We start from the raw sequence: 142,218 nt of genomic DNA on the forward strand, positions 1-142,218 counted from the left end.
TGCCCCATTATTAATTATTTATATTTGCTCAAATATCTGTTTATTATATCTGTTATTCATTTACATGTGCATAACATAAGGCTTCCACCCGAGCTTTACCTTTAGGAGAGAGTGAAGTACTTATGTCCTCGTGAGATTTCATATGTCCGCATGGGTTTGCGAAACATTCCCACTCAAATTGAACCTTTTTCGCTTGAAACCTATGATAGGTAAAGATTAGGGTGCCTTACTAGTTTGTAATGGACCATGCTATAGGGAACAATTTGAGAACCTTTTAGAAATGATCCAAACCATATATAGTTGACTTTAGAAGCCCAACCATAGATAGAGCCTTATTTTCTTACCCTTCATGGATAATCCAAGATTCTAAGTCATGTTGTTATCTTAACTGTTATGTTTTCCCTATATTTCATTGAAATGACTAACTAATTTCTTCGCCTTCTTTTATTTCTTTTTGCGAACATTCATGAACATGTTCACAAATTACATAGTATTCTTGCCTCAAAACTATTTCAACAAAAGTCTTCATGAATTTCATAGAACGTCAGGTTTGTGCCTCATCTATGCTATTCAAATATGATTATCCTATAGAGGTGAGGATTGAATAAAAAAAAAGGCAACTAGAAGAAGGAGATTATTTGCCACCTGGTCATGTCCCTACACTATTAGGAGAAGTCCACCTACTCCTCAAGCACAATAACTTGAAAAGCTTATCAAACACATGGAATGGTATGAACCCTTCAATGCGGGAGGCTTTTTATGAGAAGTTTAGACGTATAGCATATCTCTTGTTAGTAGAGGTGGATTACTCACTTATCAGGGCGATGGTACAATTTTAGGATCCCATCTACAAGTCTTTCATCTTTAATGAGGTTGATTTAGTACCAACAATTGAGGAGTACTTAACTCTGATGGGTATGCATCTATTGTATCCAGATAGAATATACATGAAGAAACACAAATCAGGGAGTCACAGGAAGCTGAGTCAAATGCTAGAGGTAGGAAATGAGACTATAGATTCATACATTTGAAAAAAAGGTGATCATAAAGGTATTTCATGGAGGGTCCTCTAAAATTTCATTATCAAGCATCCAGATGATGATCAGGGAATGAATGTATCTGCTCTAGCCATATATGGGTTGGTCATTTTCCCCAAGGTCTTGGGACACATTGAGATAGAAGTGGTGGATCTATTTGAGCAGATCAAAAAAGGTTGTAACCCTTCACCAATTATCTCATACATTGCAATTTCATGGTTCTGATGATACAGAAGATGATGTAAGTGTTTATTTTGTCTTTGCCAGTCAATCAGAGCCAACTAACATAGCTAAATTCTATGTGTCTGTTAGTTTTAGAAAAATATGTTTTCTAGTGGAACTTTTTCCTAAACAATAATTTTGGTACAGGATGATGACTCATACAAAAAATGCAGTGCAGCAACTCTCGATGTTCTATCAAACGTGTTTGGAGATGAAATTCTTCCTAATTTGATGCCTATGATTCAGGTAACTTACCTGTTGGGGATGTCAAAGTTTGATCATGGAAATTGTAACCGCTCTATTGTTTCTATTCATGTTGCTGGTCATCCAATAAGATTGTTATGACTTCATTTTGGCCAAAATCCAATAGGTTTGTTATGATTTCATCTTGGCCAAAAGATGTTAACTCAGTTCATTCCATGAGCATATCAGAATATCAGATTGTTTGATGCTGAAGAATCTACAAACTAATTCATTTGCTATGATAAAGCTATGCTAGTTTGAATCACAAATGTTATTGTCGTTAATGCCTAACTTTTGCTGCATGTGTGCATGGAACTTAATTAGATAAAATAGTGATCTTGTAAGTCAGTTGACTTGTGATAGGAGTTACATAAAAATTTATTCTTTTGGTGTTTCATATCATATTATTTACATGTTCTCAATTGTTGAATTTCTGCAGGCCAAGTTATCTGATAGTGGTGATGAAGCCTGTAATGAGAAGCTGCGGTTTTGGCTCGTGGTGCAGATATTTTAAAACATTGTATGTGTTTGTCGTCATATCTAGAAACTACCCTAGGTCGGCATTTATTAGCTCGCCTAACTGTACAGAGCATTAATTCATAGGATGCGTATGGTAATCAAATATTTTAAAAGCTGAACTAGTTTATGATGGATTCAATTGGAAGGTCAGATTCATCCCTGCTTTTACAATTCATATTGACAACAAAGATCTGATATTGCTTACTCCATCACCTTTCCTTGCAGATCATTTTAGGAGATACAAGTGAGCAGAAGGCATTCAAATACACCGAAATTACTTGCTTCAATAGGGGTTCCTTCCCAGAAGATAACACATTTGTTGCATATCGGCCTTGTACTGAAGAAGTTGAGTTTTCAGCCTTGTGAGTATCAAAAGATTATGGCTTCCATATCCGTTAGCACGCAAATATCTGGACACATGAAGAATGAAATGCCATAATTTTTCGTTGTCAATTGACAAAATTGCTGTGATTAATTTATTAGTGTCATAGCACTTGCAAGTTAACCTGTCAACTTTTCTGTTGTAGAGTATCTCCACAGTTTTTGTGGAACCATGTTATCTTTTTTGCCAAAATAAGAGAATATTGCATTATTTATTTTGTCAACCTTTACAAGTAAATATTGTTCATGTTAGCCAATATAGACTGCTCTACATGAACTTTGCTCGGTATTCATTATACAAATCCTACAATGGAGACAGATAATTTTATAACCTTTAATAATTGTGGAATTGAATATTAAAATTTCTATTTCATCACCATTCTTTGCTTCACTCCTTTTTTTTTTTTTACCTTTCTGTTTCATGTGAGATCAAGAGAGTTCAAATCAGAATCGATTTGTTAAAATAAAATTATGTATTAATAATTTTAGTACCAAAGAAAAATGATAATCATAACTAAGTACATATATTATCAGTGACAATTCATAAAGTGGACTTTCAACATTAAACTACTATGTCAATTGTCAAATAGATAATATTTTTAGAGATCTACCTAAATTATTGTTAAGCAAAAGAGGAAAACTTTTACCTCCACGAGCTTTTTTTCATGTTCTTTGTAGAGGTCTGCAACTCTTCTCTTCACTTGGGTATAATCTTCAGGATTTGTGTACATGAAGGATAAATTTTCAAGTTCAGACTGCAAAATATAAGCAGATTATGTGTTTACACCAGATATTATCTTGAATTCATGAGCATAAAATGGAAATTGTATTTCCAAAAGGAAGCATAAGGATAAACCTTGATTTGATACATCCCCGACAATTTTGCCAAAGGAGCAAAGATGTGCAATGTCTCCATCTGTTTATGTAGAGGCATCTGTGAACGAATGCGGATATTATGCAATCTGTTAACTAATTTGACAATGATGACACTAACCTAAACAGCAAAGCATTTTGTTAGCGCCTTACTTTTCATAAAGACATAATAAAAAATAAAAAATAAAATCTCACCTCCTCTGTCATGACTAGTAGGGCTTAGCAAACAGTCAATTCAGTTCATTAAATTCGAATAACTGACTTAATGAATTTAATTTATTATAAAAATTGAACCAACCGATATATATAAATAAATTAAAAAATGTATTTTATATATTTATATATAATAATGTAATAATAAAATTTTTTTATATATTTACATATGATATTTTTATATATTTATATATGATATATGATAATAATAAAATATAAATTTTTATAAGAAAATTTTATATAAATTATATATTAGTACATAACGAATGTATAATACTAAGTCAAATCCAATAAAACGAAATTAAACTCATTAAAAATCCTCCCCTTTTAGATTTCAATCTGTTTTCTTGGGTTAATCTGTTTTAGTTTTTATTTCTTGTATTGAGTATACTTCTATTTTATTATTAGGTATACTTATATTATATATATATATATTTTAATTATTTATTTTGTATTAAGTCGGATATTTCATTTATTCAATTTAAGTATTTTAAAACCGAAAACCGATCATTTTAATCATTTTAATCAAAATAATAATTGAAATACCTATATAACTCAAATTATCTGATCTGATTTCCTCTTAAAATTTGATTTTTGATTTTTTTGTTTTTTTAGTTTTACCCAAATTTTGCTCAGCCCTAATGACTAGAAACATCTGCCGCAGGTCGTCAGCTTTCACATCTTTTACTGAATCATTTTCATTCTTATACTTCAATTTTCCCAACTTGGATACCTGTTCTAGGAAAATAAAAGAAGCCAACATGAGCCAAAACTATCTAGAGTTTTGTTTGATATGATATTCAAGCTAGACGAAGACATTAATAATATTTGTAGAAGTATCAATAAAGCACCTTAGTCTCTCCTTCTACAATGCGGTGTACGGTAAGACCAAACTCCTCTTCTATTCTTTCAAATGTAACAACATTTGTATCTTCCACAGTGTCATGAAGCAATCCAGCTGCAATAGACTCAAAATCCAACTCCTAGAATAATGGTTGAGGCAAGTTAGACTTCAGATCACAATGTAGAATACATTTTTTCAATTCTAAATTTGGAAAGCCAACAGAAAAACCCAATTTTCTGAATCTTGCTTTATCAAAATGACCTTCTTCCGCACTATCTGCTGCATGAGAAACTAAACTCGACGTATCTGATTTAAACCAACAAAGTCCATGGAGCTGTCAATCAATTATTTTGGTTTTGTACAATCAATGCTTGGAAAACCGATTATTTTTCTTATAAGAATTACGTGCAAAATAAAACAAAAAGAGTATATAAAACATGCAAAGAAAATAAAAAAGGTGAAAGAAAAATTACCCATTTGCAGAGAATTCAATTTCAGAGAGGTTATTAAATAGTGGCCGGCTTTGATCCAAAAACAGACAGTTGAGCAGAACGGATGTATTGAATTTCCACTTTCGGTGGTAATTGATGGGCAAACAAAAGACTAAATTTGATTAAAGATACAAGCTCATTAAATCACCATAACATAATCAAAGAAAAAAAAAATCAAATCATGCAAAAACATATCACAAAATGAATATCAGAGAAGCGACCTTCTGGAACCTTAACGAAAAGGACTTGTCCTATTCGCTTCTCATATCTTATTTATAGCCCAAACTCATATTCTCTTGATTTTGCTTTCTTTCCTAATTGCGGGTATGTTGTTACAGGGTGAATGTCCATTGCCGACCCAAAGAGGAAACATGAATCAAGAATGGAAAAGACTCCCTCTAAAAACTTCTTGTTGAGGGTCGGTTAAAGCAAACAGCTGAATGCCCAAATCTGTCCTTTTCTCGTTTTTTTTTTTAGACATTGAATACTTGTGCTGGAAATTGGAGTCGAGGACTCCTTTTACCATAAGTAATAGATTCGTGGATATTTGATTTAATTTCCTTCATATATATATATTTTTTTGAAATTGTCAATTTCTCTTTCTCCACTCTTCATATCTTTAGAAAAATTTTAAAACATAACTTGATATCAAGATATTACATTATATTATTGTACAATAGGAAATTTGAATTTAGAACCTGTAAATAATGAAAAGCTGTCCATGGAATTTACATTATATTATTTGTACAATAGTAATTTTCGCAATAAATCACATCATTTTTTACTTGCATACGAAATTATATCTATCGATAAGTTCTATCAATAATAGTTAAATTTCTTTTACAAATACATTCTATCAATGTTCTATCGATGGTGTCAATATTTTTAGTAATGTAACCGTACACTGAGAACACAAAGTTAGAACTCAATAAATTCTTAATTCTATGGTGGTCGAATTGAGTTCTAACTTTGTGTTCTCAGTGTACGATTACATTACTAAAACTATTGACACCATCGATAGAATATTGATAGAATGTATTTGTAAAAAAAATTTAACTATTATTGATAGAACTTATCGATAGATATAATTTCGTATGCAAGTAAAAAATGATGTGATTTATTGCGAAAATTACTTACAGAACATTTTGTTAATAAAAAAGATTTATAAAAAAAATAATTGTTGATTATCAATGGAATTTTTTAATTTTGCTTTTTTTGTTATCAATGGAACGTTTTGTCAATAAAAAAGATTTATGAAAAAAAGGCTAAAATTTTAATTTTTGAACTTTTTTGTTTTTTTTCTTTATTTTATTGATCATTTTCTTGTTTTTTGCATATAAATGTTTAAGAACTTCGTGTTGATTATAAAGTGTGATATTTATTATTTCTTTTATAAAAAATTATTCTTCATATTTATATGCTACACTTTTACTTCTTTGCATTTAGATGTAGAATTTATATGAGATATACATATGAACAAATATATGCTTGCACAAATTTTTCATTAGGTTGTGTTACTATAACTTTTTCTAGACAACTTTTTTCCTTAAATAAACTCCTAACTTTTATATTTTATTTGTGTTATTTCAAGGTGGAGATTAGGATAAGGGCCGTCAACATTCACATGTCTTGTAGGTACTTCTATTATTGAATATTAGAAGTACTTATTTATTTGACTTACATTTATTATGTTTGCACGAATTTGTAATTTATATGTATTTTTTGTATTTTTATTTAATAGAATTTATTAATAATTTTGTAAAATATTTTACATTCTTTTATAAATAAAATAGAGCATTTTGTTTATTTATGTTTTTTATTTATGTATATTTAGTATTAATGTAATTACTTTAAAAATAAATTAAAAAAACTGAAACAAAATAACAAAAATTATATATAATATATTAAATATAATTAAAAAATAAATAATATCAATAGATTACCGATAGATTACTAATAAAATTTATGGATGATGAAAAATTTTATCAATAAATTCCGTCAATAATGCTGTTACTAATGGAAAAATTTTATCAAATTGCTCGTATTCCTAGACTTTGAAGGACGGCAGACCAAAGCAGGATGCAAGCTTCCCAGTGATGTGTCCCTTGGCTGAAAAGTTTGACGGGATCATATCTGAAGTGAAATAGTTGAAGTTGGGTTATATCTAGTGGTATTAAAAGTTTTGGTTTCTCTTAATCTCGTATTTTTTTGGTAAAGAAATAACTACCAATAACCAATTCTCAATTTTTGACATAAATCGTAAGACGGCTTTCAAATCAAACCCAATATTAAACAGGAGCTAGAAAAGTGAAACCCTTCCAGTAACTACTATAATTACTCGAGGAAAATTGGGTTGAATTGGATTTTGGAAGACAGAACGTGTATAAATTTTTCAGAGTTCATCGCAAGGTTACAAGGTTGGAACTTAATGCATGTGTCACGCGTTAAGATTTAAGTTTTAAATTCGCGTGATTTTGAGATCTGGACATTCATCTTTTTGGTCTCTCAGATCAATCTTCTTGTTACGGTTTACATCCTTGTGAGGTATTGTCCGCTCTGACTCTTCTGACCTCACGATTTTGTCCTACAAAAAGTACTTTACAATGTTGAAACGGTGTGAACCCTTTTATATCCTAGTGATCCTCCTATTATATTCGATATGAGATTCAGGACTCGTCTTTAGGTCCATGACATTTTTTTGCATCTAACCTCGTGACGTCCTTGTCACGAAGGTTGGCCATCCTACCTACCTCCCTTGAGGGGTTCGGCATGGATCGAACGGTTTAAGGCTGGCTCTGATACCACTTGTCATGGGTCGAGATTTAAGGTTCGAACTCACACGACTCCGGGACCCAAATATTTATCATTTTGACGTCTCAGATCAGCCTGACCGTCACGGTTCACACCCTTGTGAGATATTGTCCGCTCTGGCCCCCCTAACTTTACGATTTTGTTTTACAAAGACGTCTCACAAGGTTGAGATGGCGTGAATCCTTTTATACCCAGTGATATTCTTATTATGTTCGATATGAGATTCAAGATTCTTTCTTAGATTCGTGACATATGGACTTTGGTCTGTTGGCCCTTTTCCTAATAAAAGTAAAAAAACAAAAGAATCAGCATGGACTTTGATACGATGGATAGTCTCCATCTCCAAGTCCAATATATAAAACACTGGCCTAAGAGCCCAAGAGAAGCCCTGAACTTCTTACTATGCATTCCCTGTAGAGTTTTTACATCCAAAGGTAGCAAAAATTGAATCCCAAATCACTATTGGACGATTCAAACATATTAATTTATTATAAGAAGATGGTCCAACGCAATCTAATAGAAATCGGGTTAAAATCGGGACTGTTTTAGCAATTAAATCTTCTTTGGTGAACAAAAATTTATTGTCTACCCTTTTGTTCTTTGCTTGCCGCAAGGAATGGTTAAAGAAAAAGAAAGGATTCGATCGTTTATTTGTTATTCTTTGGCTTTTTCTTCAGAATCACTTGCCTCAACAATGTGGTAAGAATCCAACTTTCCGTGTGCAGTACTCAGTCATGGGAATCAATTAAACCTGTTGCACAAGCAAGAATTATACAGTTAAAACTTTGAGCAATATAGTAAGGGTAATCATGGTTTTGTTATCAGAAAGCAAATATTCTACAAATTTGTGCAATCATGGATTTGTCAGCTATTTCCTCTGTTGTCCAGACGATTGGCGGGCTGCTAACTCAGGAAGTGACATCCTTGTGGCGCGTGAAGGATCAAGTTGAGGATTTGCAAAGGGAGCTGATATGGATGCAAAGCTTCTTAAAAGAGTCAGATGCAAGAAAAGCTGCTGATAATGAGGTGGTACGCACCAGTGTTGCTGAAATCAGAGGGCTGGCCTATGATGCTGAAGATATCATTGAGACTTTCGCTCTCAAAGTTGCACCCCAAAGGAAATATGTCATAAAAAGGGCTGTTTGTATCCTGAAGGAGGGATGGTTGCTCTGCCAAACGAAGTCAGAGATAGAGAAAATCACAGCCAAAATCACAAAACGGAAACAACGACTACAGACATATGATGTTAAAAAATCAGGGGATGAAGGAGCGTCAAGTTCTTCAAAAGAAAGGCTGGAGTCAAGGCGGCCTTATCCTCATATTATTGATGATAATATTGTTGGATTGGACGAGGATATCAAGAAATTGGTGTCAGTTCTTGTTGATGAGGAAAGCCGTTTCAGGGTTGTTTCCATATGGGGAATGGGTGGTCTGGGGAAGACCACTCTTGCTAAGAAAATATACCGTCATAGCCAGGTTATTGGTCATTTCAGTCGCTTGGCTTGGGTATATGTTTCTCAACAGTGCCATAAAAGAAAAGTGTGGGAAGACATTTTATCCAGCCTTACCTCCATCAATGAGAGAGGTAGCAAGCAGAGTGATGAAGAATTAGCAGAGAAGTTGTTTAACTTCATGAAAGATAACAAATGTTTGGTTGTACTTGATGATATTTGGAGCATCCAGGCTTGGGATAATCTACGACCTGCTTTTCCAGAAAGGGAGACGAGTAGCAAGTTATTGCTCACCTCTCGCAACAAAGAAGTAGCTTCACATGCAGATAGCAGAGGTTACTTGCATGAATTGCAATGCTTAAATGATGAAGAAAGCTGGGAATTATTTCAAAAGATAGCATTTCCTGAAACAGATCCTACAGGTAACGTCTTACTGAATCAACATTTGTAAATTATTTTTAAGTTTCTGACATCAAAAATCATGGAACATCAATCTTATAAACAAAAAGATGTCCCTAGGGTTAAATATATATTCAAACTTAAACGATGATGAAATGGTTAATTTTGGCTTCTGTAGAAAAAAATAGTTGAAATTAAGTAGCACTATTGTCTAACTCTAGCACTATTGTCTAACTCTATTGGTTAAACGGTGATATGTCCAAAAACATCCAATAAAGGTGGAACACAAGTGCTATGATTGCATTATTGGGTTTTGTGAAAAACTTAAATATTTAGATACCTAGGGGCACCTTAGGTTAAAATTTAATACTCCAACATTTGAAAAACTTGGAAGTTGAGTTGAATCCTGTGATGGGATGAATGGAACTTATGACAAAAGAAAGTGTTAGTTGCCTCTGCTTTTGTAAATAATATTACAAAGGAGAATCCAAAAATAATATTTCAATGGCTAATATTCTGCCTTTGTATGTAAAACAAAAAGGGGTTTTATACTGCAATGAGATTGGATTACCTATTCATTCCGTTAATTTAGAGAAATGAATCCCAATGTTATTTAGTTGATCTTATTCTCTTACTTGTTGTTTGAATGACATCCTTCTATGCGTGGATTCTTTTTTAAAAAATTATTTATAAATAAATAATCTTAATTTGAACACTATTATAAATAATAATAATAGTTCCTATAAAAGATAATAATAATAGTAATAATAAAATCAATATAATTATTTAATTCAATTTGAATTTTTTAAGTACTCGGATTTTGAATTTAGGTGAAAAAGGAAATTTTTTGGATAATGATTTGAATTTTTGCAAATTTTTAATATTCGCGGATACTTGATTTAGCTCCCTACAATTTTTTTTTGTTTGAATTTTTCAGTTTCCCTTTCTCCACTCTTCATATCTTTCCTTTAGAAAAAATTTTAAAAATAACTTGGAATCAAGATATTGCATTCTATTATTGTACACAAGGAAATATTAACTAGGAACCTGTAAATAATGAAAGGCTGTCCATGGTGGTTGAATTGAATTCTTACTTGGTGTTCTTATTATACAGATTATAGAGTTGATGAAAGAAAGAATGAGTTAGGGAAAAGCATGGTTAAACATTGTGCAGGGTTACCATTAGCCATCATTGTGTTGGGAGGAATTTTGGCTACAAAGAATACATTCGCTGAATGGCGAATGGTGTTTAACAATGTTAAGTTTCACTTGAACAGAGGCAAAGGTCAAAGTACGGAGGAGGTGTTAGCCTTAAGTTATGATGATTTGCCACCCCATTTAAGACCATGTTTCCTTTATTTGAGTCATTTTCCAGAGGATTATGAGATACATGCAAAAAGATTGATTCAGTTATGGGTTGCTGAAGGTATTGTTTCATCAAAGCAAGAAGAAGGAAATGGAGGGGAAATGATTGAACATGTGGCAGAACGTTACTTAATTGAGCTTGTAGAAAGGTGCATGATTCAAGTTGGAGAAAGGGACGCAACCTTCAAAATCAAAACGCTTCACATGCATGATCTCATGAGAGATCTTTGCTTGTCAAAGGCAAAACAGGAAAATTTTCTCTTCATAATGGATGAATCATTTATGCATTCGCATGGCGCTAATGTTTTGTCATTTATCCGCAGAGTTGCTGCACATCATTTTTTTCGGATAGAGCGCATTAAAAGTCCCCACCTTCGATCACTTTTGATTTTTAATGAGTTCTTTCCACTGGAGTCAGTTATTTCAAGCTCTGTGCCCCTGAGAATACTGATAAATTACAGTGATAAGGTGTGCAATAATTCTTGCTTTGAACTGTTTTCCATTGCGGATGCTTTGGCGTTGATGTCATCAGTATTCTCTAAAGTGGGGGGAATTTTGACATACATTTTCAACAATTTCAAATTGCTTAGAGTCCTAGACTTTGAAGGACAAGAGGGCCCAGAAGGATGCAAGCTTCCCACTGATATAGGTAATCTCATCCATTTGAGATTCTTGTGTTTACGGGGTCTTATCTTCTATAGCTCAAAGTTGCCATCATCTCTAGGCAATCTAAGGTGCTAGCAAACCTTGGATTTAAGAGTTGAAAATTTCAAATTAAAACCTATTCATGTACCTAATGTGATATGGAGGATGGAACAACTAAGACATTTGTATCTCCCTTGGGAATTTGATCGTAAAACAAAGTTGAAGTTAGGTACGTTGAGAAAACTTCAAACACTTGTGAATTTCAGCACGAGGAGTTGTTATGTAGAAGATCTTCTCAACATGACAAATCTTAGCGAGTTGAAGATTTGTTTGCCTTTCGATATTAAAGATTTTAAGGTGGATTTGGAAATGAATCCGCGAATCTTGGCAAGCAAATGCCTTCGATCCTTATCCATTAGGATTAATGATTTTGGTCAAGGAATAGATCCAAGACATTTAGCACACCTCCTTTCAAGCTGTCTTAATATTTGTGAGTTGAGTTTAAGGGTAAAGATAGGGAAGTTACCAGAGTACCACCACTTCTCTGCAGATATTGCTTATATATACTTGAGTAAGTCTGACCTTGAGGAAGATCCAATGCCAACATTAGAGAAGCTGCCTAACTTAAGGATTCTCAAGTTACAATTCGAAGCTTTCACGGGGAAAGAAATGGTTTGCTCTGCACAATGTTTTCCTAAACTTGAATCTCTAAGCCTTGGACGACGGCTTTCCAATTTGGAGGAGTGGAAGGTGAATAAAGGAGCCATGCCTAATCTACGATATTTGAAGATTGCACTGTGCCCAAGACCGAAGAAGCTTCCAGACGAATTGAGGTTCATTACAACCCTCAAAGAATTGAAGATTAAATCAATGCCAAAAGCCTTCAAAGATACATTGGTGGAAGGAGGAGAAGATTTCTACAAAGTCCAACATGTTCCTTCTATCATAGTTCAAAACTGGTCGTCCTAGTAATTATGATCGTTGCCAGGTAACTTTACAATATTCTAAACTTGTTCTTGTGTTATGACTGTTTTGCATATTTAAATTCTATTTTTTGTGAAATTGATACTCTATTTCCCAGTTTGATGTTCAGATTAACTAAGTACACCAATAAGCTAAAAGGTTAAATCTTCATTGAAAAATTGGGACCAGACTAATGTTTTAGCTGCTTCTATCTCACTGCATGTTTTTTGGGTAGGTAAAAACAAGTATGCACTTCTTGTTCTATCTTCCTCTGTGGTTTTCATGCTATTGACAATAGAGGACATTTTTATTTGAATTTAGAGGGCATGATAGTGTTTTTCAATAAGGTGTAATTGGGGCACTTTCATGAGCAGATGCAAATTCTGATCAATATAAAAATAGATAATGTTTTCTTTCTGCCCTCCATCATGCATGGCTAGCTTTTCATCAAATTCTAAGTTATTTCATAGCCAAAACAAATTCCCATTGTTGGGATCTTAAATAGAGAATTTCATTTGCTTTTATATTTTTCAGGTAAAGAAGGCACTAACATTTTTTCTGCTCTTCATCATTGGAGCGACTTCTGAATATGATTGTTCCAATACTGTAGAATTGTCCCTGATTTGGAATCAGATATTAATGTAAAGTTGTGTTGTTGACATGAGATTAGTGTGTTTGTTGTTCCATGGATTTGTTTTAGTGTGTTCTAATTAAAGACCTCATTGTTTTATCAAGTGACTTTATTGTATATGTGACTATTGTTCAAAATTTTCAACTGCTGTGAATGTATATGCAGATTGGGTGATTAACAGGTATCCGTATCACTCAAATCAGAAGTAATGCAGTCTGTTTTGTTTAATATGACTACTATGAAGTAGGATTTGTTATGTATTGGCAGAAACAGCTGGGGGCTTTGCTTTTGTTGGAAGTATGAAAATGTTAATGGTATTTTTATTTTTTGCTGGTTTAAATTTTCATGCTCTTAATTCTAATTCTCAATCTTTTCATCTATGAAACATAATTTATTTTGGTAGTATCCTGTTAGTCAATTGCTCTGCCTGAAATCATCTATTGAGGTGATTAATCAAAATGGGATTAACATTGAAATTTTTTCAATTTTTGCAGTGAAAAAGACATGTTGGTTTCATTGTTTAAGTGTTTCTTGGTTTCGAGTCAGATTAATTTTGTTTTAATGCTGATAAATGGAGGAAATAGTGAATCTATTCTTCAGAATATGGGTGCCAATGGGTTTTAATTTTCACCCATTAGTTGTTTCATAATTTTGTTGAACCTCTCTTTTCATTTCTTGGCATAGTTGCCATAGCTGCAATTAACTTTTGTTGCTAAAGCATAACTTTACTGAGAATCAAACTTCCGATTAAGAAAATAAAAGTAAAAATAGTGACAAAAATAATTTATATGGCTTTTAAACTGAATTCTTCATTCGAGTTATGAAAAATGAAGAAAAAAAATTAACGTTTGATGATTGTAGAAGAATTTGGATGAAATAATTTTTCATATAAAATTTCTAATTATGCAACCTATTTTTTATTATTATTTTCACAAATTACTTAAAGCAAAACAAAATAAAAATTAAAAGCCTATGATTATTTTAATTGCTTTCAATCATCAATTGCCTATTTTGACGTGTACTTTTTAATTTAAAATATATCACATACAATTATTAATTTTTAATTAATCAATCACAATTTAAAATTATTTGAAATTCATTCAAATTTTTAATGAAACTCATGTTTATAAATGATAAATTCTTATATAATTTTAAATTATAGCAGAACAATTGTAGAATTGAAGTAAAAAGATTAGTAGGAGAAATGCTTTCCTCCAATCTCCATAAACAGCACCTTAAATATTACTCAAAATCCCTAATATAATCTGGCAGTCTTTACTAACAACAGTCATCTCATCAAGGATATTCTTGGGCACAACAACCCGAGGGTTCTTCTTGAAAAGGTTGGAGCAGAAACTAATGAAAGGAATAACATCGCGAGTAATAGTAAGCTTGGCAGCATCAGAGCCTTTATCGCTAAGAACACGTCCGGCACCATCGATACCATCGTGTGCAGCCAGAAACCTCCACCAGCATGAATCCAGAAGGTTATGAAGTGCAGGGTTCTCTGTGTTGGAGTACATGTTATTGGTATCAGTATATAGTTTATCCGCATCTCGTGTACCACAAGCAATTGATATCGATGCTAAGCCCCTAACATCTGCCGTCTGGCTCTTCGGATCACTGTGAAGACATGTCTTGCAGAGAATAGGGTCTGGTGTTTTGTTGCAGACATTGATGATCATTGATTCATAAGAGGTTACTTGAAAGGGTTGCAAAGTGAAGGTTATGACAATGAGGGAGAAAGTGAAGAGGCAAAGCCTGAAATTCGTCATTGTTACTGCTACCCTAGCTACAACTTTGCCTTTGTTTTGTGACTTTGTGAATGAAAATATATATTCTTGTCTGATAGAACTTATATATTGCTAGGTTTGCTTAAAGTTTTTGCTAGGTTTCCTTCTATGAATCTAAGAACTATATTTTTTTTCCTCTTTTTTTTGTTTTCATATAAGGCAATAACAAAAAGACCAAAACATAAAAACATGTATAGAAATTAATATAGCTAGCTGTTTTTTTTTTTTTTTTCGTGAATAGAAAAAGAGGTTGGAACTGTAGACTTATTAAACGTTACCTTCTAAAAATGATTGTATGAATTAATTGATTAAGTTCTGAATTCGATATAGTTAGTTGTATATTGAAATAATTGCTTATATTATGAAATAATTGTTATTTTTGGAACTAGTATAATTAATGCATATTTTTTAAAAATTAATCAGTTATATATAGTTTTTATTAACAATAAAAGACATAAAAAATAATACTAATGATAAGTAATTATGAAATTCAATTTAAAATTAAAATAAGTGAAAAATATCAAGTTATGCTATTCATCTTCAATGAAGTATGAAGTGCAACTAATGCATGAGTAGAATTGGAACGTTAGTTAACCAAGTCTCTTTGATTGAATCACTTAACTTCATGTGATTAGTGTTAAATTACTTTTTTTTTAATTGAGATTGTCAAATTTTAAATCTTTATTAATTCACTAATATATTTCAAGATTGTTCGCGTGTTAAATTAATTTTTTACTAAAAATTATATAACACAAATATAGGTGTGATTTTGAAACACCGATAATATGCCATGTATGATTGAAAGAAGAATTTAAGAAATTTTAATCCTATATTAGCTATAGCAAATTAAGATGAAAAATGTCAAATTAAATTAATTAATTCGTCTAATTGAATTTAAATCTTTCATTCTTTTTGTCATGAAACATAGTTCGACAATAACATCCTATTATTTTTCATGAATATTGAATTAAATATTTTAATATTATTTTTATTTTTTTATTAATATTTATCCAAATATAACTTAAATTCGAGTGATAGCGCCCGTTGTCCTCTACTTATAACATTCCTAACCACTCTTGGCTTGGAGTGCTCAAATTACAACAAAGAAAACTCAAATTTTCAGGCTAGTCTTCCGGTAACAAAAAGAAAAAATTAAGGCCGAAGACTAAAGACTTTGCGTTGTATGATGAAGAAATCAACCACCAAGACTAGAATAAACAGCAAAATTAGAATCCATCTAGTTTAGATCCTAAACCAAATTGAGAACCAAATCAAGAAACAAAATGTGTCCTAGATTAGTATATTATTGCAAACTTTGCCCGAACACAAAAACTGGTCATAACTTCTTCCTATACCATATATATACCAAACTTTAAGGACCTAAAATTTCTCTTAGCTATGGAACTCATGATTCATCTCAACAAGAATAAGGAGATCTTGAGGAAGCTTAGATAGGAGTAGTTATGGCAAGTTGCAGGCCGCTAGGGTTTCTGCTAGGGTTGCCCTTTGCACTTCTTAGTTTAATTTTTTCTCTTATCGGCATTATCATTGGGATTGTTGGGTAAGTTAATTTTCCATTTTATCTTTTTACGAAAATGATCGTAATCTGAAAATAAGAAAATAAAAAAAAAGATACAAGTGATCAAATTTCTTCTCTTAATCTATTTTTATTTTTTCTTTAAATGTCGGTTTTTGTCGTAGATTTTTACGAACTTGAAAATCGAACTAACAAAGTTAATTTATTAATTTTTTTTCTTTATGATCATAAACTTAATTTATTGGCTTAGAGATCGAATCAATTTCCCTCCTTATTATTCACATTTTCTTTATGATTCCTCTTGCTTTTGTGAATTGAGTATGAGATTTGAATATTCAAATTAAACTTGGAAAAACTTTTCAATTAATTCTCTATTTGAGGATTAATTATTTATGTAAGTTTGCTAATATTTTATTGTAAATTATTGACAGGTCTATATTGGGTTGTCTATGCCCCTGCTGCGCATGTTGTGTTCCAATAGCTGAAATGGCAATGAGCATTGTGAAGCTTCCTGTAAAAATAATTCAATGGTTTGTTGAACAAATTCCTTGTTGAGATTTTATTTCTTGGTTTTTGAGCCAAAACTTTCATTTCTTAGTTAATTTCCATATGTTGTACTATTGGATTAGGTAGTCTTTGAAAAAAGGGTGCCCCATTTCTCTTTGTTTTTCTTTAAATGGAGCTCATAATCCTTAAATTTTAAGTCAAATTTCATTTTAATCTTTATACTTACACACATCATTTGTTGGTATTCAAACTAGTAATATTTTGATTCTTCCATCAATTTAAGTGTTAATTCTTATATTAAGCATTAGGTAACATCATATGTATAACACGTGATTTCAAGAGACATGTATGAATTGAATGATATTATATAGATATATATATATATAAATTATAAAATTTTTTAAAATTATATTAAATTTTGAAAAAAAAAAGTCCACTTTTTATTTTTTAAAAATATTTATTTAATTCATTCTTTTCTTTTATTCTTTCCTTTATCTTCGTCTTCCCTCTCTCTTCCTCACGCAACCAAAAACCCAAAAATCTTCAATCCTTACCCAACCAAAACTATGGATAACAACCTATTGGGATTGGGTGGTTTTTAATCAAAATAAATTTAATGATTTTAATTTAGTATTATATTTATAAAAATATTATTTTTAATATAAATTATACATTAATTATATATAAATATAATAATTTTATTAAATTAATATTTTAAATTAAAATTTTATTAATAATATATACATATATAATATAAAATTAAATAAGTAATAAAATATATACTTTATATATATATATATATATATATATATATATATATCTTTAGACGGAGTGGGGTGCGGTACCATAAAACCCGTTTTGGATCCAACCTCCAATTTAAAAGAATTGCCATTATTAGACCGGGATAGATAAAAATCCATCGATTATAGATTTTTTTGGTTAAATACACATTTAGTCTGTAAACTTTATATTTTCTATGATATTGATACCTAAAAAATTATAATTACCACATTGATACCTAAACTTTTAATCAATTATCACAATGGTACTTGCAACTAATGCCGTTGTTAATTTTATTTACCTGAACATCTAATAGGATGCGAACAAGCATAAAAAATGTAATTAGTCTCACATCATTATCTAAAGAAAATTTCAAACAAATTCTAAAAATTTTGAAAATTATAAAAAAATTCAAAAAAAATTAAAACTTTCAAAAATTTTTTATATTTTTAACAATTTTAAATAATTTAAAATTTTTTTAGAAAATTCTAAAAAATTAAAAAATTAAAAAGAAAATTCTAAAAAATTCTAAATATCTTAAACATTCAATAATTTTCAAAACATTTTTAGAAACTTCAAAAAATTAAAAATTAAAAATTATTTTGAAAAATTTTTTAGAAACTCTAACAATTGTAAAAAAAATTTAATGAATTCTAAATAATTCTAAATTTTTTTAAAAAAATTCCAAAATATTTTAAAATTTTCTAAAAGAATTAAGGAAACCCAAAAATTTTCAAAAATCATAAAATTTTTAAAAATAAAAAAAATTTCAGAAAAAATAAAAGATACAAAAATGATGATTTTAATAAAAAAATTTGTCAAAATTAAAAAAAAATTCAAAATAACTTAAAAATATTTAAAGCAAAGAAATAAAAGATATATAAAATATAAAAAATTCTGCAATTGTTTCTTACTTTTTTTCATCTTACAATTTCAATTTTTATATATTTTTTGAATTTTTTGAATTTTATTAAATTTTTATGTTTTCTTTTTTTGAATTTTATTTTTTTAGCTTTAAAGAAAGTTTCAAAAGTTTGAAATTATTTAATTTTTAAAAATTTTTAGATTTTTTTTATTTTCAGTTTTTTAAGCTTTTGTGATGTTTTTAATTTGAAGAAATTTTAATGTTTTTTTATAATGTTTTTTTATTTTCATTAAATTTTTTAGATTTTTAAAATTTTGAAATTATGATAATTTTTGTAATTTATAAAATTATTTTATATTTTTAATTTTTATAAAATTTTAAAATTTTTTGACTGTTTAAAAAATTCTTAGAATTTTTTAGAATTGCTTTGAAGTTCTTAGAATCTTTTGAAATCTAAAATTTTTTTTTTATAATTTTTAAAAACTTTTAAAAAATTTTTAGATTTTTTATTTTTTTGGGATTTTTTTGAAATTTTATAAATTTTTTTAGAATATTTTAGAATTGTTTTGAATTTTTTAAAGTTTTTAAAGTTGTTTTATTATTTTTTACAATTTTTTAAGTTTTTTAAATTTTAAATTTTTAGAATTTTTAGAAAATTTTTAAAAAATTATATATTTTTAAAATATTTTTTTAATTTAAAAAAAATAAAAATTTTCTCTTTTTATTGTGATGTGGCATTGATAATTTCTTAACATCTAAATTTATGAATCTATCACTAGACACAATTAAAGGAGTCACCACTATTTTTTTTTTAGTTACGATTAGCCACCTAATCGAATTTGTCCCATTTTGAAAAAATATTTTAACCTTGATTTAAGCATCTTTAAATGATAGATTCTAATTCAAGAAATTAGATCTAAGTCTAGGAGTATGGTTACTTATGAGAAATGTTATAATATTTTCATAATACCCATCAAATAATAATACCAGTTTGATTTCATATTATCTATGTCTTAAAATATTTTTAAATTTTTACCAAGTAAATTTAATTATTGAAAAATGATATTAAAATTACTTCAATTATTTAGTAGTGATTTAAGATAATTTTATCATATCATAAGTATTCATAAAGACTCGTATTTCACTCTAAAATGGCTATATCGTTAGATTCATTAACATATTTTTCAATACATTATTTTTGAAAACAATCAATAAAAACTTTCAATCATTTAGTAAGATTTTATTTTGATGCATATCCCTCAATCGTTTTGTGGGATTTTATTCAAAAACCTATTTACGAAAATTTTTTAAGAATTTTTCATTAAATTTTATAATAATTTAGTAAGATTTAACTGAAAAATATAAATTTTCTAATCATTTGATAGGATTAAAAAATTATTTTTTGAAAATCTATTATGAAATTCTCCAATCATTTGGTAGTGTTTATAATTCAATATTTAAATCAATGGCTAAATCTAAGTGTTTTAGTTTTAGGTTTGAAGCTAGATTTATGAGTTTATAAGTTTTTTATTAGAGAAAATCAAGTTGACAAAAGTAAAGAGTAGATCAAAAGGATTCGGGACAATTTTTTGAAAAACATCTAGCATCGAAAACAAAGGTCAGTGATGGCAAATAACGGTAAAGACAAAAGTATACCGTCAAAAATTGGGTTTTAGAATTGTTGGATTTAAGGGTTCATGAAGGAATGAAGTCGAGAGTGGGAAATTGAAAATGATAAAAAAAATTAAAGCTTTTTTATCAATGGTTTATTTTTAAATTGTGTTTTTTTAATTTGAAAATTATTTTTATTTTTGTTAAATGAAAAAATATTCCCATCATCCATTTCGAAAGTGCAAGATTTAGCACTTGGGGTAATAAAAAAAATTAAAAAAAAAATTGAAAACCGATTTGAAATAGTAATATTAGGTTCAAATCAAGTTTGTATATTAAATGTATATATTAAATTTGGAGAGTATTTCGGATCGAGATATGAAAAACTCAAAAAAATCAAATCGAACTGAATTATATATTTTTATTAATTTATATATATTTTAAATTTTTATAAAATAAAAAAATTATTTTATATATAAATCTATTTAAATATATTAAGAATCTTATTAACATAGCATATAAAAAAATTTTAAATTTTAAAAATTGATGAACCAAATTAAGCTGAATTCCACCGATTTAAATCGATTTGAAGAAAAAGTTGATTTAGATTTGGATCGAATTTTAAAAATTCATAATATTATATATTATCTGAAAAATCAAACTAAATCTGATTCGATTCGAATCATTATTACCCATAATTAACACTTAATGTCTGAATTGACATTAAGATTAAGGAATAGACCAAAATGTTATGAGTTTATGAGTTTGGGATCAACAAGTGATATTAGACAATATAAGGATCAAAGGGATATTTGATTTAAAATTTAATGAATACATGTGTTCCTTAGTCTTATTTAATTGTATAAAGTTGTGAGAACATTTTGAATTCAAACTAAAAAACCGGATCAACAAAAGAGAGAAGTATAAAAAACATTTGGAAACCAAAAGAAATTATTTTTATAGTAAAACTTGAAATGACAAATAAAAAAGACTTAATATTTAATATATTATTAGTATATTTTTTAGTTTTACAAGTACAATTAAAAGAATGATATATATTTTTAATTAATTTTTATTTTTTAAAATATACATAAAAGGTATGTATTACTTTATTAATTTATTTGTGAAATTATTATTTTAGATTAATTAAAATTAATATATTTTTATTGAAAAATACATATTAATATATTTTATAAAAAAATTATCTAAATATACAAAATAAAATTAAAAAAATTAATTTTTTATTTTTTTAAAAGTTAAAGATACGAGAATTACCTATATCCATTAAATATTCACAAGAATAAAGATGATGATAAATTTAAAACATCTATTGAATATGAATACGAAAATGAATATAATATAAAAATTCATAAATAAAAATGAATCATACTCTATCTTCTTATATCTTATTTATCGACCTAATCATGGATGAATTTATATGTTCAAAAGTGATTTTTCAAAGTAAGCAAAGAACTCGATTTTACTTTGTTTATGGTGACAATAATTAATATGAACGAAATTGGCACAATCTTGGGCATCTGACCAATTTGTGTTTGTTCATATATATATATATTGGGGAAAACAGATTTTGCCCCACCATTTTCGCCTTTGTTCCAATCTAATCCAAAAAAACCGAATTCCATGTCATATCTTGGACTTAATTGAGATCAAATCTTATCTTCACCAATTGCTTTATTTAAACAAAAATTAGAGAATACAAGATTATCTCTCGTTGTACAAAATTTATCATCAAATATAAAAAGAATTATTTAGAGTTCCTATTTCTATATGACTTTGATATTTGACATTACAATTTATAATAAAAACTTTTATATTCGATACTCGAAGATTAAGATTTGAATTTTTATTTTTTTCAAATAAAAAAAAGGAGAAATTCATCCAACTTTCCATTCAAGACTCCTAATGTTCCTAATAATCAATATGAAAGAAAGAACTCAGCTAGACTCCTAATGTTTCAATAATTAAGTGAAAAATATGTATTATATTTATAAGTATTTGAAGCTTGAACTCAGCTAGACTCGAGACATTATTTAATAAATAAAAATATTTTTATTTAATTTTAATTTTAAAATATAATTAATATTTTTAAAATTTTTTAATTTCTTAAACTCGACAAACCTGATCGGGTCTTGGATTTCCAGAGTCCGAATGACCCATTAACACCTCCACTGCTCTACAGCTTCTTATTAAAAAAAAATGAATTCCATTATTTCATTGGCAATCATAATAAAAAATTGGGCGTAAATAATAAAATTCATTGTCTTGGGCCTGAAATTAAAACCCCCAAAAAAAAAAAAAAGAAATGAAGAAATCCACTACTCTTCAAATTAGAGAATAGGAGGAGTCATGAAAATCCATTAGTTAAAATAGTAAAAAAAACCTTTCAACTATTCAATTTTATTTAAATAAATTTTATACTTTTATTATATTTAAATAAATCATCATCCTTTCACTTGTATTCATTTAAGCCTGTACTTTAAATAAAAGACTAATTTATATTAAAAGTTTATTTAAGTTTAAATTAAAAATTAAAAATTTATTTGAATATAAAATAAAGGTTAAGAACTTATTTAAGTATAATAAAAATATAAAAATTTATTTTAAAAAATGATAAAGTTTCAATTTTTTATTATTTTAGCCAAATCTAATGCATCTCTTAACAAAAAAAGGCTAATATCATATTTGACCTCTTAACTATTGTAATTTGTTGAATTTAGTATATAAATTAAAAAAATTGCTAAATAAGTATCTAAACTCTCAAATCGTATATCAATTTAGTTTAAAAGTTAACTTCATTAGAAGAGTTGTTGACTTAATTATTTTAACCAATAAAAAACCACCATCTCGACACAAAATGACATTTCAACTTAAATTATTACTTATATGTCATGCTTACGAAATTGTTGCTTATATGTCATGCTTATATGGTCATATATTATGAAAAAAAAATTGAATTAGTAAAAAAAATTAATTCTCCGTCAAACCATGCACCCTAAATTCAATACTCATGCCACCATCCACCCCAAATTAAAAGAACTTTTTGAAATTTTAACAAAATAGAAACTTGTGAATTCGAAGCTGCAAGCTTGTGAAATCAAAATTGGTACCTTCACGAAATTAACGGCAAACGAACCAATTGATTATCACCATCCATCATAACCGCACTTCTCCTACAAAAACTTTCCCTTGCCGAGACCCCATCTCAACAACCGAATCAACCAAATAACCCAAAAACGAAAACCTATAGTCACCACCATTGCATACAACACAAATAGCCATCAACCATCGAGATTATCAGTCTCCTTCACAACCAAAACAAAACGTCAACAAATGCTACTCCCAACACCTAAACCCCTGTCTATCAACATCCTATCCAGACCTATAAAAAATACAAAAAAAAAAAAAACTGCATCCCTAAAAGGGGAACCACAAAACAACAGTTGGACCAAAAAAAAATTTAACATTGAAATTGAGATTCAGGATTAGGCGTTTGGAATGGTTTTAGGCTACATCTTTAGAGAGTATATAGGCTTGAAGGAGGGAAACAACAAAGAGATTAGGGCCATTGGAGAAATGAGAATCGATGAAAAGAAAATTTTTGTGAAATCTTTGATGTCAGATCTAAGTTTTTAAAAGTTATTTTTTGAAAAAAATTAAGGTCAGAATATGAAAGAAAAGTTCGAAAAAGAATTGACAAGTAAAATCTAAGCTTAAATCGATACTAGCGATTGGCAGGCGATGACAAAGATGGCAGCTAGTGCGGTGGTGATCCACCGATTTTTGAGTTTGAGAATGATCAGTGTTCTTAAGGATTAAGAGTGTTTGAAGTTTTTTTTAGAGAAAATGTTAATGAATTGAAAAAAAAAAAAACTTGTGTTTTATAGAATTTGTTTGAATTTTTTAATATCTTTTTGAAAAACTTTTTTTAATATTGACATGACATTGATGATGTGGTATTGAGTGGATTTTTTTAATACTTATCAATATTTTATTAGATGTTCATTCATGTTAGTATTTAAAGTTAACAGTGTTAATTATTGGGATAAATTAATACACCGAAATGTATTTTCGGTACTTGATTAGAATTTTTTTTTTTTTTGTTTAGATACCAAATCCAACCTATTACAATAATTTATGGGTCAAATTGGACATTATAAAAAGAAAAAAAAATCAAGGAGAAAAAGAACTTTGATAGCTCCAGAATTCGGAATTGGCATTTTTGTGGGCAGGGATTGTCTTTCATTTCATAGGGAAAATTGCACTACTCTTTAATTTTGGACAAGTCTTTTGTCATCGACAAGGGACGCAATGGCGACAGTGGATCAACTTGGTCCATCTGTACGCAACATTTCATTAACTCTCGTTTTTCTTAGTCTATCCCTATCAAATTGTTGTCCCATTTGGCTTCAATTTATGTCAGTTATGAATAAGGATGGCATCGGGTCGGGTTCGGGGCGGGTTTTGCTCGTCTCAAATCCGATCTGATTTTATGCTTGATTAAACTCGACACGATCCGAATTTTTTTAATATCCGAACCCGATCCGATCCAACCCGAAATTAATAAAAATATTATTTTTTAAATATAAAATATTATTTTTAAATATAAATATTTAAAAATATCATTATATAAATATAATTAATTAATTAATTAAAAAATAATTTTTTAATAATATCAAGTCGGGTATGGTCGAGTTTTAAGCATACCCAAACTCGACCTGACCTCGAATGTTATCTAATTTTACCCGACCCAAAACCCGAAATTCAAAAAAAAAAAACCCGATCCTATAAGATCGGGTCGGGTCGAAACCCGTCGGGGACGGGCTTGATTGCCGTCCCTAGTTATGAACCCATTCATAACAATGGAAAAAAAAAAAAAAAACTTACGAAAATAATTTTAACTTTTTCATGTTGGACATGAATATCTAGTTGAGTACATTAATCCACAAATAGGAAGGAAGAAATTTTCAGTATCTGACATACAAGTTAAAAATAAATAAGGTAATTATAAATATAATATGATAATACGATATAAAAATAATATTATAATTATATAAAAATAAAGTGATTTAAAATTTTAATAAAAATTATATATGAATTTGACAAAAATAAAAAAAATTTATTTCGTATTTGACGTGCTAAATAAATTGATAAGATAATTTTTGCATTTTATATTTGTTTAAAACAAAATAAACAAATAAAAATATATAAATTACCGAAGTAATTAAAAAATTTAATATAAAAAAGTCAGAACCAATGAAGCAAATTTCTCCTAAAATATTCGTTCAAATGTAAATCCATTAAATTCTGCCATTTCTTTGAGACAAAGGCATCAAAATTCTAAGTTAAAGAGATTTAATGTCTTACAGCGGAATAATTCAATAAAATAAATTTGGTGACAGGTAAAAAAAAATTACCTTTCAACAAAAATTCCATAATTATCTAAACTTTTATCTTTTTATTGTAATTAATTAAACTCTCAAACAATTATTTTTATTAATTGAGTTTTTATTAGATAAAAATTAATTAACTATCAACATTTATTTCCGTTAAATTGAAGTTCAATTCGAATGAAAATAAATATTTAAAAATTAAATTGATTCAAAAATAAAAAATTTAAGATTTGATTTATTATAATAAAATATTAAAATTTAATTAATTATAATAAGATATCAAAAAACTTAAATGATTATCGATCCTTTCACCAATAAATTTTTTTAGTTGACTAAGTTAGCTATCTAGCTTTCTCATTTATGCATGGGGGTGGATGGGAAGAAGCAATCAAAACCTTTGAATACACAAGCACAGTGAAAGCATTGAAAAATTCACCAAAAACTTGACAAAGGAAATTTGGTCTTAGGAGCTTCAAGAAAGAAAAGGCCCCAGAGGCTAACATCACAATTCAGGGGTGCATGAATGGAGCCTTCAACCACCAAAGCATCCAAATGTGGGGAACCCTGTTGCCCTCCAAAACAACACAATTTTCAATTTGATGTAACCCCAAGGCAATAGGGATCTTGACAATTTTTTTTTTCAAGATTTTCATCTTTTTTTTTTTCTTGATTTGATATCAAGAAATTTTAACGTTATTTCATTATTATTACAAAATTTTAGTTGAAATTATATTTATTAATAAAAAATAAAATTTAATCAATTAAAATATTTAAAACATAATTTATCTATTTATATGAATTATAAAGATTCAAATATTCGAATTATAAAAGTTACAAAATAAGCTTTTGAGGATATAATTATTATAAGATTAAATGAAATAAAAGCAACAAAATTATGTTGCATTGTTGGTCCGGATTATTGTTAAAATTACCTTTAAAAGTCATAATTTATTAATGTACATTTTTTTTAAAATTTTTAATTTATTTTTGAACCTCTACTTCTATATTTACTTGATTTAAAAAAAATTTACATGCATAAACTCTTTTAAATCCATAATTTTTAAACATCAATTTTAATGTCATATCAATTGATTAAAAGATCACTCTATCATTTATTAATGTATGTTAAACCTAAGATCATCTCCATTTTTGGTAAAACAAATCTAAGATTCTCCCTCTCTATATATAGTACTATTTTTCATAATATTTTTTTTTTTTGGGTTTCCCCACTAAAAACTTCCCTTATATTCCAAAATAATTGGGAGTCAGACAGTCAAATATCAACAACTGCGAAGACCTTAGTTCTGTCAAACTTTTTGTATAATATTTTTTTCGAAATGAAGCAAGTGGATATGTAAGACTTTGTTTTGTTTATTGCCTTTTCTCTCTTGTCTGACAAAGTGAAAGGATCTGAGTTTTGAGAGAATTTGCTTATGCAAGCTTTCGTTGTAATGTTGTTGCCATATATGTTTCCAATCTCTCACATTACTTACATTACAAAAAAACAAGAAAATTTAGTGGCTGTTTTTTAGCGACATTTTTAAATAAACGTCACAAAATTTTGTGTTTTTATAAGGTTAGTATCGTTTTTTTATAAAACACTATTAAGTTCTTATATAGCGATGTTTAGATTTAAAAATGCTACTAAAAATATATTTTTATGGCATTTGTTGACCTAAACACTTGGAATAATCTCTTGAAAAACTCAAAAAAATACTAGAGGAAAATATCAAACCAATGATCTTATAGTTAACAATTGTATGCTCTAACCAATTAAGCTACTCTAGTATTTTTATAATTAAAAGGTTTTATTTAAATTAAAAATAATCCTTTCTGAGAGGAGATTATTTAAAGTATTTTTTTGTCAAAAATACCTTCAATAATTCTCTTTCATTTTTTGAGGATTATTCAAAGTGTTTTTAGTTAAAAAATACCTTGAATAATCTCTTACAAAATATAATAACGTTTTTATCTGAAAACACCTCTAAATTTGTGAAGTTTTTATTTGAAAACGTCATTATTTTTTTCAACGCAAATATAAGTTGCACTTTTAGCGACGCTTTTGGCAAACGACACAAATCATATAATAACGTTTATAAATATCGTTAAACGTAAAAAAAAAAAAAAATACTGCTAAAAACCTAATCCCTATAATGTTACAAGTTGTATCCCCAACCCCTAAAAGATAAAACTTTTTTTTTCTTCAGAAGAGATGACCTTGAAGAGTATGAAAATCTAATAATTAAGATGATCAAAAGCATCATTAATAATAGGAATAATTTTCAAGTAATTTAATAAATAAAATTATCCTATATCAAGAAAGGATTACAAGAATATATATGTTTTTAGAAAACATTAATTTATCCCTCAAACTGTTAATCAAATTCGTCATTTATTGTTTGGGAAATTATATTTTTATTTATTTTCTCACTTTTTCACTAATTTTTTAAATAATAAAGGTATATTGGAGATCAGATATATACATATAATTGGATTTATTGTAGATATGTTTTGGAAAGAATCAAAATTAAAAAACCAAATCATCAATTTTAATTTTGATTGATTGATCATATACCTAATCATTACTATAGGATAACATATTATATGTATTTGCATGAGTAGGACCAACCCACGTGAAGACCATCCTTTGTGCATGACTTGAATGCTATGCAAGCCGCCAAGCTAGTATCTCTCTTTTTCTTCTTCAATTACTTAATCAAAACCTCATAAGAGTATATATATAGGATTATCAACCCACCAAGAAATTCCCAACCCAAAATCACTTTCCTTCTTCTCTTAAACAACTAGAAAAAACCTTCCAAAATTATGGATTTCCAAAGCCAAAAACTATGTTCCGCTAAACACAATAAAAAGAGGCTGAACCAAGGGCAAGTGAGGTTGCTAGAGAAAAGTTTCAGTGCCAACAAGAAGCTGGAACCTGAGCTCAAGCTTCACCTTGCTAACCAGCTTGGAGTTCCACCAAGACAAGTGGCAATTTGGTACCAAAACAAGCGAGCCCGGTGGAAGACACAAAGCTTGGAACTTGACTACAACACACTCCAAGTGAAACTAGAGAATGCACTGTCCGAAAAAAGGAGGCTGGAGAAAGATGTTAAGTATCTTCAAGAAGAGTTAAGGAAAGCTCAATGGATGATGTTTGCTATGAATAACCAAAGAGATAATCATCATCATCATCATCATCATCAATATCATCAACACCATCACCCTCCTAATTTTGTTTCTTGCTATTCAACAGGGTCTAGTGAAGGAGGAAGCTCTAGCTTTCATGAAAATACTGTCCATGATCATGAAATTTTGCAAATTGATGAACTCTATGCTTGTTTGGTTGGTGCTGATAGGTCAACTTGGAGCTAAGGTGGTTGTGGGAGAGTTTGTTCCTTTATTATATATTAATTGGGCAATAACAAGTTTCTTGTTGGGTGTCTTTGTAAGAAAATAGTAGAAATTAAAGAGTTATGACTTTTTTAGCCTGTGTTTGGTCAGTAGGAGGAAAAGTTATGCAAAAGCTGTTGGACTAAAAAACTTCCCTATCTAATCTTTTATCCTTCTTGTCAAACATAGCTTTAGTTGGAGTCTTTAGTGTTGATTTTGTTGAACCATGTTATATCATCAAAAAGATAATGTAATGTCTTACATCAAAAGAAGAAAATTGTTATTACTAATGTTTCTATGTTACATTAGAACCCAAACTTTCAAAATAAAACAAATATATGTATTTATCATTGAACAAAATGCTTAGATGTTTGTTACATATAATCCGAGTAATGATGCTTGTTTCAATTCTACTTTATTAATGCTCAAATGCAAGTGGCATTTTGTCTATGACAGAATTATAATTACTTCACCATTCATGCATCATTCTTTAGTAATTGATCACTTTCTATATCATCTCATTTCCAAAACTTGGAATTTTTCTCTAAATTCATTGCTATGTTATCCTTATTGAAGATAGAATTGAAGTGTGGGAGAATTAGTATATTTTAAGTTAAAACTTTTAGGATTTGTTTGGTAGGAAAAGATGGAAAGGAAATAGGAACGAAAATTTTATTAATTTAATGATTAAATATAAAATAAAAAAGTGATTATAAATTTTACTCATTAAATTAAAAATTTTTTATCCTAAATTTTATTTGGAGTAATTATATATATATATGTATACATTCACATGTCTACTTAATAATAATAAAAAAAAATTTAAACCTATGCTTGTTAATCCAAGTGACAAGGAGTTTTGTTCTTCTTAAGTAAGATCTCAATTTTAAGTCTTATGAATATAAAAAATAGGCTTAGAAGAGCTTATCCCTCCTATAGGTTCGAGCTATCTTGACTCTAGATTAGTCGAAGCTCAAAATAGCTTTCAAAGACATTGAAAGATCTAGACAAAAAAAAAAAAACAAAAAAAAACAAAACAAATTGAGTTAATATCTCAAAATTCTAAAGTATTTTCTAATTTTAAAAGTTAGTAAGTTTCATCGATTGTATGTTCAAATACTACTATATATATTGTATCATAAAGAAGGAAAGATGATCTAACAAATAAAACTTTTTTGATAATTAATAATAAAAATACAAATAGACAAAGAAACGGTGCGTATAATGGCAACTAAAACGCAGCGTTTTCTGGCTAGAATTATACCTTCTTCTTCCCCCTCCCTCCTAATCAACTCCAAGAACCCCAGTAGTTTGTGGAACCCGTAATACGACCCGACCCGATCCGATCCAGAATCCTAAATGGAGCGGACGTCAGCATCTCGCTCCGACGGTGTCATTGGCAGAATCAGACGTGCTGCTTCCAATCTCTACTCCAAGATTCAAACGCATGTCACTGTAAGTTTTTTTTTTCATTAAAGTTTCAATTTTTTTGGTCTATCTTACAAAGTAATTTTGAGAATTTGTATTTTTGTTTTCTGGATATAAGAAAAGCTTTGAATTTGATGAAGGAAATCGCTGTGGATTTAGAGAGAGATAATCAATCTGAGATGGTACTTTATATTTACTTTATATCTGATAATTTTACTTTTTAAATAATAAATTTATCTTTTTTTCCCCTGTTTAGCTACTGGAAATATGCTAATATTAAATAAATTTATTTTTTTAAAGTTGTTTCTGATTTGGGTCTCTTGATAAGCCTATGAAAATTAAAAAAAATTAAAAAAAAAAACTTTTAACCATTGTTTAACCAGTGATTATATAAATTTCTTCTGAACCCCCCCTCTTTTTTTTTGTGAGGCAGCAGTCTGAGGATAAAGTAAACGGTTGTGAGTGTTGCGATTTGAATCCTCGACCTATTGGATGACACTCTTAAGAATGGTTAAAGATGACTGCATGAACCAACTAAAATTAAGTTTTGAGTTTTCAAATTTTCCCTTTTGATTGACTAATAATGTTGAGGGATAAGGCGGTGAAATATATAATAATGGTTTCTTTTTTTTTTTTTGGTTGGGTTTTTAGTTATAGCATTGTAACTATTCTGTTGTGTTAGGTCTCTGGTTTATCATGATTTTTGAGGTTTTGGAAGTAATGTTGCATTTGACTTGTAGCTTTCCAGAATGGTTTGTATCTTCTAATCTCTGTCCTTACCACTACAGTTTCTAGATTGCAGATTACCCTATTCTAGAAAGAGGGTAAAACTGATACGACAACAGCAACAACAAACAAAGCCTTATATCCTATAACTCTGGGTCAGCTGTATGAAAGGCCAAAAAAGGAATCATGTTAAATCGTAGTTTTGAATCTTTTCACGCTACTCATTTCTATCAACTAATGTTGAAGAATAAATGAAATAAATACGTAACCAATATTTGATGCTTTAGATATATGTTGACTTGAAAGCCAAAAGTTTAAAGATACTCAGAATTTAAAATCCTTTCTGATACAGTTGAATATTGATGACAGTTCATTTTTCAGGTGAAGCAGCTAGAAGATGCTGTTGCTGAACCAGTAGAAGCTCGTGAAAACTGCCTATATTATTCATCAGCGATTCAATCTGTTATATAGATTTGCTAACACTTACTGAATTAATACCATCTGTTGCTTGCATGTTTTAACTATAGTTAACTGGTTTTAAGAAGTTGCTTGATACTGAGTTTGAAAAGGTCAAGGCTAGTTCATCCTCAAGTCCACAGAATCATCCTCTGATACATCAGTTCTGACAAGCTGTCTGGGTATGTTTAATCTTCTTATACTTTTAATCTTATTCGGTATTTAGGATCATTGTTTCCCTTGGCTTTTGCTTCTGAAAAATTATAGCCTTTATATTATGCATGCATTTATATGCACCATTTCCTTCTGCATGTATATTCATGTTTGAAATTGATGTCTGGTTTATCTTAGAAGACTGACAAGGGAAGGGAGGGAGATAGAAGTAAAGAGTAAGAACCTGACAACTATCAAAATGAATGACAGAAAATTATATAATGCCTAGCAAGTTGAGAATTTGTTTGCAAATGTTTTCTCCTGGCCAGTGGTTGCCTCTTGTTCTGAAAGGTTAAGCTCATTATGGCTTTGGTTATGTACTCAAAGAAAATATTATAGAATTTGTAGATGCATCCTGCATGATGACCAAAACAAGCATGTCAAGTAACAGAGTCTTATTGATATAATATTGACCTTTGGTTTTCATCTAGTATTAGGACTGGATATGGTTTTTGTTGGAATGTCACGCCTTAATCTTTAATAGGAATTTGAAATAACAAATGTACTACCTAGAAAAAGACAACAAGTTTCGTCACATGTTCTGAGTTTTGATGGATAGGCAATAGTGGATCAATGATCTTCTAAAATATACGATGATGTTGTGTTGCCTGGTTTATTAACTATCCCTCCTGCGCAAATCCACTAGAATGAAAGAGTGAACAAAGCATATGCTCATAAAATAGCTTGTGCTGAAATTTAATCTCAATCAGAATAGAGGCAGCTAGGATTTTTTTTTTTTTTTTTGGACAATGAGGGAGCTAGGATAAGAATCTATATCTTGGCAAAAGAGGTTGCCAAGAACCACTGAACTAAAAGCTTGAGTTACTAGATGCCGTGCCAATAAGAAGTTTTACTCACTAATGAAAGCAACAGTTTAGGGACAAGTGTGGAGAGGGATTTTGAGCTGAATAAATACATTGCATATGAGATTAGGCTCAGGGCTTCTGCTCAGCGGCATTTACTCTCAATAAGAGTCCTCAGTATTGGTGAGCAGTTGGTGGGCAATCTGCTGGCACTAAATTTACGAGGCCCTGGCTCACAGCTGTTATACTTGTTAATTGAGAGAAATATGTTTTCAGTTTCTGTCTCTCTCTTTCATGCAAGAATTGGTGAATACTGGATGCCAATAGATATTATGTGCCTTAATATTTACCAATGATCTTCACCTTTAAGCTTTTATATTTGTTGGTAACATGATTTTAATTATTGTGGGTGATCATTCATGCGGGATTTCTTACATATTCAGTGTTCTTAAATCTTGCTCAGAATGTTCATCACGATAGACAGCCAATGCTAGGTGAAGAGCAGGAGGATATTGTAATGACCGGTACGAAGAGAAATATTAAGAAACAGTTATGCATCCCCTGTTTGATATCACGGTTTTGAGTCACAATGGCCTCCCCTAGCTGATTAGATTTCCTTTGTATGGTCTTAATGCATATAATTAGAAGTGCAATTATGCAGCATTCTTACTGTAATATCTTTCTTCTTTCTCCTTCAGATTTTTGAACCCATTTACTTCTTTTTGAAACTCGGATACTCGTATTCGTATATTTTACTGAATCGTTCTAAATTCAGTTTATGATCAATATGGGGTTAACTTTTGAGAAGGTTTTGCTTCTAAGAGTTTATCTTGGACTGGGGTTAAGCTGCCAAGCTAACCCAAAGGAAGAAAAAGTTTTGTGAGAGCATACATAAAAGATTTTCAAATACATATATTAAAAGAGTTGGATGCCGTTTTGGTTAGATTTATCAATTTATACATTTGTATAGTATTGTATTAAATATGTGTAAAATATGAAAATTTATCGTATTAAATTTGTATCGATATATTAAATATAAAATATATATTTTATTTTTATCAAATTCATATATATTTTTATTAAAATTTTAAATCATATTATTTTTTTTATTTGTTTAAAATTGCTAAGTATGGTTTTTACGCTGAAGGCTAAAAGACATTTGTCAAAAAATATTTGATGCAATAACCATGAGAGAACAAGGAAGTGGCTCCCATTGAAAAGCCTTGCAAGAAACACTATGGAAGACATCTCTCTCTCTCTCTCTCTCTCTCTCTCTCTTACCAACACAAGGAGCCGTTGTAACTTCAAACCCTATCCCCAACACACTCCGCGATAACATAACCTTTTTCCCAACATTTCGGTATTTTCATCAAAACCAAATTTAACAAATTTGGCGGCAACTTCTGCCTTGTGGTAGGAAAAAATATGAAAATTCACTTATTTTACAAATATCCCCACTCCTCAATTAAGCTCGTCCTTTCCACTTCTATAATTTAATGAACAATGCCATCCTAATAACCTCTAATCCCGCCCCTAACCCCACCTAGTCCCCACACAATCACACAATCACGTCCTTCAACGCGCGTGAAGATGAACAGAAATTATTAATCTAAAATGTCAGTATTTTCCGTTCTCTGAACGCCGTATAGTCTCCTTTTTCATCTGAAAGAAAATAAAAAAAGAAACCAAAACTAGAAGCGAATCAAAACCCAAATTTTTTTCTCCTAAATTGATTTCTATGCGGCTTTACTTCAAGGGATTCTCTTCATTTTCGATTTCCTATTCGGAACGATCCAACTCAGCGTCTCCCCCGGTGAGTTAAGTACTGAGTTCGATCGGTTTTATCTATCTTCTAAAATCATTGCTTTATTGAAGCATCCAATTGAGAAAACTGAAACATGGATCATTAGTTGAATGCCCATTTACCTAAATCTTTTAAATTAATGTTATATGATATAATATATATATATGGAAGTTTCGCTGTAATTTGATTTACAAAATAGAGGTTTTTATATATTTTGTGGGGTTTTGGTCATGCAATTATCATCGACCTCGATTTCTTCATCGAAACGGAAGGATTTTGGCCAAAAATCGGGTACTAGGATTCAAACAAAGCATAAAAGATTAGATGCAATATGTGAGAAAGAGTATAATAGAAATCATGGAGAGGGGAATGAGGGGAATGGTGTTGGTGGGTCGGAGAGTGTGGATTTGGAGCTCCGTAGGAGCTCAAGGGTTAGGAGAGCGCCAGTTATTTTGGATGTGTCACCTCCACCTCCAAAGAAAAGGCGGAAGATTGGGAAGAATGGGAGGTTTGGTCTGGACAGGAGGAGGTTAGGGAGTGTGAAGGAGGAGGAGGAGGAGGGGGAGGAGACGAGGGATGTGCAGACACTGGGGAGTTGGAGGTCAAGGTTGAGGACAAGGGCAAGGAATGTGAGTGTCAAAGTGAAGGCAGAGGAGAGAGTTTTTCCGAGTAGGAGAAAGCTTTTTGAGCATATAGGTGGGAGTGAGGAGGAGGAGGAGCAGGAGGAGGGTGAACTGGATGTGGGGGAAATGATGGTTGTGAAATCCAAGAGGCCGTGGAGGATTAAGGCGGTGAATAGTTCAGGGAGTGAAGAAGTGGTGGAGATTTGTCAAGTGGAACATGAAAGGGGGGTAAAAACAGAAGAAATTAAAGGTGATGTAGTGGTGGAGGGTGCACCTGTTTTAGAAAGTGAAATGAGTCATGGAAATGATAGGAGGGATGAGGTTGTGGAGGGTCCAGTAGTTTTAAAGAGTGAACTGAGTCTTGGAAATGACACGTGGTTGCATGGCAATGTGGTTGAGGTGGTTAAAGAAGACGATAGGGAAGTATCAAATTGTATACAATCAGAGGAGGGGTGCATTGGCCATGAAAATGTTGAGGTAACTGAAACAATTGAAAGAGTGGAGCTGAGTGAAGATCAAGTTCAACAGTTAGAATGTCAGAATGAAAGAGCAAATGAAGAGGATGTTGCAGAAGTAGATAATGTTCTAGAGGAAGTTGAGGATGGTGGTGTTCAGGATGCAAAAGATGATGGATTGGTGAAGGTTGCTGAAAAACCTTTAGAACATCAGAATGATATGAAGGTAGAAGAGTCAAATCAAGCAGCTGCTGATACAACTGGCAAGCGACATATCAAACAAGGGAGAAGGTGTTGTTTGTGCGGTGGTTGGACTGACGGCAAACCCCCAAAGAAGCTGGCCCATAATGCAGGTGATAGTGAAAATGAAGCATACAGCTCTTCAGCTTCAGAGGAACCAAACTATGATATTTGGGATGGGTTTGGTGATGAACCTGGGTGGCTTGGTCGTCTCCTGGGTCCTATAAATGATCGTTATGGTATTGCTGGAATCTGGGTTCATCAACACTGTGCAGTATGGAGTCCTGAGGTGAAGTTCTTTTTTTTCCAAATTCTTAACTTATTAATTGCCTCTTTACTGCATGTATGTGTATGCATTCATTATACATATATACATGCTGATTTTATCAACTATTATTTCTTCCTCTGACAGCTATAGGATCTTTAAGCATTGTGGATGTCCACTGTTGTTACTGTAGCTTGTTTTGCACTTTTGATGCACCCTTGTTTTTTACCATAACTTCTTAACCATTTATAGTTTCCTTCTAAAATTTTCCCCTTTTAACAACATTCACTTTTCTATATGCCAACCATTCTCTTAGTTTTAATCCCTTATGATTTTAGGCAATTAAGGAATTGGTTCTGGAAGTCTACAATCTCTATCACCCATTAATTTCTCCTTCAACTTATCATTATTCTGCTGTATATCCCCTTTTATTTATGTTCTTTTCTTTAGGTTTATTTTGCTGGCTTGGGCTGCTTAAAAAATGTTAGGGCAGCACTTTGTAGAGGAAGAGCATTAAAATGCAGCAGATGCGGGAGGCCAGGCGCAACAATTGGATGTCGTGTTGATCGGTGTCCTAGAACATATCACTTGGTTTGTTTCTTGATATCTATTGTCTAAAGAAATCTCCCTCAATGCATACTCCCCTTCCCTGCTGCTTCAATTTTTGTTTGAGAAAAAGCAAGATATTCATGTTACTTTCTAATTGATGACATTCTATTTTTTACAGCCCTGTGCGAGAGCTAATGGCTGTATCTTTGATCATCGCAAATTTCTCATAGCCTGCACTGATCATAGGCATCTCTTCCAACCACATGGTATTCAATATTTAGCCCAGATAAAGAAAATGAAAGGTAAGAAAATGAAGTTGGAAATGAGGAAGGTATCAAATGATGCATGGCGAAAGGATATTGAAGCTGAAGAAAAATGGTTGGAGCATTGTGGTGAGGATGAAGAGTTCCTGAAACGTGAGAGCAAGAGACTTCATCGAGATTTGTTAAGAATAGCACCTGTTTATATTGGAGGCTCAGAGTCTGATGGCATGAAATCTTTTGAGGGTTGGGAATCTGTTGCTGGCTTGCAGGATGTTATCCAATGCATGAAGGAAGTTGTCATCTTACCACTGTTGTATCCCGAGTTCTTTGACAATCTGGGGCTTACACCACCCAGAGGTGTTCTTTTGCATGGCTATCCTGGAACAGGTAAAACTCTTGTAGTGCGAGCACTGATTGGTTCTTGTGCTCGTGGGGATAAACGGATTGCATATTTCGCCTGCAAAGGTGCTGACTGCTTAGGAAAATATGTTGGTGATGCTGAACGTCAGCTGAGGCTCTTGTTCCAGATTGCTGAGAGATGTCAACCTTCTATAATATTCTTTGATGAGATAGATGGCTTAGCACCTCGACGGACTAGGCAGCAAGATCAAACACATAGTTCCGTTGTGTCCACATTGCTTGCTCTGTTGGATGGTTTAAAGTCCCGAGGTTCAGTTGTGGTGATAGGTGCAACTAATCGCCCTGATGCTGTTGATCCTGCATTGAGGAGGCCGGGGAGATTTGATCGAGAGATTTATTTTCCACTGCCATCATTGGAGGACAGGGCTGCAATCCTTGAACTTCATACTAAAAAATGGCCAAAACCAGTTACTGGATCTTTGCTCAAATGGGTTGCAAGAAAGACAGTAGGCTTTGCTGGTGCAGATTTGCAGGCTCTTTGTACTCAAGCAGCTGTTATTGCTTTGAAGAGGAATTTTCCTTTGCAGGAAATTTTATCTGCTGCTGAAGAGAAAACTCCCAGTGCTAAACGTTTTCCTCTTCCTACTGTCACAGTTGAGGAAAGGGATTGGTTGGAAGCTTTGTCTTGTTCTCCACCTCCTTGCTCACTCAGGGAAGCAGGAATGGCTGCTCATGATTTAGTTGCCTCACCTCTTCCTACGCATCTCAATCCTTGTCTCTTAGAACCATTATCCACCTTGCTTGTTTCACTCCATTTGGATGAACGCCTCTGGTTGCCACCTCTTCTTTCTAAAGGTGGTGCTGTGATTGAGAATGTGATTGTTTCCACATTGCATGACAAAAGACTGCCCAAGGATCATTGGTGGTCCCATGTTCATGATCTTCTTCAAGAAGGAGAAGTTATTAAGGAGATAGAGAGAAGGCTATCATGTGCTGGAATGTTAACTGGAGAAACTAGCTTTGCTGATTATGATGCTTTCATAGGTGATATTAGTGATTGTGTTGCCAAGTTTGAACCTTCAATAGTGCGTAATGGTAGCACGTGCTCTAGTTTGACACGAAATACCTATTTTACTTCAACAAGGAAAATGGGGTTTAGAATATTAATTGCTGGAAGTCCCAGGTCCGGCCAAAAGCATCTTGCTTCTTGTCTTCTTCACTGTTTCATTGGGAATGTTGAAATACAGAAAGTTGATTTAGCTACAATTGTACAAGAAGGAAGTGGTGACTTTATTCATGGAGTAACTCAAGTTTTGAGTATGTTCCACGTACTTTATCATTTTGTTGTAGGTAGCACTAGTTCTTTGGTAATTCCTATTTACTTTTTAAATAACACGAGATAGATTATTGTGTTGCAGACTTCTACCCTTTCACATGTGTTTCCCCATCTGCTTTTTGCCATCTGTGCTTCTTCAATCATGTTTTAGGCTGCTTGGTGCTTCTATAATGTAGGAATATTCTTTTGTCATTCTTTATCCTCTTGTAGCCAGTAGCTTAATGGTGTGTAAGGGGCTCAGCGAGCATGTATGAAAATGACTTGGCTTTGTGGATCATGTTTTAAGCTTTTATTCCATCCTTTTCACACCATGTGTTTTAAGCTCAAAAGAAATTTGTTGTGTGAATGTTAGACTAAATGTTACTATATCGAATTCATCTGACAAAGCCTTACAAGCTATTCAAATTCCATGGCAGTGAAATGTGCAAGTATGGGATCAAGTGTACTTTTTATGCCAAGAATAGATTTGTGGGCTGTGGAGACCATTAATCAAGTTGCTGAGGAGAGCATTTCATCTTCAACATTCCATCAAGCACCCATGGAGGAAGATCCTCAACTTGTTGAAAAAGAAAATGGATCCTCTCTGCAGCAATCTGAGTTGGAAGACACAGTGGTGGCTACAGCTACTGTTCAGAGCGTCTCTCATGCCTGGAGCTTATTTGTTGAGCAAGTGGAATCTATTTGTGTGTCTACATCCTTGATAATTCTGGTATGAATTATTTTCATTTATTTATTTGCATTTCATGATCTAATAGTTTATTTTGTTGCTTGAGTAGCTAGGCTTTACTTGCAGAGATTAGAAATGAAAGTAGTTTTCTTTAAATAACCTGGATATCTTATTTCTATTTCTATTGTCTTCAACAGTTTCTTGGGTTGCTTTGATTTGGCTAGTGTTAGATGGGGCATATAAGCACTTGGTTGACTTTGTTTAGATCTAAGTGCTTAGACATGTATTACTATCTTATAAAATTTCTTCTGTTTTACAGTTTATGTTAGTTTGATAGTTACTGATTAGCAGCTTGTTGTAGGTGAATGATTCAGGTAGAATTGGAGACTTGACTTACCTGCGATTGAGAAAGCTCTACAGTAGAGCTCTTTTCTGGGAACATGATATAAAGTAGATTGACTCATCAAACTAAAATACAAACTTGAAACATGCTGCTTAAAACTTCATGCTGTAGTCCTTTTACTGCATTTAGGACATTGTGAAGCCTGTTTTTATAAACATGTTAGTATTTCAGTCTGGTCACTTATTCAATCAGAATTTTCTCTCTTAAGATACGAGCCCCCATTCCCCTAACTCCTTCTCTTACTGCTTTGACATCTTCTTGCAAGCATGCCTAAGTCTTAATGCTTCTTATCTCCCAACAGGCTACTTCAGAAGTTCCACATCTGGAGCTCCCTGATAGAATAAGGGAATTTTTTAAGAGTGATCTACAAAATTGCAGTCAGAAAACTACATTAGAGTGCACAGTACCCAGATTCACTGTGTATGTTGGCAGGAATTTCAACCATGATATGGTTATCAAACTATCTGCTGCAGAGTTATCAAGGGATATCCTTCAATCATTTGTTCATTTAATTCATCAAAGATCTCACGTCCATGAAGATTCTAAAACAAAAAATTTTGTCCAAACCTATGCACTTGCAGAAAATGACAACACCTCTCATGGTTTGGCCGGGTTTGGATCACAATCTTGTGGTGATTTGTCTGTTACAGTGCCAGCACCACCAATCAGCAGTAGAAATTTGAAGTGTAAATCAAGCCTGATTCTGGCAATATCTTCATTTGGCTATCAAATTTTGCAATATCCTCATTTTGCGGAGCTTTGCTGGGTGACATCAAAACTTAAAGAAGGTCCTTTTGCAGACATAGTTGGTCCCTGGAAGGGCTGGCCATTCAACTCTTGTGTTATTCGTCCCACCAATTCATTAGACGAGACAGGTATTGCTTGTGGGTCCAGCAGCATTAAAAGCAAAGAGAAGTCTGGTTTAGTCAGAGGTCTGGTTGCTGTTGGTTTATCAGCATACAGAGGCTTGTACATGTCACTTAGAGAAGTTTCCTCTGAGGTACGGAAGGTTCTTGAGCTCCTAGTTAGGTGGATTAATGTTAAAGTTAACACTGGAAAAGACCGATGTCAGTATGTTCGTATTTTGTCTCAAGTTGCTTATCTGGAAGATATGGTTAACAGCTGGGTGTATTCACTGCAGAGGTACCTTTTTTCAAATTACTTATTTACTTGTTGGTTCATATATGTGTATCGATTTTCATCTAACAAGAGACTTGATTCATTTGCAGTTTAGATCAGGATGTCCATATAAAAGCACAAAGCCCCAAACCATATGCTTTGGGATCTCCAGATAATCATTTTACATGTGTGAATGATACAGATCAAATTAAGGAATATGGGCCCAGAAGTTGCTATGAATCAGAAGGTCTGGGTGCAAATACTAAGGAATTCACCATGCAAAATACTGATTTCATTGACTTAAACAAAAAGGATGACTATTGTGCTCCTAATCACGCGGGAAAAGTTAAATTTTTTGAAGAAGCTCCACAGGGGATAGGCCCCATTGGTAATACTACTTCAGAGGAGCATCTTAATTCTTCTCTGGTCAACCAATTGATTGTTCATGTAGATGAGCAGAATGGGAGAAATCCTGGACTATGTGGGTCAGAAAGTTCTAGGAATCCTATGGTTGAGGGAGAATTAACTGTACAAAATATAGACTGCATTGACTTGAACAAGATGGATGATGATTGTGCTTTTAGTCATGAGGGAAAATTTGGTCCTGTGGAAGAAATTGTAGAAAATATAATAAGCCTCAGTGGTAATACTACTTCAGTGGAGCACCATAACGTTTCTGTGGCCAGTGATCCAGTTCTTGTAGACAAGCAGAATGGGACAAAGCCTGGACCGAGTGGGTCAGTAAGTAATAGAAATCCTATGCTTGAGGGAGATCTTGGGTCATCAAAACAATCTAATAGATTTGCACCTCGAGAATCTGTTCTTTTTGAGAATGGATTCTGTAGTTCAGATGAACTGGTCGGTGCAAAGTTCTCTGGCTCTGGGAAAACTTGCAACCAGATTAATGCTTCTGAAACAGAGATTACTATCACATCTGAAGATGGCAAGCCTGAAGATCATGAATACAAAGATCCAAATTTCCCTTTAAGTGAAACTGCTCTTCCAGCTGAATCTGGGGTTATGTGCTTTTATCATTGCTGCTCTGACTGCCTACATACCCTCCTTAGCTTGATGCAAAAAATTTTGCTTAAAGAATGGAAATCAGATGGGTGCCATTGGACGGTAGATGATGTTCATGATACAGTTGCGTTATTGTCTGTGGATCTTCTTTCAACAGTTATGAAAGTTTATGCTGCTGGATGTAGCAGCAATAAATTTGATGAGAACCTGAGAAATGAAATTCATGGAAAGTTATCTAACCGTCCAGAGTGGGGCACATGTCTTTGCAAAAGCTCAGAAAATAGTTTAGTTATTCCAATGCAATGTAACTGTCACTCTGTAGGCACCACCTCTCCAAACATCCAAGTTGGCTTTGATCCAAAATTTGTTTACAGAGATGGAGTGATGGTTCCTATAGATTCTAACAAAGAAGTTTCATTTCATTGTAAATTCAATACATTGTGCCTTTGTTCCCTTATAGAGTCTATATTAATGACAAAGCAGCCTTTTGATTGATTTTGGCTTTTACAACGGATTTGTCTAGCTGTGGCAAGGTGAGTTTCTATGGAGATTATAATCAAATTTTGTTGGCTGAGCATTTCCTTAAGACAGCACTGTTATCATATCTTCTTCCATGAGGCATACTAGAATGGTCTTACTTTCTTCCTAAACAAACTGCTTCCCCAAATTTTATTTCTCCAGGGTGGAAGCTAACCTATATACCATGTAAATATCATCCTAGTTACTGCACCTCCGAGTACTGTAAGTATGTTCTCTTATGGCCATCACATGATAATATATTCCAATGAAGGTTTGTCATTCTGGTATTTGTCGTCTTATTGCATTCTTTTGCTTTCTGCAAGTTATCCATTGATATCTGTTGATTTCGATGAAAGGTAAGCCCTAACTGCTGTAATTTTCTGGCTCAAGTTTTTTTTCTTTCAATATTATAGTCATTGCATCTGCAAATGTGCTTACCGTTTAGGTTCCTTGCAATCCCTGAACGTGATATTTATGCATATGGTGACGTTTCAGTTGGGGGGGAGGGGGGCGTTCCTTTAGCTATGGGATTGAACCATTTTTCGATGCTTTTGCCTTGCCTTGCCTGTCAGAGCAATAGAAAATTCCTTGCATGTTCATGGATGCCGATGCTGGATAAATATATTGCAGCATTGTTCCGGACTAGTTTCATCAAAGCTGCTTCATGATTGAGCATGTTTTGTTGGCGATTGGGTAGCGGTCTTTCATGATTTAGTTCTTTTTTTCAGCCACCTTCACATTGGCATGAAACTTTTACATATAAAAGTCATCTACAACAATAAAGATGTCTTATGGAAAATAATATTTAAGCCCTTAAACTCTAAACCAAAGGTTTCCTTTTTTGGGTGCTGGGTGGGAAATAAGCTTATATAAAAAATAAATGGTTCATTTTTAATACAATGTTAATAGAATTTTACTAAGTAAAATTAAGAGATTGGTAATATATATTTTTATATTGTTTTGGTTTTTTTTCTTTATATATTTTAAAAGGAGATATTTTACCCTTTTAATTAAGTTGATGGAATTTAAAAATTTTATTCACAATGGATGAGAAGATATTAAAGTGAAAAAAATTAAGGAATGATTGATAGAAATACGTACCAACAAATTTTGAAAAAAAAAAAAATACCAAAACGTTTTGAAAAAGAAGACCAAGGGTTTATCAGAAGAAAAAAAAATGTGCAAAAGGATATTATTATTATTATTATTATTATTATTAAAAACAACAATAGATTATTATTATTAATTAAAAAATTAAAACTTAGCCCAGTTGACCAAACAGGCCAACCCACAATCAGAAAAGGAAAAATTAATATAAAAAGCTTGGGCTTATCTTCCGTCCTTTTGTGCTCGTACCAGCTTCTTAGTGTTCGATGATTTCTTAGAGGCTGGTCTCTCTGTGTTCACCATCTTTATTCGAAGTTTGCTGCAGGTCAGTCTGTTTGATATATTCTGTTTGTAGTTCAATTTCTTTGATATGACAGGATTATTTTACCCAGATTCCAAAAACTTTTTTCCTGCCAAAACTAATCAAACAAATTTAATACAATTGATTTCTGGGCAGAGTTGTCTATGTTGTTGGCATCTATTATGGAAGTGTGTTTAAAATATCATACAGGTTTTAACTATGAATCTGGTTTCCGTGTGTTTTTTTTTTACAATTATGGTAAAATATATACATGATATGTTGGGATTGCCAGATTATCTGACCTGGACAGGGTTTTGGCTATATAGGCCTATAAATAACCAAGAAGTCGAAGAAAAGGAATTCGAGGCTGAAGCCACCACCATTGTTTTTCATTATCATTCTTCGAGGAAAATGGAAGGGGCAGTAAGGGTGCAAATTCTTTCGCAAGCGGGCATTTCAGAGGTTCCATCACAGTACATCCAACCTCCCGAGAACCGGCTTACACCTATTTCTAATATTTTAACTATTTTGAGCTGCAGCAATGTCCCTGCCATTGATCTATCTCATGAAAAGGAGTCTGTCATAGCAGACATTCGAGAGGCTTGCAGGGAATGGGGAGCTTTTCATGTTATCAACCACGGGGTACCTACAAAACTGATGGATGATTTGAGGAGAGTCTGTCTTTCTTTTTTCAATGATTTCCCAATGGAGGACAAACTTAAATATGCTTGCCAGCCTAATTCTGCTGCCTCCCAGGGTTATGGTAGCCGTATGCTAGTAAGCTCTCAAAATGACACTGTGTTGGATTGGAGGGACTATTTTGATCACCATACCCTTCCTCTTTCACGCCGCAATCCCTCTTTTTGGCCCCATTTTCCTCCTGAATACAGGTACGTTGATTGTTTCATTTTCTAAAGCCAATGACATTTATTAATATTCTTTAGGTGTTCTTAACTTAATTCATGTTTCTCTAGAACATTGGTGGCTGATTATAGTGATGAGATGATAGTGTTGGCTCGGAGACTGTTGAGGTTGATATCTGAGAGTTTAGGACTGAGGGCATCCTGCATAGAAGACGCAGTTGGGGAATTCTATCAGAACATAACAGCCAGTTATTACCCTCCTTGTCCCCAGCCAGAGCTGACGTTGGGCCTCCAATCACATTCTGATATGGGTTCCATCACCCTTCTAATACAGGACGATGTGGGTGGTCTTCAGGTGCTCAAGGATGGAGAGTGGCTCACTGTCCAGCCTTTGCCTGATGCCATCCTTGTTCTTCTGGCTGACCAAACTGAGGTGTTACTGATCTTTTTAATAATCTATTAAGTATTAATGCATCATACCATTAATAATGAATGTTGAGGATCATAAATATTTGATGTATTGGAAATTGCCTTGCCCGCAGATTATAACTAATGGGAAATACAGAAGCTCTGTGCATCGTGCTGTAACAAATGCAAGCAAAGCCCGTCTCTCTGTTGCCTGTTTTCATGACCCAGCCAAGGAAGTGAGAGTATCCCCTGCCTCTGATCTAGTGAGTCAGTCTTCCCCACCTCACTACTCTTCGATTGTTTATGGAGACTACGTATCATCATGGTACTCAAAGGGACCCGAGGGAAAACGAAATCTTGATGCACTCCTGCTTGACACTTGAAAGTAGATCAGAAATGCTTGTTCTCTCGGCAACTTGACCCTGTAATCAATTCATGCTTATTATCTTCATAATTCAAATATTTAAGCTTTTCTTCTTCATTGCATGCAATAAAGAGGGAACAAGAATAGTTAATGTTATTTTTCCTCTCCCATGATGCTCATTCCTCTTCTCATTCTTAGTATGTTGGAATAGCATATTTTGTGAAAGAAAGAAAGAAACATGGATTCATTAACTTGAAGTACAACTTTCCTGTAGTACAATATCATAAATTTCATCTGGAAATCCATCCTGCCAGATTAGATTTTCCTTCCTAACCAATGCCATCTTTGCTAACTGTGAGCCACCCCATTTGCTTCTCGATGTTTATGAGAAATTTTCCATTCTGCCAGCTTTATCAGTTCCATTCTGGTGACTTCCATGAGATTCCCTATTCTAGAGAGATTGGTTCCCTTAACTTGAGTGATCTGTGAGGTGATTGTAAGTGCATCTCCCTCTAAAACTACTTTTTAACTCCCATGCTCCATGCAAACTTTGCTGCTCTTACCATTGCCATTCCTTAAATAATTTCTGGATTTTTTATGCCATTTACAGTCATACAAAAGCTCCTCGCACCTCACCCTAGTGGTTTCTTGTAATAACCCCGATGCTTGCTCGATTTTCCTCCCTTTCTAGAGCCATATCGAAGCTATTTTTCAGCAATCCTTCGTTGGTGCCTGCCATTTATCTGGTATTCTTTTTTTTTTTTTGTCACCTCATTCCGTTCCTGAGCCCTGTGATAGTTTTTCCAAGTACTGTTGCACGAATGTCATCGTAGCATGAGCAGTTCTTGTCATATTATTTTTAGCTATTTTGTTCCTGGCTTCCTAGACTGCCCAGCATAACATAGCAAATTTACCAAAATCCTCCTTGTTCAAACTTTCAGCCGCCCAAGACAACCACTGTTTGACGTTATCTATCTGATTATTCTGCCAATCACCATTTTGTCGCGCAAGACTCTAGATCTCCTTTGCATGCAGTGTCTCTAATAGCATCCATAACGGTTTCCTCTACCTCAGCTGCATCTCGAGTGTTCCATAATGCTTCTCCCTTGTAGCTTTTCGTGCACTGGTAGTAACTCAAACATTCTCATTTTAGTTGGTATCGGCAAATGCCATGCCCGTTTCCAGAATGAGCCCATGACGTTGTTTCATGTACTTCCAGTATCCGCTTCACCGACTTGTGCTCAATTCTCTTGATACCCGCATGTGATATCCGCTTCTCACAGTGAAAGCTCTGCTCGGTGTAATGCCAAACCATGACGTCTTGTTGGCCACTCAAGCTAATAGGAATAGCTCGCTCTTCTCGTGCAGTCTCCTCAGGGAACATACAATCCAGTTTATCATCATCTCATCGCATCCCATCCACATCAAAAAGTGGTTTGCATTCCCTCTACTAAAATTAACTAGTGATTTGTGCTTGGAATTTTCGTAGGCAAATGATTTTTTAAAGGAAAAACGTTTCCCGTCAATTTTTTTTTTAACTTGTCAAGTTTTGAACTCAACTTTTGTAGTAAGAGAAATGAAGTGATACATGCACCTATTATTAAATCAAGCCTTCAAGTGCTATTATCACTTCCATTGGACTTGGGTTATACAATAGGATCTTGCTTAATTCCCTCTATTAGTATTTGGTCAATTATTTTTTAATATATTTTTAATTATAATTCATAAACAGATCCTACACATATTAATGATATTTAAAAATATATTAAAAGTAGCGGAGAGAAGCCTTAATTATATATATATATTAAAAAATACATGTTAAATTAATTGCAAATTTCTCATGCTGCTTTAAAGGAACATGTTACAACTTTGTTTCAATGCATATTGCTGACAATGCAAAATTAATTGGAAAATTCTCTTGATAACCCCTTTTAAAAATCTTATCTTTCCTCCATAAATAAACAAGAATTTATTGAACTAATTGTTTCTCTCACCCCCCCCCCCCTTCAAGTTCATAAAACAGCTGCAACTAAAAAGCATCTAGAACAGTTGATCATGAATTATAACACAAGATAAGCAAGCTATGGGACAGATATCCATGGCATTTGGGTGCTGCTTCCAAGTTCTCTGGCCATATTTTTGGGCATTCTCTTCCGTATGGTGCTTCACTCTGCAAGTTCATGCATGCCTTGGACGAACTTATCGATGTAACCATTCATCAATTCAGGGTTTAATGTATCTCTCCACTTCTTATGATTCTCCTTCACCGACTTACCCACTTCACTGTCCTTATCCATCACAGATTTGATCGCTTCGCTCAAATTCTCCTTTGAAAGCCATCCATTTTCTTCTCTTTTAACCTCCACAGCAAGCTTGAGCTCAGCAGTCATTAGCCTAGTATTCAAGATTTGGTCACCCAATTGGGGAACCAACACTATTTGGCAATCACTCATCAAAGACTCCCACATTGAACCAAACCCACAATGGCTAACAAAACATCCGACTGATGGGTGAGCCAACATCAATGGTTGCTGCACCCATCCACCCCAAACCACTCCTCTTCCTTTAACCCTCTCTTCAAACCCTTCAGGCAGTGCTTCTTCAATTGTTGCAGCCTCCAACGGTGGCTTTAAGGCGACGAAAAAGGGAAGCCCTGTTAGCTCAAACCCTAACATAAGTTCCTGGAACTGAGTCTTTCCAAGAATGATCTGGCTCCCAAAGGAACAATACACCACTGAACCTGGTTCAAATCCGGCTAACCAATTACCCCATCGTTCATCCAATGGAGACTCGGACTCTTCAGGCAAAACTGGACCTGTTAAAAGAACTGGTTTCTCATACTGACTCCCAAGATAATCACAAAACTTCCCTTCAACTTCACGACAAGTCCTTAATGATATAGCATCACAATTCTTCAATGCCATGGTGATTCTCTCGTGAAACGTTATTCCTTCTCCAAAAGGGTTTGATACAAATAACAAAGACTGGACTTCACGGCCACGCAACACTACCGAAGTAGAAGGGTAACCAGGTGGTGGCTCAGCCAATTCAGCCTCAGTTATAGGCCTTTCGCTGGTCAGATTTCGTGCTGGAACCAAAACAATAGCTAGTGATGCAGCACAAACAACTTTGAAACATATAGTTTTGATCCCAAGTGGTTTGGCTATGTCAGGAATCCAGTGAGCAGTATCATAAAAAACCAGCTTCGGTTTAATCGAAGTCATGACACTTTCAACTTGATCCCTGGTAAGGTCCATGGCAATGGAGAGGAAATGGGTCAAGAAAATGGGGATATCAGAGCAAGTCTCGGTACCAGGAGGGAGACCAGTGACTGAAGGAACAGTAACAGGATGGAAAGAGATTAAATCAGGATACTGGTTCAAATGTTCCAATTGGTTCACAGCTTTTTTGGGTAATACGAAAGTTATCCTATGACCCCTTTTAGCGAGCTTGTTAGCAAGGTGGAGAAATGGAGTCATGTGACCAAAGGCAAACCATGCAAACATGAGGATGTGAATGTCCGAACTGTTGGTTTCTGGCATTTTTTTTTTCTTGGTGAAGCTGCAGCAAGGGTTCTGCTTTGATATCTGGCTATAGGTGACAAAGGCTATGTGAAAATCAAAGTAGTCGAAATTTCAGGGTAAAATTGTTGACCAGATCTCTAATTAACTAAATAGCGAAATCTTTTGCGAAAAGTTCAGCTCTACAATCTAAATTTTGAAGCCAAGTATTTATAATTGTAATTGTACTAGCTAGAAATGGTTAGTTGCAGTTGTTCCTGATCCTCGGATAAAAAAAAAAAACAGTTGAATTTTTAATATTTTTTATTAAAATTGTAAATTAATTTGATTGTAAAAAGATGAATATTTTTTAAAGAATTTATCATAAACTATATCATAATTGAAAATTTATTGAGTACGCACTTTTTTTTTTAAGCGTGATAGTTAAATATACAAAGTTTAAAATTTTCACATTTGATATATATTTTAAATAATTTTTAAAATTAATGAATCAAATTAAATTAAATAAATAAAATTCAATTCAGGTAAATTTAATTTTTTTAAAAAATAATTTAAATTCAAATTCAAATTTATAAATTTATAAATGCTATATATCCAAGAAAATAACCAAACCAAACACTATTACATGTGTCACGATAATGGAGGCTAAAAGCATCATTTTGAAGGAACGTGACTGAGTGCGCCACGTGACGAGGACACGGCCACTACAGCATCACCAGACACGTGTCTAAACAAGCAACATACAAGGACAAACTTGAAGATATACACACGGTGAAGGAATGCTACGGACAGCTATTTTGGCGGTCGTATTTTAACACTCGAATTTAGACAAAGCTACCTCATCTTATTTTTTAATCACAAAACTTGTTATCCGGCGTTCAAGAATATCGCGCGATATTGAATACATATAAATTATGCAAGTTAAGTCTTTAATTTATAAAATTTTAGTTTAATTTTTTTTTTGATTTATATAAATTTAATTTAATAATTTTAAATTAATTAATAATTTTATTTATTTTTATATTAATTAACCTGACGTGGCATTTGATTATTTTATATGTCCGTTGACTATATGACATTTTAATTTGCTAAAATTTAAAAGGTCGTTGACATGGATTAAAATCATACACATGTGGCACAAGTTTTAATCCACATCAGCATTAAACGTTAAAAATAATTTTTTAACTTTGGTTTTATTTTCAAAATTAATTTTAATTAACGAAACCAATTAAAAAAACAAACCTTTTCAAAAAAAAAAAGATCGAAAAGAAACCGTAATCAACCCTAACCAAGAAATCAAATCGACAATCCTCAAATCTCCAAATGCATGCTAAACAGGTGTAATAATAGAGGTCTCTCTTTCTTTGCTGGTCTTACTAGTTTTGAGTCTGCGATTAGGGTGATCAACTTTTTGGTTGGTGATATAGGAGGATGGTTTCTCAAAACATTAGAGGGTTGTTTGATGGTTGTGATCGTTTGATTGTTTTATATTGGAGGGTGCAGATGGTTAAGCCCTTTTGGAGTTTTCTACAGCCGGTAATGAAAAGCCCTTTTAAGCATGGTGAAAATGAAAGCTATGAGTGGAAAACTCAGACAAAGTTTGGGAACGCTAGGATCTGGTAATTCCTGTTTCGAGGGGTTTTAGGAAATATTTTTCAAATCTCAACGCTGTGAAAACCTAGCGGAGGATGAGGGGAAGGTTCGGAGTAAGTTTGGTGGTCATCGGAGGTGTCGATGGCGGCAGATAGGCTTTTAGGAATTGGATTTTTTTGGTTTTTCGTGAAAAAGATGGTTTTTTGAGAAATCTGAGACTTTAGAGAAGATAAAGGGGAATTTCCAAATGGATTTTGTGACATTTCGTTGCGGGTATACAGCAGTCAATGCCGGCTTATGAGACAGTCGCTCACCGGAATCTGGGTTTGATGGTTGCTGGTTCTTTAATGGACTTCAAACTCGTTTTTAGTTTTAAAGGTTTAAAAATTAAATATGAGTTATTAATATTTTTAAAAGTAAATAAATTCTTAAAATTTAATATGACGTACCAACGAAAATACCACCTCATTTTAGTCAACAATGATCAAATGTTAATTAGTAAAGTTACCGAAAAAATAAGATAAAGTTATGATGAAATTAAAATTATTAAATTAAAACAATATAAAGATTGAATTAATGTGAATTATATAAAGAGATTAAATTTTAAATTTTTGTATGATACAAAAAACTTTTGGCATAATTTGATCATTTGGACAAATAAAGACATGCAATAATGCACTAAGTATTTGCTTTTAAAAGTATATTAAAAATGAGATATTATAAAAACTTTATTAATATATAATCCTTATATAGATAGATTATGTTCTTTTTAACAAAAATAAAGTTATCAATTTTATCTATATTTTAAAAAAAATTAATATTTTATTCAAATAAAAATTAAGAGAAATATTATATTATGAACATGAAAATTAAAATATGTATTATTTTAAATTTTTATTGGATATAAAGATATGAATATATAATATGATATACGTTCAGTACTTATATCTTACATATATATTTATATATACTTAGTAAATAAAATTTTTATTAAATAATATAAATTATTATTTTAAATTTATTTCAATTAATATATTTTTATTGAAAAAATATATATTAATGTATATATATTTATAAAAAATTATTTAAATATACAAGATAAAAACAAAAAATTTAAGAAAACAAATTTTGGATTTTATTTTTTAATTATAGATATGAAGATTATTCATATTTATTAAATATTCGTAAAGATAAAGATGAAAATAAGTTTAAAATATCTATTAAAAGTATAATATAAAAATTTAAAAATAAAAAAAAAATGCTCTACTTTATTTATATTTTATCTATTGATATTTTTAAACAAAAATATAAAGTCGAATTATTCGAAGGACATAAGGAAGTAGTGATATTTTTTATTTATTTATTTATTTTATTTTAAAAATAGCAAAAAATTCTATGATACCTATTGTATTTTATTTATTGGATTGCGAAAATTTGATAATTATTTTAAATTCTCATTTTGCAACTTTTATATCAAAATTTAAACATCAAAATCAAGTGTTAAAAATCTATGTTGTTCTACCATTTACACATTCAGGAATCTATTATGTTAGGAAAAAATAATATAAAAGCGCAAAGTACCTCTTTATCCCTGCGCATGAAACTCATAAAAACCGTCTGATGATTGTTGTGATGAAATTCACAAACTACATGGGTCACTAAACAGGAGATGTTAATTTCACCGATGGATCTGTAAAAAAATAATAATAATAATAATAATAAATTAAAAAAAAAAAACTTACAAATCCCAAAACAGATAAAGCATCCTATATCCTACAGCATTACATGTATTTTAACCAAGAAAGGTTAATTAAAGCATAGCCCCCAGAACTTTTTTTTTTTTTTTTTTTTACATGATAATCGTGGATGTCTATGATAATTATGGTTAAATGGAATAAAGGTTTGAAAAATAAACCATTTAGGCAAGTGTAAAGTGCAATATTGCACGTAGTGTGAGGAGCACCTCTTATAGCACTGCACCAGACAACATTGGTTAACGTTTCTCATATTAATTTTCAGACATTTCACTTGAAATTCTAGCTCATTTTTCTTGTTCTAAGCATATCAAATTTGTCCACCAAGCCTTTTCCTTCAAGTTCTAACCCCTTACTCCACATGGTTTTTCCTAATCAGTTTCAGTTTCAGCTAATAGATGACAGAATGAAAAGATGAAAAGAATCCTCTATTTGGGTCTTTTCATATCAGTTTGTTAGGGTTAGAAGTTTGTGAATACGGAAATAGAGAAAAGTGATCATGACATTTGTGAGTCTTCTTTCGATGTAGCTGATCAGAAAGTGGAAGCTCTTGATCTTTTGGAGGAGTCTTGGTTTTTTGAGAACTTGTGCAATAGGAGAAGAAGGATGTTAAGATGTTATTCTGATCCTTGTACTTCATCGAACTTTATCCAAGAGGTTTTGGCAAAAGATTCATGTAGCCAAAGCTCAGAATCAACAAAGAAGATTCAGAACAAAGGTTCAGTTCATTGTAGTTTGATTCGCGTAGGGAGGAAAACGTTTAAGAAAGGAAGAGCAATGGTGGGAGGAGAAAACTGAGTAGGCAATTATCGTTGCAAGAATCAAAAGCTACTTGCACAAAGATACATGAGATTCAAGAAAAGAAAACCGATAGGAAAAGCAAATTGAGTGGACAATCATCCCGAAGTAATTTGCTAAAGATACCTTCCTTGCCAACTTCTATAGGGAGGAAAAAGTTAATTCAAGATAATGACAGTGATATTAGAATGAGCAAATTGATTCGACAAGCATTGATTAACTCTTCTAACGTCTTTCCCCCAAGGCACAGTCCTAATAAGGTACTGATAAAATGCATAGTTTCCGCATTTTGGTTACTTCTGAGTTTTGGCATTGGCGGATGAATAGTCATAAGTAAATAAATAAAACAGCATAACTTGGCACTTGAATTTGATTCATTTGATCTTTATATGTTCAATATAACTCATGTAATGAGCTAAAGCTAGCAAAGTTCTGCTGAATTCTCATATATTGGCTTCAATGATATTGAAAGGTGAATTGTATATGCATCTGTCTTTATTCATTATCTAATATTCAAACATTGCATTTGCAAGCCATGGGACAAAGTTGTAGCGTGCAAAGGTGTAGACCACCAAGAAATCTAGAGTTGGAAACCAATAGCAATGTGATTCAGTAAATGAGACGCCGGTATTCATATCAGAAGATACTGCAAAAAAGCCATAGCTATATTGCATTCCAGGAACAGCAAGGGTTCAAAGATTTAGGATTCACATTTGACAAAGAAGAGTTGAGCCCAGGTGTTATTAACATATTCCCAGGCTTGCAATAAAATAAGATGGAGGACGTGGAACATGATCAGATGAGGCCTTGTTTGTCTGAGGAATGGCATGTACAAAGCCGTCCTCCCATTCCAAATTGTGTACCTAGTTCAGCGGAAGATAAGAAGGCACAACTCAAGTTCTGGGTCAGAGCAGTGGCAACTAATGTTTGACAAGAGTGCTGAAAATTCATTAAATATCAACCATTTCTACCAAACTTGACATTAAAATTAGCTTTTACTATCTCAGTACTCCAATTCCCCAGATTTTTTTTTTTTTTTTCATTTAGGACTGATAAGCATTTTCTGAAAAGAGCAAGAGGTGATTCTTTCTCCAGTGTGCAAGTTCAAAACGCAAAGATGAAAGGAAAGTTCATGTCTAATTGTTCTTTAAATTTTTATGTAAACAATATTGTGTTGTCTGTGACTCTGTTGATAAACTAACATGGATGATAATCACAATAATTCATGCTTGTACAACAATCTGGATTTCAAGTTCAGCCATTAGGTTGGTTTGTTCGTAAAACTTTTCGACTCTAGATTTCATGGAGATTAGTAATCTGTTTTGGAGTTTTGGATTTCAAAGACTGCTGGTGGTTGGAGTTTTGGAAGAAGAGGAACTGTTCCCTCAAGTCTGTTTTGGCTTGCTTGCATAGATAAGTGTAAAACTATATTTGGTAAAAAGGGAACCAAAGGCTCTATTGGAGTAAAGGGAAGGTGACTAATAACTAGAAAGATTCCTGAACAACTAATTAATTTATAGTCTTCTCTGCATAAATTGGAAATGCACTGTACTTGAGTTGAGCTTTGTTCTGTTGGTTTTCTAGTTCTTGTCTGGCTTCTTGATTGTTTGTCTTCTTTTCTTTCATTTTTTTGTTTGTTTCATGTTCTTAATCATAGAAAAGAATGATACATTTTAACAAAACTTGAAAGCAATTATTTCTTTGTTTTGAAGCTGCTTTGAAGGTTATTAAGATGTCATTTTAGCAATACAAATTTGAAACATAAATATGAACGAATGGTGATTTGAAGCTGGAAGTTCAGCTGAAATCAATCCAAGGCGGAAAAATGGAGAAACCAACCTTTTTTTTTTTTTATGGTTTGCTGCTTCATTTCAGATTGTTGTTTTGAACTTACTATCTGACTAGCTTTGTTGCTTAAGATGCTAGTAGGCAACAACTATCGTAGAGCACCTGAAGATTTGCCTTCATTCGCATCTGATTTGTTATGCTGGCGAGTTAACTCCTCATTGGTCTTTGTAAACAGGTAATTATGAGAGTTAGCTGGTTTAAAATTATGCAATGGGGATCACATTTCTGTCAAGCGTATGCGAAATCACCACCATAATCACTGAAACAGCAAACATTGGAATTGAACCACAAATCCACAGCAGCAAAGTAGCGGCATAGTAAATTGCTCTTAAGCCGATTGACCAACAGCACTCTTATCACTTCCTTCTGGACCAAACTCACTGGAATATCTGCATTTGGCATACCGAAGAGGAAACTGGCATGGACAAATTTCCTTACACATTGAAGAAAAGAACCGAAAGCCACCAGGAAACAGATAAGAAGGATGATGTATTTGACAGAAATGATGGATGAGCTTTTATTGCCATAAACCAAACCGTTTTCGAAGAGATTATGAGGAGAGTCTGCAAGCCATGCTCCAGTGAGCAATATCATACAAAACCAGCTTTCGTTTAATCGAAGACATGACACTTTCAACTTGATCCCTGGTAAGGTCCATGGCAATGGAGAGGAAATGGGTCAAGAAAATGAGGATATCAGAGCAAGTCTCGGTACCAGGAGGGAGACCAGTGACTGAAGGAACAGTAACAGGATGGAAAGAGATTAAATCAGGATACTGGTTCAAATGTTCCAATTGGTTCACAGCTTTTTTGGGTAATACGAAAGTTACCCTATGACCCCTTTTAGCAAGCTTGTTAGCAAGGTGGAGAAATAAAGTCATGTGACCAAAGGCAAACCATGCAAACATGAGGATGTGAAAGTCTGAGCTGGCATTTTTTTTTTTTGTTTTTCTTGGTGAAGTTGCAGCAAATGTTCTGCTTTAATTTCTGGCTATAGGTGAAGAAGGCTATGTGAAAATCAAAGTAGTCGAAATTTCAGGATAAAATTGTTGATCAGATCTCTAATTAACTAAACAGCGAAATCTTTTGCGGTAAAGTTCGGCTCCACAATCTAAATTTTGAAACCAACTGTTTATAATTGTAATTGTAATTGTAATTGTAATTGTACTAGCTAGATATGGTTAGCTGCAGTTATTCCTGATCTTCTGGTCAAAAACAAAATTTAATTTTTAATATAAATGCACTGGAGACTAACATTAAATACTTATGTCAATGAAGTTTTAGCTTAGTGTTAACGAGGAGGTCTTACAATTTTTAAGATTTTAGATTTAAGTTTCATTGTATATAAGTTTGTTTGTTTAATTAAATTATAATTTATTAGTAAATTATTTAATAATATAATAATTGATTATATGAATGTAATATTTAATTATGAATGTAATTTAAAAAAAAACTAATTACTTATTATAATCGCATTAACCTTTGTTGTTACATTAATTTTTTTAATTTTTTAATATATAACTTCAAGAAATAAAACTTCAATTGCGATGAATAATATGATTTAGAAACAATTTTTCTTTATTATAAAATCTCATTAAAATAAAGATGTTATAAAACAAATGCAATTATATAAATACCATGGCGATTTTAGTGTGATCTGCAGTCTGCAGTCCTGATGTGGTATGGAAAATTGAACCATGACCCTTATATCGTTAGCTGAGAAAAATATTTTTATAACCGATTATCGACTGCTTAATTGTGCTTGTGCTCATGGATCGATGACAAGGGTTATTCCAAGCTCCCTATCGAGAGAGGATTGCCTTCTATTCCTTTCTCTCTGTATCAAATATAGTTTAACTCCATAGACGATAAGGACTTTCATCGAAACTTCATCACTGCCCACCAAAACTCCTCTTCCCTGCCAGCAACCTCTTTGTGCAAATTGCAAAGTCTCAGGACCCCCTTCCACACTGCTTTCAAATAGTTGCAACTGAAAAATATGTACTTCCTGCTTTCAGTCTCCTGACCACACAACACAGCCTCCATCATTTGGAATCCCCCATGAAGTCAGCCTGTCTTTGGTAGGAAGTCTATTGAGAATAGCCATCCAAGCAATGACAGTACATTTTGGGATATGAAATTTGCACCATATGAGCCTGTGCCAATCTATTTTTGGCATGGACAATGTTCCTTACACATTGAAGAAAAGAACCAAAAGCCACCAGGAAACAGATAAGAAGGCCGGTGTATTTGACAGAAATGATGGATGAGCTCTTAATGCCATAAACCAAACCGTTTCCGAAGAGATTATGAGGAAAGTCTGCAAGCCATGCTCCGATGAGAGAACTCAAAGCTAGAGATATTGTTGCCAGCAAAGTTTGCTGCTTAAGTGTGCAGTTGGTTGTATCGTTTTCCTCAACCTGCAAAAAAAACATTCTTCATTCAAATTACAAAGTCATTTATCTAAGCTGGATTTTGTGTATATTTTGGCCTTTTGGGGGTTGAATAAGAGGAGTTGACCTGCAACATTCTCTCAACCCAAGCTTTCTTGAAGTGGTTTTCATAGCCAATGACAGTGGTTGAGGGAAGCTGAGGCGTCTATAAAGAAGAAAGAGAGGGTAAGAAGACGTGTTCAACAACCCATTTGGAACCATAATTAAATCCAAGTATTAAATTCAATCAAAAACAATTAATGGAAACCCAAATTCTTATAATGATAAGCCCAATAGAAGCCCATTGTTACAGCAGTTGGAAAGGTCGGAAGAAGACAAACAAAACTCGTTGTAACAGCGCCCTAGAAAAACACTAGTAAATAATACCCACTAAAAGCCTCCTCTCTGTCGTGTTCTTCATTCCAGACAATAGCATTCAACTCAAAAAAGACACAAAACCCCAACAATGAGCTGCAGCAAAAATTTCTCTTTTTCTTTTTCGTCTTCCACAACCCATTTCTCTTCTTTCTCCAAACCTTTCGTTCCCAAATTGTTCAACTCCCAACTTTTTTCCTCTTTTTCTTCCAACCCTGTTCCAAACAAAACATCTTTCCACCTCCGTTCATGGCCAGCGCAACGCAGCCTCTCTTGCATGGCGGCCAAACGCATCCGAATGCAAGCAAATTCCACTGCCGTCGCCGAAGAAAAGGGTCCCAAGTTAGGCAAAAGAACGGATTTGAAAAAGATAATGATCCTCGGAGCCGGTCCGATTGTCATAGGCCAAGCTTGTGAATTCGATTATTCGGGAACCCAGGCTTGCAAAGCGTTAAGAGAAGAAGGGTACGAGGTCGTTTTGATAAATTCCAATCCGGCAACCATCATGACTGACCCGGATATGGCAGACCGGACATACATAACTCCGATGTCACCGGAGTTAGTCGAACAAGTCCTCGAAAAAGAACGTCCTGACGCGCTACTACCCACAATGGGTGGCCAAACAGCCTTAAACCTCGCGGTGGCTTTAGCAGAATCTGGTGTTTTAGAGAGATATGGCGTTGAATTGATTGGAGCAAAGCTGGACGCCATAAAAAAAGCTGAGGACCGTGAATTGTTCAAGCAAGCTATGAAAAATATAGGTATAAAAACCCCGCCTTCAGGGATAGGGACTACATTAGATGAATGTATCCAAATAGCTAATGAAATCGGGGAGTTCCCATTGATCATTAGGCCAGCGTTTACTCTAGGAGGGACCGGGGGCGGGATAGCTTATAACAAGGAAGAGTTTGAGGCTATTTGTAAGGCGGGTTTAGCTGCAAGTTTGACTTCGCAGGTTTTAGTTGAGAAATCATTGCTAGGATGGAAAGAATATGAGTTGGAAGTTATGAGGGACTTGGCTGATAATGTTGTGATCATTTGCTCAATTGAGAATATTGATCCCATGGGAGTGCATACTGGGGATTCCATTACTGTAGCGCCGGCGCAGACCTTGACGGATAAGGAGTATCAGAGGTTGAGGGATTATAGTGTTAAGATCATTAGGGAGATTGGTGTCGAGTGCGGAGGTTCCAATGTGCAATTTGCGGTTAATCCTGTTGATGGTGAAGTTATGGTTATTGAGATGAATCCAAGGGTTTCGAGGAGTTCTGCTTTGGCTTCAAAAGCTACAGGGTTTCCTATTGCAAAAATGGCTGCTAAGTTGTCGGTTGGATATTCGTTGGATCAGATTCCTAATGATATTACCAAGAAGACCCCCGCCAGTTTTGAGCCTTCTATTGATTACGTGGTGACTAAGGTAGGAACTTTGCACCTACCTTGTTTCTTTGGATGTTTTTTTTATGCATTCAGAGTGGTTAAGACTAAGCAAGGACTAGATTTTTTTTTTTGATCAACTACAACAACTCAGGGTATTGTGGTGCTTTATTTAATGCTTAAAAATATCGTTTACATCATGATGATTCATCTCATAGATGGAACAATACACCAGAATCTCTATCTGAGTGTTTCAATTGTCTTTTCGATATGAATAATGCTCTGCCAAGATTGAGATATCATTCACTATTTTCTTTTATTGCATGAGAATTTAAGTTATCAGCTTATGAGTTTCTTATTTTTCTAAAATCATTTAACTACACCAATTATGCAGATCCCACGGTTTGCATTTGAGAAATTCCCTGGTTCTCAGCCAATATTGACAACTCAGATGAAATCTGTTGGGGAATCCATGGCTCTAGGTCGGACATTTCAAGAGTCATTTCAGAAGGCAGTTCGATCTCTGGAATGTGGCTACTCTGGATGGGGTTGTGCAAAAGTTAATGAACTTGACTGGGATTGGGACCGATTGAAGTACAGTCTCAGAGTCCCCAGCCCAGATCGAATCCATGCTATATATGCTGCAATGAAGAAGGGGATGAAAGTGGACGATATATGTGAGCTGAGTTTCATTGACAAATGGTTCCTCACTCAGCTTAAAGAATTAGTAGATGTGGAGCAATATCTTTTGTCTCGAAGTTTGTCTGATCTGACAAAGGATGAATTTTATGAAATCAAAAGGAGAGGCTTTAGTGATAAGCAGATAGCCTTTGCAACTAAGTCATCAGAGAAAGAAGTCAGGGAAAAGCGAATATCTTTGGGAGTTACCCCAGCATATAAGAGGGTAGATACCTGCGCTGCAGAGTTTGAGGCCAATACTCCTTATATGTACTCTTCCTATGATTTTGAGTGTGAATCAGCTCCTACTGAAAAGAAGAAGATTTTGATTTTGGGTGGAGGACCAAATCGTATTGGTCAGGGGATTGAGTTTGACTACTGCTGTTGCCATACATCTTTTGCCCTTCAGGTTTGAGTTATCTTCTTCCTGTTCATGCGTCCATAAGTTTAATCAGGTGAAGCTGCTTGTATATTGCATTTTCACCCTTTGCATAAATTTGCTAACTTTTTCTGTCCAATCTCTTTTGTGTTTTCCCCTTTGCAGAAAGCTGGATTTGAGACAATCATGATGAATTCAAATCCTGAAACTGTATCCACAGATTATGATACCAGTGATCGTCTTTACTTTGAACCCCTGACGGTTGAAGATGTTCTAAATGTTATTGATTTAGAAAGACCTGATGGCATCATTGTCCAGTTTGGAGGTCAAACGCCCCTTAAGCTGGCTCTACCCATCCAGCATTACTTAGATGAGCACCGACCTTTATGTGCCAGCAGGGCTGGCCATGTTCGCATATGGGGTACATCCCCAGATTCCATTGATGCAGCTGAGGACAGAGAGAGGTTCAATGCAATGCTTAAGGAGTTAAAGATTGAGCAGCCGAAAGGAGGGATTGCCAAGAGTGAAGATGATGCTCTTGCCATTGCAACACATATAGGTTACCCAGTTGTTGTCCGTCCTTCCTATGTGTTGGGTGGCCGGGCGATGGAGATTGTATACAGTGATGACAAGCTTGTGACATATCTAGAGAATGCTGTTGAGGTGGACCCAGAACGGCCTGTACTGATTGACAAGTATTTATCTGATGCAATTGAAATTGATGTAGATGCACTTGCTGATTTACAGGGTCATGTGGTGATTGGAGGGATAATGGAGCACATTGAGCAGGCTGGGGTCCATTCTGGTGACTCTGCCTGCTCAATTCCCACGCAAACCATCCCATCTTCTTGCTTAGATGCTATAAGGTCATGGACTACAAAATTGGCTAAGAGGCTAAATGTGTGCGGGCTCATGAACTGTCAGTATGCAATCACAGCATCTGGGGATGTTTTCTTACTTGAGGCAAATCCCCGTGCTTCTCGGACTGTACCATTTGTTTCCAAGGCAATTGGACACCCACTGGCTAAATATGCTGCTCTTGTTATGTCAGGGAAGTCACTTAATGATCTAGGTTTCACAAAAGAGGTGACACCACAACATGTGTCAGTTAAGGAAGCTGTTCTTCCATTTGAGAAGTTCCAAGGCTGTGATGTGTTATTAGGTCCTGAAATGAAAAGCACTGGTGAGGTAATGGGCATTGATTTTGAGTTTGCAATAGCATTTGCAAAAGCTCAGATTGCTGCTGGGCAGAAGCTGCCACTTTCTGGTACTGTTTTCCTTAGCTTAAATGACTTGACAAAGCCCTATCTTGAAAGAATCGCAAAAGCTTTCTTGGGGCTGGGATTCCAGATTGTTTCAACATCTGGGACAGCGCACTTTCTTGAACTAAAAGGTATCCTGGTGGAACGGGTGCTGAAAATGCATGAGGGGCGGCCACATGCTGGTGATATGATTGCTAATGGGCAGATCCAGTTGATGGTTATCACAAGCTCCAGTGATGCACTTGATCAGATTGATGGCCGGCAGTTGAGGAGAATGGCTCTTGCTTACAAGGTTCCTATAATAACAACTGTTGATGGAGCCTTGGCAAGTGCAGAGGCGATTAGGAGCTTGAAGTCGCACACTATTAACATGATTGCACTTCAGGACTTCTTCGATGCGGAGGTAGAAGCAGGGAGGAGCAAAAATTTGCTGTCTACTTCTACCTCTCTATAGATTGAGTTGGCATTTTGGGTACGCTCTTGCATTTTCCATTTTCTCCTTTATTCGACGTTCTTTTAGTATGTTTTCATTTAGCCTTGCCTAGGATAGAATTTCTTCTAAGTTGCTTTTTCTTCCCTGCTTTGTTGCTGTCTCATCTTGTCTTCTGTCGTGTGATGATGATGAATTTTGAAGAATATAACTTAGGGAATTTTTAAGCAACCGCAAAATGTAATATATATTCGTATAATGTGATGCAATTTTCAGTTGTTTGTGCTTATGCATTATCTCATCCGACAGACGTTTTGTTGGTTAAGAATTGCTTTGTGCAATGCTACAATGTGATCAACTATAATCAAAGCGAAACTGTATACTGAACTATGACTGTAATGAGTTATAGTTTATGAGCTAACATTTCTTCACATGTTAAACAAGAATATTGCTGTTCTGGTCTGATTTTCAGATAACACCGATGACCTGGTCAAGAATTTGACAGGAATTTTGTTCGATGGCTGCTCAAATTAAGTGTTTCATTAACTCCAATCACAGTTTATTAAGTTCTTATTTGATTAATTAACGAATCATAAAAATATTGTTCATTAATAAATGAATATAAAAAAAAAAAACTAAACTTGTTTAAGAACTATTCATCGAATGTTTTATTAATTTTTATAATCGAATTAGATATAAGCAAATTTTGTTATATTTTTAATTAATTTATTTATTTAATAAATTTTAAAATATTATTCATGATTATTTATTAAATTTAACAAACAAATAAAAATTGAATATATTTACAAATTATTCATCAAATGTTATGTTTGTTTACAAGCTTATATCAAAGTTAATTATTCGATTAATTAAGGGGCTCAAATATCAATTCTCAAAAAAAAAAAAATTATTTGCCTAATTTTCAAACACGAGTTTTACAATATTTAGCTAATTTATTTGGTGCTTTAAAGTTGAAACAGGATTGAGTTGGATACAGATCGAGAGTAAGACCCCACTCACTGGCTCAATTTCAGAACAATAAAGAAAACTATAATCAAGAGGAAAGCCTTTTGTTACTGTGAAAGCCCCAACTCAATAAGCTTTTTTTCTCAAGGATATCTTCTCTTTTAGCCTGCTTTTCATGTCAATTTTTGACACATTAATCGTATGGTATCAATTCTTTAATGAATTTGGTCTCATATTTGGCTCCTGGTCCTATCTTATCCACAAGAAAATAGACCAATTGGGCGAGACCTTGAAAGACCAGAATTTGACAAGATCATCCTCCAAATCTACATTATTTACAGACTTAAAACATCCTTAACCAAACTAAATATTCAAAAGCCTTAATTATTTTCATTATCCTACCCATCCAACTGCTCAGAATTGAGCTTTGGTGGACCCTTTCCTAGCCTATCGGTAACATCATCGCCAGCTTGTCAAAATTCATCCACGCAAGAACCAGATCAAAATCAAATTCACATTTTTTATATCTAAAAAAAGGAAGAAAAAAAAAAACAGAAAGAATTGCTTCAAATAAAAATGATTTACGAGCAGAAAAAAAAAAAAAAAAAGGATTTTGCTAAGGAATTAAGACAATTTTTAAGTTAATTAAGATAAAATTAATGAGCTTAAATTGAAAACTTCTCCTACATCACAAGCTTAGCCAATGATCTCATAGGCTCTGACTTGCAGCGCGTGAGCACGAACGGCTCATCCCCTTTACCACCAATAAGCTTCTGCTCAATCATGGTAGCCATACACTCACCGCCGCCAGTTCCATTAGCTGTAATAGCCGCCATAGCCATTGGTGGAGCAGCCGTGAAAGAGCAAGAAGATCTAGGTGGCTGTAACAAAACTGGAGCAGGATTAGAGTCAATCCTGATTCTTCGTTTGGTCTCATCTCCGCCGACCTTTTGTTTGACCACTGGCTGCTTTTTCTTCTCTGGTACCCACCTGATGAAATCCGTGCTACACACCCAAGTCTCCTTGGATACCTCCATTGACAGCTTTGACTCACACATCATAAACGGTGAACAATCTGGCAATAAGTTCTGTTGACTTTTACTCTTCTTTGACTCAACTTCCGGGTCGGATTCCCGTGTTTCCGGACATTCAAGTTCGGATCTTTCTTGGATTGTCTCAGTCCCTTGCTCCTCTACTGTTGAAGTTGAACCCTCTTCTGCTTGATCTTCGTCTTCCTCTACTTTAGCACTAACATTTTCCTCTTCAGCTTCAGCTTCAGCTTCTTCTTCAAGGCCATCTTCATTTTCTTCTTCTGTTTGTGGTACATTTTCTTCACCCTGTAGCTTGTCAAGATCAAATAAAACTTCCGTCAAAATTGCTTCTTTTATTGTTGATTCCTGCTGGTCTTCATCTACTTCATTTTCTTGTTCTTGATCTCCACATTCTATAAATGTTTCTTCTTTTAAGGCCCTTTCCAAACTTTCTTCTACAACTTCATTTTCATGCGCTACCAAAACAGATTCTGCCTCTGTTTCAGCTTCAGTTTCTGGGATTTCTTTTTCATCAGTTGCTTCACAAGAAATAAACATTTCACTAACTTCACTCACTTGTTGATATTCAATTTCTTGCTCAAATTTTACTTGCCTTTCTTCCCTTTCTACTTCCACAGCATCCTCTTGCTCTTCCTCTTTCTCTTCACTGTCATTTTCAGCTTCTTCCTCTCCTGCTTCATGTTTAGGCATTAGAGTTTCCCAACACTTGTTGGCGAGAGCAGCCATTTTAACAGGATCAGATCTACACCTCATCAACAACAAAGCATTCTTAGGTGGGATACAAATATTCACCCTAGCTTCTTTTTCATCACCCATATTTTCATTACCACAATCATTTATTTCAATATCCTCAAAAACATGTCTCCTTCGGTTACTTCTCATCGTCTCACTACTTTTCCTTCTCTCATCATCTTCCCCACCAACAACCAAGTCAATCTCCCTCTCTTTCCCTTCCCCTTCTTTAACTGCCACAAGCCACCTACCAAAGACAGCCCCAGAAGAAGAATTCCCATTTCCATTTCTATCATTCCCAGCACGTACTCCTCCTGTTTTCTCTTCTTTGTCCCTTTGGTTAGCCATACAAGAAGACCCGCAAGGCAAAAAGCAGTTAAATTCAGCTCCAAATGCCCTCAATGTTTCACAAATAGTCAACGGCAAATGCACCCATTTCTTGCATTCTTGTTGCTGTTGCTGCTGGTGATGATGACTGCTATTCCTTAAGAAATGACCCATGTTGTAATCCTGACAACTACTTGAATCAAGACTGTTGCTTCCAATGTTGGCATTGTTATGACCCACTTTTGTGAAACTAACTTCCCCTCTCCTTTTAGATCTGCAAGCTCTAAACTTTTTGCCCTGTTTCTTAGTCTTTACTCTAACTTGACCTATACAAGTAACCTTAGGAGAAGAAGGCTCAGGGTTTTCAAATGCACAGCCTCTTTTTTTGCCATTTGTAGGGAACATTGGTGAAGCTTGACCACCTTTCATGCTACCATTACTTCTCAATCTTCTACTAAGGGATGAAGAAAGAGAGATTTGTGAAGGTTCCCTTGTACGACCAGGACTAAGAAAGGATTTTGAAGAGATTTTCATTGAGGAAGAAGAAAGGCGTGAAGTGAAACAAATGAAGAGCTCGCTCGTGGTGCTTGTTGTGTTACTGCTACTGCTGCTGTTGTTGAAGCTGGAACTTCGATGGGGTCTCTCCGGATCCATTATTTTTGTTTTTTTCGTTTACAGTGACATGACCTTTTCAATAGAAGGAAGAAAAACCCTAAAGAAAAAAGTTAAAATTGAGATATTTTTTTATCAAGAACACAAGACAAAACGGGTTTTGTTTGTGGGATTTGAAAGTGATGGGGTGCAAAGGTTTCAGATAGAAAGGTTAATGGAAGAGAGAGAGAAAAGAAAACAAATGGAATGAAGAAAAGGAAAGAACAGAGGGTTTAACGGAAGAAGACGAAATGTTGTTTTGTCTTCAGCAAATTTGAAGCCTTTATTTCTTTCTTTCTGGTTACATGGGGCATGGATGTCAGTATGTTTTTTTATATATAGAATAGAGGGCAAGTTAAAACTTATGGGTGTAGTAGAAAAGACAATGGAGTTTATTTTTTTAAGTTTCAGAATTTGAATTTATTTAATAATATTTATTTAAGTTTAGTATTATTATTTAAATTTAAATTTGTTTAAATATTTAAATTCATTAAAATATTTAATTATTTATTTTTTTATCAAAATATTAAATAATTAAATTTAAAATTTAAATTCATTTTTAATTAATAACAAATAAAAATTATTTATTAACATTTGAAACATTCTATAAGTATAAAATTTTGTATATTTTATATATAAAATAAATAATGGATTCAGATATTATATATTTTAAAGATATTATCTATATCTTATCTGAATTTGTTACAATTAATAATTTTTTTATTAAATTCGTTAATTATCTGTTTATAATTATTCGAATTTAACATAAACGAATTGAATAGTAATGAATAAGGTAGACAACTCAACCCATCCCCAACGAATTTCGATCTGACCTCATAGGATCGATTTTTTTTTTTAAATAAAGTTTTGGGTCGGGTCAGGTTCGGGTTTTAGACAAACCCGACCCTACCTAACTCGATATTATATAAAATTAATTTTTAATTATTTATTTAATTTTTATTTATATATATAATTATATATTTAAATATTTTATATTTAAAAAATATTTTATATTTTAAAAAATAATATTTTATTAATTTCGGGTCGATACGGATATAAAAAATAAAAAAACATTCAGGTCAAGTACGGATATGAGTTTAGTGAATGTAAAATCGAGTCAGATTTGGGACGAACAAAAACATGTTCTAACTCAACCTATTGCCAACCCTAGTAGTGAATATCTGCTTATTTATTATCCATTATTATTCCTAAAAAGATATTTTTACTTTTTGTTGCGTTAATATCATGAGTTGCCTTTAAATCAATTATAGTAAAATATTTACTATTATATTTAAATTTTAAAAAATTTTTAATATGGTATTTGAATTATGAATTTCTTAATAAATATAGTATTATTTATTTCTAACGTGAATAATTTTAAATGAAAACATATTACGAACAAATAATTTTTTAAATATTATACTAATTAACAAATTTATAATTCATATATTACATTAAATTTTTTTAAAATTCAAGTAATATATTAAATATTTAATTATAATTTAAAGATCATTCATATATAATTTTTTTTTTAATTTTGCAAAAAGCTGAAAATTTTGACTTTATTTTGATGTCGTTAGAATCTTGACAGACACTACATTTCACGAGAGTTGGCAAAAATTATACAACTTCGTTTAATTTATCCAATACTGTTTTCTTAATGTCATTTCATCTGCCATTTTGATTACTTGACTGCTCATAAATGATACGAAAGTAATAAGTAATAAATATATGAGCATTCACATTTTGCAAGTTGTTTTGCATTTGTTGAGAGATTTTTGGGTTGATAGTGCAAGGTTTGGTAGAAAATTTCGAACAGAAAATTCGTGTAAACTATCCAAAGAGAAAGAAGAACGAAAGAAGTATCGAATTTTAATATGCATTCTAACGTTCAAGTCAATAGAAAGAAGCAAATAAGGAAGATAATAGCTATGGAAAGAGTGAGATTAGTTTTGTTTTACAATCTTTTACCATGGAGCTCTTATTTTTAGAGCTTAAAGACATAATTATATGAATCAGCTCAAGTGTAATACATGAATACCTTCTTTACTTATAGACAAGGTCTGATTAAGACAAATAACATTACGATAGTGTCATTGGAACTTATCCAAATTACTTTCTCACTAATGTGTTTGATCTTGGACTAACAGCATAGCTTACACCAATATTAGGTCTAACAGCATTCATCTAAATATAATTCTTTTGTTATTTGAACAAATAGTTAAGTATTGAATTAGCTCCACCTTTATTTGGATAAGCATGTGCATGTTAACTTCTTCATAAATTTAACTAAGATTAAGGTTTATTTTTCTTGGGAATATGGAAATTCAGGTCAATTTCAGATAAAGTTTATTTTATCACCTAATTAAAGAATGTTTTATCATTCATTCTTATTCCTTTTTTAGTGTTCTTTATCTTTTGTTGTACCCCATTCAACTACAAGCCATGTGAATGATTTTGATGCTAGGAGGACACACACACCTCTTCTAAAAAAACATTTGACAAATAAGAACATGAGTCGAAATTCAATTATGATTCAATTATGGATTCAAAGCACTAAAATATTTAAAATTGCAATTCAAGAAAAGATTCATTGCAAATATTTTTCTTGTTTGCTTATGTCATTGTATCAATGCAAGATAGAAAAATCTGTTAATAACTATATGATATATGGATAAAATATTAAAATTTTAATTTTAATAATTATAATTCAAATTTTTATAACTATAAATACATAATATATGATAGATCAAAATCTTAAAATTTTCAAAAACCTAATAAACCACCCATTTGAGATTTAAAAAAAAAAATGAATGAAAATAGGACTAATGTTATCCCAAAGGAAGAATTCCCCTGCCATGTTACAAAATAAACCACACAAAACGTGGCCAGATAATCAAATAAATGGAGGACAACAGAAACAAGACAGGGATTGACAAAAGTATGAGTGATCCTAATTCGATTTTAATCGATTTAATGGATTAAATTAATTTAATTTGATTAATTGATTGATTAAAAAAATAATTAATACAAAAACAAGACAAGGATTAATAAAAGTACAAGTGATCGTAATTTAATTTTAATCGACTCGATGGATTAAGTTAATTTAATTTAATTAATCAATTAATTAATAAAAATAATTTTTAAAATTTTTAATTTTTGATTAATTTAATTTAAAAATCGAATTAATCAAAATTTTAATTAAAATATTATATAATTCAAATATAAAATAGATCATTTAATTTTATAATTTATTATAATTTTTAATAAAATATTTAAATATTTAAATATTTTATTAAATAATTTTATTTAATTTATTTAAAATATAAAAAATTTAAAATTTAAAACATAATTTAATTTAAATATATTTATTATTTGATTATTAAATAAACTAATTAAACTAATCGAATTAAATTCGATAGTTAATTTTTAAATTTTATAAATTTGATTTAATTAATTAAAATAATTTAATTTAATTAATTAATTTAATTTAATTTTAAATAATTTAATTTAAAATTAATTATATCCCCCACGAAAAGCCTATGGGGTGGGAGGGGAAAGTGCCTTGGGAATATCAATCACCATCAGGTTGCGTTCATTATCTTTTTCTTGCAAAAGCCGAAACAACAAAAAAGTGGCAATAGTGGAGATTATGTTGGGAGGAAATTGGGATTTTTCATGGGGAAACACGTGGGGGAGTGGAAGAGAATCCAGAGAAGTACACGTGACCTGACTTTGAAAGATAGGGTTGAATGATGATGGGATGGCAATGCATGCATTAAACTCTCCCGTTTTGACAATTAATTTTAGGGCAAATTTCGCATGCATCTTATGTGATTTGTAACTTCTTTTTATTTATAATTTTTTTGTAAATCTTTTTTTCATTTACAATCTTGTGCTTCACTTCTAATATTAAAATAGATAATGATGTTAAAAAACAATCATAAAAATAATTTTATAATTTCATTAAATTTTGCTTGATTTTTAATTTTATTATCTCTTCTAATAACAGAAATAAATCACAAAATTATAAATAAATAAATAAAATTGTTCACAAGATGAGTACATGAAAAAGTCATAAGCCATAAAAAGTATACGTAAAGTTTTTCTTAATTTTAATAATTTCATGTACAAATATTTCACCCCTATGTGAGTTCATGTTGTTTGTGCACAACTTTCATCAACCCTAGCTCCCCACACCTTAATCAACTTCTTTGCAATAATTGTTTTATTTAGATTTATTATTGCTAACAAATTATTGTCTTAACCATAAAAAATATTTTAAAATTTTAAATTCAAATTTCATCGTTTACGAACTTTTATCTAATTTTATGTCTATCCATTTATATTTACTTGTCTATATATATATATATATATATATATAATCTAGTGTAAAAAGCTCCAATTTACTCATGTTTAATTTGTGTTAATGAACCTCACTTTGCAAATATAGGTTTTAGCTATTTAATTACTTTTGTTTAACAAATCAACATTAGGTAAGATATTGTTACTTGATCATGGAAACCAAAATAAAAGTTCCAAAAATCAAGATTGAACATAGTACTTGTTACTTGATCATCATGGTAGGTAAAAGTGGGTACATTATTTATCATGCAGCCATTTTAGTACTTTGCTTAGTTGTAATGTTGAGTTAATAGGCTTAAACTAATTAGATTGAATTATAAATCATTGATGTATAATTATTAAAGAGATTTATCAATATGAAGTATTTTATAAGAATTACTTAAACCCATTTAAGCAATTTAGTAAAGAGTTGATAATGAAATCCAATTTAGCAATTAAGAATATACTTTTACTAATCTAGATTGAGTGTCAAGATTCTACCCTTATATCATAGATTGAAGAAAGTGTCCGTTGTTAGAGAATACATCGAACTTTATTTTTAATCACTAAAAAATTAATGCTAAAGATCTATTTAAAATAAAACTCGTTGAAATAGTAGTGCAAAATGATAAGATGGGATTCTCATCGTTCTAAACCTAAATTAATTATTTGAGATTTGATAAGATGTTACATACTATCCCGATTTTAGGTTTTTTTTTTTTCTAAAATGCCTACGTTCCACAATAAATAAAATATTATTATTAATCTCAAACATTAAAACTTTTATTAAATTTTGAAAGCTCGATTGAGATATTTTTATATATCAAAATTTGTATTTGAAGTTAGCATTTGATATATTGTCAATGTAAAATTTTAATTTTACAAGTGATATTTAAAAATTGACACATATTATATTTTTATTTTTAAATTATACCTTAAACATATATACATAATTATATATTTATCACTCTTTTAACTCTACTTGTAAAATTTAAAAACAATCAATATAACATTAAGCTAATTACTTGTCCCTCCCATGTCCAAATTTCAAACATGCTTTGTCCAAATAATAAAGTTGGAATCTTTTTATGAAAAAGTTGGAAGTAATTCATGCCAAATTAAACCAAAATTCTCTAATTTTTTCATGTTATGAATTATTATTCGCAAGCGCGTGGGCAAAAAGAACAATAAAAAATTGTGGGTATGAAAGGTCGAAAACCATGAATACTTGAAAGAATCAAAAAAAGCAAAGGCCATTCCCTGGTTGTCGCTTGCCAGAGAGCGACCGAGAACGCACCCACGCGTTTCATTGAGAATCGCACTTAAACAGCGCGTGAGGTTACTTAACAACCAATGATGACTAATCTGCGGGAAGGACCACCTTAGTTCCAACATGTAACCAATCATTAACTGCCACGTCAACTTTTTAAAAATTATCATGCTTAGCCTATTTGCCTACCCTCATGTAATTTTAGCTTAATTTATTTAGCAAGCTAGGCTGCCAACGAGAACAAAGAAAGAAAAAACACCTTAACTTGATAGTGGAAATGATGAAGGAAATGATGCATGAGTCAAGGATTCTACTTGAAAAGGAGTGTGGGTTTTGACTGAAAATTTTCACAATAACAAGACAAAGGAATTATGGAAAGTAAGAGATTAAGATTCTTTTCTTGACCAAAAGAAACAGAGTTCAAGATTCTTTAACCCAATAAATGGGATTAAAGTGAATGATTTGGCATCCTAAAGCAAGCACAAATTCAAGGTTAAGCCAACTGTAATGTCACAAAAGTAAGTGTGGGGGAGAAATAGAATGATTTTTATCCAAAATCATTAGATCTTGCCATTCAAGGTGGGAAGTCAAATCGATCTTTTCCCATATGTTAGAAGATTTGGAGGTCTAAGCTTGGACCACCTGGTTGGAGGGTAAGGATAATTTGGAAATTTTAAACTTTTATATGTAAATAATGTGGAAAATAGAAATTTTAGTAAATAATTATTTATAAATTTTAAAAAATAAAAGAATATGTTTTGTATTTAATATATTAGTATAAATTATAATATAATAATTTTTATATTTTACATGAAAAAATATAATCGAGTTTACATAATAAAAAACTTAAATCATATTCAACTCGAAATTTATTATTTGAAATTTAACTTGAACTTGATTGAGTTTAAATTTTTAAACTCGAGTTTAATTTGAGATAATTATCAAATTATTTAAACTCACTCGATTAATCTCTTTTAATAAATAAAAAACAAGCTCAATTCTTTAATTAAACTTTAAGTTTGATTATTTGTGTTTAAACTTAAATTCAAATTGATATATATATATATATACATATATATATATATATAAATTCAAATAAGTCAAGTTATTTTAAACAACAAATTCAAATTTTAGTTGTTAGGTCGTTTAATTGAGTTTTTCTTTTATTTTTTTTTCAATTTTATATAATTGTAAATACATTAGTCTTGTATTTTTAATTTTTATTTAACCATATGATATTTGAGTAAGAGATTGAATTGAAAATGAAGCTCAATTAAACTTACCATCAACATGACTTATGAAAACTTGATAAAATTCTTCTATCTAATATTTATCAACATTACCCCATTTTTTTCTTTCTAATGCTCTGATTGCATATCCCAGTTTGACAGAAATTCTGGGTTTATAGGATTTGGAATGATCAATTGACACAAAAGTTCACTACTTTTTGTCATACTTGGGAACATGGGCAAGATAACAGTTATAGATGGTTCAATCAAGTATCAATTTCAAATGAATTTCCCTTTTTTTTTTATATTCAAAATGCTTAACTATAAAATTTCAGTAAAATGAAGGAAAAAATTTATGCTCAAGCAATTTACAGATTCCGACACGACACTGAATGCTTGCACCGGCAAAATTCCCACATTATATGCAACATCCTAGTATAGAGGAGGCAAGCCAAGAAAACTATATCCTAACAAATTTATGATGAAAGAACGATTTAGAAAAATGGGAAGCTCTTTGTGAGCTTGCAGAATTTACTTCAGTCAAGTTCCAGAACTACTTTACCTAGGATTGTCTTCTTGTCTTTAGCTTCATGAGCCTCTCTTACTTGACTTATGGAAAATGTTTTTTCTACAGGTATATTCAGCTTTCCGGCTTCTGTTAATCGTCGTATCTCATGTAAACCTTCTGAGTCAGCCCTCATGTATGTCCATGAATATTCTGTACCACCAAAACATTAGGGAAGGATGTAGTGATCAACAGGTTCACCAACGTATCATTAACATCACAATGGAATGATTTATGAAATCATCAAACTATTAAACGTATGTAAGAACAAAATATTGAAGAAAGAAGAAAATCTAGACGGGAACACGGTCCTTCATGAATATTCATGATTAATGCTCCAACAACCTGGTATAAAAGAAAAGAAAGGATGATGCAGGGACCTATAAAACTAGAGGCTCAGATAATCTTTTATGGCAATATAGAAAACAGACCTATTATAATATTTTCAGCTTGCAGATCAACCTTGGTCTTGGGCTAGACATACATAATACATCAGCAAAGCTCAACAAAAATGGGAAGTTATTAATGAGATAGTAACAAGCTAAGAACTTTCAAATATGATCATATTATTCCTTCCTAGACCTTCTGTTGTATAGCTTTTAATAGAGAAAGGAGTGCAGAACCGATCATTTTTAACAAACAATATGTTTATAAAGCATAAGATGACAAATAAAATATGTACCTATTCCATAAGAATATAGGTATTGAATCCTTTTCTTCAGTAAAAGAGCTGTAGCCACAGGAAGCCCAATTGGTAGTCCATACCTGTCACTGAGTGCTGCTGCCTCTCCCTACAACAATAAAGTAACAGACAACTAAACATTCAATAATTAACTCACAGAATTGACAAATATGCATATAAAATTCCCTATGGAGGTTCCCAGCATTCATAAAACCGGAATAAGTTCTTTGACATTTTGCACCAGGTCCAGGATAAAATTGCGGGCATCGCCCAAGGGTTGAAGGAGCTCTTACTCCCATTATGTACTCCAAGCATTGAACAAGACAAGGGATTTAAAGAAAAGTGAAGGAAGTGCCCTTCCAAGAGCAAAAATAATTACAAGCTTCCACCCTCTTACCTGAAGTGTCATATAGTGTCCACCTCTATTCAAAAGATTGATGCCTATTCTTTCTGTCTCTGGTACACCAATAGTGTCCAGAACAGCATCAAATTTTCCCTTAATTACTGCTTCAATGTCCTGTAAATAAATGTCATTAAACTCAAATTAGTAATCAATATAAGGCGTATCATTCCAAACAGCTACCATAAGCGAATTAATAACTCAATAAATTATTAGTTCACCACCTCAGCAGTGTAATCAATAGCCTGCTCAGCACCTGCTGCCATTACTCGATTTATACTTCGATTTCCACAAGTAGTTGAAACATGGCACCCCACGGCTACCGCAAGCTGAATTGCAGCAAAACCTACTGCTCCTCCACCACCTATTACTAACAGTCTTTGCCTGTTGAATGAGAATTCAATCATGGGGGGATAAATTGCAACAGTTCCAGAATATTTAATTGTACATTTCAGTTGGACAATTGTATTGTTGTAGCCTCTACCAAAATGACATTTGAAGATGAGACAGAGAAATGAGATAACATACTTTATCAATATCAATATGTAGTTACTTTCATTTGCAACGCATAAAAAGAGATTCATCTTTACAAAAATAAATAGATAAACAAAATGAAACAGAATGAGTTAAAGCCAAAGACATAGAGTATCCACAATATATAAGGAAAATGGGATGAATTAGAATTTATCTTCCAGGAAAACAATGTTTGTGGGAGAATTAGTTTTTGCCATATCTAGTAAAGCCCTTTAAACCCACTGATCTACAATGATGAAAATTATGTACATCAAATATGATCATACAATTCCATGAACATATGACCTATGGTTAGTAAAGACTATTAATGTAGCTAAAATATTTGACTATAATTTGTCAAAATTAAGGAAATACATGAAAACATTGCTGAAAACAATCAGCAATCCACACACAAACGTACCCTTCTGCTATCCTAGCAGTACTTTTTAAGGCACGCCATGCAGTCAATGCAGCAAAAGGAATGGCACTTGCTTCCTACAACACCCAAAAAAGATTCAGATTCATGTTATATAATTAAAACGTAAAAACACAATATTCTAGGAATTATGAACTTAAATATAGTCAAAAGAAAAGTCAGGGAATCACAAACTAGACCAACTGATGATAAAAATGTTTGTCAGAATGGTTAAAGACAGAGATACTAAATAAACAGATAAGGTTCAAGCAAAGTGTTATCATCCACCATCACCAAGAGCTAACCAAAATGAATGAAAAAACAAATAATCGTATGTCACATAAATCTATTCTTGGGAAAAAAATCAGAAGAAACATATATTTGTTCATAACCTAATGGATGACTAAAAGATTGAATAGTTACCACATGAGTAACTGATGCTGGTTTTGGAGAAAGCTCGTCTTCTGAAAGAATTGCATAGTCAGCATACGTGCCCCTCACAGCAGTTGGATGCAGAGCACCAAAAACTTCCTGCCCTACCTTCAATGACTTCACTGAAGCTGCAATAGCTGCAACTTCGCCGCTTACATCACGTCCCAAAATGAAAGGCAGAAGAGGTTCGAATATAGAACGACCATAGCCTGATCTCATCTGAAAAACAGAAATTCAGAAACCAAAGATTAATTCCACCAAACTAATGTTAAATTCGTTTATTTTGTTCTCACATTTCATAGCATCCAAATGACCACCTCATAAATGAATTAAGCAAATTAAATGGATTCGAACGAATTAAACAAGGAATTCAATGGAAAAAAAAAAATTCACCCCTTCACATGCATCAAGGAGATTGACTCGCATAGCTATGAAATCAACGAAAATCAAACCTAAAAGAAGGAACTCGTTTCCATCTCATTTCATTTGTCTCTTACTTTCAGGAACCAAACAAAGCACTCCAAGAATTAAGTAACAAAATACTTTACTATTACATTAAACAAGAAAAAAAATTGACCCAAAACAAGAAAACAAAAGGACTTACTCTGGTATCAAGGGGATTGATAGAGACAGCTCGGGCTCTTACAAGGACCTCATTGGGCTTAAGATCAGGAACCCGCACATCGGATCGGAGCTCCAACACCTCAGGTCCACCGAACCGAGGCAACAACACTGCCCTACAACTACTTACGTAGCACCGACTCGAACCCGCTTTCATTAACAACTTCGAAATGGGTCTGGGTTTTACGCTCCGAGATTTCAAAACCCGCATTTTTTTGGTTGGTTCTGGGTGTCAGCTTCTTCTATTTATAAAAATTCGTTTATGGCGGACGCCGAAGTGTTTTCCACAGAGAAACTAGGCGTGAGTTTAGGGAGCGGGCCAAGGGGAGAAGAACAGTACATAAAAATTCTTCCACAATTTTAAACATCCTACTAATAAAACGACAGGAATATGATAAAAATATTAAAATAATTTTTTAAATTATATATTTTTATTAGATTAATATTACAAATAATTTTTCAAATTATAATTAATGTTCGGGATTATTAATACTAATATTATATACATTTTAAATTTTCCTCTTAATTTTAAATTATGTCAATTTTATATTTTTATTTTTTTTCATTGTATCTAAAATTATCATGTAATATATATTAATAATATAATTTCCTTAATGGGTAGAATAATATAATTTACTTAAAAGGTAGAATGGTTAAGTATTTTATTGGATATTTAAAAAATATATTTTATTTGATATTTCAAAAAATATTTTATTTGAATTGTTTGAAGCATTATAGTTAAGCTTAATGTTTAAATCAATTCTAATCTTTGTTAAATATGTTATTTTACAATCAAATTTAATATTTTTTCATTTTTTATATCCTAAAATTATATATTTTTTAATATGTAAAATTCTTATTATTTTATATTTTAAAACTAACTTTTTAAACCTGTACAATATACGAAATTTTTTATTAAAATTTTTATAATTTAAAATTTATTTTTTAATTATTTATTTAATATATAATTATATATTTATAAATGTTTAAGTTACAATTAAATGATAATTTATACATAATATATTATAAATGGTATTATCTATCTAAAAGAAGGTTAAACTTTTGTAAATTTTTAATAACTATAAAAATCATTTTTTTCATTAAAAAATATTTTCTTCAATTTATTTGCTAAATTTTAAAAATTCTGCTACCTTTTTTTTTCTTGTATGAAAAAAAATTAAGAATCAATATTTAAATAGTTAAGATTAATAATTATTTTATCATAAAGTTGATTGGATGGTGTATATATATATATTTGGTTGAACTACAAATCATAATTATTAATTTTGTTATAATCATTTACTTTTTATTAGTTTTTATTTTTTACATACTTCAAGTAATTATTACACAAATATATTGGGCTAACAATTATTTTTATATATGTCAACAAAATAAAGTTAATTTTTTAGATAAAAGAGAAACAATGATTTTTTATGTTATGCTTAAAACTTTTTTTTGAAACAATTTTTTATTTTTAATCATTTTTAACATAATTGATAGTATTTTTTGTAAGTTAGATATTACATTGATCATCATTCTTCTCATATTATCAATTATAGATAAAGAAATTAAATAATAAAAAGTACAACAAAAGAAAATAGATAATATAAATTTACATTTTAATTTGTCAAGATTAAATATACACAATAAGAAAAGCAAATATGTTAATAAATTAATAGAGAATAAAAATATTGAAGAAATTAATAAAACAAAAAAATATAAAAAATTAATTATAATCAATCTAAGCAAAATTAAAATAAGTTATGGACTAAAGAGAAATAAATAAATTAACCAAATATATAATATAAAAATATTTGAATTAGAACATAAATAAAACATGATATTTATTTTTAAAGCAAAAACATATTTTAATCTAATTTTTTTATCAACATTCAAATATCTTATATTTTTATATAAAGATGTAAGTTTTTATTATTTAAAAAATACATGCTTTCTAGTCAATAATTTATTAACTTATCTAAAATATTAAATTTAAATAATCTATTAAATAATTTTTAATTTTTTATAGATTTTGATTTGAATTTAAATAATTATCTAAAAATATTAAATTTAAATAATTTATTAGGTCTAATTATTTGATAGAAAATAAATTTTATTAAGTATATATATTTGAAATTGTCATTAAATTTAAAAAGAAAAGATAAATTATGATTTAATATATCTAAATTTAAATCTTATGCAAAAATTTTAATTTTAGATAGATTTTGATTATAATTTAAATAATTATCTAAAATATTCAATTTAAATAATTTATTAAAATTTTTATTTGATAAATAAAATAATATAAATATTATCTTATATGTCAATAAAAGAGGTTATCCACTTAAATATTCATATAAGTAATTTTAATTATATAATTTTGTATGTTGTAATATAATATATATATATTAAATTATTTTTTATAATTTTTTTATTTTTTAAAATTAAAAACTATGAAATTTTATTAGTACACAACAATTTTAATTTTCATATAAATATATTCAAATTAATTTTTTAATTTCTTAAAAATTAATTTCAATCCGAATCAATAGGGACGAATGGAGTATAATTTTTAAAAAATTTTCCGAATCCGTATGTATTTTAATATATTTAAAAAAAAAAGGCTCGTGCACTCAACGCCCCCAACTTAGTCTTTCCCAAAAATGTTCCTGATAAATAAAAAAATTTGCAGTCCTCACCATCAGCTTCAGGCTCTCACTTTGAGCTTCCGCTTCTTCCTTCATTTCTTTTTGTAATCAGAAAAGGAAAAAAAAAAAAAAAGGGGAAAAGGAAAATTCAAGGGCAAGCCCACCGGTCACTGCCATTTCTCTTCTCCCTAAGAGTTCCATACACTCACTCTCTGTTCCTTTTCTGCGTATTTATTTTGTTTTATTTTATTCACATCCATATATTTATACGTATTTGCATACGGTTTGCTGGTATCAGATCTAACTAAGCATTTAGTTTCTGGATCAGTAACGCTAGCGTATTGATTTTTTTTTTTTTTTTTGTGAATTTTTAGATGCTAAATATAGGAAATAGATAAATTTAAACTTTAAAATTCAAAATTTTGTACTTTTAAACTTTAGTCTTGGCCTTGAATAAACTTGGAAGTGATTGTGTATTTAATGCACGAATTGTTAGATTCTTTTTTTGGCGTGATGAATTATTAGATTCGAATAATTTGTTATATTTTAATATCTTTTTCTTTTAATTAGTTCAACTAAAAATTTTAACTTTGAATCAAATTTGAAGACAAAATACAAAAAACATCTTAAATTTTTGTGCTTTTGTTTTGTGGTTTTGTAACTTCATTTTTGATCTTGACTTTGTTTTTACTCTTTAATTGTTTTAATGGTTGCAGTTGCTGGTACATCTGCTCGTCGCCGTACTTTTAAGAAGGTAGGATGAGATTTTATGGTTACTTAGTTATAAACTTGAAGAATAATATGTATAGTGAAATTAGTTTGGATTATTAATAGTTTATTTTTTCTTCTGGTAATTTGGTTGTTGTTATAATGTATTTTCGATATATATCGCGTGAAAAGAAGGATATTTTTAATCTTGATACTGATTTTTGTGCAGAAGAAAATGCTTCAATGTTTACTTTGACCAACCAAAACTGATGCTTTCTTTGAATTTTGGGCAAGTTATGTTGGATGTCTTGCATACAGGGTGGATGACAACTTGAACGTTGTAATTTTTATGGATTTTGGCTACTTGGGTGGTTTTAAATTAGGGTATTACATCTCTTTTGTTAGAATTTATTGTAAGAGAATGTTAGTTTGGAATTGGAGTTTATATGTGTTAAGACTTATATTTTTATTGTTCCATTTAGATGCTTGTAATGGTCAGAAAATTTGAATTTGGCATATAGCAAATAAATGGATAACGATTTATTACAAAAGGATTATCAGTTAAGTTTGATGATGGTTGTTTTTGTTTCTTTTCTGCCTTTATAATCAGCTGTGTTGAGTGTTTAATTGGAAAAACTAATTTTACTTTCTTAAATATGTGCCTTGCTATTATCCTTGTTGCTATGCTTCTCTTTCTTCCCTTATGAAAGTGCATGTGCGTGTTTTTGATACTTTATTTCACTTGGTAAAGAAGATGTATTTCATCTTTCATTCTAGGAAGAAGCTGAATGGAGGAAGAAAAAGAAGAAGAACAAGAAGAAGAGTCTGAGGAGAAAGTAGGGGTACAAATGATACATTAGTACTCGCAAGCAACTCAGATTCGATTCGATTAAAACTTGAATTTGATTCGATAATTGTTGAGCCGAGGTCAAGCTCAAGTAATTCAACTTATCGAACGAGCCGAGTTTGAGCATATTAGTACACGACTTGAATAGCTTGCTAGCCTAATCGAGCTTTCCTATTATATATATTTGCATTATTTTATTTATAAAATTACTATCTTACCCTTAACCTAAACAACCCTAAATTTTCATTTTCTTCTTTCCCTCTTTCTCCCGTTTCTCTCGTCTCACCAAAAAACCCATCTGCAGCGCCCTTTCCTCTCACTCTCTTCCAATCCTTTCGAAGCTCCCATTGGAATTATACCAGCAGGTTCTGACAATTCTCTGGTTTGGACGGTTCTTGGAGTTAGAGATCCAGTCTCTGCTGCGATTTCTATTGTGAAGGTAATGCTGCTTTGCAAATTCAAGATGAAATTTGCTTTGCTTGCTGGTTATTTTGTTTCTCCTTTTATGGATTGATTTTCAAAACCATTTTGAAACACCGTCTCAAATTGTTTAATAACACGTTGATGACCCTAACACATTGTTGTGAAAGGTTTGGGAGAAATGTCTTCATGCTGTTGCTTTTCCATTGGTGGAAACTTGCTCTTTTTAATAACTGCCACAATAAGGAAAAGAGTGTTAAGAATACCACATGTTTCTTGTTGTAGATACATTAAATTCCAACTGGTCTTTTTGTTGCCTACAATTTAGGTTCTTTCTTGTCAGTTTCAGGGAGGTCTTACTGCTACAGATGTTTTTGCTGTTGAGTGGATTCAGACTGGTGTTATTCACTTTGGGATGACAGTCTCCTATTATGGTTTTGTCAGTGATGGTATGCACTGGTAGCATGATCTATCCTGGCTAATACAGTAGAAGTCTATATACAATCAACATCTGTTCTCTTCTTACAATTATCTTTTTGTTTTTTTGGTTTCTTTGAAATGTGGACTATGTATGCTTTTCTGAAGCTTCAATCTAACATACCTTGCCGTCGCAACATGTGGCCAAATTAATACTTGCTATGATATCTGAATTTCGAGTGTGAGTTACACTTGTTGACCATGATTGTCCTTTTAGAATGATTTGAGCATTCATCCTCACATATGTTGCACTCATGTGAATAGTCACTTATAAGGGTGACTGGTTTTCCTTTTCACTTGTTTTGCATTTCCCTAAATCAAGAAAAAGTTATCTTCAGTATCCCGTGTTTGCTTTCCCATTGTCATAAGTTTGTGTCTATAATTGAAATCACATGTTAGATTTACTCCTAGACTAGCCATCGATTATCATTTGCATCTTTTGTTTGAATCTTTTGGTTTCAAGTTGTCTATTTAAGTTTGAGCACCTGGTACACCTTTAATATTATCTGTAATCCTGAACTAGAAAAGTTTCATTCTTATTTACTTATGTCAGATGTTTCCGTATACAGTGAATTTGCATTCTAGTATCTGTTTAGCTTAGATCTTTTATTATTAACAATTATCATCAGGATGATGCTTGATTCTAAGTCTAATTAGTAATAGTTAAATATCAGTTCAATGACCAGTAAAAGATGGTGAATGAGGGTGCTAGTTTTCAAATTTTGAATGATAGTATTATATGCTTTTTCATCTCCTAGTTTGGTTAAATTAATAGAATGATCCATGAAAGTCAATACTATTAACTCACATTAGATTCAAAGAAGGCATACATGATTTTCGATGTGTAGAATGATTGAGTGAAAGAAAATCTTTTATGAGTGTATGCAGTAATGCGAGCATAAAATAATTTCCCTATCTTTTATTATCTCTTAGTGTGGGAATGGTTATTGTATGTCATTGACTGACTCCTCTTCATCACGAGACTGATCAGATCTGCTACTCCCGCTGCTCTAACTGCTGCTTTCATTAGTGACTTCATCATCCCAGACTCTACACTTTGACCGGGGAATACTTTTAAAAAGAAACACAGCTTGTGCCTAAACAAGGTAAGGGACAATCATCATCCCAAAGATCCTTTCCTTGGTTTGATGTAGAAATTTAAATAAGATATGGTTTCTTTTCTCAAAATGAAGATTTATGAAAAGACTTTGTAACTTGGGTGGCTGTGAACTGTGAACTGAGTGACTAAGTTATAATAATGATAGTCAGAGTAAAAATAAAACAGTTTCAGGCTGTGCGCAATGCTGCACATCGAAGAAAGTGCAGAGAACCTCATTGGTTCATGCCATTTGTTTTCCCCCTCTCTAATCTCCCATCTCTCCATAACTTTTTATCTCTCTCATATTGCCAATATATATTTTCTCTTCTATTTTTCTTTTTTTTTTTGAATATTTATACATTCTAACACAAATGGTTGACTTATGTTGACATTGTTTATAAATTTGTATAAATGAGTTTGGTGAGGTCTTTTTCATATCTTTCTTTTTAGTGTTTGTGACATAGAAATGGTGAAGCACATCCAGCCATTAAACTTGAGAAGTTTGTTTCCCAAAATATGTAACTTTTTCTCTTTTACCCTAAGTGAATAATTAATAAAAAATAAAAACATTTCCAACAGATTATAATTGAAGAAAAATACAGTGAACTATGAAGAAACACATTAACTACATTAAACAATTTGTAGTATATGATATTTTCTCAACTAAATAACAAGCTGGAGTCATATTTCATTTCTGAACAATTAAGGCATCACATCAATGAAATGTAAACAAGATAAAAATGAAATTGGTACAAAACCAAAGTCCTAAAAGTTTATCACCTCCATTAAAAATGTAAAAGGTTATAACTCTGTTTGCCTATCATGTTAGCACAAATTCTAATTAATTGTTTTAGTTACTACATGTGTAGGATCAATTTAGATTTTATTTATTTACATAGTTACTACCGCCTCACTGCATTTTAGTCCTTGATCAATTGTCATATCTAGCAAAGACTATGTATATTGCTTGCAATTCCCATAGGTCGTTATCATTTATTGCTAAATTCCATACTCTTCTAATAACTTGTTTCTAACAACTTGTTTGGCTTGCTTCTCGCAAAAGAATTTACCGTACATGTTTCTAACAACTTGTTTGGCATTATTGTTTGATCCCAAAATTGAATTATTGTTTTGATTTGTTTTTTTTTATTTTTTATTATAGAGAACAAAACATGTCACCAACCACACTGGATACCTCCTCTGCACCATTTCAACTGACAACAAATTCTTTTACTAGCCGAATTGTGTCAGATGATGATAATGATTCATTGAATGAAACTTTAGATGGCACTGATGGTAACACAAATAAATCATCAGTCATCGATACCAATGATAGAGAATGTGATGATGCTGACCCTGAAGATTGTGAGGAAGGTAATGAGAAAAAGAGGCAAAAGACATCTGTTGTTTGGTTGGAGTTCAAAGAAGTCAATCTTCTTGATGGTTGTAAAAAAGGAATGTGTATCCATTGCAAGAAGAAGTTAGCAATAAATGCAAGTAAAAGTACAACTCAATTTGAGAGACACTTAATAACTAGTGTTAAGCGAAAAAATTTTCAGAATCAACAACAAATGATCAACTTCTAACCAGTAGACACATGTGGTGATGTATAGATATTATCTACTCTCACAGACGGCAAGTTTGATATGGCAAAGATGAGAGACGCAGCTACACATTGGATACTCATGCACGAGCATTCTTTTTCGATTATGGAAGAGGAAGGTTTTAATATAATGCAAAAACGTGGGATGCCTAAATGGGAAAAGATATCACGCAATACTATTAAGAAGGATTGCATGCAAGTTTATGAAGCAAAAAAGAAGAAATTAAAGGCACTGTTTAAGACTGTCAACAAGATTAGTTTGACGACAAATTTGTGGAAGTCAAGTAATCAAAAAATTGAGTACATGGTTCTTATAGCACATTTTATAAATTCTAATTGGAGATTGCAAAAACGCATTATTAGCTTTGTTCACATACCTCCTCATCGCAGTGTTGACATTGCTGATTGTATTTTTAAATGTCTAAAAGAATGGGGAATTGAAAAAAAGGTGTTTATACTTTCGGAGGACAATAATAATGATGTGGTGATTAGAATTCTTAAAGATACTTTTTCAAAAAATAGGAGGTTGCTTTGTGGAGGAAAATTATTTCATGTTCGATGTTGTGCGCATATCTTAAATCTCATGGCTCAAGATGGTCTTTCTAAGATTAAGAATGTGATTGGTGATGTTCATGAAAGTGTCAATTTTATTAATCAGAATGAGGCAAGACTTAACTTATTTTTTGACATAATACAGCAGTTACAATTGCCTGATAGGAAACTCATTCTCGATTGTAAAACATGTTGGAATTCAACATTTGAGATATTGTCGACTGCAATCAAATTCAAAGAAGTGTTTCCAAGACTCGAAGAATGAGAATCTCATTACGAATGTTGTCCAAGTCATGAAGATTAGGAAAAGGTGGAGAAAGTTTATGAGATTTTAGAAGTTTTTAATTCAGTCACTAAAATCATCTCTAGAAGTGACTATCCAACTTCAAATCTATTTCTAAATGAAGTTTATCATGTGAAAGTCTTGTTGGATAAAAGGATGAATGATGAAAATGAATTCGTTCAAACAATGGTTTACAAGATGAAGAGTAAATTTGATAAGTATTGGGGAGAATGTAATTTGTTAATGGTTATAGCAGCTATCTTGGATTCAAGGCGCAAAATGAGGGTGGTTGAGTTTTGCATTCCTCGAATGTACCCTGATAGAGAAGCAAGAGAAAATATTGCTAGAGTTCAATATACTCTTTATGAGATTTATGAGGAATATGTTTGTGAGTATCAATTTGACAATAAGCATAGTGCTGAAACTCAAGTGCATAATAGTGATATTAGTGGTATGGATATAGAAGCTTTTTCTTCTGGTTGGTCTGAATTTGCAAATTATATAAAATCAATTGAAATTGCTTAGCCACAACAATTTGATCTAGATGTCAACCTAGCTGAAGGTTGCTTTATCTGTAAAGGAGATTCCACTAAGTTTGATGCTTTGGAATGGTGGAAAGCGAGCACTTTGAAGTACTGTATTTTATCCAAGATAGCTCGGGATATACTTGCTATTCCTATCACTACAGTGGCTTCAGAGGCTACCTTTAGTGCGGGAGATAGAGTTATTGATACTTATCATGCTTCTTTAGCTCCTGACACAGTGCAAGCATTACTTTGTGGAGGAGATTGATGTCGGAATCTTCATGGAGTGAAGAAGAAGAACAAAGTGAGTTTTTTTTATTATTATTTTGTTATTGGGTGACTATCATCGCATTAATCTAATTTTTAACTATTATTTTCCTTTACTTTATCTATATAGCAAAATAAGAAATCAATTGAGATTGCACTCAAAATCCCCTAAAGTGAGGATATTTAGTGTCTTCTATATAGGTATGAAATATTATTACTAAATACCTTTAATTTGTGACAACGATACTAAAGAAATATAGATGGTAACTAGTCTAGATTGAGCTTTTTGCATTATAATTTACAAACTAGAGGTTAACTAATGACAGAAACTTATGTTAAGGCAACTGACAAGACACTGTCTATATTTTTCTGCTTTGATTATAAGGCAATTGACAAGATACAATCCATGTTTATACTAATGTTAAAAATTTAAAGTTATTGATCATTGTAATAATATCACAATCTTTTTTTTACATGAGTGCTTTTACTATTATTCTCATTGTTAATTATAATTTGTTTGTTTTGTAATTGTTCTTTTGTGTAGGTTTGGTGGAAAACAATATGAGCCCAATGTTCATTTGAAGACATAATATTGTGAAAGTAGCATATATATTGTTGTTGGTTTGTTGTAACTTATTTGTGGACTTATTTGTTTGGATATTTAATTTCTTTCAATTAGGACTTTAATTTTTAAGTTTCATTATGTCTTTTATTTATGTATTGTATTTGAATCATTTGATGAGATTTTTATTTGCTTGGATTTGGTTGTTGTGTAAGTTATTATTGTTATTATTGTTGTTATTGTTGCTATTATTTTTGTTATTAACTTGAAAATATAATATTTATTAGGTTTGATAAAAAATAGTTGTAAAAGATCTCGAACTCTAGTTCGAGCACAAATAATCGAGCTTTTTGTCGAGTATTAAAAATCAAGTTTATTTTTACATATTAATCGAGTTTAATTGAGCAAGTTCAAGTAACTTGATTTCGATTATGAATCGAGCTCGAGCTAGGAAAATAAAACCCGGTCGAGTTTGAGCTGAGTATCGAGTCGCGAGTTGGGAGTCAAGCTCGAGCTTTTCACTGTATCGTTTCAACTCAGCTTGATTACACCCCTAGGAGGAAGTAGAAGAAGAGCTTGAGGTCATTATTTTATGCACTTTTAAAGGACATTGGTTCCAATTGCAATAAGTTCTTAGTGTCTTATTTACCTTTCATACTTCATATTTGATATTGGTGCTAATATGGCAGAAACGCAAATGAACCCAGGGGCTTATTGAGATTGAGAATCCAAATTTGGCTAAACAAAAGAATGTCAAAGCTAAAGATGTTGATGTAGGTTCTACAAATACTCCTCTGCTGCACAAAGTCTGTATTAATCATAAATAGATATATGAATTTGTAACTGTATTGAGTAATTGAAATTTTATGTTCCAGATGGGGAAAAAAACTGAACTATCAAGGCGTGAAAGGTATGTAGTTCTCTTTCTTCATCAAATGTGACTGATCACTGCTTGATCATTTGCATCTGGGCAATTTTTTATTCTTAAATAATTTAATAGTTCTTAACAATTGCCATTTTGCTTAAGTATTATTTTTTCTGTTATACCTTACAAAAAGAATAATATTTTACTATTCTTATTATTGGTTCATTTATGGTTAAATATTTCTCATTGTTAGTCCAGTTTTAGTTTGATGAAGCACTGTAACTCTTTCTCCTTCTGTTGAATCTAAAATTAATATAACATAAGAGTGCTTTTGTTTAGCTAAGTTGTGTTTTTGGGATAACTTTGAGGGTGAAATGGTAGCAGGCTTTTGGACATTAAATTTGATTTCTATTTTGGTAAGAGAAAGAACTTCTACAACCAACAAGATATATGATGTGGATATGAAATGCCTAAATCCTTCTCACTAACTCTACCAACAGTGGGGATTAAAATTTGTTACTCCAAAGTTGAAACTATGTATATTGAAGCTATATATTTCTTATTATGCAATTTTTGTTTGCAACAGTGGTTGATAAACTAAGCATGTAATTCTATAGTCGAGCTGATTTTTTCCTTTGAGACCAGCTTGGATTGTGCTCTTATTTTACCATTTATGACTGCAGTGAGGAGATAGAAAAGCAAAAAGCACATGAACGATATATGAAGTTGCAGGAACAAGGGAAAACTAAGCAAGCAAGAAAAGATTTAGGTAACTAGTGGACAACAATATGATTAACAATATTTGTCCCCCTTTATCAGGTTTATACTGTAATGAAAACTTAAATTGAGTGTTTAAGTTACCAAGGACTTCTGATAGTCCTGGCAAATATTATTATACTCAACGTGGCTTTTTCTATCCTCTCTGTGAGACTCTTTTGCTTCTTTATGGTTAATTGAATTTGGAGATGTACAGCTAAGGTTGAAATTATGTTCGTTGACTAGGTGCTGAGGAAGGGAGATGAAAATAATGATATTATCTCATTTTGATTCATTATAGGGAGTAGTACTTTATGTTGCACATTAACAATCCTCCATATAAGTGTGATAGAAATGAATAATGATAATTGGATTTGTCTAAGCATTGTTAGAAAATCATTGTCCATGGACCTAAATGGTTACAAATGTTATCTGGGCGTTGAGGTGCTGATGAAAGACTGCTATTTGATTGCATGCAGTAGCTGTCTTAGCAGACTATACATGTGAGGTTTTAAAATGTGGTAGGAATTTATGGGAAACGTGTGTGTAAAGACATATAAGATATTTCCTCAGATTTTTTAAAACTGTTTTCCTCCTGCCATAAGTGTTATATTCCGAGGTATTAAATTGTGTATAACTATTTTGTTTTTTTAATGATGATAGTAAGCTGTGCCAAAACAAAAACAGAGGATGGAAAGTCTCTTGTATGTTAGGTGCATATTTCCTTTACCACTTAGCAAGTTGATTAGTCTTTCATGGAGGTGTTGAGAATGAAGAGGTTAAGAGATGAATAATGTTGGTTTAGTGTACAACACAACTGAGTTGGTTTCTTCCATTTGGTGGACACAAACTCCCTATCAACTGAGTATGTTAGTGTAATATCAAGGTATCACCTTGACGTCTCATAGACACTGCTATGCACTTGACGAATTGCTGAACTCTTATGTTTTCTTTTTCTCCCTTGTTCCTGTGTTCTTTCATCTTGTGTATTCCCTGATGATTGCAGTGATTTTTTATTTATTTATTTATTGTAAATAAATACACTCCCCTCTCCCTGTACAATTATTATATTGTTTTACTGATTTTGAATTAATTTCTATCACAGAGCGCTTAGCCCTGATAAGGCAACAAAGGGCAGATGCTGCTAAGAAGAGAGAAGAAGAGAAGGCTGGTATGGTTCCTGTCGCCCATATTCTCCTCATTATATTAGAATGCACACTTTTTGATGCTTCCTCTCTGGTTAGTTAAATGCTCGAAACTTTCCCATATAGAGAATGAGCATCAGATTTTGGATCCAAAATCAGAGTTAAACCTGCCCTATAGCATATTTACGATATCCGGTGAAGCTGATATTATTTCTACTTGTTCCTACAGCGAGAGAACAGAAAAAATTTGAAGCTCGCAAATAACCAGGGTAAGGAATCATTATGATCAGTTTACCATCAGTTTCCTTATATCTTTATATTTGACCTTTACTGAAGCTTTTATCCTGCATAAAAAAGGTTTTGAAGCTGGTTGATACTATCAATTTTCTAACCTTAGTTGTACTTTATAGCTGCTTTTGGATCATCTCAAATTACATGTTTCTTAAGAAGGATACTCTTTTGTACCAACATTGAAACCTGCTAAACGTGTGAACCAACAGCATAGATTTGGCTTGCAAGGGATATCTTATGCTAAGTGAGGAGGGTTCACGTAGATCTCGTAATTTTAAATACGAAGCGAAATGGTAATATGATATGAAAACAGTATGAAAAAAATACGAAAGTAATATGTCTTAAAATTTTAATAAAAATCATATATAAATTTAACAAAAATTAAAAATACATTTCGTATTTGACATGTCGATATAAATTAAGATATAATAGACACGATATAAATACAAATTGTCAGGTTTGAGTTCATAGACTTCATTGGTAATTCTTGCACGCCCCGTTGTTTGAAGTTCAAACATCAAACATCTGGATTACGACTGCTAATTTGGGAGTTAAAAGCTCAGATTTTAAGTGATGCTGACTTAAAATTTGGATTACGAGATCAAAATTAAATGCAAAATCTCTGTGCCTAGCTTCCAATTAATTTCTCATGCAGGAAGAAAAAATAAAAAAGGAATGAAAAGAAATGTTATTCCATAGCTACGTTGTTAGTCCTTTCCTCTTCTTTTTAAGGGGTAAAATCATACAAGTATGCTTATTGAATCGCTTGTGAATAAGTTTGGTTTAAGCTCATTTATTAACTTAAGCATACAATATTGAATGGCATATTAAAACTTAAGAAACATGTCGATTTTGATTCATTTATGTTTGTTAATAAACTTGATTTTAGTATTTCATTAAGAAAGTTGATTAAAAGTTTTAGTAAGTAAATATGTGCATAAGTATATAAAATTTTTAACATATGCGCATGTGCATGTGCATATGTAAAAGTTTTACTACATGTATGTGTGCATTTACATGCGCGTATAAAAAACCATAAGACGGCAAGACGAACTCTTATTAGGAGGGGGCTTGAAACATATTTAAGAGAGAGTCTTCAAAGTTGATTACAAAGAGGAATCCGGTAATGCTTGAGTTCATTGATCCTTACCAAATAAAGGAATATTAAAACAAATCTCATAATAAAAGGTATTTTTTAAAATAAAAGGATAGAGAAAGTTGAAGATGATGGTGTAGGTAGCCTTGGAAAATCGACAAAAAGACAGCACAATAATCCTTTTTGGCATTAAGGAAGTGAAAGAATCTTGTCTGAGATTGCCCATTGAAGCAAACTACACGCTGGAGAATGAATGAAGATACCTTGTTGATTAGACTAGTCCATTTTCAACTGGACGCCTTTATGCAAAGAATTTCTCTTCCTCTTTTATTCTCCTTGTCACCTTTCTCATCAATAAAACAGGAAAGGAATATATACCTATATCTCAAGCACAAATTATGTCAAGTTTAGGATCTATATAAAAGTTTAAAATGGCAAACCTAAATTTTTTTGGAATATTGTTTTCATTAGATTATATCAAGATTTTTGTTTATTAAATAAATTTTTCGAAACTTCTATTAATATACGTATATGATTTAGATTGAAGAATCATTTTCATTTGAATGATGGGATTTGCATAAATAAATAAATATATATATTCTTTTATTGCTTGTGGTAGATGATCTATTTCCTAAAACTTGGAAAAATATTTATTCTTTAGAAAATGAGATAACTTAGGAAAATTGAAACCATTGAAATTGATAGTGGGATCGGGTTGAACAAGAAATTTGGTACACTTTAAGAAACAAAGGTGAAGATCATGTATAAAAATCTTTCTTATCATGTGGAAATTCTAATTAAACATATATATATATATATATATATATATATATAGATGGCCTACCTTTCGATCTTAAAATAATAATAATTATTGAGTAGTATTAATGAAGGAGTTGAGATTAATTTAGCAAATTAGCTAGTGACTCGTGGTCCAATAATTTTCCCTTTTTCTCCCTCTTAATGATTCAATGCACTAGGTCATATATAGGATAAGTGGATAGCCCCATAGTTGATTTATTTGATGTGCCATGATTATTTCATATGATAATAGCGTATCTCCCTTTTATTTTTTGGTTTTTTTTGTTTTTTTTATGAAATAGACTCTTCTTTTTTTTTTTGTCAAATTTTTTATGAAAAAATTTTATTCTAAAATCTATACATACAATTAAAATTATCGTTTTCTTTAAATTTAAAATGAAATTTAAACCAAATCATCTTTAATATTAAAAATAATTGAAGGGTTATTAATATAATTTTAAACTCATAATGTTAAAAATTATAATAAAAAAAGCTACAAATTTTTGTTGGTTTGAATGATTAAAGAGTTTGATTCTCTTTAAATAAGATCTCGATTTTAAATTTTGTGAATAGAAAAGATAAATACTAAAAGAACTTATCCTTTTTATAAAGTTCGACTTGATTCAATTTCAAATTAATAAGAATTCAAAATAATTATCAAATATCGAAAATATTTAAACAAAAAAAAAAAGCTTAATATTATCATGACCCACCGTACCAAGTTACAACTTTCATAACAAAATTTAAATAATTGATTGTCCACATTCAGCCCAAAAAACTATTCAACATCATATTTAATTGTCTATATTACTTATTAATAATATATTAAATTTTTTTATATTTTAATAATTTCATATGAAAAACATAACTCTACAATAAAAGTGTGCACTTAACTCTAGTTAAAATAAAAAGTATATGAACAAATTTTATTAAATTATAAATTTTTTTAAAAAGGTACAATTAACTTAGTTTAGGATAAAACCCGTTATCCTTGCGCCTCCTTTCACTCTCCCCCGTATAAATTCCCAAAATCTTCTTAAATCTATAAAAAGTTACAAATATCACAATCGATTCTCATGATTTGTCTCCCTAACCATTTCTTTGGTATTATTTTCCTTTATACTAGTTTTTGAAATGAATGATTTTATTTTTTAAAAAAATCATGTCTAGTCATATATATATATATATATATATATATATTAAAAGATATATAGTTATCAAAACATAATTATTGACGTAAATATTTACGTGAATAGTTTTTTTTTATATGTAAGATAATTTTAAATATTTTTTAATTTTAAATTATTTATAAAAATGTATTTTAAAAATTATTAAATTATCTAAAATTTTAAAATTTAATCAAAAATCAATTTAAATTTTAATGAAATTTCTTTCTTATGTACATTACCTCATCTCAATTTAAAACTAATTTTAAAATAATTTATCTTTTTCAATTTATCTAGAGTTAACATGAGTATTTAAATTTATCATAATTTTAAAAAATATTATTTAATATTTTTAATTTTTTTTTTATTAATAATCATTGCATTATCTTCAGCTTTTAAATATATTTCATATAGAAAACGTGAAAAAAATATAAATACCAGAACAACTTTAAGAAAGTTTATATTATACATCATTTCATCTCAATTTAAAACCAATTTTACAGTAATTTATCTTTTTCATTTTATATGCAGTTAACATAAGTACTTAAATATATCACAATTTTTAAAAAATTATTTAATATCTTTAAATTTTTTTATAAATAATTCTTACATTATCTTTAGTTTTTAAATATATTTCACAAATAAAATGTGAAATATATATATATAAATACCAAAACAACTTTAAAAAAACCCTCATTGTTGGTAGTTTTTAGTTATATAGCTTTTCCAATGTGCCACTGAGTTAAATGTATTTTTTCCTACTATTAATTTTTTTTATTAATTTATTCTTATTATAGGAACTAACATGCTTTTTTCGATGATAGGTATTATTTTATTAAACATACTATTCACTCCATCATGTAGGATTTTTTTTTTCAAATCAACTGTAATATTTTTTTCGCTATAATAATTTTTTTTAAATTATAAAAACACATATATTCTTATATTTTTACTATTGACCTTTTATTTTTTCGTAAATTCTTCACTCAATCAGGTTGTATATTTTATCTTTTAACTGATTATTTATTCAATATTTCACATTTGTATAAAATAAAATTAATGCTTTGATTAATTGATATAATATAGTTATATGCCCTAAACAAAAACTTATGTGTCAATTATACATTCAAAGAGTGAATAATTTCTCAACTCATATCCCCGTTGTGAAACATGTAATAAATTTCAAATCAGGAGATTATTTTTCATAAAAAATATAAAATTGAAAAGAAATAATTTAGGGATAGTCTTATCAGTAGTATTAATTTTAAGTTCATTTATATCTTAGCTTAAAAAACCTCAAAACTATAAAAAAATTTTCACTAAGATTCTCGAAAAAGAAGATATGAATCCTATGATAACTTTACAATTATGGAACAGAGAATTCTTTATAACCTTTAACACAATTTAAAAAGAAAACCTTATCTTTATTATGATTTGATGTTTTAATTATATTATTTATATGTTACATATATTTTGAATATGTAAATAATTCAAAAATATTAATTTATATTTTTATTTAAATTTAAATAAAATAAAAATAATTAATATATCGCATAAGTAGCCAGCTAGTTGTTTATATAAAGAAGTATATTTACATCATATTTGTTACATATGATGATGGATAGGATAGTATAATAACTATTTTATAGTATGTTTGGTTTATATCTAAAAAAAGAAATATGATTACAATGAATATTAATCATATTCTTGATATAGAATAACTCAATTCTCCCAAAAGTGGAGAAGATTATTTTTAATTCATTGGATTAAATTTACATATTTTATTATACTTTTAAAAATTATATCAATAATTTAAATTATATAAAATTTAAGAAAAGATAATTTTGACTAATAAATAAATTATCTTATCATAATCTTTATACACGTCAACACAAGTTAGGATGATATTATTTAATTTAATGCTATTTATAATATCATTTTATCATATCTTATTATAATTTTATGTACAAAACATATCCTTAATTTGATATATACAATACTCCATATATTTGTAAGTGGACCTGGCAATTTGTGTTTCCTTGTTGTGTCTTGTGTTATGTTTAACACGTGTAATTACATGAATTATTAAAAATATAATTTTAATTAATAAATAAATTATCTTATTTTAATTTTTATGCACATCAAACATAAGTTATGATGATATTATTTAATTTAATAATATTTATAATATCATTTTATCCTATCTTATCATAATTTTATATACGAAACATATCCTTAATTGGATATATACAATACTCCATATATTTGTAAGTGGACTTGACAATTTGTGTTTCCTTGTCATGTCTTGTGTCATGTTTGACACGTGTAATTATACGAATTATTAAAATACGAACATGATATGAATTATAAAATGTATTTAAATTTTAAACATAAATACGATAAATTTATTATAAGTGTTACATATGATATAACATGATTAATATATGTACAATCAATCCATTTAAACATGACATGAATAAATACAAATATATACAAATAGATATAACTAAAACGGATATACATGAATAGACATGATTAGCATGAATATATACAAAAATATGATTAAAATAATAAATAACTATAATCTATCCATAATTTACAACTTAATAAACTTAATATATTAATAATATAAAAAAGTACTTACATATTAAAAAAAATTAATACCCATTTAATATGTATTTAATATATATTTATATTTTAATATATATTACATAACTATATTAATTTTTAATATCAAATTCAAAATGATAAATTGCTAAAGATTAAAGAATAAAATAATAATATATAGAACTAATATTAATATTTATATTGTATTTATATTATTAATATAAAAATAATTTTATAATAATTATTAAATAAATATCATAATTAAATATTTAAAATAATTTTTATGTGATATTAAATAGCTAATTAAGCATCATAATTAAAAGATTAAAAACTAAAATAATCTTTACATGTTTATATTAAATTAAAATAAATATAAAAAATATGTTAAATATGTTAAACATGTATTTATATTATAAGATTAAATTAAATATATTATTTATATTGTATTACATATTTAGACGTATTAATAGATATAATATATAAACAGTATTGTGTCAAATTTCATGTCGATGAAAGTAAATATGAAATATGTTCTTTTAAAACATATATATATATATAATTTTTATATTTAATTTTCGTATTGTATTACTGTATTATATTTAAAATTATTGGATTTATTTATAAGTAATGTTTTTGAATTCAACTTTCAAACTATAGAAATACATTTTTTGTTTTTGAAAATCGGGTTTTGAGTCGAATTATGTATTATTAAAAGAAAATCGAGATCGAATCAAGTTCGAATTTTAGGTAAATCCGATTTGATTTGACTTGATATTATATAAAAAAATATTTTTTAATTTTTAATATATATTTATATTTTAAAAATAATATTTTATATTTTTAAAAATAATATTTTATTAATTTTAGATTAAATCAGATCAGATCAAGTACGATTTATATAATATCAAATTTAAATATAAAATATAAAAAAAATTTTAAATTAAATATAAATACGAATATAAATTTTATGATTATAAAATTAAATCAAATTTAAAATGAATAAAAATTCGTTCCGACTTTATCTTTTACCGACCCTAATTGCTGCCTAGGAACCAGAGGAGCCAACATGCCAAACTGTGCTGAAAATCGCATTGGAATTGAAGAATATGCCTTTGGTATTTTTATCTATGATAATAATCCAAAATAAACCCTTTCTGTAGGCCCCTTTTCCTCCCCTCTACGCCAAATTCTATCCCAAACCCAACCTTCTTTTGGCAGCCAAATCCATGCCCTTTTGCCCAAGAAACCACCTTTAAAAATAAAGCTGATGGCCAATAGCATTTGCTTTTATTGTTTAGCAGTTTGATTTTTCTTTTTGGATTTTGTTTTATGATGTTGGTTACAAAAAGATAAGAAACTGAAACAGTCAAAAGTAGATGATTACTTTACTAAAAAAAAAAAAAAACATATTCAAAACATTGTTTGAGTTAAAATTTTTATAGGCTTTCTTTTGGGTCAACAACAATGTACTTGACTCTTTGTTGGATCAGATCACCTGCAATTTGGACTTCTTTATTTGGTAATTCACAACTCCACTTTTTATTCATTGGTCGAATTTTAACTGCTTTCCCTCTATTAGATCAGATAATTTATATTTTTTTATACGAATTATTAAAATATAAATACAATATAAATTATAAAATATATTTAAATTTTAAATATAAATATGATATAATTATAATATATGTTACACGAAATATGATACAATTAATCAGATATAATTAATTTATTTAAATATGATATAAATAAATATAAATAATAAAATTATATATAAATATATACGATTAATATTAATTTATACGAATAAATATGATAAATATGAATATATTAAAAAATAAGATAAAAATAATAAATAATTATAAATTATCTACCATTTATAATTTAATAAACTTGACATATTAATAATATAAAAAGATACTAACATCAATGACAAATCTTGATATTTGCTTTTGAGGGATCAATTAAAATTATATAGATTTTTTTATTTATTATGTTATTTAAAGTTTGAAATAAGTGTTAAATATATATAGGTATTTAAAACGGATATACTCAAATTTTAAAATTTTTTCATATATTTGGATTTTTCATTTTCTATACTCACATTTATCGTATATGTATCGAATACGGGTATTTAAAAAAATAAATCTAAATAATTAACATAATTTATTTAAGGTTTTATCAAACAAAAAAATTGGAAACAGTTATGAAAATATAACAAAGATAAGTATAATAGATTAAAAAAAAAAACACTTTTGGCACTTGATTGAAGATTGAAATTTTATTGAAAAAAAAAAGAAAGTTAATTTTTTTTTAAGTATATATGAGTGTGATTTTATATTAATCACAAATTTATTATTTTCAAGGATTTGTGATAATGACAAATAATAATATAATTAATTTTTCTTAAATTGCGATACATAAAATTAGATTAAAGATTAAAAATAAAATTGACAAATATCAATTTTAATGAAGAACCAATTTAATTTAATAGAAATATATAAAACAATTATACTTCCTCTGTTTTATTTTCTTTGTTTATCATTCTTTTTTGAGATGTTCTAAAATTATATTCTATTTCTTTTTTTGAATATTAAAACTCTTTTTTTTGTTTTAAAATTATTTTTATGATTTTTTTTTACTTTTTAACATTAAAATTCAAGAAACTTTAATTTTATTAAAAAATTTTTAATTTTAATATTAAATACATTAAAATTAAATTTTTTTAAACTCCATAAAAATTGATATATATCAAATAAATTGAGACAGAGCGAGTAATAAATAATATACATACATACATATATATAATATTTAAAATTTTAATTTTAATATTAAATACATTAAAATTAAAATTTTTTAAACTCCATAAAAATCAATACATATCAAATAAATTGAAACATAATGAGTAGTAGATAATATACATACATACATACATACATATATATATATATATATATATATATATATATTTATATAGAGCATGTGTTAAAGGGATGTTAAAACTTTGGGGTGGGACAAAGTCCCCTCTAGCTCTACTGGTGGTCCGCCATTGTCTAGCGTATTAAAAAGTGTAAAAAAATTCGATACCTATTTAACATACATTTAATAAGTATTTAAATTTTAATATATGCATTACGTAATTATATAGTTTTTAGTGTCAAATTTAAAATGATAAATTATTAAATATCAAAGGATAAAATAATGATGTATTGGATTAGTATTATTATTTATATTATATTTATATTGTTAATATAAAAATAATTTTATAATAATTATTAAATGGGTATTATAATTAAATATTTAAAATAATCTTTATATAATATTAAATAATTAAGAAGGTATCATAATTAAAAAATTAAAATTAAAATAATCTTTAAATGTTTATAATAAATTAAAATAAATATAAAAATATATTAAGAGTGTTAATCATGTTAAATGTGTACCCATAAGAAGATTAAATTAAACATATTTTTTGTGTTGTGTCATATGTTATACATATATTTATGTGATAAGTTTTATTTAAATATATTTTTTATGTTTTATATGTGTTTAGATTAGTTAACACGTATAAGATACGAATTGTGTCATATCAAAATTCATGTCAATATGAACAAACACAAGACACGTTTTTTAAAACATATATGAATTTTTTTATATCATGTTACCATGTCATATTTGAAATTATCAGATCTACCTTCTACTAAAAAAATAAAAATAAAATTCATATTTAATTATATAAATACTTTTAAGATGTGGTATTTAATAATTTTAAATTTTAACAATTACAATATATATTTTTTATTTTAAAGTTACAATTTTTTTATAAAAAAAGTTAGATAAAATTTTTTGAAATTACAACAATTGATGCTTAACTAATTCATATTGCAATTATTAGAATTACAACAATTAAAGCTTCATTTTTTTTTAGTGTTTAATAAGAATATTGCTTAAAAATTAAGTTAAAATTGAACAAATAATAGTATTTGTTAAGTTAAAAGCAATTTGGTGGAAAGTTGGATATTTTTTAGATATGATAATTCGTGTCATCATATCGTATAAAATATTATATTCATGTTATGTTTTATACTAAAATCATGTCACCGATTTGTATCGGCATGAAAATATAAAATACAATTTTTTTGTTTTATTAGATTTTTTTTATAATTTTTTTAAAATTTAAGTCGTGTTATTTTACATTTTTTATTTATATTATCTTCGTATCATATTTTAAATTGTCAATTTTTTTTAACTCTACAAAGTGAATTGAAATTATAATAATAGGAAGTAGAATAACAAGAATGAAATTGTTATATCTAAAAAAAAAAAAAGTTTCCCCTACTTAAGAAAAAAAATCAAAAGTAATCTTCAGCTGCTTGACCTAGTGATCAAAATAACCTTAAAGAAGACATCAAGGTTGGTGTTCGAACCTCAGCCTTCTCCCTCCCTTTAATGTAGGGTTCTGTCCCTTAAATGACGAAAAAAAAAAAAAAAAGAAAGAAATCATAAGTAAATCTTGTGAATTGAATTTGGCATACGCTAGAGCATGGGATCTATTGAATAGGAATACAATTATTATAATTTTTTTAAAAAAATTGTAATCGGAATAAAAAAGATTGAAAATGTTACAATTTAACTTTAAATTTATTAAATATAATTTTTAAAAATAATTATATAAATAAATTCGAATTAAGCTCATAGACTAGGATTTAACATTGATAATTTTACAACCAACCAACCTTTATTAAAATAAATGGTGGGGAATACACGTATGATTAGCTAAACTTCCTTCGCTTTGATGGACAGATGGCATAAAAAAGAAAATAGTTTTACACGGATTTTATAATGATTTTAAAAATCAACCTTTTTCACAATAAATTACCTTAAAAATCTCTATGTTGCATTTATAATGATATTAAAAATTTCACACATAAAATATCCCTTGAAAACTCCTTTATAATATATATATATATATGTATGTATGTATATTTTGCTAATAGTGAAAGGAATTGGTGAATATGTACAATTTTTTTCCTTAAAATAATAATTTATTTGGATGAATAATAAAATTGATTGTGATGAAATTGAAAATAATAATAAAAATTATTATAATTGTGATTGAAAAAAATTAATTGTGATTGTGATTAAAAAATTAATAAATAATTTATATTAAATGAATTTAACTAAAATTAATATTTAAATTTAATTAACGACGATTGAAGTTTAATTGAAGCCTACTAAGAAAATATTGAAAATTCCTTTTGAAACTGGAGTAATTTCTTAATTATAGTATTATTAAATAAACATGACATTAAAGTTTAAAACTTTCAATTTCTTAAGAAAATATCAATTTAAAAAATTTTTTATTTATAATTTAATTAATTCTTATTTATACTATTCTACAAATTAAAAAATAATAAGCTAGAAAAAAAGTAATAAGTAATAAAAAATAAATTTATTTATAATCAAAATTCACAAAAACTAATTTTTTGAATGTCAATAATCCATTTTCCAGAATAGAAAAACCCAATTTAAATTCAGACAGAATAAAATAGGATTATTTTTATTATTATTGCATTTAATAAAAAAAAAACCAAAGATCCGACCAAAAAAAAAAGAAAACCGGGGAACTCTGTTTATAAAACTAGAGGTACTACCATGACTTTGCCTATTTCTTCTCTCTCTCTCTCTCTCTCTCTCTCTGTCAAATTTCTCTCTCTTTTCATTTTTTTTCTTAAAAATATTAAGTCTATCAGGTCTCTCGATCTCCCTTTCTCTTTCTTTCCCTAATTTCGCTTCAATTCGGTTAGTCACTTATTTTTCTCTCTTTTTTTTTTATTTTTTTTGAAGATTTTTAACCGTACGATTAATCTTTGAATACCTAGGGTTCTACATTGTCTGAATTTTGATTAATGCGGCTTTAACTAACAAGAAGTTTGATTTTTTTTCTTTAGGTTCTTTCAGGGTTTCTCTAAGATAAGCTGGTGTTCTCTTTCTTGGCTGCGGTTTTGTTGATGATTATAAGGTGCGCCAAAGAAAAAAAGACCCATCTTTCTTCTTCTTCTTCTTCTTTTTCTTTGAATTTGCATGCTATTAACAAATTTTAGTTGATAATCTGTTAATAAATAAGTTGTATTTAACAAGTTGATAAATTTGTGTGAATTTAAGTTATATGTTTTGAAAATTTCCCTTTCTTTCTTTCTTTCTTTTTTTTTTTTTTTTTGGTTTTTCGAAGTTCTTATCAAAGGAGGAGCTTGGTAGGATAATTTGTGAGGTGCTCTTTAGGATTGGGGATAATTATGAACAAAAAGTTGAAATCTTTTTTTTTTTTTGGAAAATTAATCAATAATTATGAATTTTTTTTATCGACGACTTTAATATACTTGTACAAGAGGGTAAATATTTGAAAATTTTCCATCTTGGTAGCTGGATGTAGGCGATTCTGTTGATTGAAAGTTTTTGATGATGGCTTGTTATTTTGAATGCCGATTTTGGTAGTGAAGAAGGGTTTTTTTTTTTTTTTTAACATTTATTTTTGGTGGAAAATTTAAGGCTAGATGGTGGTAATGATATATTTTTTGTTTGGTTGATGATGTGAGGAAGGAGATCTATGATAGTATGCGTGGGAAGATTAGCATTCGGAACTTTGAGAGTTGGGAAGATGTGAAAAGAAAGTTTTGTTTTAAGCGAATGCTTGTTTCCGCTGAATTTAATCTTTTTAAGTCTCTATTTCAGTAGTGGAAAATTAGTTTATACTTCCTTTTGGCAATCTTTTTACGCTAGCTTAAACTAGTGGACAATGTAATAGCTAAGAGAGCACTATGATTAATATGGTTTAGGAGATCCGTGCCTTTCTCCTGGATGCTATATTAACCCTTTCTTGGTTTGCAAGTGCTGCAATTTAAAAGGTGGATTTGTTGATGTTCTTTATATATATGGTTCTTTTCCATTGCTGGAAGGAAATGCTTTATGTTTCTGGTGAAATAGGAGCATCTATTACAAATTCCGAATAAATAGTTGAGAAGGTGTTATTAGCAAGTAATGCTTTGCATGTCTTGTATTTCAGCTCTTAAGTTGGATAAATGAGATACTAGTCCTATTTTCATATTTAGGTTGAATATGTGCTCAACTTTTATTTCCTCGTTTTCTTTTCTGATAATTCAAATTTTATAGATTTGCTGATATTTTCAAGTTACATTTTTATTTTTATGTTATAGTAAATAGATAAATGCATGGTGGCAAGTTTACTTTTTTTTTTCTTCAGTATATTAAATGTCAACTTATAATATGGTTTATCAGTGTGAACTGAGCAGAGTTATTTCTTTTTCTTTTTCTTTTGACGATGAAGCAGGGACAAATTGCAGTAACAATTTATTGGATCAGCATGGGCCAAAGAAATATGATATGCCCTAGTCAGATGATTAATTTAGAAATGGATCAGCGAGGCCAGGGATATCTTCATCATGAGCCCTGCATCTTTTTGGGCAGCATAACTAACTATCCACCACCTGATATCCAGATGGCAGTCACAGCTCCTTTGAACACAACTACTCTTGATACTCATCCCTTACCAGAGCATTATGACAGCAGTATGTTCTATGCGATGCCCCGGTACCCTGGTGGTCAGCATCATCATCATTCGCCAAATCTTGATCTTGGTATTGGAAGTGCATCCAACATTTACATTCCCTATGTGGCTAATCCTTCGTCCAGTGTTCCTGTAAATCATGGACCCACAGACCTGATGCCATCTTCAAGCAACTATAGTCTTCTTGGAGTTTTTGCTGATGAATATGCAATGAATTGTCACTTCATGGATAATGTTAGAGGCTCATATAAGAGAAAGAATTCTGAAGGGATCCCAGGAAATTTTCAGCATTTTAATGCCTCATCAAGCTCTAGTTGCTTAGTTGCACCATTAAATACTAGGCCTAATGGGCTTGGCACGGTGGATGTTGCATCTTTCACCATTCCTCAGTATAGGGGAAATGGCCTTCCACCAATTAGAGAAGCAGGATCTCAAAGAAGTGTGAGGAACAGATTAGGTGCAACTGCAGTGGATCCTGTTTTGATGCATGGTGCTAACCATTTTTTTCAAGGAAATTACATGGATCAGCCCTTTCAGCCAACAATAACAGATGGGGGTGCCTCAGCTTGGACTCAGGCTGCTGGTGTTCCTTATATGCATGGTAGTTTCTCCATCCTTCTATTTTTTCCTACTGAGGTTGTTATTATCCATGTAATGTAATTGTTTGTCTGTTAGAATTTTCAATTTTACATAGACAGTTTTTTTTTTTATTGAAAGCAGCTTCCATGTAAATGAGGTCATGTATTTTTACCTTGAAACTGATTGCCTTGGACTCTTCACTTATTTGTTTTTGTATAGGTAGCAATGTTGGTGGACCTATGGATACCAGGCATAGAATTTCCTCAAACTTTTCACATTCTTCTCCCCGTGACCTTCGGAACCAGAATTTCCAACGTCCTGCACCACCTATTGAAGGAGTAAGAGGCCACAGCATTAACGTTCATCCACAAGTAGCAGCAGTTCCTTATCGCTTTCCAGCAAGTTTTGCCTCACAGAGCATCATGAATCCTTCACAGGATATGGGGCGTAGGCAAATGGGACCAGTTCCACCTACTGGCTTTAGGATATATCATTCTGGCCGAGAGAGTGGTGCTGCACATGAGACAACTCTGAGACACCGCAATCTTCCACACCTTAGAGTTCTTCCACCAGATGTAAGTTCCTGATTTTCATTTCTGCAATATCATTTCTGTTTTTTTCTTTTCTGAAACTAGTAGAAAAGAATTCATAAACAAACTTTTTTGGTTATTTTTAGGTTTATAAATATGCTGACATCTTTTAGTTGGTTTGGTGCAGGGAGTTGCTGTACTGGAGTTCCCGGAATTTTACGAAGAAGTAGAGAATTTTATTGATCATCACAGAGATATGCGCTTGGATATAGAGGACATGTCTTATGAGGTAAGTTGAAGTTCGATAAATGTTGTCTTGCATGGTTTGACCTTATTTTTACAGATCATTTACTGGAAATTTTCCAAATGACCACAGGAGCTACTTGCTCTGGGAGAGCGAATTGGCAATGTGAACACTGGGTTGTCAGATGAAATTATTATAAGTAAATTGAAAACAAGAACTTGTTCAACATTTGCAACAAATATTAATCTGGAAGAGGCTGCACCCATTGACCAGGAACCTGATTCTTGCATTATTTGCCAGGTAATCAAGACAAGAGTGCTTACAGCTTAGCTAGCGTTATTCTTTGTTGAAGAGCTTGAAGCGCACATCTTTTTCTTTATTTGAGTTTGAAGCATGCTTTTTGCTGATGGCGTCACTGTTCACTCCTAACATATGGCATTTTCTATTTCTCTTGTAATTTTACAGGAGGATTATAAGAACCAAGAGAAAATCGGAACTCTTGATTGTGGACACGAGTATCATGCAGGTTGCTTAAGGAAGTGGCTGCTCGTGAAGAATGTATGCCCCATCTGCAAATCTGAGGCATTAGCCACAGGGTCCAAGAATGATATATAAAACATGGGGTGACTTGACCCAGCAAAAGAAATAAATTACATAAAATGGTTGATGGTGGCAGAATCAATCGGAGGAAGCTCTCCCAGATGTCTTATGACTAATGTGTTTACTATAACTAAATTGATATCTGTCGAGTATTTTGTACATGAACTTGCAGATATCTAACAGACAGCCAATCATCAATCATTAATTTGTTGGCTATGTAATTATCAACAATTGTACAGACCCTGATTATGCAGTCTCATGCTATAATATTAACTTTCAGCTATAATGTGTTTTTCATTATTTTTCTTCTCTCTAATTTTTCTGTAATAATATGTTAAATTTGTTATATTTTTTCAGGGTTTCCTACATTTGCATGTCTGATGTCTGTATTTGCAGGATCAGAGTGTTATGTTTTCCTAATATATTTTCTTTTGGAAAATAAGATTTGTTCTGGATTCCCTACAGTATTTTCTTTTCAAAAGGATTTTATCAGCTAATTGATGAATTTTATTGTCAAAATTCATCATAAATTATCATCTGTCATAATGAAGCAGAATAAGCTTTGATATGATATGGATTCTAAATCAGTTTAGAACCTAGACCTAGCCACCAAACTCAGAAATTTATGAAATGAATGATTTTCTTCTTCTTACACATAAAAACATTGAATTTTCATTTTTATCTCAACGTAATCCAGGGGGAGTACATCTATGATTGAATCCCGGGACCTTTCTCAAAAAGTGGGAGGCAAAGTCAATATCCATCTAGGTCTTCAATACATCTTGGTTGTGAGATAAAAATGAAAAAAAAAAAATCACCTCTTACGTTTAAATGGCCTTCAATTAATTTATTTGTATTTGTAATAGTTTAATGCAATTTGCAAGAGAATTTTTAATTCAAAATTGTAGGATCCTTGTTAAAAAATTTTACGTAGTATTCAAGTAATTCTGTCGAGCATCAATTATTTAAGAACCCACTTCAACATTACCTTTTCCATGGAGCAGGCAACAATGATTATATGCACTACTGAATTTATGAGGGATTTGGTGAGAGAGATGCATAAAAGAAATGATAATATAATGGAGTAGATAAAATTTGTTTCTCATCTAGACATCAATGGAAGAGAAAAAACACTTTCTAAAGCAAAGGTATTAGAGGTTGAGAAATATGAAGGAAAAAATAAACTTATTGACATTGTGTAAGATTGGAATCTGATACGAGACATTCTAAAACAGGTTCACTAAACTCGATGGGATTCTAAATTGGATTAATCTTCTTTGCAATTTAGACGCTATTAGATAAGATCTTGCAGACCTTGGATGAAATTGTTGATATTCTTCTTGAAGATCTCGGTTAGGAAGAGTTTTTTTAGCTTGGCATGGTTTCTCTTTAACAAACCAGCTATGTCATCTTCCTTCGCCATCACCAACTTGATGGCTTTGCTCAAGTTCTCCTTGGAAATCTGCCTGTTTTCTCCTGTGTCAACTTCAAACGCAACCCTCTTGAGTTCCTCCACCTAATCTGGTGTTCAAATTTTGATCTCCTAAGCGAGGAATCAACACAATTTGGCAGTTACTGAGTAAAGATTCCCACATTGTTCCCTAACCGCATTGATTCACAAAGCATCCGACGGATGGGTGGTTGAGTAATAACCACCATGAATCAACCCTCTTCCTTGAACCCTCTCTTAGGGCCCCTCAGGCAATGCCTCTTCAATCGTAGTACATCCATCTAGAGGTGTTAAAGCCACCAACAAAAAGTAGCCCAGGCGACTCAAACCCAAGAAGTAGCTCTTGAAACTCGTCCTTTTGCAGTCTAATCTTCCAAATGCACAAAACACCACAGAACTTAGCTCAAAATTGCTTAGCCAATTAGCCCATTTTTCTTCAAGTTATTTGGTATTTGTTTCTCGTAAGCAAGGAACTGTTAGTAGAATGGAGTTCCCATACTGTTAAGAACATAGTCACAGAAAGCTCCCTCAATTTCACGACAAGTCTGAAGGCTATGAGATCACTCTCTTTCATGCTATTTGCTACGCGGTTTTGAAATGATCATAGAAGTTCGGCCACAGATTCTAGTGCAGCAGCCTCTTCAGGTTAGAGTCTATCCTTGGAAGAGGGTTAGCCTGGAAATATTCGTTTACGCTCTGAGCCTGGAAGTATTTCTTCAGTCATTTCCTTGGCTACATTCTTAGGTATCTGCGCGGTTGAAACTCCAGAAGTAACAGTATAGAATATGGACTTGATGCCCATTTGGCTAGCCAATGCTGGAATCCAATGCCCAAAATCATAGAAAACCATACTCGGAACCATCTGCATTGGAAACAACAAGAGGAAAAAAACCAGTCAGGTTTGGATAGAGGCTAATTGTTCCAACTCGGTTTTCGCTCCTTTGGTTATAAGAAGGATACTTTGCGGGCTTTCTCAGCAAATTTGTTTGAGAGGTGAAGAAAGGGGATTTAATATTTTGATCACATATACAATATATGCATTAACAGTCTTCATTATAAATTCAACTATAATCTATAATTAATATAAATTTAAGATATACTAATGTTGCATATCATAATGAGTTTAATGAGAACTAAGTATTAACTCAGATAACATACATACTAATTAAACTCTTAAAAGTTTTCTGGTTCTAGAAGATTTAGACAAGTAATGTCCAACACTTTAGAAAACCTCATACCCAACAATGTCAGCTCCCAAGCATGTAAATGACATTCCCATTTGTATAATAATTACAACATTCACTCCATATAAATTCAAAGTCACCTATGAAGGAAACATATTATCATAGCTAATTCAAAATTTATCATCCACAGGTAATCAAAATCATTTAAAAATATAAAACCAGATCTGTCTGAACAAACTATGTATTATATTCTAAAGCAATCAAATACAACAAACACTATCAAACCTATGAAATGGAACATTACACGACGAAGAAAAGTAACCTAAAAGAACCATGGAAAAGAACCGAAATCAAATGAAACAGGGAATTTTGGGATGGGATCGCTACGTTTTCTTTGACTTCAACCTCAACTTTTGGGAAGCGCAAGGACCATAACACAATGAGGAAGGTCTTGTGCTTAACGAGATGAAAAATACAGGAAATGTGGAGACCCAAAATCATCTAATGTTTAAGCAGAACAGCAGCCAACTTTCTTGATGGCAGAAACATCATCCTTGGTTCCAACATTGATGGTTTGTCCCTTGGGCAATGCTGCAGGATCATCCCCTACTTCAAGTGCTTTTCGACTAACCACATGATATATTTGACTGAGCACTTCAGTGAATGCATTCTCAACATTCATGGACTCGAGGGCAGATGTCTCCATAAAGAAGGTATTTTCTCTCTCAGCAAAGGCCTTAGCATCCTCAGTAGAAACAGCACGCAAGTGTCGCAGGTCCGCCTTGTTACCAACAAGCATAATCACAATATTGGAATCTGTGTGATCTCGTAGTTCCTTCAACCATCTCTCAACATTCTCAAATGTGACATGTCGAGTGACATCATAGACAAGCAATGCACCAACAGCTCCTCGGTAGTATGCACTTGTAATTGCCCGGTATCTTTGAAAAGAATATAACAAGAAATCAACTCACAAAAATCTTATAAAACACATCTATTTATAGGAGTAAGTGTGGTTTAGGCATTGACAACTAAAATGATGGTAGAAAATCATCTACATTTCATTTTTACACCAACAACACCTCAAAAGCAGGGCCTTGTTTTAATGCTTCTAATGCCAAAGTATCAGTTTCTTATACTGGAAAAACTTGACATCATAATCTTCTATTGATTTCTCATCATCAAAGAAGTACCAGCAAAAACAGCAATTTTATGATTTCCTTTAACAATTATCAGCAAAAAAGAAGTATCATGACAATTAAACGTTCTGTTCCAAGTGATTGACCAAGCAATAAACAATTAAATGTTGCACAACCTATTGGAAATTTAGGCACCCAAAACACTTGATTTCAAGGAAAAACAACACAGAATTTTCATTTCATGCTCTACAGGTTCTCAACACAGTTTTTGTTTAATTTGAAAACGCACTAGTAATGTCAATACAGAAAATGAAATATATCTAAAGCTTTTACAATTAAAATTTCTAATTTATAAAATATATGATATTGTGGAACCTCACTCTGTTATCTTTTCCCCAGAGAAACATCACACTGAGAAAACTAGAAAGTTCTAATGCAACTCATCCAACACAACCCTTCTTCCAGCCTCATGCATGATACACAGAGTTAGAGCACCATCGAAGACATGCCTTCTAAAGGCATGTACAGATGCTTTCCATAGAAGTCCATGCATCAAAGTTTACAGATAATAGGACACTCATCAGAACTGGAAAGACACTATAACAATGTCCTAAGTTTCAGGATAACATAAAGAACTTTAAGACTATAACAAGGTTAATTTATAGAATTAATACAACAATCAAAACTGAAAATAACAGACAAATCCTTTGAAAACCAATGGGAAAAATACAATGATCCATAGATTGGATATACAAATGATATCCTCTTCAATAAACCTAAATTCTAAGCATGTGTATAGATACAGTTTGATGATTCAACTAGGACTTTTAGGAGAAGTGGGTTTATTCCATCTTTTCATCAATGGATCAAGTTGTAACATTTATCAATTAGATCCATATGTAGTTTTTGAGGCTATGTAGTCTTTGAGGCTCATCCATTAGTAAACCAACTGCGGAATTTTGTATATAAACTAACTAACACATGCTGATTTCTAAACCAAATCGAATTTGCAACATGCTAATCAAGAAAATTGTCTTTCAACATGCTTAAATCAATACATGACTCCAAAAAAAGAACACATATTTTTCACCAATTAACTAAAAGCCAAGTCCACATGCTTCAACATTAAAAAGAAAAAGAAAATTCTGAATGCACCTTATTCCAATATTTTCTCAGCAACCAAACAATCCAAGAAAAGAAAAAAACAAAAACAAGCTTCTTAATACCCATTTCACCAATCCAACACACTAGTATAAAAAACACCTTTCCTCAAATTTCAAAATTTTCAAAAATTACCCGAATATCCAAATACAACCCTTATAAAAACAGAACAAAACAAACAAAAAGGAGAAGATGAGAACCAGTTGAATATAATTTCCTACATTTCTTCAGCAACCAAACAGCCCAAAAAATCCAAAAATCCAAAAACCATTCTACCAATCCAATGTACCAACCATGTAAACACCTCATCTTCTCCAAATCTCTCAAAATTCGAAAACTCCCTTAGAACTAATATAAACCAAAAAAAAAAAAGAAGTGAGAAATAACAGTGACGATATAAAATAGAAAATACGTTTAAAAAATGTACCTTTCTTGTCCAGCGGTGTCCCAAATCTGGGCCTTAACGATCTTATCATCGACCCGAATACTTCGGGTGGCAAATTCGACTCCGATTGTAGATTTGGATTCAAGGCTGAACTCGTTCCTCGTAAATCTCGACAACAAATTCGATTTCCCAACACCCGAATCTCCGATCAAGACCACCTTGAACAAGTAATCGTAGTCGTCGTCCGCTCTATATGCCGCCATTTCGGGCCACCCGGTCGGGTTCGTTTAGTGGATTCTAAAAAAAATTGATTTTTTGAAGAAATTTTATAGAATGGCAAAGACCGGTCGCATTAGACAGATTTTGAAATTGGAACAAGAGAAAGAGAAATGGGGTTAGATTGAGTGGGGATAAGAGTCGGGTCGGGCAAGTGAACTTGGTGATCGGGCTAATTATGAGTTAGTGGGCCAATTTAACGGAAAGGCGAGTTTTTCAAATTTTAGGAGTGGTAAACAAATTTAAAGACAAAGCTATAAAAGGTTGTGAGTGATAAATAAATTATATTTTTTTGAAAATTTATAATTAAAGTTCGAATTTGAAAATTTTAATCTTAAAATTGATTTTAATATTATCAAATATAAAATTATTTTTTTCTATATTCCAATTTGAAATCTATCTTCAATAATAATGTATTTAATCAATATTTATTGATTTAAATGATAAAAAATTTAATTTTTTTTAGATAAAATTTAAATTTTGAATCTTATAAATAAAAAAAATATGTTGAAAAGAATTTTTTTTTTTATGAAATCAAATTCAACTCGACTCTTAATTAATTAAAATTTAAAATGATAATCAAATATAAAAAAATTTTAAATAAAAAAACTGCATCAAACTTTGACGATAGAAATTTATTTATTTTTATTGGTGAGTTAATAATAATTAGATAATAATTTTTATAAAAAATAACTTTAAAAAATAGGATATTTATCTCAAATAAAAAATTACTACTTTGATAGTTGGGTTGGGTACATGAATCATTAACTTCTCTTTTATTTAAAAAAAAAAATTCGCTGTCTTTCCTTGTTTGTAATAAATACTGTTACTTTGTTTTTTATATAATTTTTTTCTTTCTTTTATTTTTTTTTTAAACGGTTACCAGCCTGATTGGATTATCACTTCATGTGTATTAATAAACAAACAGTCACATAATCATGTAATAAACTAATAATCTACCTTTCATTAAAAAAAAAAAAAACTAAATTTGAATCATAAATAAATTTGAAAACTATATATTTATTTTTTGTTAAATATTGGTAATTTATGTATTTAAATTTTATTTTATAATTTGTATAAAAATATAAAATATATTTTTAATTTTTATTAATTTTTTTTAAAAATAATTATATTAATTTATATATTTTTTTATCGATTTGTGCATATTTTAAATTATCAAAATTTAATCATGAACATGTAAAAATAAAAAAAAATAGGACCAAAGCGGGAGGCAACGGACCAACGGTCTAAGACAAACATACGTTCTTATCTCCACCGTCACGATCGTGACGATAAATTTACCTGATTTAAAAATGTTGCAGTGCTCTATACGTCTCTGCAACAGACGAAACAATCACGTCAGCGTCTCTTAATCTCAATCCCTTACTTCGTTTAGTGTTCTCTTTTAAGATTTGAATTTTTTTTTCAAAAAAAAAAAAGCCCCGAGAAAGATGGAGAAACGAGCGGCAGTGGTGAGAGATGGCGACGGTTTGGTGATGGTGGTGGTGGGGGGTTTTCCTGATGATATGGATTACCAATCAGGATTCGGCAATCATTTCTCATCGGAGGCGATCGCCGGAGCTTTGCCACGCGGCCAAAACAGTCCTCTTATTTGCCCTTTTGGACTGTATGCTGAGCAGATTTCCGGCACTTCCTTTACTTCTCCTCGTAAGCTTAATCAACGCAGGTACTGTTAACTTTTTTTTTTGAATTTTTCAAAATTTTAAATAATTTATTTTAGTGATATAAATAAAAGCTAAGTTTTTCAAAAAAGAATTTGATTTTTTTTTCCGTGAATAGTTGGTTATATAGAATCAAACCATCGGTCACTCACGAGCCATTTCGGCCTCGTTCACCTACTCATAAGAAGCTTGTGAGTGAATTTGACCGGTCCAACACGGTTGCAAACCCTACTCAGCTCCGGTGGAAGCCTGTGGATATTCCCACTTCGCCGACAGATTTTATTGATGGTTTATACACTATATGTGGAGCTGGCAGCTCATTCCTTCGACATGGATATGCTATTCACATGTAATTGGTATTTTAGTAGTCATTTCACTTCTTATATGAATCTGGCATTTGCTGCTAATTTTTAACAGTGTTTTTTGCAATAAGCAACAATATTTACTTTATTATTTTACCTGTTGTCGAAGAATTATTAGAAAATTAAGTTTGGTATTTGTTTTATATTGTTGTTGTAGCGATCATAGGGTGACCTTTCACCAGATTTGTTCGGCTGACACCACCCTTTCTCTCTAAGTTATAAACTTGGTTGATAAGGAATCTCAAAAATCTTAATGTTGCATGATATTGCTGTTGATTTTGATATAAAAGGGGAAAAAGATGCTGAAAAAGAAGTGGACAGTATAATTTTTACTTCTAGCACTGTTTGCTGACCAGTTTTGGGGAGATAACTTAGAAACTGAAGTGTTTAGTATCATGTCTGATGTAAGGCTTGGGGCATTGTCAAGATGTCATTTGGAGTCCTGGCAAGATGATCTTAGGAGACTTGATTTTGGAGGAATTTAAGTTCTTGAGGTTTTAAAATTTGCAATTTGGCACAGCTCATAAATACTGTGCAGATTGGAATAGAATACTTCTCTGAATTGCAACTTTTCCATTAGGAAAACAGAAGTAGCGTGAGTTGCACTTATTTGTCATCTATATTTTGACTTGATTTGTTTTCTTGCTGCCAAAGATGTGGATGCAAGTAATAAGAAATGATATGAGGATTATGGAAGTAGATGAAACAATTGCTTTTGATAGAAATGGGTGGCATAAGAAGATTCAAAATTATGACCTAACATGATTCTTTTTTTGGCCTTTTATACATCCAACCCCAGAATTATAGGATATGAGGTTTAGTTTGTTGCTGTTGTATGTTTTCTTGCCGCCAAATTGTTTATGTGCTTGGTGGAGATGAGTTTCACCATCATGACTCTCTGTCTATCTGTCTATATAAGGTATTCAAAAACAACTTTTTGTTGCATTGATCCTTAGCTAGTAGACTTGGAGTCATGCTCAATTGTTTAGCTTAAATGTGTGAGTTAAAGAGGCAATAAAATTTTCTACACATGTAGGTACACTGCCAACAAATCAATGGACAATTGTGCCTTCTGCGATGCAGATGGTGATTTTTTGGTAGTTCCCCAGCAAGGAAGTAAGTTAAAATCCTTTTATCTGTGAATTCTTGGCCACTTTGGAACAAATTTTAATTGCATTATGTTGCATTTGTGGAGTCTGTCTCCTTTTTGGGTTTTCAATTTGAGTAGCTTTATTTTTTAAAATAAAAAGATTATAAAGTTATCATCATTATATTTCTGAACCTAAACAAAAAATAGTTAGTTTATAAGTCATTGTTGGTAGCTTGCATTTCATTTTGGTTATGAACACTTGTATTATTGAGAAAACTGGCACTATTGTTTAAGGTCTAGCCATGTGATGAGAATATATGTTTTTCTTTATTTTTTCTTATTCATTTATGAGCGAGTATTACATGACACTAGTGAACTTAAATTCTTTTTGACACAAGGGAATATGCTTATTTAAGAACTGCATTTCTGATTACAGGGCTATGGATCACTACTGAATGTGGAAGATTGGAGGTCTCTCCTGGTGAAATTGCTGTTTTACCTCAAGGATTTCGCTTTGTTGTAGATTTGCCTGATGGCCCATCACGTGGTTATGTCGCTGAGGTTTTTGGTACCCATTTTCAACTACCTGATCTTGGTCCGATAGGTACCTAATCTCTTGTTCAGATGTGGCCTGTGAGAGAATAAGCATAGTATTTTGTTGTTCTTGTATCATTAAGAATAAGCCACTTTATTGATCATGTTGGCATATGACTATAGGGTATGATTTTGATATTGTGTAGGTGCTAATGGCCTTGCTGCTTCAAGGGACTTCCTTGTTCCCACAGCCTGGTTTGAGGAGGGCCCCCGTCCAGGGTTTACTATTGTACAAAAGTTTGGAGGAGAGCTTTTCAACGCACAACAAGATTTTTCTCCTTTCAATGTAGTTGCCTGGCATGGTAATTATGTTCCATATAAGGTGGGTGTAATGGCTATAGTATTAATCTTCTTTATTTTGACAACATAGTTTGTAAATAGAGGCATTTATTAGACAGCCTTTTGTTTCTCCATGTATTGAGTTTGTTTCTCCATGTATTAAGTTGATCAGATAACAGTTCAAAGTTCAAACAAAAATAGTTAAAACTACAAGAATTTGATTATGACACATTTTGGGTGATCTGATTTAAATCAAAATCTTTGTTGCTTTCAGTATGACCTTAGCAAGTTCTGCCCTTACAATACTGTTTTAGTTGATCATGGGGATCCATCAATAAATACAGGTATATTAGTACATGGAATCTGTCTTCATGTATCACTTTTCCCCTAAAGACATTGTTTTTATTGTTCGATTGTGTTTGTATTTAATTATTTAAACTTGATTTGAGTGATGTCTTGCAGTTCTGACAGCACCAACTGATAAACCAGGTGTGGCATTGCTTGATTTTGTCATTTTCCCTCCACGATGGTTGGTCGCAGAACACACATTCCGACCTCCATATTACCATCGTAATTGCATGAGTGAATTTATGGGACTAATATATGGTGGATATGAGGTGAATTCCCATAATATTCTGGCTGTTTTTTTCTCTTGGTTGGTATAGTTTGACTATATAAGCTACCTTGTTTTCTTTATCCCTTTGCTAAGATGGAGAATATCCCTGGTTAAATGGCTACACAATATGGATAAGTCTTTAAGAAGTACGATTTTTTGCAATGCAGTTTTCATACAACTGTTGTGTCTTATTATTTGTAGTGGAACAGTGGTTGTACGGGATTGCATGGCACATCTGCATACTCAGAAGTAGCTCTTGCTCAAGCCTGGCAAGACTTTAATTCTTCTAATTTAAAATTTTGTATGATGTATTGGTTTCAGGCAAAAGCTGATGGGTTTCTGCCTGGTGGTGCTAGCCTTCACAGCTGCATGACTCCTCATGGTCCTGATACCAAAACATACGAGGTAAACATCTAGAGCACAACTTCAAGATTGCAAGTTTTTTTCCTTTATGCCTTTTTGTTCTTTGGTTTTATAATAAGTCGAGTGGCCAGAAAAAATTGAATTGTGTTACCATGAAATTTTGCAAAAATAACGTTGTTGGAATGGATAGGGCATCCGGGCTATGAATACAGAAAGCTAATTTTATTTGGGCTACTTTTTATTAGATTTTTACTTTCAAAAGATGTTCCTAAATTTTCTTTTCAAGAACATACAATTCCTTGCTTGTTAATTGGTTGACAAGCCCCTCTAGTCCTCTATTCTTCGAACTGCCTACTTTTGGATTACCTGTCTGTTTTGATAACTCTTCTGAGTTGTAGGCTACAATTGCACGTGGAAATGAGGCTGGACCCCAGAAGATCACTGATACCATGGCCTTTATGTTTGAATCATGTTTAATGCCTAGAACCTGTCCTTGGGCTCTCGATTCCCCCTTCAGGGATCGAGATTATTACCAGTGTTGGATAGGACTGAAATCCCATTTTTCATGTGAAAAAACAAATTGTAAAAGCACTGATTTGCAGAATGAACTCAAGGAGAATGAGTGTCAAAGCCACCATGGTTGATTTGGTCTTGAATTGTTAACCTTCGCCTCGGGCTCTTATCTAGTTGACTACCAAGTGTGAAACATAATAAGTAGAAGGCATATCGGCTTATGTGGTATGTTTGTCTTGGCTCAAAATCAATATATGAATGTACAAACTGTGTTTGCTACTGTATATGAAGAAATACACGTATATATACACATTTGATCACTGTCTTGAATCGTCCTCTCTCTTGTAAGCTGTGTGCAAGTGCAGGATCGTGCATGCCGGATACTGAGAATCAATGACATTGGCATCTCTTGTAACAGAACATATTTTCATCTGTAAACAAGGAGGATTTCAATTGTCTCAGGGAATACACAGTCCTAGTTTTAGAATGATGGAAAAGAGCACCGGTTAATGTTTTTATCCCTTTTTTACTGTGAATAAATTTCCTTTCTTTCGAGAATTCCCCAGTAATCATTCTTCTTCTTGTGGGGATTTTTTTAGTTTGCTGTAAATCATTAATGGTTTTGTATTTTCTGGGTTATAAATCTATTGATAAAGGTGTGGTTGATAGCTTTGCAGGTTTGATATAATAAACAACCTGACCAGAGCTATCATCCAAAAATCAATGAAAAAGACAGTACAAACAAGTGGACCAACACATTGCACTGAAAAAAAAATTTTAATTTAATTTTTCATAAATCCTGGCTGAGAAAAGATGATCCAAAATTGATTTTTATATGCTTTTGTTTTCTTGTGATAGTTTTCAACTTGTTCTTACTCAGATGAATTTGTTATTTCGTTGTCAATTTCTGAGATAGATGAGACCAGCGTTACAAGCCATACGATTAGTTTTGGAAATACTCCAATTTTACATCGGATTCTATAAAAAGCTATTATTACATAGGATATTGTGAGGAAACATTATGATATAAATATATATATTATTTATGTATTAAAATATGAACTTCAAAAGTATTAATAATAATCGATCTAAATATTTTTATAAATTTTTAAATTAATAAATTTATCTATAAATATATAATATTTATTAATTTATTTAAGTTTAATTTAAATCAATTAAAATTAAAAAGATTTTATGCAAAATTAAACTATTTAAAATTTTAAAATTTTAATTTTAAAAGAGTTAAAAATGATTGACTAAAATATTTTTAATAAATATTTTTATAAATTTTAATTTAAATAAACTTTTTATTATTAAACTTTTTTTTTTATAATTAGAGTAAAAAAAATATTAAAAATGATTGACTAAAATACTTTTAATGAAATTTTAATTTAAAAATATTAAAAGTTATCGATTAAAATATCATTAGTATTTTTTTTTTATAAATTTTAATTTAAATGATCTTTTTATTATTAGATTTTTTTATATAAGTATAATGATTTTTTATATCAAACAAAAATACAAATGGAATAAGATTATAGCTTAGTATGCATAGGAGTAAAATACTTATATAGAGTTTGTTTATTTAGTTGTTGTAAAAATAATTATATATGTAGTTTATATTGATAAATAAATTCATTAAAGATAATCATAATTAAGTCATTGGGGTATTTTTTTTTTCTATTTTATGCTTTTCAATTTTTGTTTTAATGTATTATCTATATATGTATATTAATGATTTTTATTAGTTATATGTTTTAAGAGCTGATCATTTAATTATTGATAACATAATTAAATTTTTTTAATCCTTTAAAATAATTTTTTAACATATCATTCTTACAGTTTAATTTGACCTATATAATTAATTTTTGTTTTGTATTGTTTTCCTCTAAAATTTAATAATTGTTATTATCATAAACAAAAACTAATATCAAATCAAATGTAAATTAATTGCATCACGTTCACCAACAATTAACACATGTGATTTATTTAACGTTTTAACTGCACTTTCCACTTATGGATTAGATGATTCAGGAGGTGACAAAACTATCAGTAGATCAAGATTGGGTCCTGTCAAATTGTCATTAGAATTGTTCATTTGCATCGAAATATTAATTGATTTAGTTTTTTCTCAAATTTTGTCTTAATATGCATGTATATATATGATTAATTTATATTTTAAAATTATTTAATCTTTCGCAATTATATTGAATTACTCACTTTTTTTGTCATCCATATAATCAAATGACCTAACGTGAATTATTGTAAGTAAAAAACTATAAGGTGAAGTAAAATTAATTAGTTTTTGCAATTGTTTTAAAAGTGTGACAAAATTTATCGAAACTATCTTTTAAATATGTTTATGTCAAAATTACATTTATTTATGAAAGTTTACATTGTTAATGGTGAAAATGAAATCATTATAAATTGTATAGGTATTGCATAACAAATTTGTTATTCTCAAAATTGAAATTTTCTTAAGAAAGCATGATAATTTCTAAGGTAAGGAATTTAATTTAATTTATTTTATATTTTAAAATTATGTATGTTAATATTGTTATTTAATAAAAATTTATGTACAATAAAATTTTTTAAATAAAAAAAAAATTAAGTTTTCAATTGATAGAACATATAATTGCATTCAATTGATGGAAGCATTAACGAAAAATTATTCTAAGCAAAAAAATGAGACAAAAAATTAATTAGTTATGCATAACTTTATTTTCTTAATACAACAAAGAAGGTTAGTGTTATATGATATTTCAATGAAAATATACAAATGTATGGATTTTAAATTTTTTAAAAAACTAATATGAAACTCTTTTATTTGAAAAAACATTGTATACTAATTTATTTTCTCTTTTATATTAGTTGAAAAATATTCACTATTGTATCAAAAATTTTAAAGTTGCTATATTAAGTAATAATTGTTCAAAAGAATTGAAATTCATCAAATTAATTATCATTTTATATCTAAAATAAATTTATAAATTATAATTTAACTAAACTTAAAAGTAATTTAAAAGTATTCATTATCAAAATTCATATGATAAATCTTTATTAATTGTGCATTTAATATTTCAATCATTTTGAATTTTGATTTTTTATAATTTTAAGTTGAATTTTAAATTTACAAGCAGTGAATAATTAGGTTGAGTCAAGTTTTATCATCTAATTTTATAAATAATATACTCAATTATTTACTTATGCACTTGAGTAAATTTGACTCAAAAATTGATGCATGTTTCTCTTTGTTTAAAAAGCTAGATTCAAATTGTCTTAAATTCAAATAAAAAAAATTATTCTTAATTACTTATAATTGCAATTTCACTTTATAAATACTTTTAAAATTAATTAATTAATTTAACCACAAAGACAATGAAAATAAAATATTGAATATGAATGAAAAAAAGCTTCAATAAAAAATTTTTAAATTATTACAGAAGATTAATAACTAATATTTGATTTTGATTGGATTATTATTTTAATTCGAATTTTGATTATGTTCTATCATTTCAGGTTTTAAATAACTACTAAGTTATTAACTTTTTAAAATCAATTGAAATTGAGTTTAAGTTAGTTCATTTTTATAATTATGTATAACATATTATTTTTAATTAAATTAAAATTTAAAATGAGTAAAAATTTTATTTATACTCAATTTGAATTTTAAATTGTTTTAAATATGAGTTAATTAATCCAAGTTATTTTAGTAATATTTTTACGACACTAGTAATGAATTTCAAAATAGACACAATACAATAAAATTTTAAGTGTAAAAGTGATAAAAATATTAATAATAATTAAAAAAAATCCTTATATGTAAGTTTTGTAGAGATTAAAAAATATTTCTTTTTTAAGGATTTTGAAATTCATATTGTAGAAATATTAATCTAGATCAACAAGTTTATAATAATTTATTTGTTAATCAAATTGCTATTTATATGGATTGAGAAAAAGAATTCAAATATTTCATTTGAAAGAGAACATATCATAGTTTAAACTTATTCATAAAGACAACGTAGAGTTAAATATTATTTACGTTGTTATGATCCCTTATAATATTCTTTACTCTTTTCAAATGAAGAATTTGATTGACACCAAAATATCAAAAAAGTCGTTTTGAATTATCGTAAGAATAAAGTAACAATTAAAAATATACTATCTTTTATTTAGTAGGAGAAATTTTTTATGGAGAATGTGAAATATTCTTTAATCTTTCTAAACGGAGAAGTTGATTGGCATCAAAATATTAAAACATTAATTTTAAATAATGTAATAAGAATGAAATAACAATTAAAAATATATCATCTTGTTGTTTAGCAAAAGAAATTTTTTATAGAGAATGAGAAGATGTTATTGTGAATTTAATATTTTTGAAATTGTCGTTTGTTTAATTTTTATAAATTTTATTTAGTAAATTCATTTTCATTACTTTTATTATATATATAACAAATTTTTTATCCAAATTTATATACTTAAGACTTAAAACATAAAACCAAGTTTATTACTTCTATTGATGATAGAATACTTCGAAATTTTCAATCTTTTATAAGCAATTTACTTCACTAACATATATGAAAACAAATACACTAATAATTCAATCAAATCATCAATAAAACTTATATTAATATGTATTATTTTACCATGAACTAAAAAATGTGAAAAATATTTTAGAAATATTGACTTAATATATTTTATATATTTATTGAATTTAGTTTTAATACTTACATTGGTATAAAAAACTATGATTTTACCTTATCATTATATGTTAAATTACAAATAGTAAATTTTGAGCATTTACTCATATTTTTCAAGTCATGTAAATTTGAACTTTTTTTTTTACCTTAAAAATTATATCATCTAGCATAAATTGTGATTACTTTCTTTTTGGATATATATAAATAAATGATAACATATTAGTAAATAATTAATAACTCAGTAACTAATCATTGAAAAAAATATAATGATATAACTTAGTAGTAATTATCGATAAGTTAATAGTAAATTAGTAATAACTTAATAGTAAATGAATGATAATTTAATAGTAAAATTGATAACTTTCTAATAAATAAGTAATAATATAATAATATATGCATAAAACCTTAATACTAAATCAATTATAATATAATTGTAATGCATAATAACATAATATTAAATCAAAGATAACTTAACAAAACAAAAGTGATAACTTAATAGTTAATTATTGATAACTGAGCAAATAAATCAATGATAACTTAATAGTAAATTAGTAATAATTTAATAGTAATTAATTGACAATAGTAAATTATAAATAGCTTAATAATAAACAAATAATAAATTAATACTAAATAATTGATAATTTAATAGGTAATCATTGAAAACTTAAAAGTAAATCAGTATAACTTAATAGTAAATCATCGATAACATAATAGTTAATTAGTGATAACTTAATAATAAATTGTACATAATTTAATATAAATATGTAATAACTTAGTAACGAATTATAGATAATTTAGTAATAAATCGGTAATATTTTGTAGTAAATAATAAAAAATAGTAAATAATAATAACATAATAGTAAATATATAAAAATATAATAGTAAATCATTAATAATTTAATAGTAAATTAATAAGTTAGCAGTAAATCACTAATAACATAATAGTAAATTATTAATAACTTAATTATAAATCAATGATAATTTAATAGTAAATTAATTAATCACTAATTTAGTGGTAAATCATCAACAATTTAATAGAAATTATTTGTAACTTAATGATAAGTCATTCATAATTTAATGGCAAATCATTCATAAATTAGAAGTAAATTATTAATAATTTAGCAATAAATTATTGATAACTTAATAATAAATAACTGATAACTTAATTGTCAATTATTAATAACTTTTTTTATACTTAAATTGCTAAGGATTGAACCTTGGTTATTAACAGAGGTGAAGTCAAAACTTTTACTTTGAGGACTAAGGTAAATCTATCATTAACCTATTCAATAAAAAAATAGCAAAAAATTTTTTAAAAATTGAATAAAACAATAATGTTATATAAAAAAAGATTATCTCATATATTATTAGTAGATTTTTAAAATTTTATGTTTCATAGTTATAAATGGATAATAATATATTAGCAAATAAATGATAGGTAAATAAAAAACAAGTGATACTTTAGTAGTTAATCATTGATAATTTAATACTAAATCAATGATAACTTAATAGTAAATTATTTTTACTTTATTAGTAATTAATTGATAAACTTAGTAGTAAATCATAAATAACTTAATAGTAAATCAACGATAATTTAATAGTTAATTATTAGAAATTTAAAAGTAAATTAATATAACTTAGTAGTAGTTAATCATTAATAACTTAATAGTTAATTAACTTAATAGTAAATTATGGATAATTTAATATAAATTAGTGGTAACTTTATAATGAATCATGCTTAATTTAGTAACAAATCTAAAATGATTTTTTAGTAAATAATTGAAAACTAAGTAGTAAATTAATAATAACATAATAGTAAATGCATAATAACATAATAGTGAATAATTGATAATTTGGATATAAATTATTGATAACTTAATGTTAAATCACTAATAACTTAGTTGTAAATCTATGACAATTTAGTAGTAAATTAGTTAATCAGTGATAACTTTGTAGTAAATCATCGATAAATTAATAGTAAATTTGTTTTAACTTTATAATAAATCATTAATAATATAGTAGTAAATTATCAATAATTTAGTAGTAAATCATTCATAATTTAATAATAAATCACTAATAAATTAGTAGTAAATCAATGCTAATTTAGTACTAAATCATTAATAATTTAGTTGTATATAACTGATAATTTAATAGTAAATCGTTGATAATATAATAGTAAATTAATGATAATTTAATTGTCAATCATTGATAAATTTTTTTTATATACTTAAAGTTGTTAAGAATTAAACTTTGGTTACTAACATAAACTAAGTTAGAAATTTCATCTTGAGAGAGTAGAATAAACTTATTATGAGCCGATTCAATAAAAAATTTATTGAAAAAATTTTAAATTTGAAGGAAATAACAATGTTATTATATAAAAAAAATTATCTTATATTAGAATTGAACTCACATTTTTTTACGGGAATCCATTATTAAATATTTGATAACACAAATTTTATCAATGATTACTAAATATAAATCATAAGTTATTAGAAGGTTATTTACTAAAATTATATTAAGAAATACCAAAATTTTATCAATGATTACCAAAATTACATCATAAATTACCAAACTAATATTGAATGTTACTAAAATTGTATCGAATGTTATCGAAATTTTATCAAAAATTATGAAAATTAAAACTATATCAAAAGTTATCAAAATTTACTTATATTATACCAAAATCAAAATTAAATTATTAATATTTATTATTATTATCATAGTCTCAAAAAATTTTATAAAATGAATTTTTAAAGATAAGAATTATACATATGTCACACATGTATTAAAAACTAATATATATATATATATCTAAATTCATATTTACGAGATACATTGACAAAATATCTCGAAAGTATCTCTTTGTTTCTATTACATCCACCAAAAAATGCTGTGTAATTCATTGCAAACAGTAAAAGGAAACAGCTAATTTCTTTTGAGGTTTCTATTACTTTAAGAAAGATGCAGAAATTAAATAGTAGCACTTGCAGGTGTAAAACCCATCTCCTAGAATTCGGGGCTAGTTGGTCCCAATGGTTCACTTCAACCACTCTCATAGGAGTTGAAGTGTTGGGTTTGAGCCTCAACTCTTACAAAAGCCTTCATCTATCCTCTTCAAAGCTTTGCCTACCAAAAATAGAAGAATAAGAGAAACCTTTTTCCATGTAAATTATGAACTATGCCTTCAATTAGGACATAACTTTTGCCAAAAAATCTTTGCCCCTATATGGCATTGGAATTTAAAGTTTTCTTTTAACAAAATTAATTTAAAAATATATAAAAATATAACGTAGTTATGTTGGACACATACTTGTATCTGACCTCATGACCTAATCCATGTAAGACAAACATATATCACCAACTTCAATAAATTCTTTTCCAAGAAGAATGACTTGATATTTCCATTGTTCAAAGAACTCGAACAACCCTTGATTCTATACCTATCTACGATCTAACTGGCCAAGTCCTAATATAGTATTGCTTAAGGTTTTTACCTAATTTCTAAGTTTGAACTAGTGCTACAATGTTATTGAGTATTGACTTAGTCAAAATCTTTGAAAATTTTTGGGTTTCTGTCATAGAGAAGTTCATTTCAAAACTAAGTCTATAAGTCCAGCTCCAGGTTGCTTCCTTGGCCTGCACTCTGGCCAATGATTTTTTAGTATGTAGGGTCCTTCAAGTCATAGATGAAGCCAAAGTCCAAAAGTTGAGGGACCAAAATAAAAATGAATTTATCTTTAGTCAGTCAAATATATCCTTAAATAGCAGAAAAGGTTGGAAGGCCGATATGGCCCATCCCAGAAATAAAATAGTTACGTATGGTAATTTAAAATATAATAAAATAATATAACTGTATTTAGATCCAAACTTTACTGATAACGTGTCAAAAAAAATTGCATACCTATACCAATCACAAATTGATTCAACTGATAAAATCATCAGCCCCAACATAATTGTTTTTGGATACGAATTTTATTATTCACAAATTAATTCAATTGATAAAATCGTCAATCCAATATAATTGTTTGTCGATTCGAATTTTAACAATTATAAATTGACTCTATTGATAAGACCGTCAATCCGATCATAACTGTTTTTGATTCAAACTTTACCGATGACATGTCGTGATCTATCAATCCCTAGCTTGCATGCCCTGCAATGAAAAAGTTGGAAAAAAAAAAAAAACTGGAAGAATATAAAAGGTATAAAATCACAAGGCTAGACTGCAACTGCGAATGGAAGTAATTGTAACTGTACAAAAGTGGTCACCACCTCTAACTTTTCCTTTTTCTTTTTTCTTTTCTTTATGGTAACGTGGATACGCGTATTCTTTTTGGGGTTTTTTTTATTATGATCTGAAAGGAACAGGTAGGCCCTCATTTTCCTCCTTCCACGTGCAATAATGCTTTCTTTGCATCCAATTTCACCAGTCGTTTCTCTTTCCCTCTGCCTTCCTTTTCTGTACGGCACATGAAGAATTTTTAGGATCCCATCATTTCTGTTATTTGTGTTAGTCATGGTTTGATTTGCACATGCAAATCCATTTTTATCAATGCAAGGAATATTGGTTTTTGTTTATACTACATGATTGCTTAGAAAAGCTTGACAATGATGCCATTTTTTTCCTGCCTTTGAACGTGACAATGACTGTTTTTTTGCCTGTAAAGTCCTCTCTAAGTTACTCCTTTTTTTTTTCTTTGTGTGTGTGTGCTTTTTTAAACTTATATACGATGGGTTAAAAGGTTTGACAATGATGCCAATTTTTCCTTATGCCTAGATTAAAACATGACAATATTGACTGATTTTTGCTGTTAAAATAATTCTTCTCCTAAGTTATTTTTTTTTTTCCATTTTACCTAAAATTAAAAGGTTACTAAAGACATTCCAAAATTGAAACGATTTATATCCAAATTTATCAAAATCTAAAATATTTTAAATATGAAATGATTTGATTTTTTTATTAAAAATTGATTTGATTCGAATATAAAATAATCTGATTCGAAATAATTTAACTCAAACCTAATCTAACTTACTTATTTTTTATCTCTACAAACAATGTATATGAAATAATGTACTTTTAGGATCATTTAAAAAAAATAAGTTCAAGTAAAATCTAAAAACGCCCCTTACCATATTAAAAAATCAATCAAGCCTTCTAGTTAATTCTCTAGTTGCAATAATGTTAGAAGGTGCGTTTAACTTAAATCTTGCAACAGTATGTAGCATCTGAGAGAAGCCAGCTGGGTCCTATCTTTGAGTTACAATTTTAATTGCTAATAAAAAAGAAAGTATGATTATGTACTTAATTAATGAGATCAAAGTGGTCAAGTTGGTGAATTTACAAGTACAAATAATTATAGACAAACTTTTACTTGACAGAGTGGTACCGAGCATGCCTATTGCTAAATTTTTCAACTAATCATGATTAGTGTCTGTTAATTCTTTTTTATTAGAAAAAACCAACATAAATGCCACCATGTATGATGGAAGGTACAAAGAAACTTGAGAAAGAGAGAGAGAAAGAGAGATGGAAAAAAAAATAAAGGGTCACATTACCCTCCATGTGAGTCAGATTTCGGGGCAAAGCAAGGAAATGGGTGGGCTCTTGCAAACAGTTCACATGGGAAGGGGAAGGGCATGATTCTTACAAGTTACCTTTCTTTCACAGCTCATCCATACCCCAAAATCCTACATTTTCCCACTATAAACAACACTATATGTTATATCTTTATATTCTCCCATTAGATTTTCTTCCCCATTTCAACAAAATAACCTGTACCCAAGTTGCCACATATTGATTTATAGGTGCATGCATTTACATGTGAAGAGATAAATGGAATAATTAATAATCTTTTACTTAAAAACCCTTTTAATTCTTTTTTATATTGTTAGCTTTTATGAATTTTTTTAATTTAAAATTTAACTTAATTGATTCATATAATTATTTTTTATACTTATAATTTTTTTATCTATTTTCGAATTGAAACCTTCTTCTAACAAAAAAAAATTAATTTTCTTGTTTAAAAATAACCAATGAAAATCAATACAAAAGAACTTGTGGATGGGTAGGGTTCATCCCAATTTTTTAAACAATGCATATAATACACAAATCACAGATGCATATACCACATGTTGGAAAGATTAGATAAAGTTTATGTAAAAAATATATAGTTGATGACAAGGAGAGGGGTCACATCGGCACGTGGTGGTGCTGATTCCTCCACCTATTAAACTCACACTGCCACATTCCCAGTGGAAGAAAACCCTCCCCCTTCTCTCCCTCAGTCTCCAACCCCAGCTGTTGCTAGCTGTCCCTAATCTCCTCCCATGTGACCCCCCCCCTTCTCTTTCAAAACCTCTGGGGAGGGTGATTAAAATAAAGAAAGGAAAAAAAGGTAAAAACTATTATTATAGATATATAAAACAGTAAGAATAAAATCCCATTGAAAAAAGGGTAAATCATTTCCTTAAAGACTGTGATATGATGTTTGTAATGGGTAGCTTTCTCTTTTAGTGTCACCCTTTCAAGTTTTTTTAGGAGCAATACAAAGATTTTTGCAACATCTTGTTTTGTGTTTGGTTTTATAGTTAGTTGGTTAGTTTGTTGATTAAGATTAGCTTTGTTTTTCATGTTCGCGCGTGTTTACACATACACGTATATCTAATTTTCTCTTCTTTATATCGAGTGCGGTTTTGGTGACATTAGCTTAGAATGGCACAATTACCTCCCAAAATACCCAACATGACCCAAAATTGGCCTTCGTTTCCTCATCAAAGAATGCCCACAATGGCAACCTTCGTTCCCACCACTACTACCACCACCACCACCACCACCATGAATGGTTCTAACCACCAGCCATCGTGGGTGGACGAGTTCCTCGACTTCTCGACCGCCCGTCGTGGTGCTCACCGCCGTTCCATCAGCGACTCCATAGCCTTCTTTGAGCAACCGTTGGCGGAAGAATGTAGGGACTCCAATGCCATGATGAGGGAAACAAATGTGTTTGATCGCCTGGATGATGAGCAGCTCATGTCCATGTTCTCGGATGATGTCGCCATGACCGCGGAGACGGCTCCAACGGTATCTTCATCGAATCCCTCAACGCCGACGTCCGATCAAAATAGCAACAATAATGAGAAGCCATTTCCATCCTTGGATCTGCAACAACCCAAGAATGAACCAGGAGAGGTGGAGAGCTCATGCAAACCTGAAACACAATCTGCACAAGCTCCACCAACCACCAATGGCGATCCCATCATTGATCCAAAGAGGGTTAAGAGGTAAAAACAGTTTAAGAACAACATCAAAAACAATAATCTAATATTGTAATAAAAAATCTAAAACATTTTCAGTAATTTAAAGCCTGCATTGATCAATTTGCATGCATAAACAACTATTTAATCATGTTATCCAAACAATTAATTACTAATTTATTTTGGGTGATAATCAGAATTCTAGCAAACCGGCAATCAGCGCAAAGATCAAGAGTGAGAAAGCTGCAATATATTTCAGAACTTGAAAGGAGCGTAACAACGTTACAGGTACAAACATATATAACAAAGTTATATATTGATTATTTAACTTTGATTTTATTACTACATGAAATAATTTTTTATGATTTTTTTCTTTAAATTTGTTTTCTTAATTTGATGCAAAATGAAGACTGAAGTATCAGCATTATCACCAAGGGTTGCATTCTTGGATCGTCAAAGACTGATTCTCAATGTTGACAATAGTGCTTTAAAGCAAAGGATTGCTGCTTTGGCTCAAGACAAGATTTTCAAAGATGGTAGGACTTCCTTCTTTAATTATTAATTAATTGTTTTAATTTCTATTGTTTGTGTCTAATTATAAAAAATGAAACATGGAAGCAGTAATTTTTTTTTAAAAATTAAGTAACAATCTTTTATTAAAATGTTTTAAAACCTTTAATCAGCTCATCAAGAAGCATTGAAGAAGGAAATTGGGAGACTAAGACAAGTGTATCAACAACAACAAAACCTCAAGAAAATGAACACCACCACCTCCGACAACAACAACAACAGCCACCATGAAACACCGCAACAACAACAGCAGCCGCAGCCATCGCTGCCACAGAGCGAAGAACAACTTATAAATTGATCAGAGAAAGAGAGAGCTAGAGATCAAAGAAAGAGAAGACAGTGTGAAGCTGTGGTGCAAAATGAAAGGTAAAAAAAAAAAAAGAAAAAAACTACAAAGAGGCTATCAAACAATGGGGGGGGGGGGGTTGGGCTTAGTTTTTCACGTGATGTGTTTCCCAATTGCTGTCTTTCTCTATAGTGTAGGGTCCTTGAACAAAAATTTGAAGGGGGAATTTAATTCTATTTTTTTAAGAAAAATTTGATAAGTTACTGTAACATTGTTGTGTGGGAGTTCAATTTTTTTTAACGGGGGTGGGGGAATTGGTCTTCCTCTTTCAATGATGATGAAAATGTTTTTTTTTTAATTGCAATTAATTGGGAGGCAAAACATGGTGGGGATTTGAAGGTGTGGGGTTGTGTTTTGGATGGATAAAAAGAGTTAGTTTTGTCAGAGACAACTGGTGGTTAATGTCTAATTGTTTGCCAAAATAAGAAAAAAATTGATTATTGGTTACTTTTTTCTCTTCTTTTTATTTTTTTAAATATTTTTCCCGATTTTTATATTTTTTATATTTATGAATTTGTTTAGAAATATTAAAGGATGATCTACTCTACAAACACAATGTGTCATTGTATTTTGCTTTGTTTTATTTTTTAACCCATCTTGACCACTTATGATTGGCTTGATTAGTCCTTTTCCTTAAGCACTTCTCTTGTCCATATTATCATATTTGTTACTCTGAATTTAATCATCTGAAGAATTTTGATAAAAAAATTGACAAATGACTGAATGGGACTCATGAAAATTTTTTTATCAATCAAAATTGTAAATTTTATTGAAAAAAATCTTCTAGATTTTTTGTCAAAAGATATTAAAATGATAATTAATTATATATATATATGTAGAATTTTATGTTTTTAAACTTCCATGTAAATGATTTTACTATATATAAATAAAATGAAAATCAAGAGATTGATCATAAATTAGACTGATCAATTCTTAGATATACAGAATAACCTGTGGCACCATTTACAAACAGATTGAGATCATCACTCTCGTGAGTTTCCAAGCTTCAATTGAGCCATAAGTCTGGAATGCAAACAAATCCAACATTGGACACTGATTTTCACTTTTTCTGGAATGTAACTATACCAATTCCCTATGTTAATCACTTCTGTCGATTAAAATGTATGCAAGTTCCAATTTCTCTCTTTAGTTTCCCTTCCTCCAGACCAAGTTGTTAAGATTCGAACTTTTAAACTTAGGAAAATGTATTATGAACACTTAATTTTTGGGTTTCTTGCTCTTTCTGAGAAGAGCTTAATTCTGGTTTCAACCCATCTTTTAATTGCAGATGCCAACAGTAATTTCCAATATTCATTTTTTTATGTATAAGCATCGAATTGTTTCCTGATTTGCGATGGCTTGCATATACTATAAGAGAAATTGTTGACATGGTTCCTGTTGCAAATATTTCACAATCATCCAAATCCATTTCAACACTGTTCTCAGTTGTAAGCCATTGTTTCTAAGGCCATAGCCTCCCACTTTTAGAAAGTAGGCCCAGCAACGGCAAAGCCCTTGCAATATTTTGCCAGAAATAACATGGCAGTAGTCACTTGGTGAAAGCTGCTATCTCATTGTTTCTAAGGCCATTAGCAAGATCTTCAGGAAGGTCTAGGAATGGTTATTATTTTCATAACTAATGTTTTCAGTGTTAGTAGTTTCATTGGAATGGTTATGGTTGAAATTAAAAGAATCAGATTATAATAGACAGTACACAACAGGAAGAAGATGAGATACCATCTTCAAATGAACTACAGTTCATATTGTCCATTGGAAAGAAAGAATCTGTAAGGCAAAAAAAATGGCAGATGCTTAGCAGCTTCTTTAGAGAGTTCAATTGCTAATCCAGTGAAAGAAGTTTCATTTTTCAATTCATATTCTGTTTCCTCTTTCGGTTTAAAACCAAAAGAAATTATGTCTTTTTTATGATATAATAAACAATTTACTACATAATATGAAAAATAATCTATGCCAATTCCATGAGTTCCATCAGAATAATTATTAAGCAATTGACAATTGATAAAGTTCGAACTAAAATTTGCAGATAAAACCAATAATGATCCTGAAATATTTCTCCTTCACTAAATTTGAGTGAAAATTTCTACAAATAATTTCTTAATTTTACAAGAATGCGAAAAAAAAAGGAAAGAGGAACGTTTAAGAGGATGCACATCTGCAGCTAGAAAACAGCTGGTTGTCTGACCAAGTGATGGTAAGTTTCTGCCAAAGCATCTTGAACAAAACTTCTTTGCGGTGCCAATAATGTCCGGTCAGGAAAGAGGAAATGATGAAAGAGTAGCCTAAAAGCAATCCAGCGTTCACGGGGATCCCCATTAAGAAATCTTTCCGTGACTTTGACAAGAAATCCCTTGTCAATGCAATGGCACCGCCAGGTCTTTCAGGTTTTTGATAGAATCCCATGGTGGTTTTCTGGTCATGATCTTGACACCAAAGCATCCCAACTACCATAGGTTCTAAGAAGCAGTGATGCTGGCCATTTGTTTCATTAAGCAAGCAATGAGAGAGAATAAAAAGCAAATCTTTATCTTGTAATCTTTTGGTTTTTTTTAAGACCTGGTTTGGGTATGTTGTTTATGAGCTTGTCTGGGCTTGTTTTCTTTTCTCAAAATTGTTTGGGCTTCTTTTTAAAATTCGTTGTTGCTTCTACTCAGCAACGAGTCTGGCTTCGCTTCAGATGTTTAGAGCCTGCGATGGACACTTTGACAGTACCTTATTTAGATTTGTTTTTGGGTTTGGTTAAGGTGTAATATGAATCAAATCAAATCGATATATTGATAAGTTTAAGTTTAAGTTTGATTTAAAATTTGATTTGAATTTGATCAAATTTTAAGTTTTTAAGCTTAAGTTTAACTCGAAATAAAAATCGAATTATTTGAATTTGTTCTATTAGATTTGTTGAATAAAAATAGCTTATTTTTATGCTTAATTTCAAATTCAATTATATATTCGAATTTAGTTTGAATGGATATATATAAGGATAAAATAATAATTTTTTAATTAAAAAATTTAAAGTATATTAAAATATAAAAGTTTGATTAAATTCATAAATTACTCAAATCGTGTATTAAATTGTTTGAACTCGACCTATTCAATAAGTTAAGCTTGAATCGATAATGAACAAGTTGAATTCAAATTTTATCTAAATAAAACTCGAGTAACTTGCAAAAATTGGGGCATCATTTATACCTTGTATCTAAAATGAGAAACACATGAAAATGTAATAAATTTTAAAGCTAATCATCGAATTATTCTATAGCCGTTGGATTAGTCTCAATCCAAAGATCATCGCCTCACTATAAATCTTACTAGGTCTAGCAAATCTATAACTTGTCAACGCCTTGTTCTCCAAGTAATTAAGTAAAATTGTTTACCCCTGTAGTTCTTTGTAAGAATTGAATACTTGTTAAGTTCATTAAATACTTTTTAAGAGATGTTTAATTCGTAAAATCTTAAATTTCAAGAGGAAAAGTATTTTTTTGGAGAAGTGTGGATTGCTGATAATGGATGATTCTCCTAATCTTAAGAATATTATATTCATGTATTTGATTCGCAGAATCTTAGATTACATACTGAAAGTTTTTTAATATAATATTTTTCATAACATGTGAATAACACGTGACAAATATTTTTACTACCAATTGATGTTGTTAAAATTAAACATGTGACAACCATTATATAATAAAAATAAAGAAGGTTTTCATTTTTATTATGTTTAAAATGAGGTTGTATATGTAGACAACGATTTTGTTCGGGTTTACTATTTTAATTTAAATAATAATAATAATAATTTTTTTAAAAAATTTATTAATAAACAAACAAAAAAAAACAAAAAAAGTAAACAAACAAAAGAAACAGAATAAGACAGAAATCAGGGGGCTGGTACGACGCCACTGTCGCCAGCCCCCGACCAGCCTCCTGTTAACCTCCTTTCAGCCTACCTACAGCCACCCTACAGCTACCCAAATCTCACCTAATTGAAGCTCTTTAAAATCAACAGACGAACTCTTCCCCCTGGCTCTGGGTTCTCTAACAAAAAAAAAGGGATGAAAACCCATTCGATCCACCCACGAAAACTCTTGAGCTCAGACGAACTCTTCCCCCCTCCAAACACCACACCAAACCCATACCCAAACAGAAACGTAAAAACAGATCTACACAAAACACAAAAATAAACACAGTCCTCCCCGCAAGGAGGAACCCAGAGTCGAAGCTACCTGTAAAAGAAAAAAAAAATTTGCATCAGTCTTGTTTCAACAAAACAAACAAAAAAAATTTGAAAACAGAAACTTTGAGCCCCAATCTACGCTGATAGGGGCTGTTTTCGATAAAAAGGAGGTCAGAACTTGGAAGAGCGCGTTGAGGAGCGCTTCTGGAAGTATTTTGACATTTTTCGATCACCGACAACCACCGACAGCGACCGTCGACGGTGACCCAGGCGGCGGTCGGATGACGAGAAGGCCAGACCCCTCCCCCAGAGCTCTCTCTCTCTCGCTTTCATTTTTTTTTCTGAAAACAAAACCAAATGAACAAAAAAAAATTTTCAGCTATTTATAGAAAACATTAAAAGCAAAACGACGTCGTTTTGGGCATAGGACCAAAACGATGCCGTTTCAGCCAAAGAGGATCCGCGCGTCAACCAGCAACATAACCCGGGGTCCATGCACCCAACCCGATGACCCCTTTCTCTTTTAGCTCTGACCGGTCTGACTGGATCGAAATCGAACCGTTCAGACCGAATTGAACCGGTATTGAACCGCTCAGACCGAGTCGAACCGCCGAACTGAATCGTTCGTTGATCGGACCGTTGACCGATCCGGTTCAGGTAAAAAAATTTATTTTTTTTGAATTTTTCTTATTTTTTATATATTATTTTATTAATATTTATGCATATTAAAATATTTATATTTGTTAAATTAAATGATGAAATTGTGATTAATTTTTTTTTATATAATTATGTTAATTTTTAGAATAAACTTTAAAAATAATAATATAAAAATAAATTTAATAATAATACTAAAGTAATAAAAAATGTAGGAAAAGGAAATTTTTATTCGACGATGAGATCAAAGGTATTTCGAGTAGTGATGCCTACGAAATCTCTAGGTGAAAAGATTTTTTTTAAAATACTACCAGTGTATTAGAGTATTTATAAAAAAATTTTCAATACAGTAAAGATTTTTTTTTTAAATAATAAATAAAAATTGGTTAATAAATTAAAAATATATGTAATAAAAATAGGAAGGAAAGAAATTTAATCTAATGATGAGATTCTAAAAGTATTTCGAGTAGAGATGCTTTAAGAAATCTCTAGGTGAGAAGATTTTTTGTAAAATATTACCAGCGTATTGGAATATTTATAGAAAATCTTCAATATAATTAAATTCCTTTTTCTTCAAAATTTTAATTTTAAATAAAAAAATTAATAAAACAATTAATAAAATTTCTAACAAAGGAGAATAAAATGTGTGCATAAACATGGTAACATTTTGCATTGCATGCATGATATTTTCTTACGAAAAATAAATTTGAGCCTCCGAGGATGAGATTCTAAGGTATTTTGAAAAACGATGCCTAAAAAATCTTTAGGTGAGAAAAAGTTCTTCTAATGTTACCAACGTACTGAAATATTTTAAGAATTATTTCAATAAAAAGGTTTTAATTTATTTTTCTCGAGAATAAATTTTTTTTAACATGACATTTTCTTACGAAAAATAAATTCGAGCCTCCAAAGATGAGATTCTAAAAGTATTCCGAGTAGAGATGCTTTAAGAAATCTCTAGGTGAGAAAGAGTTCTTTTAATGTTACCAACGTACTGGAACATTTTAAGAATTATTTCAATAAAAAGGTTTTAATTTATTTTTTTCGAGAATAAATTTTTTTAATAAATAAAAAATCAAGGAAATTATTTTTCGAATACCAAAAATTAGACTATTTTTATCAAAATCAAAAGATAACACGTTGTTAATTGGTACCGTTTTTAACGGGCGTTGTGGGGGTGCTAATCCTTCCCTACGCGTAATTGACTCCCGATCCCAGACTGTTTTGCAGACCGTAAAATTATCTTTTTAATAAATTTTAATTAATTTTAAGATTTCATTAAAAGGATATGTTTTAATAGGTGGCCAATCGCACCTAGCCAAAAAAAGCTTGGTGGCGACTCCGTTATTTTTATTTCATTTCCAAATTCGTCGGACGGACACAAAATCGTTACAACAATATATTATAAACAATATATATATATATATAATAAAGTTCAAAGAAGATTTTTTTTAATATAAACATAGTCTTTAAAAAGTATTAAAAAAAATCATTGATCCAATCACTTCGTTTTTATTATATAAACGCGATATTTATAACAAACACTATATTTTTATGATAATAAACGCAATGTTTAAGAAATCATCATATATATATAATTCAAATATTTTGTAATAAATGCCAAGTTTTTTTTTTTACATAACTTATAAATTTATACATCTTAATTATATTACATAAAACACAATAAAATTTTGATTGTCTAATATTTATTTGGATTGTTGACTTTTAATTTTCTTGTATTCATTTTTTTAAACCATTATTTTTAAAATGTATTCATCAACCTTTTAGTTTTGTAACATTTATATTTTTCGTTTTTGATTTTCTTATGACTTATTATCTTCTATCTATTTAAAGGGTAAGAATTATATGAGTGTCTTTTATGTCTTTATTACACTTTTTCTTTCAATTATTGTTTGTCATATTATTCTGATTATTTACTTTTAATTTTCTTGTATTCATTTTATTTAAAACCATTATTTGTTAAAATTTACTGATCAAACCCTAGATTTTGTAACATTTATTTTTTGACTTAATTTTGATTTTCTTATAATTTATGATTTTATATTTCTTTTAAGGGTGAGAGTTATATGAATTGTTTTCATGTCTCTTTTATATTTTTTTTTCCAATTCTTATTTGTCATATTATTTGAATTATTGACTTTTTATTTTTTTTTATATTCATTTTCTTTAAATTTATTATCTATTAAAATTTATTGATCAAATCTTTAGTTTTATAACATTTATATTTTAACGTTTTGATTTTCTTGGGACTTATAGTTTTTCATCTTTTTCAAAATATAAGAGATTATTTGAGTGTTTTTTATACCTCTATTACACTTTCTTCTCTAAATTCTTATTTATCGTATTACTAATTATGCAGGATTATTTTTTATTGTGTTTTTGTTTTGTTAATTTTATAGTTTTGTAATGTTTTAATCATGATCTATGTTTTTTTCACATTTCATGCTTGTTTATTAATCAATTGACGTATTTTTTAGTGTTTTTATTTTTCTTATAATTTTTACATTTTTACCATGATTTTTTTTTGTGCAGTTTAAGCTTGACTATTAATCATTACTAATAATAAGATTTGTTTATTATTATATTTTCATTTTTTTAATTTCTTAGTCAATTAGTTTATTTTTTATTGTTTGTATTTTTATAATTTTTTTATTGAGTTTTTTTTTTCAATTTAAACCTGCCTATTAACAAATTAAAAATATACAATGATTGATAATTATCTCTTAAAAAAATTAATGGATTCATAATTTGTATTTATTGATAGTGAGATGCATATAATTTTAAAACTAAACAACATGTTAGTACAAAAATAATGTTGATTGACGAAAAAGTATATATGCTTTTTTCTCTATTTTTGTGATGTTATTTTCTTATCTCAAATTTATTTTATTATTTTTTAGTTAAATCGTGGGCATTAATATTGTTTTTTATATTTTTTATTTATGACTTTTGATTTTTGTTTTTTGGATTATATAAATTCTTTCAATCTTTTATATATTTTATTTTTTACATTTTTGGTATGTACCAAGTTGCTAATCATAAGATTTCTATGCATCCTCTTTATGTTTGTATTTTTATAATTTTTTATTTTTATATGATTTGTGATCGATATTTTTGCTAATCAAGTATATATTTTGCATTTGAGACATGTTTAGAATCCATTTTTGCTTATGGCTTTTGAATTTCTTTTTTTAAGTGATAAATAAATTGTTGCAATAAGGATCGAAAGGTTTAATTTATCAATTTTATCATAATTTTTCATTTTATTTTAAAAGTACAAATTGATATTTTATTTTTAGGAAATCAAGTTAACATAAAATTTACTTCTTTTTCTATTTTTTCATTGTGTTTAATTTTTTATGGGAATTTTAAAATTTTGCTAATGTATGAGTTCATTGACAATAAAATGTGATAGTCAAATTTCAATGTTTCGATAAGATTTTGATTTCTTTTGTTTGAAAGATTTCTTTTAATTTTTAATGGTTTTCTCTATATGATTATAGTTTTTTTTTTTTTTTTTGGGTTAAAATAGCAGCTTAGATTCTTTAAAAACTTAAGATCAATATAGTTTTTTCTAAAAAAAAAAACATTATTCATTTTTCAAGTAAGTCATTTTCTCTTTTATTTTTAAACTTCTTAAATGAATTAAAATGATAGATACAAAGGTTTACAAATATTTTGGTTGAAAATATTTGATAATTATTCAATGATGAGATTCTTAGAAATTTCAAATGGTAAATTTTTAAGAAATCTTTAGGTGAGAAATTTTCTTTGAATTTGTTTCAAATGGTGAAAGAATTTAAATGAAATTTCAATAAAAAAATAATTGTCATATTATTTTCTTTCCAAAAACAAAAAAAAAAAAGAAAAAAAAAATTCTAAATAAACCCAAATGGGATTCTTGAATACTCTTCAGGTGAAAAAATATTTTTAAGAATTCTACCAGATTAATGGAAGAATCTTATAAATTATTTTCAATATTTAGCATAAAAGTTTGAAACCATTAGGCTCAAGACTATAGGATAAATTTAAAATAATATGGTACCATCATTTGGATAGACATGTGGGGGTGCTATAACCTTTCCCATATATAACTGAACTCCGAACCCTGTTCTGGTTTGTAGATCCAAACCTATTCTTTTAGGGACCCTTCGTCAAGTTTAGGAACTTCTTAAAGGGATAGATTCCTTAGGTGGTCAATCACACCTAGATAAAAAAGATTGGTGGTGACTCTTTAATTTATTAAATCTAGCTATAAATTTAGGGATCTATATGTTATGACAGTTTGGCGACTTCACTGAGGATAGCCATAAAGAGTCAAGCCATAATTTTTTAAATTTATCCTATCCTTTGGTCTAATGGTTTTAAATTGTAATTATTTGTTTACTAACATTTTTTCTTTTTTGTCTTGTATTTTATTTTTAGGGCATGAACCTATTTGTTCCTTCACACACACTATCACATGTATTTGCATTATATGAGCTTTATACCTGGGTTCTATCCCTCTTAGGAGGGAGTAAAGTACCTATGATCTCGTGAGATGATAATCTTCGTAATGGCTAGTGAAATACTCCTATTCAAATTGAATCATTTTCGTTGGTGACCTGTGATGGGTGAGGATTGGAATGCTTTATTAGTCTATGATGAACGATAATGTAAGAAATAATTTAGGAACCTTTAGTGATCAAAATCATCTAACCATGCATATAGTTCACCCCTAAGAGGCTAAGCTTAAGATAGAGCCATTCATATCCAATTGATATATATAACCCGAAATTAGGACACAAGAAGGAATAGCTTGTATATTGCTTATCTAACCATTTTGTTTTGTATGCATTTGCATCATTTTCATATCATTTCATTCTATGCATCATTTCCATATCATTTCATTCTATGCATTATTATATCATCCTATGCATCATTTTCATGCTTATGCTTTAACATTATCATTTGCATCATTTTCATATAGGGAATGTTTGCCACATCTCATACCAACATCTATGGAAGTGTATGTTACATGCATTACACATAAAGCATATAATTTTTTATCACACATAAGGCATATCATTTTTGATCATAATTGTGGTACTCAAGATTTAAGGATAACTTTACCAAGCAAGAACCCTACTCACTAATACAATACAAAGGCTTGAGTCAGACAAATGAAACAAGAAAATTTCAATCATCTTGAGAGGATTGAGAAAGCTTGAGAGAAGCTAAAAAAGAAATTAAATAAGATTTTGAAGGCTTTGAACAAATTAAACAAAGGAAATGGTATAGAAGAAAGCCAATAAGACCATCACTCATAAGAGGTGGATGACCCACTGTATCTATTTAGTTTTGAGCCACATCAAGCCCAACTCACACATGATCCACCACCACAGCAATTCACCTATCCTGTAAGGTATACATATCCTGAAATGCCATCAGCTTCAAACCTGAGGTAGTGCTAGAGTTATGTAAATTCTGTCTTTACTGAGAAGGTAGTAGAACCAATACCAATTCCTAATTTGGATGACCCAGAAGAGAAAGAGAAGCTAAGGCTCAAGGAAAATGAGACTTTAAAAGCCTCAAAAGCTGAACAGAAGATGAACTTGTTAGAGAAAAGGTTATGAGCAATAGAAAGCATTGGTTTTTATTATTCGATAGATGTTGCTAGGCTCTGTTTAGTCTCAAATGTGGTTATTCCTTCAAAATTTAAGGTTTCAGAGTTTAAAAAGTATGATGATACAAAATACCTAAAGACTTATATTATCATGTACTGTCGGAAGATGGTAGCCCATGTTAATAATGAGAAGCTATTGATGCATGTATTCTAAGATAACCTTATGGGCTCTGCTGTTAGATCGTATGTCCAGTTGGATAAAACCCATATTCATTCTTGGAGTGATATGACACATGCTTTTATTAATCAGTACTGACATATTATAAACTTAGCCCCTGATTATTTTTTACAGAATATAAAAAAAGGTGACTGAATCATTCAATGAATATGCCCAGAGATAGAGGAACATAACTACTCAAGTGTAGCCTCTGTTAACTGAGAAAGAGATCGCGGTATTATTCATTAGCATTTTAAAATCTTTATATTATAAAAAGATAATAGAGAATACAACAAAAAATTTTATCGACATGATAATCTCAAGCAAAATCATTGAGAATGTCATTAAAAATGACAAGTTAAAAGGAGGAAAAATCAAGAAGGTACCAGAGAAAAAAGAGACTGGAGCGCAAACCATGAACTTTGACAGATAGTTCAAGGAATATCAACTCTATCCACCACAAAGTTATGCCCCATACTATCCTGCTGTGAACAATATCTCATCTTACCCTTACCAACCATATCCATAACCAGCTTAACCACAATCCGCATTTTGAATACTTGTATCATCTTTAAAGCCTAACAACACAGCAAAAGGTTTAAGGAGATCTCGAGATAACCAAGAAAAGACATATATTGACCATATCCCTATGACCTATACTGAGTTATTCCTAGAACTAGTTAAAAATAACTTGGTATCTCCAATTATTTTAGAACCATTAAAGCCACCTTATCTAAAATGGTATGATGCTAATGTGACGTGCGATTATCATAATGAGAATGTTGGTCATTCTATTGAAACCTGCCCTGCTTTCAAACATAAAGTGTAAAGTTTGATCCAAAAAGGCTTAGCGAGTTTTAACGAATTAGGGGGACAAGATGTCAATAAAAATCTTTCACCTAATTGCACATGGGTATCATTTTGAAAATAATATTAAGGCTGGTTGGAAGCTACTTGTCATTTTAGATTTCTTTCATAGTAATGTTAAGAATTCTTTTATGTAATAAGATTTCAGTTGTTATCATTTTAATAAAAAGTAAGGATAATGCATTTCATTACATTTTCTCTTTCATTCAACCGTTGTTCTATGCTTTGTCACCTTTCATAATTTTTCATTCCCATTCTCAAATTTTAAATGATGAATGTTTAGATAATGATAACAATAATTTTGGGATCTAATTTCGAGAACTCATTCACATTAATTTAAAGAGATTACATGAGCAAAAGAAGCAAGCCATTAGCATATGTGAAATAGGCATGTCATGAAGATGTGTAGTCTATTATAAAGATCCATGAGCTTGTTTTTGTTTAATAGATGATTTTCAAGGAAAGCATTCACATTTAAGATGAAAAATGACTATCTTTCTTTTACCATTTGAAAAACTATTCATTGTTATCCTTTTAAGCATATTATGATTTAAAAAAAAAAAACCTCAATCAAGGATCAACTTCCACACTAGAAGGTAATTTTTGAAAAAAAAATGGCAAAAGATCACAAAAGGTTTCAAAAATAGCAAAAAAAAAAAAAGTAAAATGTAAAAAAAAAGAGAAAAAAGAAATGAATGCCATAAATGATTTGGGGCAAAGTAATCAGAGTTTTTGTGTAAGGAATGAGATGAAAAAAAGAAAAAATAGTGAAATGAAGTGGAAAGGGGCAAAATGCCAAGTTGTTTTGAATGATGAGAAATGATCATTTGATTTTGAACCTTTTAAACACATTTTGAGCCTATTTTATCCATTTCTTTCATGACTCTTTATAATGGCCTACATTATAATCTTTAAAAGTCCATTTGGATTAAGTGTGAATGCTCGAATTGAATTATCATATATGGACTAAGGCATGCTTGTGATGAAACAATGGAATCTGTTACATGGCTTTAGAGATTGAAGTGTGAAAAATACCACTAATGGATGGGAAAAGACGAAAAAGAAGAAAAAATGAAAAAAATGAAAAAAGTGAAAAAAAAAAGAAAAAGAAAGAAAATATGAAGATGAGATAAAATGAAGACTTAGATTGAAAACTCGAAAGGGCAATTTGGGTAAAAAAATCTTTAAGTTGAGAGTTGGACACATGGATGGAAGGTCAAAGACATCTGAAGATCCTTCAAAGCTGAGATAAAATTTGATGAGCTCAAAATGATTTTAACAGTTAATGAAATGAGTTTTTGAAAAGGAATCATGGATTAATGTTCAAAATTATTTGAATATTCATTGTTTGAATATTGTTACTCCATTTGTTTGATTTGTCCCGATGACATGCATCTGACTTGTTTCTTTCCCATTTGTTTGTACCAAACTTGTTCTTCATTGATTATCTTTCTCCTAATTCACCTTGTGATCTTTTATTATTGCATCCCTAAAGTGAATTGAGAAAATTTATGATTGCATTGTGTTTGTGAAAAATTAAAATTATGATGAATGAATGATAATGTTCATGAAAGAGTCTTGCATTCCTTTGAAAAGAAATCCAAGATTATAAGAAAAAAATGAAGAGAGTGCAAAAACTTGAAAATGTGATATGACTAAGTGATGAATATGGGGATGAATTGATGACATAACCTGTGAGTTGTGGTCAAATGATGAGAATAATGTGGACCGGTGGGCGAAATTCATTCTAAAATGGTTAATGCTAAAAAACCTATGATTGGTGACCAAGTGACATGAGACAAAATTTATTCTAATATGGCTAGTGCTAAAGGGCCTTAAGTTGTGCTTAAATAATATGGGGCAATGGATGAAATTTATTCTAGAATTGCTAATGCTGAGAAGTCAATGAATTACGATCAGGTGATGAAAGTAATGAGGATTAGTTGATAAAACTTGTTCCAAAGTATTAAGAAGCTAAACAAGGAGAAAACGTGAGATGGTGGAGACTTGAGGATCATATTACCACATTTTGATTAGAATTTCATGACATTGACATCTACATTACATGCATTACATTTGCATTATGATTTGGAGAATTTTTGAAACTTTGGTCTGGATATGCATTTGCATTATGCAGTAAACATTTGAATCATGGTTAAGAATATGATATTGTGAGAATCTAGATTATTGCATTTGCATCATTAAGAAAGCATTTACATCATTGATCATGACATTTAGTACACATAAAATTTTGACTATGGTAAAAGTTTGAAGCTCATCTGAAAAAGAAATTTTGAATATTTTGATGAAGTCTGGATTTTCAAATAAGAATCTTTTAATTTCAAATGAGAATCTATGAGGTGTGAAACCCAAAATTTATCGAATGTGAATCTTCAAACTCAAATGAGAATATTTGAATTTCAAATGAAAATCTTTAAAGTGTGAAACCTAAAATTTATTGAATGTGAATTTTCAAACTCAAATGATAATCTTTGAATTTCAAATGAGAATCTTTAAAACGTGAAACCCAAAA

General features: G+C 30.4%; 16 protein-coding genes, 1 long non-coding RNA gene and 3 pseudogenes across 30 annotated transcripts; 14 read left to right on the forward strand and 6 right to left on the reverse strand.

Moving 5' to 3' along the window:
- The first annotated feature begins 8,347 nt into the window (after nt 1–8,347).
- LOC111302331 (putative disease resistance protein At1g50180) lies at nt 8,348–11,732 on the forward strand. Its single transcript, XM_022898259.2, has 2 exons — nt 8,348–9,507; nt 10,599–11,732. The coding sequence occupies exons 1-2, from the start codon at nt 8,490–8,492 to the stop codon at nt 11,588–11,590; spliced, it is 2,010 nt and encodes a 669-aa protein (XP_022753994.2). The 5' UTR covers nt 8,348–8,489; the 3' UTR covers nt 11,591–11,732.
- Nucleotides 11,660–12,463, forward strand: LOC149514567 (disease resistance protein RPH8A-like). Its single transcript, XM_089744211.1, has one exon. It carries the CDS (start codon nt 11,660–11,662, stop codon nt 12,461–12,463), a length of 804 nt encoding a protein of 267 aa, XP_089600337.1.
- A 1,860-nt stretch (nt 12,464–14,323) lies between these two features.
- On the reverse strand, nt 14,324–14,863 carry LOC111301949 (cell wall / vacuolar inhibitor of fructosidase 2-like). The gene has a single exon (XM_022897914.2). It carries the CDS (start codon nt 14,861–14,863, stop codon nt 14,324–14,326), a length of 540 nt encoding a protein of 179 aa, XP_022753649.2.
- A 1,433-nt stretch (nt 14,864–16,296) lies between these two features.
- On the forward strand, nt 16,297–17,066 carry LOC149514568 (uncharacterized). The gene is made up of 2 exons (XM_089744280.1): nt 16,297–16,442; nt 16,850–17,066. The coding sequence occupies exons 1-2, from the start codon at nt 16,345–16,347 to the stop codon at nt 16,971–16,973; spliced, it is 222 nt and encodes a 73-aa protein (XP_089600406.1). The 5' UTR covers nt 16,297–16,344; the 3' UTR covers nt 16,974–17,066.
- Nucleotides 17,067–28,341: 11,275 nt separating this feature from the next.
- LOC111302332 (homeobox-leucine zipper protein ATHB-52 pseudogene) lies at nt 28,342–29,231 on the forward strand (annotated as a pseudogene).
- A 773-nt stretch (nt 29,232–30,004) lies between these two features.
- On the forward strand, nt 30,005–33,361 carry LOC111302333 (E3 SUMO-protein ligase MMS21-like; annotated as a pseudogene). The gene is made up of 5 exons (XR_016327942.1): nt 30,005–30,440; nt 30,532–30,595; nt 31,521–31,601; nt 31,667–31,777; nt 33,075–33,361. The product of XR_016327942.1 is annotated as an E3 SUMO-protein ligase MMS21-like (transcript).
- Nucleotides 33,362–33,708: 347 nt separating this feature from the next.
- Nucleotides 33,709–42,526, forward strand: LOC111301697 (uncharacterized). 2 transcript variants are annotated; one of them, XM_089744473.1, is made up of 7 exons: nt 33,709–36,022; nt 36,449–36,589; nt 36,726–38,487; nt 38,923–39,215; nt 39,878–40,719; nt 40,806–42,248; nt 42,397–42,492. In XM_089744473.1, the coding sequence occupies exons 1-6, from the start codon at nt 34,646–34,648 to the stop codon at nt 42,208–42,210; spliced, it is 5,820 nt and encodes a 1,939-aa protein (XP_089600599.1). In that variant the 5' UTR covers nt 33,709–34,645; the 3' UTR covers nt 42,211–42,248; nt 42,397–42,492. The 2 variants fall into 2 exon arrangements, with proteins under 2 accessions (XP_089600599.1, XP_022753295.2); XM_022897560.2 differs by having other exon boundaries at nt 40,806–42,526.
- A 985-nt stretch (nt 42,527–43,511) lies between these two features.
- On the forward strand, nt 43,512–45,433 carry LOC111301698 (2-oxoglutarate (2OG) and Fe(II)-dependent oxygenase superfamily protein). 3 transcript variants are annotated; one of them, XM_089744474.1, is made up of 6 exons: nt 43,531–43,666; nt 43,799–43,852; nt 43,969–44,104; nt 44,182–44,532; nt 44,617–44,938; nt 45,048–45,433. In XM_089744474.1, the coding sequence occupies exons 4-6, from the start codon at nt 44,300–44,302 to the stop codon at nt 45,294–45,296; spliced, it is 804 nt and encodes a 267-aa protein (XP_089600600.1). In that variant the 5' UTR covers nt 43,531–43,666; nt 43,799–43,852; nt 43,969–44,104; nt 44,182–44,299; the 3' UTR covers nt 45,297–45,433. The 3 variants fall into 3 exon arrangements, with proteins under 3 accessions (XP_022753298.2, XP_089600600.1, XP_022753299.2); XM_022897564.2 differs by having other exon boundaries at nt 43,532–43,666; nt 43,969–44,532; XM_022897563.2 differs by lacking the exon at nt 43,799–43,852 and having other exon boundaries at nt 43,512–43,666; nt 43,969–44,532.
- A 1,897-nt stretch (nt 45,434–47,330) lies between these two features.
- Nucleotides 47,331–49,061, reverse strand: LOC111302334 (UDP-glycosyltransferase 79B6-like). The gene has a single exon (XM_022898262.2). It carries the CDS (start codon nt 48,817–48,819, stop codon nt 47,443–47,445), a length of 1,377 nt encoding a protein of 458 aa, XP_022753997.2. The 5' UTR covers nt 48,820–49,061; the 3' UTR covers nt 47,331–47,442.
- A 1,168-nt stretch (nt 49,062–50,229) lies between these two features.
- Nucleotides 50,230–53,335, forward strand: LOC149514569 (uncharacterized). The gene is given in 5 exon segments (XM_089744212.1): nt 50,230–50,334; nt 50,444–50,497; nt 50,673–50,769; nt 52,675–52,884; nt 52,887–53,335. Coding segments are annotated over 5 exon segments (846 nt in total). The 3' UTR covers nt 53,267–53,335.
- A 4,297-nt stretch (nt 53,336–57,632) lies between these two features.
- Nucleotides 57,633–62,009, forward strand: LOC111301700 (carbamoyl phosphate synthase arginine-specific large chain, chloroplastic-like). Its single transcript, XM_022897568.2, has 3 exons — nt 57,633–59,014; nt 59,366–60,058; nt 60,194–62,009. Exons 1-3 carry the CDS (start codon nt 57,689–57,691, stop codon nt 61,742–61,744), a joined length of 3,570 nt encoding a protein of 1,189 aa, XP_022753303.2. The 5' UTR covers nt 57,633–57,688; the 3' UTR covers nt 61,745–62,009.
- A 755-nt stretch (nt 62,010–62,764) lies between these two features.
- On the reverse strand, nt 62,765–65,798 carry LOC111301950 (uncharacterized). Its single transcript, XM_022897916.2, has one exon. It carries the CDS (start codon nt 65,449–65,451, stop codon nt 63,370–63,372), a length of 2,082 nt encoding a protein of 693 aa, XP_022753651.2. The 5' UTR covers nt 65,452–65,798; the 3' UTR covers nt 62,765–63,369.
- A 6,754-nt stretch (nt 65,799–72,552) lies between these two features.
- On the reverse strand, nt 72,553–76,262 carry LOC111302335 (uncharacterized). 2 transcript variants are annotated; one of them, XM_022898265.2, is made up of 7 exons: nt 75,903–76,262; nt 75,290–75,517; nt 74,873–74,946; nt 74,163–74,322; nt 73,936–74,055; nt 73,539–73,647; nt 72,553–73,009 (listed from the first exon to the last, which is right to left on the reverse strand). In XM_022898265.2, the coding sequence occupies exons 1-7, from the start codon at nt 76,128–76,130 to the stop codon at nt 72,828–72,830; spliced, it is 1,101 nt and encodes a 366-aa protein (XP_022754000.2). In that variant the 5' UTR covers nt 76,131–76,262; the 3' UTR covers nt 72,553–72,827. The 2 variants fall into 2 exon arrangements, with proteins under 2 accessions (XP_022754000.2, XP_089600601.1); XM_089744475.1 differs by lacking the exon at nt 75,903–76,262 and adding an exon at nt 75,692–75,810.
- A 2,296-nt stretch (nt 76,263–78,558) lies between these two features.
- Nucleotides 78,559–86,134, forward strand: LOC149514570 (uncharacterized). 4 transcript variants are annotated; one of them, XR_016328109.1, is made up of 7 exons: nt 78,559–78,761; nt 79,284–79,321; nt 80,053–80,561; nt 80,886–80,991; nt 82,011–82,125; nt 83,281–85,384; nt 85,892–86,134. It is a non-coding gene; the product is annotated as an uncharacterized LOC149514570 (long non-coding RNA). The 4 variants fall into 4 exon arrangements; XR_016328108.1 differs by having other exon boundaries at nt 80,892–80,991; XR_016328110.1 differs by having other exon boundaries at nt 78,559–78,733; nt 80,892–80,991.
- Nucleotides 86,135–86,389: 255 nt separating this feature from the next.
- LOC111301701 (uncharacterized) lies at nt 86,390–89,252 on the forward strand. The gene is made up of 5 exons (XM_089744476.1): nt 86,390–86,490; nt 86,599–86,682; nt 86,785–86,819; nt 87,458–87,543; nt 88,636–89,252. Exons 3-5 carry the CDS (start codon nt 86,785–86,787, stop codon nt 88,776–88,778), a joined length of 264 nt encoding a protein of 87 aa, XP_089600602.1. The 5' UTR covers nt 86,390–86,490; nt 86,599–86,682; the 3' UTR covers nt 88,779–89,252.
- Nucleotides 89,253–100,284: 11,032 nt separating this feature from the next.
- On the forward strand, nt 100,285–104,454 carry LOC111301702 (putative E3 ubiquitin-protein ligase ZFP1). 3 transcript variants are annotated; one of them, XM_022897571.2, is made up of 7 exons: nt 100,285–100,432; nt 100,582–100,652; nt 101,979–102,816; nt 103,014–103,369; nt 103,512–103,613; nt 103,701–103,868; nt 104,034–104,454. In XM_022897571.2, exons 3-7 carry the CDS (start codon nt 102,012–102,014, stop codon nt 104,181–104,183), a joined length of 1,581 nt encoding a protein of 526 aa, XP_022753306.2. In that variant the 5' UTR covers nt 100,285–100,432; nt 100,582–100,652; nt 101,979–102,011; the 3' UTR covers nt 104,184–104,454. The 3 variants fall into 3 exon arrangements, with proteins under 3 accessions (XP_022753306.2, XP_022753307.2, XP_022753308.2); XM_022897572.2 differs by having other exon boundaries at nt 100,294–100,432; nt 101,976–102,816; XM_022897573.2 differs by having other exon boundaries at nt 100,294–100,432; nt 100,592–100,652.
- Nucleotides 104,455–105,328: 874 nt separating this feature from the next.
- Nucleotides 105,329–106,318, reverse strand: LOC111301705 (UDP-glycosyltransferase 79B2 pseudogene; annotated as a pseudogene).
- Nucleotides 106,319–106,945: 627 nt separating this feature from the next.
- Nucleotides 106,946–109,911, reverse strand: LOC111301704 (ras-related protein RABA1f-like). The gene is made up of 2 exons (XM_022897578.2): nt 109,530–109,911; nt 106,946–107,743 (listed from the first exon to the last, which is right to left on the reverse strand). The coding sequence occupies exons 1-2, from the start codon at nt 109,748–109,750 to the stop codon at nt 107,311–107,313; spliced, it is 654 nt and encodes a 217-aa protein (XP_022753313.1). The 5' UTR covers nt 109,751–109,911; the 3' UTR covers nt 106,946–107,310.
- A 1,146-nt stretch (nt 109,912–111,057) lies between these two features.
- On the forward strand, nt 111,058–115,582 carry LOC111301703 (homogentisate 1,2-dioxygenase). Of its 4 annotated transcripts, none has more exons than XM_022897574.2 (9): nt 111,058–111,450; nt 111,564–111,794; nt 112,844–112,923; nt 113,334–113,501; nt 113,638–113,813; nt 114,045–114,114; nt 114,233–114,387; nt 114,708–114,791; nt 115,148–115,582. In XM_022897574.2, exons 1-9 carry the CDS (start codon nt 111,215–111,217, stop codon nt 115,391–115,393), a joined length of 1,446 nt encoding a protein of 481 aa, XP_022753309.1. In that variant the 5' UTR covers nt 111,058–111,214; the 3' UTR covers nt 115,394–115,582. The 4 variants fall into 4 exon arrangements, with proteins under 4 accessions (XP_022753309.1, XP_022753310.1, XP_022753311.1 ...); XM_022897575.2 differs by having other exon boundaries at nt 111,110–111,450; nt 114,260–114,387; XM_022897577.2 differs by lacking the exon at nt 111,564–111,794 and having other exon boundaries at nt 111,113–111,450.
- A 10,972-nt stretch (nt 115,583–126,554) lies between these two features.
- LOC111301951 (basic leucine zipper 6-like) lies at nt 126,555–128,581 on the forward strand. The gene is made up of 4 exons (XM_022897917.2): nt 126,555–127,246; nt 127,417–127,507; nt 127,629–127,755; nt 127,903–128,581. The coding sequence occupies exons 1-4, from the start codon at nt 126,678–126,680 to the stop codon at nt 128,085–128,087; spliced, it is 972 nt and encodes a 323-aa protein (XP_022753652.2). The 5' UTR covers nt 126,555–126,677; the 3' UTR covers nt 128,088–128,581.
- Nucleotides 128,582–142,218: the final 13,637 nt, after the last annotated feature.

This window comes from Durio zibethinus, chromosome 15 (assembly GCF_047325235.1).
Source record: "Durio zibethinus cultivar Kanyao isolate XHJ-2024 chromosome 15, ASM4732523v1, whole genome shotgun sequence".
Classification (NCBI taxonomy): domain Eukaryota; kingdom Viridiplantae; phylum Streptophyta; class Magnoliopsida; order Malvales; family Malvaceae; genus Durio; species Durio zibethinus.

What these genes read in the sequence shown, in the direction of transcription:
- LOC111301951 (XM_022897917.2), top strand. Translation starts at nt 126,678, where the DNA reads ATGGCACAATTACCTCCCAAAATACCCAACATGACCCAAAATTGGCCT. An exon ending in GGAGCGTAACAACGTTACAG is followed by an intron (nt 127,508 to 127,628) that starts GTACAAACATAT and finishes TGCAAAATGAAG; the next exon opens with ACTGAAGTATCAGCATTATC. An exon ending in AGACAAGATTTTCAAAGATG is followed by an intron (nt 127,756 to 127,902) that starts GTAGGACTTCCT and finishes ACCTTTAATCAG; the next exon opens with CTCATCAAGAAGCATTGAAG.
- LOC111301697 (XM_022897560.2), top strand. Translation starts at nt 34,646, where the DNA reads ATGCAATTATCATCGACCTCGATTTCTTCATCGAAACGGAAGGATTTT. An exon ending in GTCCTAGAACATATCACTTG is followed by an intron (nt 36,590 to 36,725) that starts GTTTGTTTCTTG and finishes TATTTTTTACAG; the next exon opens with CCCTGTGCGAGAGCTAATGG. An exon ending in TGGGTGTATTCACTGCAGAG is followed by an intron (nt 40,720 to 40,805) that starts GTACCTTTTTTC and finishes ATTCATTTGCAG; the next exon opens with TTTAGATCAGGATGTCCATA.
- LOC149514568 (XM_089744280.1), top strand. Translation starts at nt 16,345, where the DNA reads ATGGCAAGTTGCAGGCCGCTAGGGTTTCTGCTAGGGTTGCCCTTTGCA. An exon ending in ATTATCATTGGGATTGTTGG is followed by an intron (nt 16,443 to 16,849) that starts GTAAGTTAATTT and finishes AATTATTGACAG; the next exon opens with GTCTATATTGGGTTGTCTAT.
- LOC111301702 (XM_022897571.2), top strand. Translation starts at nt 102,012, where the DNA reads ATGGGCCAAAGAAATATGATATGCCCTAGTCAGATGATTAATTTAGAA. An exon ending in TGGTGTTCCTTATATGCATG is followed by an intron (nt 102,817 to 103,013) that starts GTAGTTTCTCCA and finishes GTTTTTGTATAG; the next exon opens with GTAGCAATGTTGGTGGACCT. An exon ending in ATTCTTGCATTATTTGCCAG is followed by an intron (nt 103,869 to 104,033) that starts GTAATCAAGACA and finishes GTAATTTTACAG; the next exon opens with GAGGATTATAAGAACCAAGA.
- LOC111301700 (XM_022897568.2), top strand. Translation starts at nt 57,689, where the DNA reads ATGAGCTGCAGCAAAAATTTCTCTTTTTCTTTTTCGTCTTCCACAACC. An exon ending in TTGATTACGTGGTGACTAAG is followed by an intron (nt 59,015 to 59,365) that starts GTAGGAACTTTG and finishes CCAATTATGCAG; the next exon opens with ATCCCACGGTTTGCATTTGA. An exon ending in ATACATCTTTTGCCCTTCAG is followed by an intron (nt 60,059 to 60,193) that starts GTTTGAGTTATC and finishes TCCCCTTTGCAG; the next exon opens with AAAGCTGGATTTGAGACAAT.
- LOC111301698 (XM_022897563.2), top strand. Translation starts at nt 44,054, where the DNA reads ATGGAAGGGGCAGTAAGGGTGCAAATTCTTTCGCAAGCGGGCATTTCA. An exon ending in CATTTTCCTCCTGAATACAG is followed by an intron (nt 44,533 to 44,616) that starts GTACGTTGATTG and finishes ATGTTTCTCTAG; the next exon opens with AACATTGGTGGCTGATTATA. An exon ending in TTCTGGCTGACCAAACTGAG is followed by an intron (nt 44,939 to 45,047) that starts GTGTTACTGATC and finishes CCTTGCCCGCAG; the next exon opens with ATTATAACTAATGGGAAATA.
- LOC111301949 (XM_022897914.2), bottom strand. Translation starts at nt 14,863, where the DNA reads ATGACGAATTTCAGGCTTTGCCTCTTCACTTTCTCCCTCATTGTCATA.
- LOC111302331 (XM_022898259.2), top strand. Translation starts at nt 8,490, where the DNA reads ATGGATTTGTCAGCTATTTCCTCTGTTGTCCAGACGATTGGCGGGCTG. An exon ending in TCCTGAAACAGATCCTACAG is followed by an intron (nt 9,508 to 10,598) that starts GTAACGTCTTAC and finishes CTTATTATACAG; the next exon opens with ATTATAGAGTTGATGAAAGA.
- LOC111301950 (XM_022897916.2), bottom strand. Translation starts at nt 65,451, where the DNA reads ATGGATCCGGAGAGACCCCATCGAAGTTCCAGCTTCAACAACAGCAGC.
- LOC111302334 (XM_022898262.2), bottom strand. Translation starts at nt 48,819, where the DNA reads ATGCCAGAAACCAACAGTTCGGACATTCACATCCTCATGTTTGCATGG.
- LOC111301704 (XM_022897578.2), bottom strand. Translation starts at nt 109,750, where the DNA reads ATGGCGGCATATAGAGCGGACGACGACTACGATTACTTGTTCAAGGTG. An exon ending in GACACCGCTGGACAAGAAAG is followed by an intron (nt 107,744 to 109,529) that starts GTACATTTTTTA and finishes TTCTTTTCAAAG; the next exon opens with ATACCGGGCAATTACAAGTG.
- LOC111301703 (XM_022897574.2), top strand. Translation starts at nt 111,215, where the DNA reads ATGGAGAAACGAGCGGCAGTGGTGAGAGATGGCGACGGTTTGGTGATG. An exon ending in ACCTGATCTTGGTCCGATAG is followed by an intron (nt 113,502 to 113,637) that starts GTACCTAATCTC and finishes GATATTGTGTAG; the next exon opens with GTGCTAATGGCCTTGCTGCT. An exon ending in GGATCCATCAATAAATACAG is followed by an intron (nt 114,115 to 114,232) that starts GTATATTAGTAC and finishes GATGTCTTGCAG; the next exon opens with TTCTGACAGCACCAACTGAT.
- LOC111302335 (XM_022898265.2), bottom strand. Translation starts at nt 76,130, where the DNA reads ATGCGGGTTTTGAAATCTCGGAGCGTAAAACCCAGACCCATTTCGAAG. An exon ending in TCAATCCCCTTGATACCAGA is followed by an intron (nt 75,518 to 75,902) that starts GTAAGTCCTTTT and finishes TCTGTTTTTCAG; the next exon opens with ATGAGATCAGGCTATGGTCG. An exon ending in CCTATATTCTTATGGAATAG is followed by an intron (nt 73,010 to 73,538) that starts GTACATATTTTA and finishes TTGGTGGTACAG; the next exon opens with AATATTCATGGACATACATG.
- LOC111301701 (XM_089744476.1), top strand. Translation starts at nt 86,785, where the DNA reads ATGGGGAAAAAAACTGAACTATCAAGGCGTGAAAG. An exon ending in GAACTATCAAGGCGTGAAAG is followed by an intron (nt 86,820 to 87,457) that starts GTATGTAGTTCT and finishes TTATGACTGCAG; the next exon opens with TGAGGAGATAGAAAAGCAAA. An exon ending in GCAAGCAAGAAAAGATTTAG is followed by an intron (nt 87,544 to 88,635) that starts GTAACTAGTGGA and finishes TTTCTATCACAG; the next exon opens with AGCGCTTAGCCCTGATAAGG.
- LOC149514567 (XM_089744211.1), top strand. Translation starts at nt 11,660, where the DNA reads ATGGAACAACTAAGACATTTGTATCTCCCTTGGGAATTTGATCGTAAA.